The 144,179-nt window shown below is 34.6% G+C and overlaps 2 protein-coding genes and 1 long non-coding RNA gene across 8 annotated transcripts in view; 1 reads left to right on the top strand and 2 right to left on the bottom strand.

The window, feature by feature from the left end:
- LOC149779136 (uncharacterized) overlaps positions 1 to 3,243 on the top strand; it is a 7,144-nt gene extending 3,901 nt beyond the window's left edge. Inside the window, exon 3 of the long non-coding RNA XR_016415577.1 lies at positions 2,920 to 3,243. This is a non-coding gene — a long non-coding RNA (uncharacterized LOC149779136). The remainder of the gene's footprint in view (positions 1 to 2,919) is intronic.
- Positions 3,244 to 15,938: 12,695 nt separating this feature from the next.
- LOC149779135 (uncharacterized) lies at positions 15,939 to 34,729 on the bottom strand. The gene is made up of 13 exons (XM_089938403.1): positions 34,503 to 34,729; positions 32,985 to 33,035; positions 32,588 to 32,677; positions 28,867 to 28,951; positions 28,466 to 28,543; positions 28,108 to 28,216; positions 27,793 to 27,827; positions 27,154 to 27,247; positions 26,356 to 26,510; positions 25,353 to 25,523; positions 24,454 to 24,528; positions 23,103 to 23,781; positions 15,939 to 22,265 (listed from the first exon to the last, which is right to left on the bottom strand). The coding sequence occupies exons 1-13, from the start codon at positions 34,727 to 34,729 to the stop codon at positions 19,711 to 19,713; spliced, it is 4,404 nt and encodes a 1,467-aa protein (XP_089794529.1). The 3' UTR covers positions 15,939 to 19,710.
- Positions 34,730 to 42,740: 8,011 nt separating this feature from the next.
- On the bottom strand, positions 42,741 to 136,696 carry LOC149779134 (TNF receptor-associated factor 2-like). 6 transcript variants are annotated; one of them, XM_089939690.1, is made up of 9 exons: positions 136,609 to 136,688; positions 112,702 to 112,787; positions 92,850 to 93,102; positions 84,284 to 84,365; positions 76,844 to 76,942; positions 65,426 to 65,584; positions 57,686 to 57,760; positions 54,175 to 54,240; positions 42,741 to 52,203 (listed from the first exon to the last, which is right to left on the bottom strand). In XM_089939690.1, exons 3-9 carry the CDS (start codon positions 93,014 to 93,016, stop codon positions 51,166 to 51,168), a joined length of 1,686 nt encoding a protein of 561 aa, XP_089795816.1. In that variant the 5' UTR covers positions 93,017 to 93,102; positions 112,702 to 112,787; positions 136,609 to 136,688; the 3' UTR covers positions 42,741 to 51,165. The 6 variants fall into 6 exon arrangements, with proteins under 6 accessions (XP_089795816.1, XP_089795820.1, XP_089795818.1 ...); XM_089939694.1 differs by having other exon boundaries at positions 84,284 to 84,362; XM_089939692.1 differs by lacking the exon at positions 112,702 to 112,787 and having other exon boundaries at positions 136,609 to 136,696.
- Between the last annotated feature and the right edge of the window lie 7,483 nt (positions 136,697 to 144,179).

Genomic DNA, 144,179 nt, shown 5'->3' with positions numbered 1-144,179 from the left:
TAAATGGACAGCCCCTTTCCAAATCTCCAATTTTTTTAACTACCAAAACTTACTTTCACATTTCAGTCATGAATTTTGCCAATATTTTTTAGCTTCATTATAAAGGCACATTGCCTGAGTCACTCAGTACAGTGAGTGACAGTGAATCCTCCTGTTACATTTGACATATACTGCTTCTATGTCATATTTCAGTGTCACATGCCAATTGAGTTAGAAATGTTCCGATAATATTGCATCCATTGATAACCCATTTACTGGTAATAGCAAATGCTTTGAGGACATTAATGTCTATGAGTATGTTATTTTGCCATGTCACTGGAAATGTAGTCGGTAACATTAGCAGACTCCTGTTACCCCTTATTTGAGCATAAGCCATTAAAACCCCAACATTCTCTGTCCGGGGCACTCTGTTGAAGCACTTTCCAAGGTTCTCCTAAGGTGATTTCAACTACATGTATCAGCTATCATGGTTTCATTATGCTATTGGCACCAGAATTTAAAAAAATTTAAGTTGATCAGCACTTTACCATAATGAAGATGTCTTATGTTTTCAGAAACTTGTATGGGATGATCTTGGTTATACTGGAAATGAAAGTGTTCAATCTACTAACACATTTTTCTTGTCTCATACAAGTGAAATAAATTTTCATCGGTTATTTTAATTAGTGATACACTTCTAAGATATCATCCATAAAGAAGTTATACAGGGATTTTATGGGTGAGGGGTCATGCAAAATTGTGCATAATAATAAATTTCATGACAATTTAGAAAATGTGACCTATGAAGGTCGGATTTAATACGTACCTACAGTGTAAAGAACATTAAAGTAAAGTGACAGTGAGACAGATAATCTTTAAATTTCAGTGATGTGTTTGAAATGTATCATTATGCTTTATTATTACAATAATCGATGACATTTTTGTAGGACATTGATAATGAACATTTTGTGGCTACATAATTTTGAGTCATGTTAAAACTATAAATTTATTTATACTACATACACATACATGCCAATCATTACGCTTTTTTTCACTAAATTACGCCTTACACCTAAACGTATATGGATTCCGCTTTTTCGGTATATCCACCTTCCAAAAACAATCAATTGTTTGTTTTCTCGCTTTTATTAACATCCCATTAATCCCACATACCATATTTTAGAAAAGATGGCTTCTACATAACTACAATATAAGAGTAAACTTGTCCTTGCTTTTTCCTAACAGTATTATGTTCTATTTATAGCAACTATCCTATTACCCAGAAACATGCTCTACTTTCAAACTTTTGACCTCGTATTCTATACATAGCAGCTTCATGGCTTAATTTACGAGACAACAGACTGGTTTTCTAATTTTTAATCTTTACTCACAGATTCTTTTTTCTAATTTATATATAGTACAAAAGCAGTCTATAGGTATTTGGTGCTAAAGTGTAATTTATTTTAGTCGATGCGTGTATGAGAGCAAAAATATCTCCTTTCAAATAATTTCACAGATGGATTAGAAAAAGGCCAAAAGTAAACAAAGCAAAAAATAACAGAATCCTACAAAGATGAGGACACAAGGGCAGCATCACGTGACATCTATTGCAGGCCATGTGGAAATAATTTTACTATTTGGCTCTAAAAGTCTTCAGATGTATTCTAGTCGATGTTTGTGCTAGAGCACATATATTTTTTCAAAAAAATTCACAGGTGGATCAGAAAAAGACAAAAAAAAAAACCCGAATCCTTCAAAGATGAATATATGAATGGTTCGTCTTACGAACTCCAATACTAAGGGAACTTCTTATCTGCAGCAGAACTAAAGTGCGGACATGAATGTTATAAACACAGAGGTGTTATTTACCAAGTTCTTAATAGAAAGATAATGAAGATCTTGCTATTGGTGCAGAAGCAAGAGAATTCATAGAACACAGTTCTACTCTAGCTGTGAACGTGTTTTATGATAATTTTTTGAGATTATTATGCTACAGCCTGTGATTACATGCTCCAGAAATTCCCCTATGGAGATGAAGTGCTTTTAAAGCTTCAGTTGCTGATGTAAATGAGAGACAGTCAAAAAGCTTCCAAAGTGTTAGATTCTTTTTCAAGAGATATCACTTTCTGATACCCTCGTCTGCCTTGGATCATCTGGAAGGAGAATTCCTGAAATATAAAGTTTAGATTCTACCTGACAATATTCTTAATGCAGATAGAGTGATGTGCAGTGGCACCTTATTTCCCAGCGAAAAGACACAATCACTTGAAGATATAAATTTCCTCTTCTTTGTCAGGCTATGAAAGGAATATTGGTTCTTTACCATTCTAATGCTGACAGTGAGAGATTGTTCAGTATTGTTAACAAACATAAAAGTGAATACAGATCCAGGCTCAGTAACCCAGTACTTTGTGCTCTACTGGTGTGCAAAACATTCATGGTCTCAGCTGGTACAGTGTTTTAAAATGCAACATGAAAATCTGTTGCTTTCTAAAACTAAAAGTGCTACATATGAAAACTTGAAGCAGTAAAGGATGTTAAAAGACTAGGGGGAAAATAAATCATTGTTTATTGAAACTGTAGCATGTTATATGTGGATTCCTCTTTTTCTGCTTCTATTTCTCTTTTTGTCCACTTGGATTACACTTTTTCCTTGTCAGAGGTTGGTATGTATTCATACATCCTAAAACATGGATTTAAAAGTATTATTATAAAACAATTTGATATACCAGCAAGTCTTGTTTCCTTTTAATGAAAAATTTATACATCTTGAGGTATATCATTGATACAGCGTACATACTATACATATTTTCTATATATATATAGTTTTTATTTTTCTGCATTAGTTACAGGAACCTATAAGGCACACAGTAAAATATATAAGTATCATAAATATGAAACCCCTTAATTCCTTACTTACTGGAAGTTTTTATCTTTCAGATCCAGTGAAGAATGTCATTCTTATGATGGAGAAGAACTGTGTTATTCTCCACGGAAAGCCATGTACAGTAGCTACTACATACAGCAGATTTACACAGAGAATGTGACCTCTACTAAGTCTTGGAGCACAAGCATAATTCCTCAGTCCTGAACAGCATTAACTTTTTACGGCTCACTAATTATTAGTACTAGACATATCTGTATTAGCTAATTCATTGTACATTAATATTCAAAATATTGCATTTCTGATCACACTTGCTGATGCTTCCATGCTTTTCCTATTAATAAAGCAATACAGTGTGATCCTGCTGTAACAATGTAGTTTGGCTCCATAGAACCCAGTTGTGTTATAAATCAAACCCTGTTTTAACCAACCAATTAAGTTACCTAAAATATGGTGGGCTGGAGGGGTTATAAAAGCGTTTGCAAAGAGGGGCACTTTTGATTATATGTAGACTATATGGCTTCAAAAGTCTGGACATTTAGTTTGCGTTTTGTGCCAATGTTTTTAGCAATTGTAAGCATAAGTTTTCATGAAGAAAAAAAGGAAATAGCATTTGTTTGGTCAGTTGTAGCAGTTTCTTATGTTTCATACGTTCAAAAGTTTGTTGACTGTAGCAAATCTCGTTATCATAGATAGACCAACAATTGGATCTCTGTTTTGTTGGGTTGTTTCCCGTTACATTTCTGTTGGCGAAGTAATGCTGCCTTCCATCATACATTTTTTTTTAGAAGGCCATCATAAAATGAATACACAGGTGTTCCGTTCTGTTGGTAGTGATTACTACAGAAAATACGAGTGTTCTTTAATTTTACAATCCACTTACAGAGTTCAGTGAAAATAAAAATATTAATTACTAGCGAGCGGCCAATAAACCAACACTATTTCTTCCAAAACATCCATTATGAGCTAGTTCCTTGTGAGGATGATATCCACTACCAAAAATGATTTAAGAAAAAAAAGTAATGAGATCTCACGGAACATACAGTACTCAGGCCAGATGTCAGGATAAGCAGATTGTGACATAACATGCATAGTGGCCAATATTATTGGTGGAGGAAGAACCAGGGCTAACCCCATGAAGAACCACTGACCCACGAGAAGTTACTGGCAAGCTTTCTCACATACCCACATTGGCTGAATCCTAGACTTGAACCAACGCAGACAGAGGTGAGATGGCAGTGATCCGTAACGGAGAGCACTTTAGACCACTTGACCACTCAGGGCCCCTATGAGAAGAGTACATGTATATTTAATTTCAGAAGCCATGCCATAGCCATGTCATATCCAAATTCGTGTTACATCAAAGCAAGCTATAGCGGGGTCACATTGTTTATTTGATATGGCAACATCTGTACAAGACATTGTGGAAATGTTCAACAATTTCTTCATAAATATCTCCAATAAAAGTATTCAGAACCAGACTAGCATAAAAAAACTGAACTTGATGCTCTTCTGTTATTTATAATAGCTAAAATTCCTGGTGATAATTAATTTTCAGTAGCCAATGTTAGTGAAGCTGATGTTTTTGATATTGTAATTAAGCTGAATATTAATAAATCCTCTGGATTGGATGGTATCGGTCCACGAATTCTTAAAATGGCTGCACAAGTAATAACAAAGCCACTAATGCATATCATAAACTTAATTATAATGATTGGTAATTTTCCAGAAACACTGAAATGTGCAAAGGTTACACATATCTTTAAGAAAGGAGAAAAGAAGGATCCAGGAAATTACCGACCAATATCAATTCTATCATTATTGTAAAAACTATTTGAAAAACATTTAGCCATTCAGGTCTATACATTTTTTGAAACATACTCTCTATTTCATAAAATGCAATCAGGATTTAGAAAATACCAATCGTGCCAAACAGAACTTACCAAATTAATTGATCTTTGGCTGAAGGAAATGGATAAAAATGGATAATGGACATATGGCTGGGATTGTTTTCCTTGACTTTAAGAAAGCCTTTGATCTTATTGATCATGAAATTCTGATTCAAAAAATTGAACTGTTACAGGTTCAACAATCCTTCTTTAAACTGGCTTAGATCATACCTAAACCAAAGGTCTCAACAAGTAAGCATTGGCAATATTAGCTCTCAAACTCACACTAGGCATTCAGGAGTCCCTCAAGGCTCAGTTTTGGGCACTCTCCTCTTCCTTATATATATCAATGATCTACCATTAAATAATAAATCCACAATTACATATTTGTTTGCAGATGATGCAACCTTGTATATGTCTAGTTATGATAATGAAGTTAACCAAACAAGATTAAACTCAGGCCTTATTTGACTCCATAACTAGCCACAACAAAATAGGATGGTAGTTAATGAAGATAAAACAAAATGTATGATTTTGGGGACATCACTTAAGCTACACAGGTAAGGGAACTCAAAACTGTCTCTTGCAATAAATAATCATCCATTAGAAAATGTCAAACATGAAAGGTTTGTAGTGTGTCCGTAGATAATAATTTATAATAGAATGACCATATTGATAAGTTTTGTAAAACACTGTCATCCAAAATTGCCCTTCTCAGCAGAATCAAGAAATATTTACCTACGGAAACTCGCAGTTTATACTACAAGTCATATATTCTTCCAAAAATGGATTATTGTTATAATGTATGGGAAAATTGTGCTAAATCTGAGCTTGACATGATTTATAAACTTCAGAAATGAGCAGCACATGTAATTTTAGATGCATCTGTTGATCATCCTTCAAAAGCATTATTTACATAACTAAAATGTTTCACAATATATGACAGGATAGATTTTCACAAGGCAGTTCTTTTATGTAAATGTCTACATGGAACTGCACCAGAGTATCTTCAGGCCATTTTCAACACAATACCAATATTCTGGTTCAGTTATGTGGAATAAGCTTCCACTACATGTAAAATCTGCTGAAAATATTAGACTATTTAAGAAAAGATATCATGAGCATGTATGTGCTTCTAATAGCTAATCAAATTTAGTATTTTAATACTAAACATGTTAAAATAAACAGCAATTATTGCTATCTTCATATAATGTGCATTGTGATGCTCTCCATAAGAGGGCCTCAATCAACATTAGTCCTTGACTAATGTGTCACCCTCTAAAAATAAAGCATTATTATTATTATTATTATTATTATTATTATTATAGATGTTATTGTCGGTGATAGATAATTTTATAAAGACAAGGAGCTAAGTTATCTGGGCAACTAAAAAGGAGTTAATTTAATAATAAGTAAAAAATAAAATAAAATCGGTGATTTGCAAAACAAAAATCGCATTTTCTCCTATCTGCATAAAAGTAAAATAATCATTTTCACATAATTAACTAAGTGATTATTTTCAACAGATTAATATCCCTAAAAACATACAAATTATGGACAATTCAGCAGTTCATAATTAATAATAATTATTCAGACAGTTACTGGGTTTATTAGCCGAGTAAAAATGTTGGACTTATTAGAAACGATTTTAGTTGTATAGTTTAGAAATATAAAAGGACTCGTTGAAATATTTTTGCATTAAATATAGATCTGAAATATTATTATGGTAATATCATATCTCTATTTTATGCAACTGTAAATTTTCTTCTTCTCTTTGGTTGCTTAGCTGCGTTAATAAGTTTTTCAAAGATGTGGTCCTAGACCAGGAATTTTATAAGTCACATAATTAAAAAATGTTTTCTATGTTACTGGTGCTGTCCCATATTTTTCAGTTAAAAGAGACAAAGTATTATTATCTTTGTTGTGCCGAATATACTTCTCATTTAAATTGGGTTTAATTTGATATTAATCCCTTTATTGTTAAGAGAGAGAGAGAGAGAGAGAGAGAGCAAGATAAAGAGGATGTAGAGGTATGTTTTTTGGGTGTGCAGTGATATATGTCATAATTGCTATAAGTGAAATGATCTATTTTCATTTTATTCAGACATCCTATACATTAAATATTACTTCAAAGGAAAATAAGGAGAGAATTATCATGGTCTAAATAAAGTTGTATTCTTGTACAAAGGGTACCTGTTGACACATTAATGTAATAGTACATTATAAGTGTTACTTTCTGCAACTTAACTTGGCAAATAACAGTTCAGTATATTCCTTGATAAAAAATTATGTGCATGCAGATTAAAACTAATGGGCTATGTTCCTTGTGAGTATATATGTTTTTCACATGTCAACAGTATTTATCATAAAATCATTTTATCGACTTTTGCTCTCTTTACAATAATGCAGTGAAAGTTATATTAATAGGGTGCTTGCAAATGAATGTTTGATGAGTCAAACTTGACCAAACATTTTGACTCAATCAGGCAGAAACTGGAATTTAATTTTTACCGATGAAATTCCCTTCTACAACTTTTTTCAAAGCCACCTATGACAGGCTGTATATCCTTCAGGCTGACAACAGTGATTTATATGACATTAGGCTAAAAGAGCACCAGTTGTGAATCACACCCAGCTTGCTCCATTGACACGTATATGCTCATGTTAGTACCCTGTCCGCTTGGTAAGAGTAAGGTTACTAATATTATTACTACATTTATATTGTGATTTATAAACACCATTAATTTCAATAAAACCATAACACAATTTATGTACTAAGAGATTGCATTTTTGCTGCTAGCGCTTTGCATTATGATTAAGGCTTTTTTTTCACATGTTAACAGGTCTTGTAATAATTATTAAAAGGAGAGAAATGAAACATATGTAATATTTATGTCCATCTTAGTTATAATTTAACTCTTTTTCATTGTTAAATTCCATAATCTGTTTGTATTTAGATATTGTTATTGTTATTGTTACTGTTTTTCTGTATAAAAAAAATATTGAATAAAACATTTATCTTCGTCAAATATTTCTTTAGTACTTGAATATACAGAGGCCAATGTCAATATAATGCGACTGGGTGGGATATCATGTTACATGTCTGCATCACAATTTCCCAGACACAAATAAAAACAGCCTCTGGTGGTTGAATGGTTTAAGACATTGTCATATGCACCCTGGGTTTCATAAATCTCATTAATAATGCTACTACATAAAGCCCATGAGGGTGTTTGATAAATGGTATTAACAATATAAAGCTTAGGTGGACTTAAATAAGTCATATATCAGCAGAGGATGCTATGTATCATTATATTAAGGCACACACATTTATATAAAAATGCAAGTCCTTGGTTAATCTAGTTGCAAAAAATGAGCAAACATTTTGTTTCCTCCCTCCTGCTATTTAATACAGAATTTACTGTATGCATGTTTAAAGTTCTCTTTGACATGTCAGAAATTACATCATCATTAGTAAGCAAACAAAAGTTTTCATGCATTATTCAATTCACTAGATGTTCTGCTGGATCACAAAGTTCATACTTCACTCCATAATTCATTACCCTCGGCAGAAACCCAAGTAACTCTGTCATTATATTCAAATGCTATTCAATTCCTATATTTGCATCATACAAATGATAGCAAATTGATGGTCCTCAATTATTGGTGTGAGACTCCTCAGCCGATTTCTATACCACCATGTATATCATTCTACTATTGTACTATTCTATTCTCTACTTCCGCCACCCCCCCCCCCCCCACTGCTTCATGGAAAGATTATTAAAAAAACATTGCATTATTTTGGCTTGGTGATCGTCAGTCAGGACAATGGAAATTTTTGCACATCATGAATTCACATACAATAGCGGCATTTATTTTCATTTTTCGAATTCAGTACAGTTAACATTTATATAAATGGTTAAAAGAACAGCACTGTCACTTTTTCCCGTTAGTTTAACATTCAAAAATTAACTGTGGAATTGTAGTAGTCATACCGAATACTTCTAACAAAAAATGTTATTAGGAGCTGCCTCTGTTGCTGCTCAACATTAAGAGGTTAGGAATGGTCGACCTGAGGAGTGACCTCCTGAAGAGCCAAACTTGCCCTAAGTTCGACACCTTCTCTAACTATGATGACTTTTTGCGAGAGATGAGGATGGTCAAAAAGCAGCTGAACTTGCAGAATGACGCTGGGCCAATTCAAATTTTAAAAAAATATACATTATGTCTCAAGCCCATTGTAGACCAGACAGAGTTAAACTGAGTAGTAATATGAATAGCAGCCTGTACAACTATCAACGGTACCGAGGAAACGGCAATCGAGGTAACAACAACCGATGGTTTGGCTATGGTAGAGGAAAGCATCGTTTAAAAAGAGTAACCGCATCTTTATATGGCCATAGGGTGGCAGGTAACCACCCTAAAGTCCGTAATAGGGGCCATCTATGTAGTAAGTGCGCATGGAGGGGGAGGGTGTTTAACCAAAATGCATAAGCTTTCGTGTCGGGGGGGCTAGGGAGTCTACAGATAACGTACGTACGCCTAGGAAACGGTGTGTGTGTGTGCGTGTCGTGAAACCTCAATAATAATTTGTTTAATATGTAACCTGTCTTTGGTATGCCTGGGAGCGAACCCACGACCTCCCGCATCCGAGGCGAACGCTCTAACCACTAGGCCACCGGAGCGGTTTCAATTTATGAAGACATGATGTATAATACTGATTGTTTTTTTTTTGTTGTTCCTGTAAAAAAAATTTTTATCTATGACCTACAACGCTCACTGTAATGTGAAATGAGCTTTTTGCACTGTATCGAGCGGACAGATTATAGTAATTTTACGATACTTGTGTCCCAAGATGAGCGTTGTCAAGAGTAATCCAACGATACATCGTTGATTAAAATCAGTTGAGTCATTTTGGAGAAAATTTCATTCTTGTTAATTAGGGTTATGGTTTAGTGTTGTGGTTTTCTGGTAATAACGTACGGACGGACATAATGATTCGGACAGTTTTCACCGCAATCCGTGTCTCATGGAGCCCTATCGATATTTACTTTCTCATCAAAATCAATACAGATGTTTCGATTTGAAAATGGATATTTGTCATTTAGGGTTGCTTTTATGATTTTTTTATGAAATATCTCTGTAATTACTTGGAAATTGATCATGCGGTTTCCTTTCCTAGATCGACCTTGGCGAGATATTTTGTATATAGTGGTATATAGTGGTTCGTCTGTCTGCAGCACTTAGCGCCCCCACATATGTAGGGGTTAGGTTTATGGTTAGGGTTGTAGCTATCGGACAGATCATCCGAATTTTATAACAGTTCTGTCAAAAGATGCGCCTTGACGAGATACATCTTTTAAGAGTTTGGTAATTTTGTCATTTTCCTTGTATTTTTGCTTTATGAAAATCTTCCATTTCTGCAACATAATCTATGTGTAACCTAATAATATGAGATTTCCGAATGCAAATAAAAGTGAGTTTAGAATGGAAGGAAGGTATGTGCAAGAGTTAGCACGTGTAGGTTGGCTTTAACGTGTCAGATATTTGTAGGAACCAATTACAGTTAAATTAAAAGTTATACTTTTTAAAACCCAGCTTTAACAATTTTTTAACTTCTAAAACGGGGCTTTCTGGTCGTGGTTATTCTTGAAATAGTTCCCTAACACTTAGTTTCTGATACGCCATATGTTTAGCCGTCAAAGGGACCGCCCCAGTGGCCTGGTTGTTATAGCTTCCTTCTAGGATGAGGTTGGTCGCCGGTTCGAACCCACGCCGAGCCATACCAACGATTAATAAAAATGGTATACACAGTTGCCTCGCTAGTTGCTCAGCGTTAAGAGGTTAGTGGTAGGACTGGTCGGCCTGGTGTCAGGATAATGTGACTGGGTGGGACATCATGCTACATGTCTCCGGTATGATACCCCAATGCTTAAACATTGTTAAAGCTACGTTAAAAATCCAGTTCACACACGCCAAAAAGGAGTATATTTATTGCGCAATGTTATACAATTCGCTCACTATAAATGAACGATGGGCCTTCATGTGGGAATTTTAGAAGTGACTGACCAAGATTGAAATTTCTGAATTTTTAACAAGGTGTAAATGTGCCTATGTCTAACATTATCGGTGGGCTTAAGTAGCCGGAAATTTTATTTGCAATAAATATATAATTTATTAATCTTTGCACAATCACATTTATCTCTTTGCGATTTTTCGGGTATATACTGTGATGCCTGCATACAAGTTCGTTCTGTTATTTCCATCACAATGAATCGCAGGAGGCTCAATGTTGCGGGTACCAAGAACTTTATCATTACAAATTATGTTTTCGTTATGTTTTGTTTACCATTTAAAAACTTCATTACCGTGAATTTTCTAGTAAATTCTTTACCTGTTACTGAAATTTTCTATGTAGAAGTTTAGTTGTTGGCTTGAACTTCAAACCCATGTTTAGGAATGCATGTTCTGGTTATGTCTATCTCGGAGAGCTTATGTTCATATTCGCTTTCCCTACCTGTCCTATTAGGGTTTTGTTGGCATTTTCCCGGCCAACAAAAATCCCCATATTTATCACTATAGTTTTCCACCCAACGGCAATGTTGGTCTGAAAGGACATGCGATTTGGCTGCTGTTTTCACTACAGTATTTGTATCTTAAAGCCCTATAGCTTTGTTAATGACAATAAATCAAACGGTTTAGGAGTAAAATGCAGTTGTTTACTTTATGGTTAGGGTTACTGTTATCTGTGAATTAACACACACACACACACACACACACACACACACACACATATATATGTATATATATATATATATATAGAGAGAGAGAGAGAGAGAGAGAGAGAGGGTTCGCCCGTAAGTGATGGAAGAAAATTGTAACTTAAGTTTTATATAATAATTTTTTAAAAGTTTATTTCCAAATGCCATGCTCACGATGGTGGTCACCGCACATAAGTCTAAGGGACCTGGCCAAAAGGATCCAAATCAGGCCCCTCGTTTGCTCTTGCAGTTACTGCTGATATGCATTGAATCGATATTTATTATCTTAGAACGTTTATTTAATTGAACCAATGTCAATAACTACTTAGGGGCCGTCCATTTAGCACGTACGCATGTAGGGAATTGGGGGTTAACCACCGACCCACGAGAACCTACCGGCAAGCTTTCTCGCATATCAACGTTGGCTTAGAATGAACAGGACACAGCACGCAGTCTCTCAGAATATAGTTAGGAAGGAGAGAGAGAGAGAGAGAGAGAGAGAGAGAGAGTTGTTGTTGTTTTCATTGTTATAGGATTTAACGCCATTTTTCAGCATAATATAGGCTATACATGGCGGCCAGTATTAATGGTGGAGGATATTGTTGTTGTTGTGGGGTTTAACGCCATTTTTCAGCACACGATAGGCTATACATGGCGGCCAGTATTAATGGTGGAGGAAGAACCCGGAAAGCCCCGGAAAGAACCACCGACCCACGAGAAGCTACTGGCAAGCTTTCTCACATGCCCAAAATTGGCTGAATCTTAGACTCGAACCGCCGCAGACAGAGGTGAGATGGCAGTGATCCGTAACGAAGAGCGCTTTAGACCACTCGGCCACTCGGGGCCCCCTTAATGGTGGAGGAAAAAGCCGGGATATCACCGTAAAGAACCACCGACCCACGAGAACCTACCGGCAAGCTTTCTCGCATATCCAAGTTGGCTTAGAATGAACAGGACACAGCACACAGTCTCTCAGAATATACCGGTAGTTAGGAGAGAGAGAGAGAGAGAGAGAGAGAGAGAGAGCAAATGACAGCGATCGAGAGAGCGAGTAAGAGAGATAAAAAAATTGAAATGTTATTTTGGAAACTTTATTTTATTTATTGACAGCCACAATAATAATACAAAAGTATTTTGAAGAAGAAAACAAAATTTAATAACAACAGATACAGCAATATAAGATTTTATATGAAAATCTTGAAATAACATTATTTAAAAAGTTAAAATAAATGAAGATGTCTGATGCATTTCACTAAAACCCAATAAAATATATGACAACTGATGATATAAAACATAAACATCAGTTGGTCATTATCCTAAGGGGTAATAGCGCCAGTCAATTTCAGCAGTAGATATCACTGGTCAACAGTGAAATCATTACTGACTTGAAAAGGCCCTAATCTGTAGTATTTTGGTGTGCCGAACACGAATATAACCGTGAAAAATTTGTATTGGCTCTCGTTTTGAAGATATTCATATACCTCATTTTCTATGTTTCACTGTGTAAATTTCTCCAGTAGGACTGCAGCAACATCCGGAATAATGATGTAACATTGCACAATACCATCATGCTCACATCATCCACAGTTGATTGCATCATTTTCTGATGCAATGCAATACTAATGCCATGCGGCTGCTGAAGTAAGTTGACGTCAGCAGTGTACTATACATGTGTAGGCCTATTATACTAATGCCAGGCGGCTGCTGAAGCTGACGTAAGCAGTGTACTATATAAAGCCCAATCAGATAGGTTCAGCATTTAAAATATTTTAGACGTTGTGCGAGACAGTTCAAGCTACTGTTACATAAAACTTATTATTTTATCCATTTACGTACAATAAAGAACAGTAATGCCTCGAAAGTGTGTTAATACCGCGGACAATTTTTGCTATATTTGTGGGGAAGTGACATTTGCCAACCAGAAGAAAAGTATCAATTCTCAAGTGAAGAAGGCATATCATCTTTACTTCGGATGCAAGGTTGGTGACCAAGACAAGCCTTGGGCTCCGCATATATGCTGTGCTACATGTACAACACAGCTTTCACAGTGGTTGAATTGCAAAAGGTCATCAATGCCGTTTGCAGTCCCAATGGTGTGGAGAGAGCCGAGCAACCACCTAAATGACTGTTACTTCTGCTTGGTTCCTCCTCTTTCCGGCGGAATAACGAAGCGAAAGAAGTCGGGAATAGTCTACCCAAACATTCCGTCTGCATTGAGACCAGTTCCACATGGTGAGGGACTTCCTATTCCAGAACCTCCAGCAGAATATTCTCTTGATTCATCTGACGAAGACAAAGGTGAGTCGACCTGTTCTTCTCCTGGTCCATCAGCATGCAGTGATCCAGATTTTCACTGTGGTGCATCATCAACCCCACACAGAATAACACAGGAAGAACTAAATGACCTGATTCGTGATTTGGACTTATCAAAGAACAAGGCAGAATTGCTAGGATCAAGACTCCAACAATGGAATCTTCTAGAAGAAGATGTCACAATTACTGCATATCGAAAGCGCCACCAGCAATTGGAGCCTTTCTTCAGAAAGGAAAGTAATCTGATATTCTGTTCCGATATTGAGGGCCTCATGAATGCTTTAAAAATCACTCATGACCCACAAGAATGGAGACTATTTGTGGACTCTTCGAAACTGAGTCTCAAGGCTGTGCTTTTGCACAATGGAAACATTCTTCCATCTATTCTAGTAGCGTATGCTGTCCACATGAAAGAGACATACGATAACTTAAGGCAGCTACTGAATTCCATTGAGTATAACAAGTACAGCTGGCACCTCTGTGGTGATTTGAAGGTAGTTGCCCTTTTAATGGGACTGCAGCAAGGATATACAAAATACATGTGTTTCTTATGCGAGTGGGATAGCCGAGCAAGGGAAATGCACTACATGAGGAAGGAATGGACTCACAGGCAGAATGTAGCCATTGGAGAGAAGAATATCCAACACCCAGCTCTGGTTGAGGCTCAGAAAATCTTGCTACCACCCCTTCACATCAAACTAGGTTTGATGAAGAACTTCGTGAAAGCCATTGACCGGACTTTGCCAGCATTCCGATACCTGCATGAAAAATTCCCTCGACTCAGCGAAGCAAAGATTAAAGAGGGAGTTTTTGTGGGTCCTCAGATTCGAGAGCTTTTCAAAGATGACCGGTTCAACAACTTGCTGGAAGGTGACGCGAAACAAGCATGGAATGCTTTTCGCCTAGTTTCTACAAACTTCCTCGGAAATGTTAGGGCAGAAAACTATAAGGAACTAGTAGAAGACATGTTGATGAAGTATAAGAAACTTGGCTGCAATATGTCTCTAAAGATTCACTTCCTTCATTCCCATTTGGATTTCTTTCCTAGCAACTGTGGTATTGTTAGTGATGAACACGGCGAACGTTTTCATCAAGATATCGCAACAATGGAACAAAGATACCAGGGAAAATGGTCCACTACAATGCTGGCTGACTACTGCTGGACACTCCTCAGAGATGCTCCCGAACAGCTGTACAAGAGACAGGCGAAGAAATCTAAGATGTAGTCAATGACTTGATTTTTTATAGGTAGGCTATTACAGTTGACCTTTTACTATTGGAATGCATTTCGTTATGTAAACATTAATTTCTTGCAGATTACAAAAAAACTAGAGCCAATTTTGCAATTTGACTGTCATATTCGTGTTCAGCACATAACAATTGATAAGAATTGACTAATTTTATTTCAGTAACATGACTTTTGTAAAAATTTGTTGTCCAGTGTATCACATCATAATGAAGAAAAATTAAGACCCATGTATTGAATGGAATGAAATATATAAAAGTATTAGGTTAACGAAAGAATTACTTACAATATACCATTAGGAAAAGATGGGAAGTAAAGCTAATACTGTGCCGTCTACCCGCAGTTTAAGGAGCTGAGCAGTGAAAACCACTAACATGTTATTAACATGTCGTTCTGTCCGGCAGGAGTTAACTTGCAGGCACTCTAGCATTAGCACTAGAGTGAAACAAAAAAAAAGAAATAAAAAAAAAAAATAAATTTAAAAAAGTAGTACATTAAAGATCGGACAAGATTTATGACTCTGGTGACTGTTATGTGGATAAATATACATTTCTTTGTGACCGTTAACCTTCAAGACAATACTTGGAGACAATAAACTGCTTGCAATTTTTAAGTAGATATTTCTTCAAAATAAATATTATTAATCTTGTTCATAAAACTGTATTTGAAAAAATAATGTGTTGTAACTATTACATACATCCAAACCATATTAATAATAATATTCAAAAGTCAAAACTTAGACCATTATTCTACTCTTTAATATTAACATAAAAACTTGTTTAATATTGAAGGAATGAAGAATATTCGCAGTATAGATCATGACTATCAAAATATGTGAAGATTTATTTAAGCAAGACAAAGATCTGACATTAATCTTAATATTAGTGTATAAAAAGAAAGTAAAATAAATTAAAACAGCAGGAGGAAAATATTTAAAACATTATTTACATATAAGTTCGTATCAAATTCATAGAAAAGGTCATTTTATCATTATTGGTTTCATATTTAAAGAATGAGGAAATCCTATACTTACTCATCATGATGTCAGTCAAATTTAAACTGCTCTTGTCAATTTCACAAGTTGACATAATATCATAATGAAGCAAAATTAAGACCTATGTATTACATGTAACGTAATTTATTAAAAAAAGTATTGGGTTAATGGAAGAATTGCTAACTATATACCGTTATGAAAAATATGAGAAGTAAATCTAATACTGTGCCGTCTACCCGCAGTTTAAGGAGCTGAGCAGTGAAAACCACTAACATGTTATTAACATGTTGTTCTGTCCGGCAGGAGTTAACTTGCAGGCACTCTAGCATTAGCATCGGAGTGCAAAAAAAAAAATAATTATTAAAAAAAATATTACAATAAATTATTTATCTATCTCTGTCTATCTCCCCAAACAATAATCAATTGTGCAATCAACTTACAATTACAATCTAATACTATGTACTAGTGTTAACCATTATTACACTTGCAGTAATGTGCAATTATAAAGAACAATGAGGCAGTCGGTGTAATGGATTCCTGACCCATTACTACCTGCATAAGGTGAATAATACTAAGAAAATAAATTTAAACAAAATTAAATTATCAAATGGGCAAACAAATGTGAAGCTATTATCAGTAAGAAGTGGAAATAATGTTCTACTCTTAAATAGGGATAATGTATTATAAACGCGATTGAAAACATTGGCTACTATAAACATAAGGAAGATATTAGCACTATTACAGATAATACATTTTGTTAAAATAATGAATATTTGAATTGTGCATCTGTTGCACCGAAAAAGTCAAAACTTAGACCATTATTCTACTCTTGAATATTAACATAACATACAAATTTGTTTAACATTGAAGGAACGAAGAATATTCGCAGTTTAGACCATGACTCTCAAAATAAGTGAAGATTTATTGTAAATAAAACAAAAATCTTGGTGTTGTTGGTGTTGTTGGAGGGTTTAACGCCATTTTTCAGCACAAGATAGGCTATACATGGCGGCCAGTATTAATGGTGGAGGAAGAACCCGGGGAAACCCCGGAAAGAACCACCGACCCACGAGAAGCTACTAGCAAGCTTTCTCACATGCCAACATAGGCCGAACCAGCAACTCGAGCCCACGCAGACAGAGGTGAGATGACAGTGATCCGTAACACTGATGGCGCTTCAGACCACTTGGGGCCCCCAAACAAAGATCTGACAGTAATCCTAATATTAGTGTACGAAAAGAAAGTAAAATAAAATAAAAGAGCAGGAGGAAAATATTTAAAACCTTATTTACATATAAGTTTGTATCAAAATCATAGAAAAGGTCATTTTATCATTATTGGTTTCATATTTAAAGAATGAGGAAATCCTATACTTACTCATCATGATGTCAGTCAAATTTAAACTGCTCTTGTCAATTTCACAAGTTGACATAATATCATAATGAAGCAAAATTAAGACCAATGCATTAAATGTAACGTAATTTATTAAAAAAATTATTGGGTTAATGGAAGAATTGCTAACTATATACCATTATGAAAACATGAGAAGTAAAGCTAATACTGTGCCGTCTATACGCAGTTTAAGGAGCTGAGCAGCGAAAACCACTAACATGTTATTAACATGTTGTTCTGTCCGGCAGGAGTTAACTTGCAGGCACTCTAGCATTAGCATTAGAGTACACAAAAAAAAAAAAAAAAAAAAAAGTACATTAAAGATTGGACGATAGTTATGGCTCTCTGGTAAGTGTTATGTTGATAAATATACATTTCTTTTTGACCGTTGACCTTCAGGACAATACCTGGAGACAAAAAACTGCTTGTAATTAGACCACTCGGGGCCCCTGTATTAAATGTAATGTAATTTATAAAAAAGGTATGGGGTTAATGGAAGAATTGCTAACTATATAACATTATGAAAACATTAGAAATAAAGCTAATAATGTGTCGTGTCTTCTACCTTCAGTTTAAGGAGCTGAGCAGTGCAAACCACTAACATGTTATTAACATGTCATTCTATCCAGCAGGAGTTAACTTGCAAATGTAATACATGTATATAAAAGTATGAGGGCAATGAAAAAATTAATGAATTTACATCATTATGAAAGGACGGAAAAAAGGCAAATACTGTGCCATTTACCTGCAGTTTAAGAGCTGAGCAGTGAAAAAAACTAAAATGTTAGTAGCATCTGAATAAGAAAAGCTAGCAAAATTTATGAAATAAAGAACTAAAACGATCTCCAGCTCTCTATTAATTTTTCTGTTGACTGATACACACAACATTTGTGCCAGTTAACATTTTTGAAATTAACCACAAAATATAAGTGTATAATTTTTAATACAGTAGTAAAATGAACAATAATTCTTTAAAGTATGACTGGAGAAACATAAGGATTGTAAAATAATTTTATCAGAGTTTGTCAGTTACAATCCAAATGTTTAAAGTGTAACAGACCAAAAGAAATTAGTGATAGTGGTCGGGTAATGATGAAGTGAATCGCTAATGTTGATTGATAAATGTAGAATTTTTTGTTTAATGGAGCAAATAAAAATGTCTAAGTGGGTGTTAAAATATGGATACATTTGTCAAGTACATTTGATTAAAGATATAGCTGCAATAGTGAATAGTACTAAAGCTTGTATTTATAGTATTATGGATGAGTATAATAAAAAATGATTATAAACAAAATAAAAATAGATGAAAAAAAGCAGGCATGAAGGACAAATCTTCAAAAGAACAAATGTGAAAACCCTAAGAAGCTGAAACAGTGGGCAAAGACTGGAGATATTAAAAAGATCTAGGCTTTGGAAATTGTGATCAGGTAAAGGATGTTGAAAAGTTGGAATGGCGGCATAGGAAAAAAATGAAGCCATATTTTGTGAGGCTAGAACATGTATATGAGATTTGTTTAATGCAAATTAACTTCAGGCTCACATGGGAAGCATATCTTTGGATACTGATTGAAAAATGGGAAACTTTACATATCTCAGGATATAGAGAAGAAAGCACAAGACAAACTACATATGAGCCAATGGAAACTTAAACATTTCTTATGGCAGAGTACCAATGATGGTTAGTATGTCAGTGAACTATTGAAAGAATAAAGGTATGCTGCTACTGGAAAAGATGGCAACGATTTTTAATAAAGCAAAAAGTTGTGATTCTTGTTTTCATGTACAATAAACCCTTATATTTAATAATCTGAAAAAAATTGAGCTTGGAAAATCTGGAATGTGTTTACTTTAATACTGCTTAATAACGTACAGTAGAAACTGTAATAAGTTTATTTCAATGTAGTTACGAAAATAAGTCTTTTAAAAGCTTAGAAATATAAACAAAAGTACCTATTTGGAATCTTCGGATGCTTTTTCAACCTTCAACTTAATCTGACATCTTATCATGTGTAACAATAATATCAAATGTCATTTTTTTAATAGAAAAAAATATCTTTACATTCCTTTATGAAATTTGTCTCTGTTTATGATCATTTTATATATTGTAAATATGTTTCACATCTAAATTTTCGAGTAAAAATTACTCCCTCAACTGCAATAATATACCCAGAAATTGTATCAAACAAAACAATGTAAAATGCAACAAAGAAATTTAAGAATATGAAAGTGTTCCAATGATCTATAACATACATCTAAACTCCAGCTAAAGCAACTGTCATTTGTTTTTGATACCTTTCACTTTTTCTTACATTCCATTCATGTATGAAAAATTGTAAGTAGAAGCAAAAATGTTCTTGGGTCATTTGACGAGCTGATGATTTAATACACTGAATGAAACTGTTAAATTGTTCACATATTGAAGAATTTATAGAGTCAAATCCAATCAGTCTTGATGATCGATATGCACAGGAACATTTGTGAGCAAACCCATGGAAAATGTCATGGAAGAATCTAACATCTCTAAAAAAGCCACTTTCTCGGTTTAAACAATACTCATGGAGATTACATGCAAAGTCATAAAATATATTCTTTGGTGGAGTTTCCAAGTGGGAATAAATTGATGCTGATGGGTCTTTACGTCCTTCGGCATTTGTCATATGAAATCCATAACAATGTCCATGATTAGGACAGAACCAAAGAAATAAAGATGAAGTACCAGGTGCGGAAATATGAGTTTTAGAGAAATATTTTTCACAGCGATCATGATCTAAAGGTGGATCATCATAAGCCAATGTTCTTTTCCTTTCACAGTCAATAGAAAATTTTCTGACTGAACGCAATTTCTTTCCCGACTCAGAAAAATAGTATGCCCTCCCGAACTTTGGAGGATTATAAGTACCAAACTGTGGCAATGTAGGTTCAGCTGGAGTTACATTTATTTCACTAACTTGTGTTATTAAATAGCGAATGAAGTCAACTACATCTTGGCGTATACAATCTTCACCATTCTCATTAATGTTGCCAAGCATTGATGTTGCAATCAAATCTCTTATTTCAGGTGAATATTCACGCATTTCCTGCATTTTTCTATTGAAGAAAAGATCTCCACCATTATTAACCTTTTCTCCTGTCATATGATCCAAAAGTTCTACAATACAATCTAAATACGCATGAGGGATCAAACTAATGATAGGAGCTGTTGTAGACAACATTTTAACAACATTAGCAAATGCAATATTTTCATCTGGTAAAATATTTTCATCCTCTGACATGTGTGCAAGAAATCGTCTGAAAACCGGCTTAACTGAATCACATAACAAAGACAAAAGTAAATTATTTCTGTTAAATTGTTCTTCATATGGCAGAATCTCCTGCTGTGGTATTTCTTTTAAAATTACACTGCTTATGTAATGCAAATGTTCTCTGGCTTGTTTTAAGCTATCTTTATCAATGCCTGTCCTGTCAGGAAGGAAACATCTTGTCATTCTTCTGTGCAGTGTTGGTAAGATGGTATCAGGGTCATCTGGCTTGCTTATTTCCTCAAAGTTAGCATTGCGAAACCCAACTCCAACTTTCGTTCCATCACATGCAAGCTGATTTGGGGCAAACCCACAAACTGGACAGGGTTTTCTGAAATCTATCTTCATATTTGAAGCCCAGCTGAACCACCATTTCCTGAATACTACATGATCCATGAATGTGCGGAAATCTGGATTTGATTCACGGTAATCTTTAGTTCTAAGGTCACAAAATGATGAAAACGTCAATTTAGAACACAAAACCTGGTTTACAAGTGCCCAACCAATCTCATCACCTGCAGCAGTGTCCCTTGTAGCAACATGAATGCACAGAGATTGCCCTTCATCCCATTTTATTTTACATGGTGCTTCAGTTTTAACACATATTCGTGTTAAAACTCTACAATGCACTGGTGCAATTTTTGTGTAAATGGTCAATGTACGATCAAAAACAGTTTTACCATTTAAATGATCTAAATCAGTCCACCCAGCACCGCACTGACATGGAAACTCTGGTATCTCATTCACAAGGTCAGGTCCTTTTACACAACCATTTTCGATATTGCTAAAGTCTGAAGTGATCCAAATGTATCTTTCCCTTATGTTCTTGGCCAATTTTGAATCTTGCTGTTTTCGTGCTGAATGTGTACTTACACAAGGAAAGGACCAAAGTCCATCATTGACATTAAAGTTTGAGTCATTTCCTGTTGAAAACTGGTCTTCAATATTCATTTCAACATCCATACTTTCAGTAAAGGCTTCAGTTTGCAAATCATCTGCAGTATCATTAAATAAACAATTGGAAAACTCCATCCAGTAACGAGGCGCATTTTTTAGTTCCAGCAAATGGCAACATAGGTTTCCTCCTTTAGTGAGCAAATCTACATTTCTTTTGAATCCCTTTCTACTTCTGCAGAAACCATTTGTACATGAAAGTATAAAACGCTGAACACGGTCACTGAACGTTAAATGTACAAATGAAATTTCATCATCATGCAAGACTGAAAATTTCTTTGTATTTGGTCGGCAAGATGACAACTCAACTACCTTCATATCTTTGAATGATAGACTTCTCTGTATCACTGCTTGTATGTTTGTAATTGCTGCATTTTCATCGCTTTCAATATTTGGAAAAATATCTTCTGTTAATACTCGACAATGCATGCACTTTATACCATTTATATCCAAGGCATCATACTGTTCTTCTTCTATATCACTGAAACATTCTAAAAGTGTGCGATAAATTTTTACATGTACAAGTGTAGAACATTCCATTTTCAAACTGCTTCCTTGTCGTCACGACATACTCAGACTTTTTGAATTCTCCCGTTTCATCATCATAGTCATTCATGACAGCAATTAATTTGTGCTCATCAAAAACCTGTATAACTAAATCTCCATATTCAAGTAGCTGTTTCTTGACATTATCATAGGTACTTATATCTTTCATTACATTTTCATTCTTTAGGTCAACAGTTTTCAATACCATTTCTGCTGTCACAATCTTTCCACGTGGTGTGAACATTTTCCTACATACTGGCGCAGGTTCAGCATGATACACAATATTTTCACTGGCACTATTATTGTGATCATTTTCCTGGCAAAGGTCTCTGTAGACTTTGAATAATTCACCAAATTGTTTGTTCTTGTAAAGATAAAGCACCTTGTTCCTTAATGATTTAGCACTATAACAGATAGAAAAGCGATACAGAAATTTTATTATGTCAATTCCATGGTCATTTGATAATAAATTTAGCATAATACTTTGTTCATATAGAGACTCAACAGAAGCAAAACTTTTTAGAAAGTCTACTGAAGATTTCTCATAACGATCCAAAATTCTGATCTCTGGATAATGACATATGATATCACGAATAGCAGGAGTCTTCAGCATTTTATTGTCACAGGACATGTAATAGGCATCCGATACATCTTTGCCGATTTTAACAGTGAATCCTTTGCGAGTGGTAAGAACAAAACAGGCACATAATTCCAAGTTGGTGAAATTTTCAGCATGCTCTGCAAGTTGTAGTTTTCTTTCCTTCAAATTACTTAAATTATATTTACATACTTTATCTGGTCTGCTATGACTTTTATGTGAACCTTTCATTTTCCTCTGTGTTATCTTTTTTTATCTTCATCAGTGGCAATGTTGCACAAGAAAAGTGATTCTTTTGAGATAGTCAATTTCTCACATATTAGATGTGAAAAATTCTCCACCATCAAATTTTGATAATATCCTGATTCAATATATCGCATATAATAAAATGGTGCTTCACTGCTGTCATTTATAATTTTAAGTAAAGTAAATACGAATACTCCCTGAGTACAATTAGGAAAAGTGGCTATATTTATAGCAGCATCCTCAAATTGTTGAAGCTGCTTATTCTTCGAATCCATGAAATGGCACTCTATCAACTGACTGATGATGTCATGCTCTATGTAAATGACTTTATGGCACTTTTCCAAATTGGTTGTAAACACATTTTTAGCAATGCTAACTTCTGATAAATCTGACTTTCTTTTCCTGGATAAAGTTTTATTGTTAATATCTGTAGGATGTAATGCGGCTTCCTGCTGTAAAGAATTTGACACAGGAGTTTTAACTTCTATACTGTCATCTGTTGTCCACTTTTCTCCTAGAAGCTGCCTCTTGCAAATATATTCTGCAGTTTGCTTTTCAAATTCACGAGCATTGGAACTGTTTAGCATATATAAGTACTGGCTGTGATCTTCAATAGTGTATGGGTATTTTGGTGGCATTCTGAAATCTTCATCCAGTAAAAGGAGATGCAGTTTGCTTTGCTGTTGACAGAAAAATAAAGTTAACTGTAAATAAAACATCTTGAATATCACTATAAATACTATTTTATAAAGATCTTTGTTATCATCAAGATGTTATCAAATGAGCTTAATTATTAGGAAACTATGCAGATTGTTATGTATGAGAGACATTACACACAGACTGAAAGTTAAATGAGAAAAGAGGGTGAGCTGATTACCTAAAAAAATAAAAAATAATCAAGGTACGCATTAGTAGTAATGTATTACATTATAATTAAACTATTCCTCGAGTGGAATATTGTCTTAATCAGTTCCAATATAACTGCTCATGCTGCATATAGCAATATTTTATATATGTAAGAGGAAAAAAAAATATAGGAACTGAACAAATTAGTTTAGGTAAAAAATTCCTTTCAAATCAACAAATGAAATAAAACTTATCATGAAATATCCACTGAAAAATAATTAAAGTTGGAATATTAAGAAACTGTCACAAAATTTCATGTTACAAAATAATAAAGGTAAAACTAGATCACAGAAAATTAAGAAATCGTAAGTTTAACTATACCATACAATATGGATAACTGATATGATAATGAAAGCTATGTGATAAATAGAACTATCAGTGAACCAAAAACATGCATTTTTTAATTTCAAGGCGCATTTCTAATGACAATCATTGTAATATCTCACCAATGGCACTGGACATAAATGCAGATCACTAGTTATTTTTTGATAACTGTCCAAGAGGTAAAGCTTGTTGCCATTCTTCAATGGAATGAAAAGAAAACTGTTCCTGCAAATGTGATAAAATATTTTTTTTAAATGTTTAAAATAAGTAATTTTTTTCATCACAACAAAACCTTAAATATCATGTATATTCCAGAGAACAGTACATAAAGAAGCTGAAAACAAAATATATTCTGAACATTCAAATGTTGTCCAAGAATTAACTCATATGATAATCAAGATGGCCTTAAAAACATGACAGTGAATAAAGAACCGGGCTCTCATTCACCAACAGTCAGATTTTCACAACTTAAAGATGAAGAAATTCATAGCAAGTAACCAAAAACATGGTTAGGTCATCAGAAATAATTGTCTTTTATATATGACTAATGCTGTAGCTGGTTTTGAAAGAAAGTTCCTCTTCCAGTTTCACCTGCCACTGCTGAAATACATTTCTTCATTAATGTTACTATGAAGAAGATTATTTTAATATGTTACACAGTATATGGAATATTTAAGCTAAATAAGTACAATTGTAATAATGAAGCAGTTAACATTGTCATTACAAAGTTACTATAATTATGATTAAGGTCTTCATAAGGACCAAACTAGTGTTACTGGCCACAGCAGATTTTTCTAGGCCAAATAATTTTCATAGCCCAACTTATTTAATTTTTTCTGTGATGTAACCAATTTGTGATGACTGTAGCATGTGATTGACATTTTCAAAAGTTTCAGTGCACTATTATTATGTTTTAAGGACTACATTATTCATGAATGAATGAAAAAAGAAATATATGACAATAACTGAGTCACACCCTACAATGTAGACAAAAAAATGCAAAAACTGTAAGATTACATACCAAATAAATGTGTTTTAATACATGTGTTTCCAACTCATTTCCATCATAACTGGTAAAAGCACAGTCTTTCCATCGACATAACATGCCAGGATGAATATGACCTATTACATGCTGTCCTAAAAGCTGCTCTGTTTGGAATGTTTCTGTGCAAGATTCCCAGGAACATTCGATCTAGAGAGAGATTAGTAGAATAGGGCATGATATGGGGAACTAAAATACTGTAACTATGAGAACTAATTCACGTGTTAAACAAAACTGAACCTGTTTGAAAGTATTTTCCTACCTTTTAAAAGTATAAAAAAGAGAAAAAGATGACCAGGAAAACAAATAAGTTTAAAATGCTAATCTTGTATATTAAGGAAACACTGGCAGTTAACCAATTCAGCCCCGATCCTGTCTGTAGGCGTGATGAGGCTGTACCCTACTTCAAAGCCCTGAAGCAGAAATTGATGTTTCTAATACAACTAGTCATTATTCTCATGGATAATTTGTTTAAAACAGCTGTATTACGATGTATTCAAAAATAGTACCCCAAATGTCCTTCCTACGCACATTTCAGGCAAAAAAGACAAAAACCTCTGGGGCCGAATGAGTTAAATTTGGTTTATTATGATTACTCACACTGCATAGAAACTTTCACAATTCTGACTGTACACACTACTGCTAGTTATATTTGCTGATCAGGAATTTCCTAGAACTTATTTCTCATTGATACATATTCTGTTTTAGTGATATACATATCAATTCCTCGTATGATAATTTTTAAATTATATATTGTGAACAGAAGGGAGAAAAAAATAAAATGTGTGTACCCAAAAGGTATGTTGTTGTTGTTGTTGTGGGGTTTAACACCATTTTTTAGCACACGATAGGCTATACATGGCAGCCCGTATTAATTGGTTGAGGAAGAACCAGGGAAAACCCCAGGAAAAACAACCAACCCATAAGAAGCTCCTGGCAAGCTTTCTCACAAAGGTATAGATGACAATATAGAAATAATTACCACTGGAGGTCCAGGATTTTCTTCAACATCACCAGAAAGGATCAGTTTCATTTTTGCAAAGTTCTTCCAACAAAATGCAGCAATTTTCTTTACAAATGACAAACAGTTTGACAGCACTGTTTGATCTCTTTTGTCTCTTTGTTCACATTTCATGCCTATATATTGATAAAGATGATAAATTTAATAATAAATGAACGAAACATCCATCAACAATATGTAACAACTGTATTCAAGGTGATGTTAAATGTGGCATGGCATCACTTTGTTGACAGGAATTTTGCATGAGTATGCAAGGTATGTGCTTATACAATGGCGAGAAACAGCATAAGAAAGATCTGATAATTTGCTTAATGATATTACTAAAGGCATCAGCGTCTTGAGCCAGAGTAAATATTATATTGTAATATCCTGGTTTTCTTTCTGATAAAAAATGACTATCACGGATGATATATGGCATTAAATCCACAAAGCTCAGTATCGTGTCTGAAAGGAAATTATTCATGCCTTATTGACAAATAAATGTTGACTCATTTATTGTGAAAGACACAAAATAATGTTCAAATTAAATAAAGGGAAAACGATTAAGTCACATTAAAGTTCCACTTTACACATTCTATACCTCAGTCTTAATAAAACGGCACATTAGGATGGCACTATATATATATATATATATATATATATATATATATATATATATATATATATATATATATATATATAGACACACACAGAAAGTGAGAGAGATGAAAATAGTAAACAGACCAGATACATAACTGTAATACTGAAATGTATATTTACCAAATAACTGCATTTCAGGAACATCCAATGCAATAAAATCACTATCAGTTATGGAACTTATGTGACTGGATGCTTTACAAGTATATATCTCATGCTGTAAAAGGGTAAATTCATTATAAAGCCAATGATTGAGGGTTGTTGAGCATTTTATAAATAGGACACTAGAAGTATTAAATAGCTATACATACACAGATATCAACAAAGATGAAAATTGTACCCTGATTCTGTTGGAAGATAAATTTTAATTTATGCATGAATTATTATCATCAAAAAGAAAATTGATATCTTTTCAAGATATTATTATAGGAACATTAAAATATAACATGGACTGTATTAAGGTTTCAGAAATAATTTTATTTAAGTCAACTTTATGTGTCATGTTGAAGTAACTATGTGTGTGTGTGTGTGCGCGCAAATACCCAATCATGAATCATATGCATTAATTAAAAAATGTACACCATGAATTAGTTATGTAAGTATTTCTGGAACAAACTAAACAAATGAAGTAGTATAAGTTGTCCTCATTCAAAACAAGTGATGGCTGCCTTAACACAAGAAGCCAAAATATAATTTTGGTAAACATAATTAAAATTATTAAGTTCTGAATTGTATTTAAGCAGAAACTAATATATATCATACCTTCATATGGTTTGGTTTGAATGAAGCATCCTTATCTGGAAAGGAATAAATGTTTTAGATTCGATTAAAGAAAAGGCTTACAAAGAGGAAACAAAAAGCTAAATAATAATTAAGGAATAAAACAATATTTGTGTATCTATGCTGGAAAATGAAAAACAATCAACTTCATATCACAGAATTTACAGGTCAAAAGCACCAAATATATAACACAATATAATTGTAATGCATCTATTTCATCAAGAATAAGCAAATTAACTGGGTTAATTTTTTGAAAATTTAATAATAATTTGGCAATAACTACTTCAAGAAACATACACATGATCTCCTCCATTTTCTTTCTATGAGGAACATGTCTGCTCAAGTAATGGTTCAAAAGAAAGTCTTCCTTAGTGCATTTCACACGGCACTCAGGACAGCAGAATACCTCAAAAAATAAAAATATTTCAACAGTAATAGTGTTTTAGGAAAATAGAAAAGCACTTAAATGTTAACAATGCTGCACTTTTTAATAGCTTAGTATTCATTATTATTAAAGAACAGTGATTCAAAAATATATATAAAAAATCTCAAGATCAGATTTCTTCTTTACTGGTCAAATGTGAAAACAGTAGCCACAAAACAGTATTTAGAATGATAAAATAAGAAAAAAAATTGTATAGTATTTTCTACTTACCTTTGCAGGGATGATTTTCTGGATGAATCTTTTCACTTTTGGTTTCTGGTGTGTACAGGCAGCATGAATATGTCGATCCTTAAAAAGTTAAACTTTATATGATGGCACAAAATCAAGCAAATTTGATAACAACAAATGTTGTCATGAACACAGTCATATGCAAAGTTGCCTATATCATCATTTGCTCTGAAATTTATAAATAAATACCTTGTTAATTATATTATCATATATTTTTGAAAAAAGGAAATTTCCAAAGTCATTACTTTCACTGTAGTTTCTATAACGAACTATAATACCGCAAACAGCACCGGTCTTTTATTCATTAACATTTTTTTTAACTTTCAGACTGAAACATTTATACTTTGATAATTAACATTTATACCTTAATACTAAACAATTACCTTGTATATGTTATGAATAGCTGTTGGTGGCAATATTACAGCAACATCCTCACTGACATGCACTATTATCTCATGCTGCTCTAATCTGCATAAAAAGTATATATCATCAAAAACATTTCAATGGTTATTTTCCTGAGAAAAAAATTAATCGAAACAAATTTATCAAAGTATCAGCAATAACTCTTGACACATAAAAAAGGACACCTGATACAGTTAAATAAAAGACCTGGCAAATGCGTCACTCGAATTATCAATGTGAAAATACGTACGTGTCTTTCAAGAGAATTTTTTAAAAGAAAAATAAGAATATGCGAACAACATTATAATGATGGCTACACACATTGGCTGTAAGGGGTGGAATCTGATGAAGAATATTCACTCTAATATAAAATATTATTGTGAAATAAAGATGCATAAAAAATGTAATTTCAATTATTATTACCATTTAGCAAATATGCAGTTTATATAAAAAGTTAAGATAGATTCATATTGCTGGCAATGTCAGTTTTCCACAAAAAGAAATGAATAGGCCATTCTTAATCTATGATGGTGTATATATGTTCAGTACACAAGCACTACCAGTTAACAATTCTCAGATGATTTATTAATCATAATGTAGCAACGCAGCTGTACAGATATCAGTAAATTACTATCATCAAACAATAGCATAACTGATGATTATTTTCCTGCTCAAGTAAAAAACATATCACTTGGAAAAAGGGAAAAGAAAGACAAGAAAAATAACAATATTAAATACTAACAACTATAACAAAGTATGTAAACTGAAGCTGCTTTTACACAGGTTCCAATCGACACACCCATAATGTATGTATTAATGAACACATGCACATTGAATAAACTTGAATCAAATATATAATCAGTGTGAAAATTTTGCTCTTGTATAAGTGAACAGATTCAGTATTATCATCTATAAATAGACATGCAGAATAGGTTAACATATTTTTTAACTAAGCTGCAGGATTGATTATAATCTCTATAATTGGAAAATATAGCAGGCATGGCCTTACATAATTGATTAAATGTACAGTACCAATCCTCTATTTCTTAGAATGCCAAATATTGTAATTTTTATGTTTCATATAAATGTATGGCAAAATATAAAACAATTATTAAAGCAGTAAACAACATTGTTTGAATATTTAATGTACAAATGAAGTAAAAACAAATGCATTTAGGTTATAAATTATAACAATAATTGAAAAGTTAACTAATCACAAATTTTGAAACACACTGGCTGTCATAAATACCCACAGGAACCCCAATACGATTTTAATACCTTTTAAAGAAATTGAAAATTCTCATTGCATGAGTGTTGTATATATTCTTTTTAGTGGTTTTATACTTCTCCAGGCCAGGGGAATTTTTTTTTAAAAATTAAAACAAATATTGTTAGTAGTAAGAATATAACAAATTTCATTTCTGAAGTATGTGCATTATTAAAATGAATTGAAAGAAAAAAGAAACCAGTCTGGTCCATAATGAACACATTTTGTTATGACTGAATAATAACTAGTAATTTTATAAAAAATAACAATATAGAAGGTAGTGAACATACTGAGCTTTTGTACTGTAAATAAAGATATGCCACACTGCATGATTTCATTATGTGCTGATGAAAGGATAATTTAATGGTAAATTAACATGCACATTGTGACAAGGATAATTGTACTGTAAATTAACATCCACATTCAGAGATCGCATTAACTTTATAAGGTGGCATGATTTATGTCATCATTTGTATAGTAACTGATAAAGAGCAACTCGAGTCATCTGAGAAAGATTTTAATTAGTTTTATTTGATTTTTAATGAAGCTTTAACAATTTATCAGTTACATAACTATAAGGTTTCCTTGTCACTGTCTATAGCCAGGGTGTAAAACCGGTTTTGGCCAAAGACCAAATTGCATTTTCTAAGACCAATCGAGGGCTGAAAACAAATTTCTTTAATATTATTACTGTTCACACGCCAGATTAGGCCCACTGGCAAGGGCTTGTGCATCTATGGTATATAGTGATGTCAAAACCATGCCAAAGACATATTGTGTCACACATTATCATGACAGTGGGCTAATATGCATTTACTGAAATGTGATTGCAATACAAATGAGATGCAACATCAGAGGTAAATTTCTGGTCTTATAACTCAACTAGAATAATGATGGTACTTATTGAATCATAGGATTTTAAGAATAAAACTTGTTATGTAAATAAGAAATCTGTATTTAAATGTGAAATATTTCTGCTTTTCCAACATGATTAATGATATAATATAACCTGACAATTGGCTTACAATTTATCCACCTTTAATCATTTTAGTTGTAAATGTAAAAAATGAACAGAAATGAAATATCAAAAGGGGAATCAACATAATAAAAACATGAGAAAAACAAACCTTTTCTGAGAACAAACTCTAGTTCTATGAGACTGAAAAGAGTTTCATTTTTATTGAAATTAAAATAAATATAAAGCAGAGATAAAAGTGATGCATGTCAGGAGGAGAAAATTCATATCTTTTTTCTTGTGAATGATATATCTGCCTGAGCTGTGAAACCTAACTTATGAAACAAGCGAGCTATGTACATTTTGGAAAATAGACTAACAATAATCATGAAATTTATTTATAAAATCTTTCAGATTTAATAAGAAATAAAAATGTCTCTTCCCACACCCACTTTTTAAATGTTCAAAAAGGCAATGGTGTGATGGTGATGGAAGTGATGTTTAATGCCATTTTAACACACTGTGAGATGGTTAAGGCTGAAAGTCACATAACTGGAACCAACTATGAGAAACTGACATTCATTTTTTGGAGTGTGAGTGGACTTGACAGCATCGGATTCATATGAACAATTCCTCAAACTATTTTTAAAATTTAACAAGACTTTCAAACTCTGAGACAAGACAAAAGCTACATTATGTCTATTTCAACCCTTGAACCATACCTGGACATTCCAAGCTTTCTGTGTGTGAGTTTATATAACCAACATCACTGTATATGTGAAAAATCAGAATTCTTATAACAATTCCAGCCTGTACATGTGGTATAACTGATTCAACCTTTCACCCCCAACACAAAGCAGGTCGACTGAAACAATTCCGCTAAAATATTAGTGCAAAACTATTAGGCATTAGATAGTTATGGCAAAGAAAGTTACTGCACAGATAAAGCTAGAGTATAAGAGTTTTGATCTATGAACAATAGATGTGTCAATGACTTTCACAATTTATGGGTGGGTGTAGATATGACACATGATTATATAATTCACGTTTCATATGAATAATTCTATGAAATCTTTGTGAAAACCCAGATATCGTTAAAAGTTGCAGCCTGGTTAAGCCTGACGTAGGCCTAACCTAACCTTTGACTCAAAACCATGAAGTGGAACATGTAGTTGAAACTGGTATATGACACCACTAGGACAATATAAATAAATTATACAATATATAATTCAAGACAGGAGTTATTCAAAAGACGTTGTGGCCAGGTCAAGATGATTAATTGACCCAGATTTTATTGAAAAAATATCAAGCTTTACAGATTTATGGCCATAATGTGAAAATGTGACGAACTGACTCATGAAAATAGGGATAACAATGCGGGGGGGGGGGGGGGGCAGGGGAGACTTTAGTATAATTTCTTACTTCAGATGATACATTTTTCAATTTATCTTTATCTCTATCTAATACAATATGCTCATACCTTTTTAACTCGTGTTGAAACAGGTACTCTGTATCGTTTATACCTCCTGAATTTGGGAATAAATGGCTTTTTGCTAAAAATGCAGCTCTCCTTAAATGAAATAATTATAAAACATTAACAATATATGTAAACAAAAAAATTCTGTACTTTGGTCAGTCCAATTACTCTTAAGTATATAATAAGCACATTAATAATTTTACCTGTCATTTTAAAAAGGACAAACATGAAGTTGACATTTTCTAAAAACAAATAGGGGCAGAACATTATGATTTAACATGGACATATTGCTGTAATACCAAAATCATTTACCAAATATAGACTGATGTGAATATGTGACCTTATTCATGTTAAAAGCAAGTTTAGATTTTATGTAAAAACTATAATTTATGTTAGTCACCTTATCCTTGTAATCCATCGACTTAAGTTTATCTCTGGGTGGAAACTGCTTCACTACATCCGCATAAGACATATGGGTATCGACAAGGTCCAAGGATAACACTTTTTCAGCGCTGTTTATCTGCCCCATGTCCAAACTAACAACAAATGACTCCAATACTGTTTTCAATACATATGCACCATTTATATTTACATGGAGTCCATCACGTGCCAAATGCATACTTCGATCAAACAATGGGTTATAGTCAATAAAATGGCACTTATCACATTCTCGGCTTAAGCTCATAATGACATCATTTAGTGCAGCACATCCTCTTTGTAGGTCTGGTAAAACAGTAGAGTTCCAATGAAAAGATTTAAAGTTACTGGTGGTTCGAGGCAGAATTCCACAAACAGTGACCAGCATCGTGGGATTCATTTCCAGCAGCTGACGAATAAAGTCTCTGTAACAACTGAAAGCAAGAAGTGCACAAAAAGAATTAACTAAAATGCAAACAAAACATGACTAATAAAACTGTGAAAATTTCAGAAATTCACCACCATAGTAACTGCTGCCATTTGGGAAATATAAAGAAAATGATACAAAAATTTAAAAACATCTGCTACCAGGGTTATTTTGTTCAACTCTCAAGCTCTAAGCAAAAATAAATATCCCATTTTGACATCATATGGCAAGATTTCGGAACAATCAACACACTTCATTTTTGTTGTAGCAATGTAAAAATTGTATTGTCATAAAGTGCAATATGTATTACCTAATTAATGTTACCCTCCTTCTGATGTTAAGCCTGTTTATTTGTGGCATTTGGCGGATTATTAGTTAATAAATGTAGATTGTTTGAAGCTGAGAATACCAAAATCAGTTAAAATTGTGACAAGAATCTTGAATTAAATGAAGCTACTGAAACACTTTCTTCAATACTTTTATGTTTTTATTCATTTTGTTAAAGAAACATACTTCAACTTAATCTGATTATGGCATTCCCGGCATAAATCACATTTCAGGCAAATGAAATGTAGGCCAACATAACTTGAAATCAGGTCCACATGATTGTGTGAGAATTTTAATTTATTAGAAAAAAGGCATCAGAGTAAGAACAATCTCGCTAAATCATTGTGACTTTAATTTGTAGAAAAGCATCAATACGGGCTGCATAAAGTTTGAGATATTTCTGAAATCTGACCTCTCAATATGATGCTAGGTGACATCAAAACATGCTACACAAGCACAATTAATTAGGCAATAAAACCTTGACCCCAAAACATAAATATCAGGGTCAATGTCTTAGACTGTATCACGAGTAGTCAATATGGATGCTAATCATGTAAATTTGTTATTGAAAATTATGCTGGTCATATTATAATTAGAGAGAATATTTGGAATTCATCACTAGCCAGTTGTACTCTGTAAGATCAATATAATAAATTAAATATACAATAGAAATTTATAATAGTTATGCTGCAAATATTGGGCACAAATAATAAATGTTTTCAAAGTCAAATTTACAAGTAAAAATACCTTGTAAATATGCTAACATCTTTTCCAACATCATTCGAACCTATGTGAAGAATCAGCAGGTCAGGTTTTTGGGCTCGGACAACATCTAACACTTTGGATTTAAAATTGGTGACATCTCCAACCAATTTCGCACCAGGAATAGTCAACAGGAATAAGTTGGGAAGATTCAGAAGACAACTGAGTTGCTTCAAATTGGAATCACCTGCAACGAAAATGCTCCTCGACATTCTGACAAGTATGCGGCAGCTATGCAAAATATACAATGAATATGAAATGAATATCCACTATTTAAAAGAAGTAACTGTCTTTCTAAAAAGAAAATATAAATTACATAAACACTAAATTATACTTTTCACACCAGATCAAGTGTAATAAAATGGAAGTTAATCATAAACACTTCAGAAAACAAACTACTATCTTGAGGTAAAAACGTATCAAATGAATATAACTAATAAAATATTTTCTAGTATATTCTTCACGCTATCAGTTCCAATACCTTAACTAGTATGTGAATATGCAAACTTCTTACTTAGGTAGTAATCAAATTTAAACACTAATACATATAAATGAACAAAAAAACTTAGCAATGCAAGTACAGTATCAAATAAATTCAGCCAATATTCACAACAAATAGAAAAATAAAGTCAAATTGATAAAACTTAAAAGGACTGAAACGAAAATTCAAATTGGTCTGGCAGTTGGTAACGTGACTATGGTCTATACAAACTAGTTTGTTAAATTTGCGCACTATGATAAACTGTAAAATAAATCAAAGCGTGATTAATTATAATTACATATATGTCTAACAATTTTTAAATATATATGAATCGAGAATATGGTAACTAAGATGCAGCAATTATTAATCGTTATCGCTCAAATTTGAAAGGAGTTCCCACGAATTTTGGTTCAAGCGGAAGCAGGAAGTAGAATTGGTGGTTTATGGGATTGTTTCTGAGGAATGTATTGTACAACCAATCAAAACCATCGTTTTTAGAGGATACATTTGCATATCTGAATGTACGTATATTTAATGAAGGTAGGATTTCTCCATTATCCCCCCTCATATACATCGTGTAACTGATGCTCTGAGCGATTTTGACTTTCTAGTAATGTTGTAAACATTCAATATCTATATTTTCTTCGATGTCATTATTAACGCTCATAAAAACTGCGACCTCCCGCATCCAAGGCGGATGCTCTAACCACTAGGCCACCGGAGCAGTCACATTCATTTGTATCCTTACTCCCAATTCTGCAATTACCTCTACATCTCTTTGTTTGCACTCATTTTCTTCGATGTCAAATCTGCATCTTCGTTTAATTTTTGACGTTTATGTAGTGAAATATATCGTATTTTAATTCAACCTTGTAATACCCAACAGAAAAATCATTTCTTTCCAACGGGATTGACAGATCATAATTTCAGTTATTAACTGGATTAGTAAACTATATTGATATCCAAAATGAGTCCATCAGAGTTAGTCTTATTTGTTCTATCTATGGTAACATATATACATATATATGCAGATGCTACAATATTAATTTAGTAATAAAGGTTGGGTTCGCTCGTGTATTTGAATATTTGTATCAGAGAAATTGAAACAGCCAAGAAATGGCGAAGGTAATAAGCTCGCTCTATTAATTTAAAAAAGATTCCTACCCTTTGTATAACGTTTATAAATTTTAAGTTTACTTTAAGTGCCTGTAATATATTCTATTATAAATGTTCCTTCCTTTGAAAAGATTTTTTTTTCAATTCCTCCTTTTGGCGTGACTTTAACATTTTGGTTTTATTTATTTTTTTAAGACTCCATTTGTAAAACAAACTTTTAATACCTAATTCATTTGTTGATGATTAAAATAAACTCCTCACGACTGATTTTACTGTCACAAATTTGTTTGTGTATCATGTCGTTGGTACTGTTCTACTTATGACTTACTGAAGTTACTATCTAATCATGATTTAAAACTATTAATATCAATTTCTCCTTTAAAGCTTTTGCAAAATATCCCATCGATTTTATACTAAACAAACTAAAAGCCAAAGTAACAGCTACACCGGTAGCTTTCCTCACAACACCTAACCTAGATGAACTAATTCTCATTCAACCAGTAACTGGTGCCATACATGCCTCCCAACAATTCAAAAGTGAATACGTTAATTTATAATTCTAGCACATTTATAGAGTTATATCTCTTTAACCAGATAACTTTGAATTAAGAATGTTTATCTGCAGCCCGAAATTCATACCATTGGTGTTACCCTGGGGTTATGAGGAAGCAGCTGTGACAAAGGTACAGGAAAAGCCATTGGCAGTGTGTGGTATGACTGTGAAGCGAGTTTTGTTTCTTCGTTCATTTATACGAAATAATTGGTTAACTTCGACTTTGGAGCGGTAGCTGGTTTTATTGACTCTGTAGCTGGTATGCCATGTAATGCTCTATTTCCTCTGAGGAATATGCCTTCCTCTAAAAGTTCACAGCGTAATCGATAACCAAAGACCTTTGCAGAACGTATTCTCTCCCTCCCTCCTTTAGATACACATTGGGATGGCTTGGCAGTGTTCCCTAAAGGCAATATAAAATCATCTCAAAGAAATCATTGATACGGTGTACGAAGAAACAAAACAGGAGCAGCTCCAATACGATAGGGATGAGAGAGAAAAATAATCCAGGAGAGTCAGAAGAATTTCTCCTCCGTTTCTCTCAGTCAAACAGCCCTTTCCCATAGTGTATCAACCTTGTTAACAGTTTCCTTTACTCCGAGGCAAGAACAAATAAAATCGTGAGTCAAAAAGATGGCGACACCATCTTCAGCAAAAGAATAAAATGAAGGAAGATCGAAATGGGAAAACAAGTCAAGAATAAAGACTGAAACAACAAACAACGGATGAGATCTGTAGAATTTTCCTAACTTACTACTATTACTCGTTAAACATTACAATCAAAATTATTACACAGACCTAATATCATCGAACGTGAAGTGATGTATTGTAAAGCACGAACATACACACTTTAAGGCAGCATTTACAATACTGACGATGCAGTTGGCTATGGACAAATTGGAAAATTGCCTAAACCAAACCCCATTGTTTACGCTGTAAGATGCAAGATAATATTTACAGGCACATCCCACGTACACGGTAAACAAACTCATTCGACGAAAATATTTTGCAAGAAGTCAAACAAAAGTAACAGGAATAGATTATCAATGGCAAGCTGATGTAACAAAATTCTACAATATGGTTTCGTGCAATTGAGTCAGAAGAATTTATTTTGTGTCACTGATGTGTTTTCAAAATCGACATCTAAAATCGGTCCAATAGTCGTGCGAGAGTTGAAAATCGTCTTGGAGAACAAATGAAAATCTTGAAATCAAAGTTAGTGTGGTGCAACATTTTCAAAGAATATTGAATGAAAGAACTACGTGGAAATATATTTGTATTCATTATACTCTCCGATGTATCAGCGTGTTACCACGTTTGGTGAAAGTTTACAGTTAATCGAAAGCATTATCGATAAAATAAACCCAACAACAATAATAAACAAGGTAAAAGAAAAAAAAAAACGCAGAGCGGGGAAACGTCACATCCAGGAAGTCCGTTAGAAGTAATACCCCCCTCCCGTTTAAATTTGTAGATTGTAGCTGTAACGCTAATTTCTTTTAGCGCTCTTAAGCACTCAACATATAATATTGCCAACAATCACAGGCAATGTTGCAGATGCTTTTTTGGCCAGCTCAAACAAACAATTATCCATGTTTATTAAGTCAATATTAAAATTGTGTCCAAAAACGAATCACTGACTTTTAACACTTCTACCTATTTTTTGTAATACCGTGCTTTTTTTAAAAATGGATCTCTTTACTTGATTAAGTATTTTAATTCTCCAGTTTGCCATACATACTTTTCAAGATCCAGTCTCATAGTTCTTTCCCATAGATAACATCTACAGCTTTGATAAGATTCTTCAATTATATTTGATCATGTGTTGTGAACCTTTACATTGAGTGGACGTAGTTCACATAGAATTAAACAGATCATTCTTGTATGTTATTTGGAGTTCAATTTCCTTTAATTGAATTGTATTAGCGGTCTTTAAACAACTGTAGGTCAAAACAGATGTTTAGATAGCATCAACATGTTTCACATAGCCTCTGCCGTGTCATTAGTATCTTCAACTTCTTGCTAAGGGAGAATGAGGTTGTAGAAATCAATATGAAAATTTTCATTCATTTATTCACTGAACAACATACTAGCAGTTTAGTGAACTGGGTATTTAAAAGTTTTGTACCACTAATTTGTGCAATCTCCATATGGACCAAATGACTGTTTATCTTTGGATATGATGCAATTGCATGGTGCATGCATCACAATTAGTATTCCTACATATACGTCTTGCATAGTTGCCTATAACGTATGACTGCGTTTTGAAGCCATACTTTCAGAATAAGTTATCAAATTTATTTTTGTTTTCATCTATATCTTGATGCCCAGTATGAAAATCTCGGAGGTCAAATCATCACTTCAGTATTCAGTATTTACAATAACCACTATCGTGATCGTTATGTAAAGGAATTTAAAATTAGTTTTACAACCATCGCACCTTCTCCATTACTTTATCTAAGAATGGATAAAAGTCAAAATATGTCATCTTGCGATCAAATCGATTCAAATTTATATTGATCCACAATCTCTTGCAAATACATGGAAGGTGAACAATGTTACTTAGCATGTATCAATGAATAACAGATTGACCGAAGGTGTAACATTTGCAGTGAACTGTTCAGGCACAGTAAAGGAGTACTTATCCAAAAAGACAGTTACATTTGAGCTTTAAAACTCGAATATTATAATCAAATATAACAGAATAACTTATACGTTGGAATCTGTGCAAAGTATATGTGGAAATCCCAAGCTACAGTACGCTATAGTGTAGGGTAGTATGGATGTAAATGTAGCTAGGTTCCATATTGCAGTAATAGTTACTTGTTCCTTGGACTGCCAACATTCTTTGGTACAGCACTGATTGGATTAAAAATGTTACAAACGTGGTGTTGTAACATCTTCTAGTAATAAGGGAAACACTGTTGACATGATAAGCAAGACAAATGATGATAATGAAATCAGTTCTAAGTGACTTATTTCAGTATTCAGTGAGTTAAACATGTTCCAAAAGGTAACTTATGCAATCAGAGAGAAAGTAAACAATACAGAACGCCATGAGGACAGCACTTAAATGAAGGGTGCATCATTTGAAGAACATAACAATGACTTTTACAGGATGAGCATACTGAAAGATGATTCTCCCAATTCAATTATGTCATCATCTTAGATGCATATCTATGTCTACATTGTAGTCTCTTTGTTTCTTGGAACTGTTCGCCCTTCTCTATAAATATTCTTACTCTCAAACAATCACGAAATATCTAGAAATGCTCGCCTTCAACCTTGGTCTTATGTCCACAGTGAACTTATTCAAGCATATATATACACATAACCTTCTTATTCATGTCCTAATATTTAAAAAAAAAAATATTTACATACTTGTGTGATCTGTTAGCTAGAAAATTCAGTTTTATTTCTTGTTAGGATGAAAATTTACATTTAATCTGTGTGCAGATGTTCTCAATACTGTTAGCTCGTTAGTCTATACTGTGAAATTTTCTTCATATTACTGCCATAGTGGCAGAGTGGTCTATAGCGCTCTCTGTAATGGATCACTGCCATTTCACCTCTGTCTGCTTGGGTTCGAGTCTCGGATTCAGCCAATATGGGTATGTGAGAAAGCCTGCCAGTAGCTTCTCGTGGGTCGGTGGTTCTTTCTGGAGTTTTCCCGGGTTCTTCCTCCACCATTAATACTGGCCACCATGTATAGCGTATCGTGTGCTGAAAATGGCGTTAAACCCTACTACTACTACTACTTCTACTATTACTGCCATTGATCACAGCCAAAAATTATCACTGATCCAGTCTTTCGGTTTTTTCCTTTATTCTCAAGTATGATAATAAAGCGACCCAGCGATAAAATCTGCTACATAACAGATAAGAGGCAACGAAATCTAATATGTTAGACATAGATTAACATCATTTAGGTTTGAAATCTATTCAGTGCAATACCGAATAAAATAGGATCACATGTGTTAACAAATCAACGAATAGAATCCAGAGTATCTTGATTGTCTTTAGTATTCCATATTATAGACATATATATTATAGACATATGACATCTACTCTTCTTATAACTGCTCCTGTATATTTGATGATGTTGTCTATATTGTATCTTAACTTTTTGTCCATGACTGTAGTATGCAAGGAGTTCTAAACTGATGATGTACTGGTATTTGATTTCGTGTTCTCAATACCTCATGACAAATCTGAGGTACTGCTAATTTCCCATCGGATGATTAAGTCAGGTGGATTGTGTACTGACACAAGTCGTTCAGGAAGAATTGAAACTTGGAGTCGTAGTCGAGGTGGTAGGAGAGAATGTGATTCATTCCTATTTCCTTCAATCTTGTTTTAAAGTCAGTCTGCACATGTATTTAATGTTGTTTTTAAATTTAATTAGAGTGGAATCATTTATTTGGATTATTCACTGGGATTACAAAGTGCTCGTTGACTTTGGACTAAAATATTATACTCGGATTATTGTGAATTGGTTCACAGGAGTTCTGAACATTGCCATTGTGATACATCAAGAATGTTGGCACTTCATCATATTAAAGATATAAAAGAAAGGAGCATCATAGCTTTATACTGTATATACCATTAGATATCCACTTGACTATAAAGAGACCCTCGCCACTTTAGGTTTTCAAACAACCAATTTCTCTTTCACACTCCTATAAGTCGGAGTGTATTTTGCAAGTCACATCCGTTTGAAGAGGTGTCCTGTCAACAGTGAGTCTGAGCTGCACTTCAAAAAATAAGCAAGTATCATTATATGAATGGATGGATAGATAGATAATTAAAAAACCAGTGTAAAATGCCGTTATAATATTCAGTGGAATATAATATAAATCAATTGACAACTTCAGTTTGTTCTAATTACATCCATATTTTAGATTGATCTAATTCACAATAACCCATATATTAATTCCACACATCTTACAAAAAAAACCCCCAAAAATATGAAAGTCAAGCCCACATTTTTAAGATCCACAGTATCCTATAAATGTCACTACATGTCATCTGGTACGAAGCCCAAAATTCATCCAAATTGTCAAGTTGAGTTCTGAAATCCTCCATCTTCATCTGGTCGTAAATCATCATCTAGTCATCGTAATTATCATACAACTTTTTCCTCTGTTTCACTATGCTTGTGAAATTGGGCTCTAAGTAATAAGCAACACTTTGATCATACTGTGCAAGGCTACAACTGAATATGTCAATTGTGTTGCAAGATCACGGGGAGTTCAAATAACCAACCTCTGTTGCTTGGCACCGAACAAGTATCAGACTCATCGCTAGATCAAAAAGTTGACACATGGAAAACAAAGTTAAGGCCAAAAGAAAAATGTCTTTCCTATTGCATTGCTGTTAAAATTAGGGTAGGTAGATACATTATGTTATATATATATATATATATATATATATATATATATATATATATATATATATATATATATATATATATATGTGTATATATATATATATATATATATATATATATATATATATATATATATATATATATATATATATATATATACACACACACACACACTATAATGATTAGTATATATAATGTACTAAACACATGATGTAATTTGCTAAACCAGCTCAATTACATGCACCATTCGACTTTGGGAATTGTTTATTATTAGTTTTTATTTGATTTTTTTAAACATTATATACAATATAAAGATTAGTCTATATCATGGACTAAGCACTTCAAGTACTGGGCTAAACCAAGTCAATTAGATACACAATATCAATTTCTGGAATTTTTTTTAAATTACTTATTTCTTAACCTTGGGTAAAAAAAAAACTGCGCGGGTTGGCAACAAAGGAAACACATATTTTTTTTGCCTAATGAATGAAGGTCAAACATTCAATGGAATATAATTTGTACTGAGCAAGTATATGTACTAAATCTGTGGCTTGATGAAAAGGATTGTCAGTTTGAAACCAAAATGAGTGCTGGCTTTATAAACCAAGGGCTTATCGAGCCATATGCTCTGGCTGAAAACTTGGGAATTAAATCTAATCTAACTGATGGAAAGTAAAATACAACTTAAATCAAACTTTTATTGTGCTAAACATACTAGTTATACAGCAAAACACAAATATATATATATATATATATATATATATATATATATATATATATATATATATATATATATATACACACAAATACATACATTGTCAAAACTTCAATGAAAATGATTGCAATGTACTTGCTAGTCATGAAATGGGTAAACACAATGTGCAACGTAACACATTTCTGAATCAGAATAGTGCCATAAAAATGTTAACATATTTGAAATGACATACAGTGCAATCCCGCTATAACGCGCCCCGATTTAACGCGAACTCGGAATTAACGTGCCGTGGCTCAGGAAATTTCGTATATTCGCACATGAAGAAAGAAGAAAAAAATCTTCAAAGTACATGAAATAGTGTATAAATAAATTAGTATCATTATGGAGAGGAGATCGCGTATGGATTCCAATTTAAAATTATCGTGGCGCGGTTCCTGAAATATGGTGTAAAACGTTTATTATCATTTTGAGGGAAGAGTTTGCGTATAAATTTTAATATAATACGATCGTGGCGTAGCTTCTGAAATTTATCAATATCACCATGTTCTTAAAGTGTTATGTCAAAAATAAACATTATCGGAAATGTTACTTATTACTGATCCAGTAAAAAAAAACAAAAAAATCCGCCAGCATGTTTTTGGGCTTGGTGGTGTTATTAGACGCAATCAGTTGACCAGAAAATAATGTCCGCTTTATTAGCTGGAAACTGAAAGGGTATGAAATTGTACATGCGTTCAGCTTGAAAAAAAAAACATATATAAAAGTAACTCGTGACGTTTGCAGGCCTACTGCACTTAGTTCTCGGGTTTTACATGTGCATGGGGTTGGCTTATGAACTCGTTATTAATTTCCTATTTTAAAAAAATAAATATTTTACCGTTATGGAAAAGCAAGTTCACAAACGCAACTCGTTCTCTGCACTTTGCGCAAAAAAAATTGATTATCATTTTGGGGAAGAGATCGTGTATGAAATTGAATACAATACGATATATACTACGATTGTGGCGTGGTTCCTGAAATTTTAAATACATGTACGTGTATTTTTCTCGTAACCAGAAAAAATACTTTTTTTTAAAGTAAGAGAAATAATGTGTAAAACGTTTATTATCATTTTGTGGAAGAATTCGCTTATGAATTCGAATATAATACAATCGTGGCTTGGCTTCTGAAATGTAATAATTTCACCAGGTTCTTGAAGTCTTATGCCAAAATAAACATTGTCTGAAATGTTACTTATTACTGATCCATGAGTAAAGCCAGTAAGTCGTCTATGTGATTGTCTTCAATTAATTCTGTATACAATCATTGCTCAAACAATAGCCAACATGTGTTTCTTCTTTAACTGCATACACAACCAATCAGCAGACGCATTGATAGTGGTTGATAAAAGATTTTACAATTTAATAAACATCAAAAAACGAAAGCCGCCAACACATTTTCTGGGCTTGGCGGATTTATTAGACGCAATTAGTTGACCAGTAAATAATTTCCGCTTTATTGGCCGGAGATTGAAAGGGTATGAAATTGTACATGCGTTCAGCTTTATATTATTTTTTTTAAAAAGTGACTCGTGACCAATGCAGGCCTACTGCGCTTAGTTCTCGGGTTTTACATGGGTTTGTTTATGAACTCGTTATTAATTTCCTATTTTTTATTTTAAAAAAATATTTTATCGCTATGCAAAAGCAAGTTCACAAACGCAAATCGTTCTCTGCACTTTGCGCCATGATTAGTATAGTAGTTTTCACACGTTTCTTTCGATATTCACAAAATCTGAAGTAAAAGTTACATGTACGCTAAAAGCATGTGTTGATTTGTAATTAAGCTGTTGTAGTCGTTAAAACGAATAGGCATACAAGCGTTAATTATTGGAAATTTGCAATGGATAAATGTACACGGAAACGCATGAGAAAATTTTAGCAGTATGAAATTTGTATAGACACCGTTCATATATCCTGTAACATGATGAACCGTACACGTGCTTCGTCTTTCTTAACCTAATTATACTGTTAATTTTTTCCACTGAATTCAGACACATAATGATGTGTGACAAAATTACTGAATAGTTTAAATATGTATGCAGTTTTTGCAATGGAATTACATATTTTATGGATTAATTTCAAGCTCCCTCGTTACGATATCAGACGTCAAGTAAACGGTGTTGATACTATGTTTATGCTATATATTAGACGTTGAATTCAGATACAATGATTAGAGGAAGAAATATTGAATATTGTAAATCAGTGTGCAAATTTTCAGTGGAATTACATGCATTATAGATGAACTGAATGCCACGACGGCACTATAGTAAACGATGTTGATACCTTATTCATCATATACCGTAGACATGAATACATGTGTATGTGCCAATGAGTTGTTCTCTCAAAAAAGTAAAATACTGCAAAACCCCGCATTAACGCGACCCCGATATTAACGTGATCCAATTTTGTGGACCCCAATTATCGCGTTATAGCGGGATTCCAATGTGTATTTTTGTGTATTACTAACAGTATCTCCAATTTCCAACATTACCCTCGGATTTACACAAAAAAATTATGTTGCACTTATAAGATGACCCCTACTCTTCATGAATTGAACTTTCAGTAAAAAGGTTAACTTCTAAGTGAGTTTTCATGCAGTACTAAATTTTACAAGATAAAATCGACCATGAGATACATCTTCTTGATATAAAGTTTAATAACAAATCTGATTTTAGTCTATTAAGTTTTTCAAAAGTATGATGTAAAAATGAAACAGAAGTGCAAAGTTTTAAGTTAAACAGGGGCCCAAACACCATAAAACTTTGCCCTTATTAGCTTAAACGTGGACTCACTGTTGGTACTTTTATTGAAAATATACCAAATCTGATTCAATTCATTAAGTCCTTCAAAAGTTATCGAATAGAAACTAAAATTGTGACCATCACATTTTGACTTATAGGATATGACAAGACTGACACAGGGTAACACAACATGCTCCTCCATGGTTATGACAGGGATATAAAAATGTCCATTTCAAGGTTAAATTACTCAAGCATAATTGGGTCCATACCAATTTTAAATGATCTTGCCACAATTCTTAATTTAGCAAAATGTCTTCCAATAGGTTACACCACTCCACTTCAGAAACCTCTCCTTTTCTCTGATTTGTCTAGGTTAGTGTCAACAAGTTCCACTAAAGCAATTACACGACACAGCAACAATGTAAAGTTTACTTATTAATGTTATCAATCATGAAATGTATAAAGTACAAAGAGTTATAAATTCTTAAAAGAAACAAAAATAATACATCAAGCACAGACAATTCCAATTCCCACAGACCATAATTCTAATGGTTTGCAAAATTATTCTTGTAAGTCCAGTCAGACACGCTACTTGCACTCTATGAATGCTCTATAAACTTTTAAGATGGTGAAAAAGATAGACTTTGCACCTAGTAATTGAGAAGAATCACCTTTTCTGCACACACCATCAAAATTCAACCCAATGAGATCTCCACATTTACATCTAGTAGGTGATGTGCAGTGACAGCATCGAAATGAAAATGTTTATAGGTTCAAGCTTCCACCTGTCAACAACCGACTCATACATAGGCTTCTTCCGAAAAATTTAGAAACTTTGTTCATCAATTCTTTTTACATGACCTTCGTTCTTTAAAATATAACACCTAATATTCCATTCCACAGTTTGGCTAATATGCTTGTAAAAGAATTAGCTCTGTATGACTATATACATTTGGATCAAAAAATAAAAAATTTGCATATAAACTCGAGTGCAAATTTTAAACATCACATATTATTACCAATATTTGCTGTCTCTTCAAATGCATGCATTAAATATCCCATCCTTATTTTAATATTTCTTTTCTCTTTCAAGTGCAAACTTGAAAATTTCTCTCTCAATAAATCTACACTTCACATCCTAACTACCTGAATGTTGCTACCTAAAAAAGACCCATTTTCTCAAATATATTTCTGTATTTTGAATGATATGCTCTCAGTTGCAAATATTTGAAATTGATAAGTATAGTCTGATCTGGATAATAATATTTAATACAGGATACACACAATGTAAAAAGGACTTTTATATTACTTTAGGGGGCGCTCACCAGTTATTATGTACTTTTGAGAGAATGATGTATGTACGATGATGTTTTTTGCATTTAAAACATGCACAGTGGAGAGAATGTTGGCATACCTCTATGCTACATTAATGTAATGTGGATATTTCTTTGGATTTTGTACTTTTGGAAATTGTACATGATTTAAACATGCTGCTAACTAAAATGACTGCTCCCTTGTGCTAAAAAATCAGCCTGAATTAGGTTAAAGTACACTATCCAAAGCAGCTATTAAAATAGGGAAACTGAATTTTGCCAGACTAGACAATACCAACTTCTGAAAGTGCAATGAATGAATTACCAAATATATAAAATCTACAAAAAGTTATCTGATCTTTTTAACACAATTTACCTCTAATGTTCAGGAAGTGAAAATGGCCAAGTGGAGCTAGCACTTTTTTGAAAGGTGCACATCTGGAGTAAGGCCAAGCTGTATACTCCATAACCCTATTACACCCATCAATCATACACCAAAATAAAGGGAATTAAAGGTTCTTTGAATTATACCCTAGATATACAAGGTCTTTTTTTAAAATGCCAGTAAAACCAGTGAGGAAAGCTGGGGAAATTCTTTTTCTTTAAAATCCTAATCCTATGCAAAATACGAAACTGTAGAGCGCCACCTTAATGACAGATTCCTTATACCCATGGCAACTAAATAGGTAAACATTTTATGGTTCTGTTTATTGATCCTGATAAACGGAACCATGCAAAAAACAATTTTTTAATGAAACAAAGTCTGAAGAAAGCACACAAAGATATACAAACTGAAAATCTAAACTAGTAATAAAGGCCACACAGCTGATGGGTCTTTTTAACTAGGCCATGAATTTCTGGATTGTTGAAAGGAAATAATTTTGTAGCTAACTGGAGTGAAATACCAAAAAGGTTTTCTTCCAAGAGTGCTCCATGTAATAATAATTCTTGTATAGATTTGGTACATGATGATAAAAGAGGTCAAAAGACTTGAAAACGCAAAAATAAACCGTAATATATTTCCTACAGGTTTTGAGTTTCAAGACATAAAATGCATGTGATATATAGCTGTGTGAACAAAACTGTTACAAAAACAATTATGTTGCCATTTATAAAATGCACATTTGTCTTGTTCCACCATAAAGAATGAAAGGATCCACATACATAAACAGTGAAAGAAATTACCTTAAAAATGTGGATTTGGTGATGAAAGGTTAAGACAAGGTATTAACCAGTAAAGACTATTCTTTAAAAGGTATATAACAATGTGCCAGATGTGTATCGCTATGAGCTATTTGGAAGATACAAACATATTTGTTATGAAGATAGATAACAGTGTAACAATGGAAAAGAAAACGAACATAACCTGTCTTAACTGAACTAAGACAAAGTGCTACTTTCATCTGTGTATTCAACTCAATATATGTAAACTTTTACTCCGATGTCCACATTAATTCAATGTTAGTGATGTTAAATTCATCAATCAGAAATGCTCTGAAGGTTTAAGAAAATCTAATTAAAAATATGTATGATCATCCAGATAAGTATATCTACAATTCTATATACACAGGTGATATCCCTGTTCCTCTAATAGGTATGCTTAGTAATACAGAAATGCACACCTCCACTGTTATGTAGTGCATATTAATCTTGTACCTATAATGACCTGTATTTAAAAAAAAAAAACATTATTATTAATATACTTTTAATAGTAATTAAAGGTCAATTATGAAACAAAGGCATTGTTTGTTTACTGAAAACCAGTTTATGAAATAAATTAATTGTTTTAAAAAACTGGGTATTTAAGTTCATATAATGACAACTTGTATGCATTGTTTTCACTTTACATTATTAATATAGTACAACATAATTTCTCACTTTTGGGGACACTTGTCCATGATATTAATTAAGAAAATATTACAATATTATTTCTAACTTCTGAAGCCACTACTCCATGTTATTAGCAATTCTTCATCAAGTGCTACTGTATCAATGTACTATACATAACCATCATTAGCAATTTTATCATCAATTGTTTACATAGTAATTATATTAGTCCAGTTCTTGATTGGTGTATGACAAATTATTACATATTATAGGATAAAATGATCATGATTGCGTATTTATCAATGTGTAAATTTTACCTATCACTCACAAAGTAAAAAAAGTCCAAAGTCAATGCAAAGACTCTAAATAAAACATTATTTTTTGTTGTTCACAGTGATATCATGGTAATGCATGCTCTAAATGGTCTTACCTTTAACACGCCAACGATTCATTTAATATCTGATGAAGATATACCCTGCCAATTGGGCTGAAATAGATCCGTCTAAAGCATAAAAACTGCGTTTCTTCTTTCTACAGCCCCTGCACCGACATGCAAGTACCATGGTTTATTGTTTCCAGAGGACACATTATCATAATGGTGCTCTTTGCTTTATCAAGCCTCTGCAGCTTGCTGCAGTGGTTCACATTATTTAGTAAAACACCTTACAGTTGCTGGCTCGGGGTAACATTTCTGCTGGAACTCCATTTATTTTGCACACAGAAATAATATAGATTCACTGTTCCTTGCATTGATACAGATATATCTAGCTTCTGGCACATGCATTTGTGTGTGATTTGGATTTTTAACTTAGCTTTAAACGAATTTCAGTCATATCGCTATGATGTCTGCAGTGTGGCAGTTTAAAGTCTTGCGCTGGGGCATCATGCTGCAGACACCTAGCATGATGTCCCACCCAGACACATTATCCTGACACCAGACCGACCAGTCCTAATACTAGCCTCTTAATGCTAAGTGCCTAGCAAGGCAGCTAGTACCATTTTTATAAGTCTTTGGTATGACTTGGCTGGGTTTCGAGCCCACGATCTCCCGCATCCAAGGCGAATGCTCTAACCACTAGGACACCATAGCAGTCACGTTCATTTGTATCCTTACTCCCAATTCTACATTTACCTCTGCAGCTCCTTGGTTGCAGTAACTTTGCCATCTTCAATACAGCCCTCAGTTACTTGCAGCTTTTTGGGTAATGTCCCTGTTGTACCATCATCCCGATTACTATATGCAGATTCAAACTTACTTCCCAAGTGCAGTTCCTTAGCAGTTTGCTCAATACTCCATCCAATCAAATGTTTTGGGTTGTGCACTTTGCATTACCTGAAGTGCTTGCCCTTCAAAACTTCGCTACCACTACAGAGCCTTACATATTAGCAGTAGTTCACTCCACTTTCATAAGTGCAGCTCTTTATGCCAGTTTCATGTTTAGAGTTGCAACTCCAGAATTAGCTGTAACTTGATCGGCATGTGCAGCTCCACAGCTAAGTTGTACCATGCGTTACTGTGTATTTTCATTAGTTTTTTTACATTACATTTTATGTTTACAAGCTTTTTAGATGTATCAAATTTGGTGACTGCATGCCACCATGTTGTTCCCAGTACATGCCAAAATTGTAAATAAGATGTATATATCTTTAATACATGAGAAACCAACATTTTAGCAATCATTTATTTTAGCTGTGTATTGTGTAAAGTGATAAAATAAATGTGGTAAGATGTAAACAGGGGATGTACTATAAAGGTCAGTTATGTCCAAGGAAAATGTAATTGTTTCAGCATGAATACAAATGAGTAATATAATATCAATTTAAACTTGAATTCAAATATTTCTTGAATCCAAATGTCTATTTATAAGGCAAAAAATAGCGTAAGTAAATCTAGGTCATCAAAAAATTACTCCTATGGTCAAATTTAGAACATGGACACCTTTTGTTAATGGGTACTCCAATGTGATGTGAATAAAGCCTGTATCTTCAACATATTAAAAGAACTGTATGGTTCTCAATTGAAGATTTGAAAAAAAAGAAGAAAATAGTAACTTTGTGCTAAAAAATTAAACATTTTTGTGTTTTTGAATAGGCAAAAGTTTTTTTCTTTCTTTCTACTTGAAAAGTCACAGACTACCATATTATCAAGACTGACTAAATCATATAATTATTTACTATTAAATTGTTCGATTACAACTTATTGAAATCACACAGAAAATTGTGATGATGCAAACATAAGGTAAGATCCAAGGCAACCAAATGCATTTAAGCATCATTTCAACACACTATACAGCAGTTTTATGCATTTCAAGAAATATAATATGCTCATTTCAAGTTAAATTTATTAAAATCAAGGCATTTTTTAAACTATATTTTTTTTGCCAAGGCTTGAAGCTGCAAGAATAGAATAAAACAGTTGCATTAAAGGACAGATTCGCATCAGATTTAGACCTTTATAGTACATCCCCAATTTCAGCCAGAGTGCTTCTTTGTGCTTGATACATCTGCAGGTTTTTTGTTGTCATTCAGAAGGGGTAGATTGGCTGTATCAACCACAGTTTTGATGTACATTGTGTCTTCCTTAATGTAGCCATAACCTGGGTCATCCAAACGCTTGTGTGGAATGAATAATGGGCATCCACTTGCTATGTTCATATCTGATGTAGGTCGTTTAAATGATGAGCTTGCAGGGTCCGGCCGGAATGAGTCGATAACATGCTCTCGATTGTTCTGGTCAATCAGCATGAAAGTTACACGCTGCATGAATGGCCAGCTCAAAAGGGCATCATAAGGGCCTCTCATGATGACGAAGAAAAGGGACATATGGGATCCCTTTCCCATCCCATCCCCATTGGGATACATTCGTATACACATCTTGTAACCAGTTCGGCTGGTGTAGAAAGCTGGAGAGTAAATGCTCAAAGTTTTCCCTCGCTGGGCCTCCAGTCTGTGCTTGCTAAATTCATGGATTCTCCACAGAAGTATTCCATCATAGCTAGCATACTCAAGAGATTGTATCCTTGCATCTAGATCCATGATTGTCATATCCTTCAGAGCCAATGTTCTCTCTAACGATCGAATCTTGCGCTCATTTGATTCAATCAATTCCTTGTCAACTTTTCTCTGTCGATCAATTGTCTCCATTGTAGTGATGCACTGCTCAATGTCACGATGAAGGGTTGTAACAATTCCCTCAAATGTGTCAGTTTTTACTTCAAGTTGTCGAACTCTCATTTGCATTTCACCACTAGCTACATATTGCCCCTGAATGCCATTATCGGTCAAGGGGCGAGAAGCCAGACTTCCTACTATCTGTTCTATCTGGTTTATCTTGTCAGAAGTACTTTGGAGTTGGCGTGCCAGAAGTAAGGTATCTGAGCCTGACACAGTATTAATCCTTTCCTCCAACTGGGTGACACGCTGGGTAATATTGTCTCCTTGCCTCATGACAAAAACCAAATGGTTGCCAGCTGACTCTTCCACATGTTTTGGAAATCTATTTCCCTCCACCTGTGAAAGTTGCAATAGTTCAATTAAAAGCCCTTGTCAAATACGTAAACATTTTAAGCAAATAACACAATACTACTTTTAATATTTGAGTCATTCTACTTCTCTTGATGATTCATTTACTGAAACACTCAAATTGAAGCCTGAAAACAAATTTTGTGCTAGAGATATGTGTAACGTCAGTGGCATCCAGATGAACAAATTAACTGTTCTATACCTTTATTACTTTGTTTATATCAGATGATTTTCTTCTGTAGAAAGAATCATAACTGTATACTCTTGCCATTAATGAAACAAATCAAGAAATATTAAAGCCCCTTCACAAATTTTACATGAAAAGAAAATAAGATCACATGCATCCATGAAACATCTCAAGAGAGAACAAGTGTCCCTTAAAGTGACTGACACTCATCTGTCTGAAAGAAATTTCCAGGAATTTAAGACAAGACCATTTGTTTATAAATGGTGAGTATGAAAGCATTGATCATATTCATTATGAATAGATTTTCAAATAAACCATTGTGGCAACATTACAAAATTGGCATTATTGTTTTAAGGGAAATCTGGCACCATCAGAAGCCTTCCGAAAACCCTACATTGACAAGACCATCCATTCTGGAGAATTACTGACAAGATTTGTAGTATGTGGCATTCATATTGGAGGTCAGATTGACACCATTTTCTTTCATGACCAACTAGATATCACAATTTGTCTCCTGGTGAAAACCTCATGCTGACAAGACTTTCCATTTAGGAGGAGTTGCAACAAGATTTTCAAGATGGCTTCCATAATTAATTATAGACTGGCACCATTTTTATTTGCAATAACTCGATGTCATAAGAAGCCTTCTTGTGAAAATCCAATGAAAACTCCATGCTGATAGGACTTTCCATTCAGTAAGATTATTGTGATGGCTCATGTGGTGGCCATCCTGGATGTCAGATTGGCACAATTTTTCTTTAGGATTAACTAATGTTAATATGACTTCTGAAAACCCCATGTTAATATGACTTCCGTTCTGCTGGAATAGAAACATCAAGATTTTCATTTTCACCTTTGACCAACACTGGTATAAATGTTTTTTTTTAATTAAATTTCTCAGCTATCCTCTATGTAGTTTATTAGGAGTAGCAATAAAAAACTTGTACTAATAGAAAGGTGTACATGGGACAATGGACAATAGGCCATCCCATAATCTCTTCTGGTCTATGATCAACTAAAAATGCACCAGACCAAATAAAAATTCCATTTATGATGAATTTCCAATATTTCCAATACACCAAGTTTTTCTTTATACTCCAAAGAATAAGATGCAAAAGGTTATCAATTAATATACATAATTACATGCTTACTGATGCCTGCTTTCATTTTTTATCCAAATGATTGAGATTTATACAATTTCAAATTTTATTTCAAAACATGCAAATAACAACCAATCTGTTGACCAGATGAAAGAGCTCCATGTAAATAGATGGCTTTTTTAATCAGGTAAACAGGCACTGATTTTTGTATCAATGGAACATTTGTACAGTTCAGCTCATTCAGTTCTTTGTTCCTCCATGTATCATTGTTGGGGGTGGAGACAGCATGCTGAGATTAAGAAAAAGTTGATCAATGTTGCCACCATGCTGTCTTAATGTGGAGAGTCTTTGTAGGCAATGTACCCTACAGAACCATGCCACAGGGTCACTATGGAGGAGATGTAGATTAGCTTTCTTTATATTTGTGGAGATTGTTCTCTTCCGGAAAGTTTGAATAATGTTGTCATGACTAAAGCTTTCAAATTAATTTGGTTTATGGGAAGAAAAAATCTGACAAACGCATGGACAGACAGACAGTTGAATATGCAATTTACATCTGTGCAATATATACTTATGCGAGAGACATAAATAGTTAAATTGGTAGGTATTTGGATATTTAAGAAGACACATATGTAGACAGACCAACAGAGAGATAAATAAATAGGTAGATACCATCTGGCCATCCACAGGGCATGTCCACTTCTTGTTTGGACACTCATTATCCTGATGATCTTTCAGCTATAGAAAATAAATGTTATACATTTGTTAAAATAAAAAATGTGAGATTATCAAAAGAACAGTTTCTCTATTTTTATTTAATACAGGCCATGACACAGCTACAAATGAGATTTGCTGGTTTCACCAAAGATTTCTTGACTGTGTGAAATTATAATCTTTAACAGGGACAACTAAAATTCCAAAACAAAGTCAATTTAAATATTAAAGATAATTTTAAATATCTCTGAAATGTTTTAGAGAAATTCAAAACCTGCAAATAGCCCCCAATTGGTTATGATGCTGGGTCTTGAACAATATAAGAGAAAGAAGCAAACCCAACATGTTTAGCAAAGTTCAACAAACAATTTATTTTCCTAGAATACAAAGTGAAAATTCAAAGTCACCCACTGTATTGTGAATTAAATCCCAAATAATCCTCACTGTTCAAAAGTATAGAATGTTCTGAATGAATCTGAATAATCCTGAATGTTCTTATGTAACAAGTCTTATGGAATGTGATGCAATCTGGATTTTTAAAGTAGCTTTAACAATTTTCTGTCATATCACTATGATGTCTGCAATGTGGCAGTTTATAGTGATGTCTAGTACTGGGGCATCATACCGCAGACATGATGTCCCACCCAGTCACATTAGCCTGACACCAGGCCAACCAGTCCTAACAGTAACCTCTTAATGTTGAACACCAAGTGAGGCAGCTGTAAGTACCATTTTTATAAGTCTTTGGTATGACTCGTCTGGGGATCATACCCACGACCTCCTCCATCCGAGGTAGACGCTCTAACCACTAGGCCGCAAAAGTCTTAAATGTCTTGCAGAAATGCTCCCAGGATTTTATCATACAGGGGATTTTTCACCTTGTTATAAAAATACAGGGAGAGTAGAACAAAAACGAATGGGAGGACGAAATAGCTATAGATAAATATTTACATAACACTTCAATATCTCAAATCTCTTTCTTAGTGCTCCACTCTGTAAGACCCCTACTCAAATCACAATCTTTAAAAGATGTTGTTTCTAGGCATATAATAAGCATCAGTCTGTTCACTGTTTTCAAGCTTAATCTGTCCCTTATCTATATATGAATATTGTTCTGTAATGAGAACCCCATTTCACAGAATGCTGTTGGGGCCCCGAGTGGCCGAGTGGTCTAAAGCACTCACTGTTCCAAGGCTTGGCTAGCATGGGTACATAGGAAAGCCTGCCAGTAGCTTCTCGTGGGTTGGTGGTTCTTCTTTGGGTTTTCCAGGGTTCTTCCTCCACCAGGTATACTGGCTGCCATGTATAGCCTATCTTGTGCTGAAAAATGGCATTTAACCCTAGAACAACAACAGAATGCTGTCTGAAGGGGCATATACCATACATAAACTAGCTTAGCCAGCTGGAGCATGTTTGGAAAATGTTCTTTATGCTGGTTATACACGATTTTCCACAGCTCAGAGGTATTGTCTTTTGGATACTTCTCCTCCAAAATATGATTTTTCACTAACATAAGCTCTGTTAGTTTAACTTTCTTGAATTAGCACTCTACTAACTACACTGCCAGATTTACTATTCGATGATGCTATATCTGATTTTAATTCAATTAATGCCATAGTCTATTTGTTCAAACAGAGGTATTTTGATCAAATAAATATTTTTACTTCTTAATTAGTTTTTAAGATTCTTATTTATTAAATTTATCGTAACCTTTATGATAGGGCTATAAAGTTTTGTAGCACGTGATCGTGCAGGGCTAAATTGTCACAAGAAAAGAAACAATAAGTGCACTCTACTTTCAAATGGTATTTTAATCTGGCTTGATTGTCTGCCGTTTCTGCATTTAATTGTGAAATACCACTGAAATGAGAGGATGACAGACATCCTGTCTGTTTTTGTCCACCCAGCATGTACATCGGACTCATATTTAACACTATTTTGGGTTCAAAATCCTTCACTGATATCTCCAGCAACACTTTCACAGATCCAATAATCCTTACTTTAAAATTAAATTGCCTTTATTGCTATGACCAGCCAGTTTTGCCAACCGAAATCATCATCTAAAGATGAACTATGTTGGGAATCAGCCATTTTGGGTCTTCTAGATAGTCTGTGTTATAAACATGCATTTGTTGTTGTTGCTGTTGTTGTTGTGGGGTTTAATGCCATTTTTCAGTATTAATGGTGGAGGAAGAACCCGGGAAAACCCCGGGAAGAACCACCGACCCACGAGAAGCTACTGGCAAGCTTTCTCACATACCCACATTGGCCAAATCCTAGACTCGAACCCACGCAGAAAGAGGTAAGATGGCAGTGATCCGTAACAGAGAGCACTTTAGACCACTGGCCACTCTGGGCCCTTAACATACATTTGTAAAACTTCCTTGATGCAAACCATAACAAAATGCGTCATGGGGCCAAATGTGCCCATCAGATTGAGCATAACAACTATTCATGTCAAGCTGAAGAAACCAGATGTGTAAATAGTTATGAATACATACTCGTTGTGACAAGCTCTATAATATTTCTACCAGCTTGACTTTTGTTGTGACAAACACTTTAAGGGTGATTGGCTGGGAAACTTTTCATATAGTGCAACTAATTTGCAGAAGTTCGCGCACATCACCATTTTCCAACTGAACAAATTTGTACAAATTATGCAGGCCCTGGGAGCATCTCTTGTCCTGATGTACTACAATAATATAATCCAGAATGTCTTTGAATTAGTTCTCAATAATCCCAAAGTATTGTTTTAGTCCAAAATGTTAAGCACTCTGTAATTCCAATGAAATGAAATCAATAATTCCTCTAAAATTATATCTGAACACAATTATAAGTGACTCCACAGACTGATCATAAAACAGGAATGAATAATTGTTTACCAAATACTTAATATACAAGATTCACTTGACCTGCGATGCAATAGATTTTGGGGAAAACCCCACTCAAGAACTAGGTCAGGTCTTGAACTTGAACCCAAGTAAACAACTTGTTTACTTCTTAGAATCATGACAAAATTCTGATTGGTATAACACTCAATCATGGACAAAAATTAAGCTGGAAAAGCTAGTTCAGAAAAAAGGAACATCATGTAAGATTTTTGAAACTGATATCTTATATTAGAATTGGGGCAAATCTCTTTTAGAAACTGAAAATAATAAACAAGATAAATAAAAGCATAAAGCATTTTGATCATAAAGAATAAGCAGGACATAATACAAGAGATATTAACATGGCTTTTATTTGTACAGAGTTATCGCTTGTTTGGTGTCACCATTTTTATCATGCAAAGGCTAGAACAGTTATGTCAGTATATCAATCATTATTATATCTTATTTCACCCTACATTTCAAACTGCTGCAAAATAATGAGGCTACTACTGCCAAAGGCTATATTAATGACATGGTTTCTAATTCATTATGATGTGTCAATTACCAGGTCTAAATGCAACCTAATAAATTATACTTACTTTATCCCTTGGAATCTTCTTGGTTTTACACAACTCGCATCTCAGAGGATGCTTTGGACAGACTTTGGAGTGTTCCTTGAAAATAAACAATAAGTATGTGCTTAATTTTGATACCTTTAAACTTTATTACCTGTGTAATTTTCACTTTTGATTCCCGTTCTGAAACAATTATAAGGGGGCATGTAATGAACTGACTTTTTTTAATCGTATATACTTATTTATTACATAACCATTTAAACTTAAATGGCTGATTTGGCATTTGATACAGACTGAAAACAAGCAATAAGCCAGTGCTTTATTCTGATGCTCTTATACTTTGTTATCTGTGTAATTTTCACTTTGTTTGGCCCTGTCAAAAAAACTATAATGGGGAATGTTGTTTTTTAATGGTGTATGAATTTTTATTTATTACATAGTTACCCATTTAATCTTACATGGCTGATCTGGCATTCCATACTGTGTGTGATTCTGTATCACACACCTAAGATTTCCATATCACACACCCATCCTGGCACTACTTTTACAACTCGAAGTATTCAATAACACTACACTTGTAAAATATCAGGAATGATTTATTGCTATATATTTTGAATTAATCAAAAAATATCTACACTTTTGTAATTCTAAGAGATGCAGTCATCCTGGATGAAAACACACTTTTGCCACAATGGAAAACAGGAAAGCACCATAAGTAGCTACAAGCAGTTTATGGGCATTTCACAATATGTAATGCCAATAAATCAGAGTTAGATGAGTTTGACAACACTATTTTGGACAGTGTTTGACAACTTTCACAAATCTAACACCAAGTAATCAGAGTTGGATGAGACTGTCAACACTATTTTGCACAGATTGTTTGACAATTTCACAATATCTAACACAAAGTAATCAGAGTTGGCTGAGATGGACAGCACTACTTTGGACAGAGTGTTTGACAATGATTTCTCCGATGAACTGAAATCTTGTAATGAAAGTTTTAAAAATCCACACAAAGTAAGTAAGACTCAATGAGCCATGTAAAGATAATGGGGCAGTAACTAAGACTATATAATTTGAACTTAAAACAAGTTTGCAAATTGCTACCAAGTGCTGAATTCTGTGTGCAATGACCTTAACAAAAAGGTCTAAGAAACTGAAGAACAAAACCTTCTGAACTCTGCACCCATTAATCTTATTTCCAGCTGCAGTAAAGATGATACTGAGAAAAGAATCATCTGTAATAATAATAATAATAATGACATTATTTAAAGAGGGTAACACAATTAGCTTAAAACTAATCTACCTTGAGGCATTCATACAAAGGAATTTATTTATTTAAGCTGCATCTCTGAAGCCACTGGATATATTGGGCTTGGAAGAAGGAAATAGATGTGATGTGATTTTGATTTTTTACGTAGCTTTAACAATTTTTCAGTCATATCGCTACAATGTCTGCAATGTGGCAGTTTATAGTGATGTCTAGCACTGGGGCATCATGCCGCAGACATGTAGCATGATGTCCCACCCAGTCACATTATCCTGACACCAGGCCGACCAGTCCTAACACTAACCTCTTAATGCTGAACGCCAAGCGATGCAGCTGTTAGTACCATTTTTGTAAGTCTCTGGTATGACTCGGTCGGGGATCGAACCCACGACCTCCCGCATCCGAGGCGGACGCTCTAACCACTAGGCCACGGAAGTGGTCAGAAGGAAATAGAGTGGGCATTTCTAATCTCAACTGGAATACTATTCCAGAGCAGAGTTCCAGAGTATTGGAAACTTTTTTAAATAACTCTTTATTTGGTTTGGGAATTTAATACTGTTTGGTAGACATGGATTGCAGGTGGGGAGTATTACCAGATAGCCTATACTAGAATAGTGATTGTAAATACTCAGGAGCACTATTATGAGATATCCTGTACATTAATTTGGCTTTTCTCAAACAGATTCAGTCTTTAATAGGTAATATTTTTAACCTACCAGCTAAACTTTCCTTGCTTTCTTTCTGGATTGATATTAGCCCAAATGCTCTTTTTTGAAGGTGTGCCAGCTTTGCTATGTTTTTATCATTATGATTCATCTAAAATTCCAGAATTACACAAAATCCATTTCAGTTTCAAAAATATGGTCTGCAGGACTATTTGTTTAGAAGGAAGTTGACGTCGAGGAGGTCTATTAATATTACTGAGGAATCTAATTCGTTTAATAAATCTGAGGGTAAAACTGACAAACATTTGCAACATAAAGGTAGAGGTATCACTGAGCAGCAAATTGTTTGACAGTAATGCAAATTTAAAAGAATTACATCTTATTATAATGTGGTGAAGACTTTTTCATCACTGGGGCACGTGCAGGGAAAAGTGTATCATTGTTTACATTTTTAAATTCTGGTGACTGTTAAGCCGAAAATAAAAAGGACACAGCATAATATTGCTTAGAATTTTCTCCTTAAAAAATATCCAAATGAATATTAAAAATGTATTCCGCAGCAAGAAAGAGACTGAATCTTCATTTTGTTACAAACATATGCTTAAATTATCACCTTCAATTTATCAACAATTTCTTGTATTAAATAAAAACATAAAAACAGAGTCTGAAAGTACTGTAAATTAATGAGCTTTCTGTATAAAACTGAATGTATTTAATTACTGTTATTCTGTGAAATTTGCCTGGAAATTTGCTTGGAAGTAGAGTGTGTGCATTCAGTAAGTAGGGTGTCAGAAAAATCATTACTTGCTGATCCAAAACCTATGTTCCATTTGAGAGGGAAGGAAAATATCCACTTGCCTAAGACCAGTTTAAATCCATTTGTATATCCCACACAACACTTTAGAAAATCAAAATAAAAGAGGAAATCACCCTATCTGCAATTAACATAGCCCAATGAAGCAAGTGTACAGTATATATTTAGGCTTAGCCCCGGTTATGCATATGGGTATGTTTCAGAAGGCTGTACAATATCTTTCATTCAGACACCAAATGCCATGTTCATGTTTTTTACAAGTACAAATTAATAAAATTTTAAAGAATGTGTGGATAAAATGGGTACATGTAATAAACAGAAAATTACATACGTGTTCTGTTCCAAGTCAGACAAAAGAACTTGTTTGATAGGACGTAGGAACATATGTTTTGGCCTGACAGCCATAATATATTCCTACACCATATTGAAGTCGTTCATTCTGCCCACTCAAAGTGAAACACATATTAAGTTTTTACTATGCATTTTATGGTTACCAGAAACCACAAATTCAAAGTTTGACAAAGATTTCTCCACTGGTGATGTCCTCTCAAAATCAAGACTTTAAAAGTCAATTATGGAGAACAATTTAACATGTCAACTGACCATGCTCTTTGTAAAATGTTAAGTGCAGATTAAAACTTCACTTCTCTGGTAAAATTTACTCCTGCTGAATTATCAAAACCTTAAAAGTATCAACAAGTCAGATCGTCCAAAATTCAAAACATGTATCTCCTAAACCTTTACCCAATAGATAAATGATGGAGAAATAAGAGTGACAAATATCCAGTTAAATTATATCATAGATAAGGGATTAGATTCACAGTGATGGTGTCCATCCTTTACCATTTTAAAGAACTTATGTGTATTTTCAGCTTCATGTTGATCGTACTGAAAGAAAATAGCAACCTGATGCAATTATTTTCTCAATATGGTTAAAATATAAACGTCAGATAATACACATACATTACACTTCAGCATTTTGAATGCTGAGTAGTTTCACAATTCTTACAAATTATTCATATCTGTAGTTTTCCAATTACTTCCAGTGATTAATAGATTACCAAACTGACTAGGTGAAGCAGCAGTAATTTCAATTTCTTATATTTCCACAAGACCTTTATTTCATAACCAATGCAAACTCCCTGCACTATAATCGCTACATAAACAAATCAGCAATTATTCAAAAACAATGCATTGTAAATTTATAATAACAACTATGGTGCTTCCAGGTTAGGCAGATTCAAACATCAGTTCAAACACAAATCTCCAAAATTAATCTTTAGGTACAAATGGAACTATTTTCTCTTTTTATAAGATGTGGGTTTTTGTTTCTTTTTTTGGGAAGGGGATGGGGTAAAACTAATTTTAATGATGTAATACTTACCTGTTGCCATTGCATAGCTAATCATTTTTAAGCGGAAAATACCTGACTGAACAACAGAAATTCCATGGACTCTTCCAGAAATCAGGACAAACATAGTACATCACATGTACACAGACATTATCTTTTTCAGGATGTAGCAAATGGACGGTGTTGCGCTGTATGTCAGCAAAAATTATGTTTAAATTGAATTCCATAGTTTTAGCAACATTTCAAGATGCTGACATAAAAATTCAAAGAGAACCAGATGCAGATATCATTCACAATGTTGTGCAGAATGAACTACAGTATTTTGTCCGCATCAGATATTTACGACTTTAGTGATCTAATTCTTATGTAAATAGTGCAAAATGATTCACATTTGGTAGTGACTATTATGGTATCTGTTTATACACATTACGAATATCATTTCTACTCATGTTTTTAGATACCAAATATAATTATCTTTTTTGATTTCCTGAAACTTTCTGACCAAAAAATATATTCTCAACTGTTAAAAAAAATGTAGGAATGGGGTTGGGCATGATAGACTGCTGTCTTTGTTCTGGAGAAAGATGATTAATGATCAAGTATGCAATATAGATATGATGAAACACAAAATGTTGTGGTCTACATATCTATTATGCTTTTGACATTTTTGTGTAAAATGATAGTTTCCAAACAAGAAATTGCCTACATCAAAATAGTGGTCTGTCAATGTCTGAAATTCAATATGTCAGAACTGCAATACATTATCATTTACTATGTATTAGATTTATAGGTTACTGCATTTGTATGGGAAAATATGAACAAGTTTTTCAGATAGATATACTGCACGACCTTGGGAGTGCAGTATATCCATCCAACAAAACTCGTTCATATTTTCCCATACAAATGCAGTAACCTTTTTATTATATGCTCATTTTTTTATTCTACCTAAGGCTTAATTATATCAACAAAAATACACTACAAGAATCAAAGTAACCGAATTTATGCCGTATTCCAAACTAAATACAGAAGCACAAGATGCATCATTACACAAATAAAAATGTTATTAATGCACACATAACTCCACCCAGATAAATTTGAATTTAGTAGCGTGCTAGATATAACTTTTGAAAAAAATGGCGTTTTGGTCTACTTAAAACTGAAACTTAGATTCATAATGTGAATCAATGTGCATTCCAGCAACTTTTCCATTTAGTCCGGAACGAATTGATTTTGGTATTTTTGTCGATTCTGCTAAATTTTGTGATAATGACTGGATTTATATGTATCAATTCTACATGAAGTAGATTTGATTTCAGCAGCAAGGGAGCAGCATGTTGATATCTACAAGTGTGTTTCTGTTCTGTCATTGAATATTTGAAATCATAATGTGGGGAAAACATGAAGTCTTTCAACTGCAATTATCAAAAGGCTGCTATGGAATATAATCTTTCTTTCATTTTGAGTGCAGTAAGGAGGATGTAATTGCACTTGGAATATAGTTGAAAAGTAGAGTACAATTTCAAAATGTGTAATCAAGCTTGAGAATCCATGACATGACTCATGTAATTCGGATTTGCAAAACTAATTAAATTTTAAAGTACATTTTGAGGAAATTCAGGATGCAAAGCTGTAAGTCTATTTTCTGCCATTCTTATTACCAGCTAAATAAGACAGTTTATGTCTTGTCACTTGCATGTTATTTGTAGGGACCCCGACCTGTCTGGTGGCTATCTCTAGCCTAAATCCAAAACACTGTATGAAAAAAGTTAACATGGAATGTGGCAAAGCAGCTGGTATGTGGCAGTTCACAAAACATCTGCTTTAGTTCATTCAAAAACAAATTTAATCAACCAAAACAGAAAGCATCTACTATCTGAGTGTACATTATTTGTTTACAAAGTAATTCCTTATACACTAATGGGCACACGTGAGTGCAATATGAAGTGCATGTGAGTGCAATATCATAAAATACTGAATGATTCTGACAATGTAAAGTTAACAGAGAAAAAAATGAACATATAATAATAGACTATTTCAGCAACTGAGTCAACTGCAATCTCCTCCCACACTCTCTCTCTCTCCATGCTCACATCTAAATGGGTTGGGTAGTATTCAGCAGGGTGAATAATATACTCTCTCCATGCTGACATCTGAATGGGTTGAGGGTGTCTCTCTCTCTCTCTCCATGCTGACATCTAAATGGGTTGAGGGTCTCTCTCTCTCTCTCTCTCTCTCTCCATGCTGACATCTAAATGGGTTGAGGGTATTCAGCAGGGTGAATAATACTATCTCTCTCTCCATGCAGATATCTGAATGGATTGAGGGGTATTCAGTAGGAAGAATAATGCTCTCTCTCTCCATGCAGATATATGAATGGGTTGAGGGGTATACAGCAGGATGAACAAGTAGTCTCTCTTCATGCTGCCATCTGAATTAGTTGGGTGGTGAACCACACTCTCTCTCTCTCTCTCTCTTCATGCTGACATCTGAATCAGTTGCATGGTAAACAATAATATCTCCCTCTCTCCATGCTGAATCAGCTTGGTGGTATTCAAGAGAGTGAACAGGAATATCTCTCTCTTTTCAAAGACAAATATAGATTACAAGATTAATATCATTCTGCAAAATGGATAATTATGAATCTATTAGAATAGGATTACAATATTAGTAAAATCTCAGGTGTATGCAAGGAAACATGTGAAACAAATTTAGCAATCTACTAAACTGACTTATTTGTGTGATTCAATTTAGATCGTATATCAACAATGTGACCTTCATGAAGGTGTCACAACATATGATAGTTACAAAAGATTTTTATCTCAGCAAAAAAACCTATATGAACTTCTCTTTTATCATACATATTGATATATATTATCTTACAATAATTATATATACTATAAAAAATCTTGATTTCCAGATATTCAACAAAATATTCATGTAAACAAGTGGTTGGTAATCTCGAAACAGCAACTAATTACAGTTTTTAGAGGCACATCATTGTTTTAAAATACCTGGTGCTGCCATAAATTTAATTACCTTTCTATTTCTTAAAAAAAACCAACAAAATAACCTGTTATTGTGTCAGAAGATTAGGGTACTACTACAATGGGACGAATCATAAAAGATTAATAATCACTCAGGAATTACTTGGAATCCTCTGACAAAAACTCCTTCCACATGATCTGGCAAATGCTCGCACACAGCTAACATGTATAATCCCTATAATAATGAACATCCACTTCAATCAGAAACAAAATTACAAGTTTGGATCGTTTTATACATGGCACATAAACATGTAGAAAATATGGATTTGTATTCATTCATTCATATTACATTAGAAATCATTTATAACAAAGTTCTCAGATTTGAGTAATTTTACTGTGTTCTATGCATTATGATGTCTAGCCTTATTACATGTACAGTGCAATTTCCTTTACTACTAGCCATAACATCACTGTATCTAGGTTTCCACTGTGTTGTACTGTATCAAGTTTATCAATGTTCCTTAAACAAGAAATAAGAAGACCCCCTAAAGGTGCTGGTGAAAGTGACATTACTCTTACCATTTGTTCAATAGGCAATCATATCACCACCACCCCAACCCTGCAAAGAAAAACACACACATATGCACATACACACTAAAAAATTTAAGGAGGTTATTTACCGACACCTCTGCATTGGTAATCATCTCGCCACAATGTTTACAGCTAACAGGCTTTTTAGGACATGTTTTTGTCATGTGTTCTGCCAGCTCCAACTGGGTCAATGAATTACCACACTGTATACACTGAGTCACCCGGTACTGGCACTGGGAGGCATGATCCTATAGATATATAAATTTTAACATGTTTAAAAATATGCCTTCTTACTTTTTTTTCTTTTCCCACTATAAAATGTTCATCTGAACTGAATGCATGATCAACAAGAAAACAGATAAGTAATAATATTTTGAAAAAGTCTGGTGTAACCAGTACCTCGTTACACTTATCTACAGAAATGTCTTCTTGTCATTTTATTCTTCTTTCTTTCCCCACAACTACCAGAACATGTTCATTTCAATTTAATATAGTATCAAATGTTAGATGGATAAATAATAATATTTGAAGAAAAGAAAACTACTGCAAGCAGTGCTTAACTAGACTTATCTACAAAAGCATACAGCTACTAGGCATAGACAGCAAGGCTGCAAGTGAACATGTGCAATGGTAATGCAATAAAATATGATTCTGGACCACTGAAGTTACATGCATAGTTGTGCATATGAAACTAATAATTTGAAATTATTGTTACAATGTGACCCCGCCATAACTGGCCCCCCCCACCCCAAAAAAAATTGTATATATTCATTCCCACTTGAAAAAGTATTTTTTGTTCAAAGTATGTTAAATAGTGTAAAAAAAATTATTATCATTTTGGGGAAGAGATCGCATATGAATTTGAATATAATATGATCATGGTGTGGTTCCTGAAATGTTAAATACATGTACGTGTATTTTTCTTGTACTGGGAAAAAATATATTTTTTTAAATATGAGAGATAGCGTGTAAAAGGTTTATTATCATTTTGTGGAAAAGTCACATATGAATTTTAATATAATATGATCATGGTGTAGCTTCTGAAATTTACATATTCACCAGGTTCTTGAAGTGTTATGCCAAAATAAAGATTATCAGAAATGTTACTTATTACTGATCCATGAGTACAGCCAATAAATCATCTTTGTGACTGTCTTCAATTAATTCTGTATACAATCGTTGCTCAAACAATAGCCAACATGTGTTTCTTTTTTAGCTGCATACACAACCAAGCAGCAGACAAAGCGGTGGTTGATAAAAGATTCACACAATTTAATAAACATAAAAAGAATGAAAGCAGTCAGCATGTTTGCTGGGCTTGGCGGTGTTAGCAGATGCAAACAGTTGACCAGTAAATAATGTCCACTTTATTAGCTGGAAATTGAAAGGGTATGAAATTGTAAAAAACTTATAAAGTGAACTGTGACCATTGCAGGCCTACTGCACTTAGTTCTCGGGTTTTACATGTGTATGGTGTTTGCTTATGAACTTGTAATTAATTTCCTATTTTTTATAAACATATTTTACCGTTATGGAAAAGCAAGTTCACAAACACAAGTCATTCTCTGCACTTTGCGCAATGATTAGTATAGTAGTTTTCACACGTTTCTTTCAATATTCACAAAATCTGAAGTAAAAGTTATATGCATGCTGAAAGCATGTATTGATTGTCAATTATTCTTGCTGTAGTCATTCAATTGAATAGGCATACAGGCATTAATTGTTGGAAATTTACAATGGATAAATGTACACGGAAGCGCATATGAGAAAATGTTAGCAGTATGAAATTTGTACAGACACTGTTCATAGATTCTGGAACGTAATGAATTGTACATGTGCTTCGTCTTTCTTAACCTAATTTTGCTGTTAATTTTTCCCAGTGAATTCAGACACATAATGCTGTGACAAAATTATTGAATGGTTTAAATATGTATGCAATTTTTTGCAATGGAAATACATGTATTATGGATTAACTATAAGCCTCAACGGTATGATATCAGATGGCAAGTAAACAGTATTAATAATCTGTTAATGCTATATATTAGACATTGAATTTAGACACAATGATCTAGAACAAAATTATTGAATATTGTAAATCTGTGTGCAATTTTTCAATGGAATTGCATGCATTATGGATGAAATGAATGCCATGATGGCACGATAGTAAATGGTGTTGATACCCTATTAATCATATACATTAGACATGAATACATGTATATGTGCCAATGAGTTGTTCTCTGAAAAAAGTAAAATAATGTAAAATAAAACCAAGCATTAATGCAACCATGCTATTATTGTGATCTAATTTTCTGGACCCCAATTATTGCGTTCTAGTGGGGTTCTACTGTATTAACCACAACCAAAAAAGCACTTTAAAGAACAGTGTTATCGACAAAATAAGATCATTTTACTGATATTTCTCTCACCTCTGTCTGCGCCGGTTCGAGTCTCAGATTCAGCCAATGTGGGTATGTGAGAAAGCTTGTCAGTAGCTTCTCGTGGGTAGGTGGTTTATTCCAGGGGTTCCCCCTGGTTCTTCCTCCACCATTAATACTGGCCGCCATGTATAGCCTATGGTGCGCTGAAAAATGGTGTTAAACCCAACAACAACAACTGATATTTCTGTGTATCATTTTACTGATATTCCTATGTGTCAATTTACTGACACACATATGTATCATTTTACTGATATTCCTATGTATCATTTTACTGATATTCCTATGTATCATTTTACTGATATTCCTATATATCAATTTATTGATATCCATATGTATCTTTCTACTGATAAACATATGTGTCATTTTACTGATATTACAATACATTAATTTACTCATATTCCTATGTATCATTTTATTGATATACATATGTATCATTTTATTGATATACATATGTATCATTTTACTGATATTCATATGTATCATTTTACTGATATTCCTATGTATCATTTTTACTGATATTCGTAGGTATCATTTTACTGATATTCATATGTATCATTTTACTGATATTCCTATGTATCATCTTATTGATATACATATGTATCATTTTATTGATATACATATGTATCATTTTACTGATATTCATATGTATCCTTTTACTGTTATTCATATGTATCATTTTACTGATATACCTATGTATCATTTTACTGATATTCCTATGTATCATTTTTACTAATATTCGTAGGTATCATTTTACTGATATTCATTTGTATCATTTTACTGATATACCTATGTATCATTTTACTGATATACATATGTATCATTTTACTGATATACATATGTATCATTTTACTGATATACATATGTATCATTTTACTGATATTCCTCTATATCATTTTACTGATATACCTATGTATCATATATTGATATTCATATGCATCATTTTACTGATATAACTAAGTATCATTTTACTGACATCCTATGTATCATTTTACTGATATTCCTACGCATCATTTAACTGATATTCCTATGTATAATTTTACTTATATTTCTATGTATCATTTTACTGATATTCTTGTGTACCATGTTACTGTTATTTCTATGTATCATTTTACTGATATACATATGTATCATCTTACTGATATTCCTATGTATAATTTTCCCTATATTCCTATGTATCATTTTACAGATATAGCTATGTACAATTTTAACATAAGGGCAGTACATTAACATCATCTCAACATTGACAAATGCATGACAGATTTGGTTATTATAATAGATCATGGGCCTGGGACATTGCTATTTGTCAACACAGGAAGTTTGTCAACATATGTGATTTTGAGCTGTAGCTTCACTGATATTGATAAAAATAAAAATACAGAGTTGCTGTTACGACAGTATTTATAATATGATACTGATACATTTTGCTAATCAGAACTTAAAATTTGCTTTGTCTTTCCATAATGATGTTATTACACAGTTTGCACTTATTGTCTATAATATACAGTACATGCATAGTGGTTTTGGATTGTCCAGCTATGGCCATAGACACAGGGAGCAAATGTTTCAGCAGATTTGGATGTCTTCTATGTCTATTGGGCACTCACTCTATATTGTGTATATACAGATGATGGATTTAATTGTACATATAATAGGAGCCAGCAAACTGAGCAGGCAGATGTGAGACACTGACACACCCTAAACTCAACCAGACTTAATAATAATAATAATAATAATAATGAGAACTTTGATTACAGCACTTAATCTTTAAAAAAATGGAAGTACTTTACAGTATTAATTGCCACATAATGATGTATGTATATATATTGACAAAAACAAACTGTGAAATTACAAACAAAAGCATGCTGAAGATAGTTAAAGATAAGGAAACATTATTTCATCTGAAGTCTGTTCTTGCAGTCTAAATACGTGAATTTTTAGAGTACTCTTGAATGAGAGCATGATGTCATTGTATCTAAGTTCAGTGGGCAATTCATTCCAGGTAGCTGGTATGCAAGGGAACATCGTTCTTAGGACTTGGTTTGAATAGTTGGAATGTTGAAAATATGAGTGACAGAAGAGGTGCATGAGTTTGTAAAAGAGATGTACACATGGAAGAAGTCATATAGGTATTTTGGAGTGAAGGCAGTGAACGAAATGTAATGGAGAGAGCGGATTTTGTGTTTGATTATGAAGCCAACAGCTAGCTTATGGATGATATAAAAGGGGTGGGAGTGAAGGGAATTTTCAGTTATTGTATTCTAAAGATAATCCAGACAGCTGTGTTTTAAACTTTTTGAAGTTCCTATAGTAGAGGTGAGATGAACCATATAGAAGCAAATGATGATAGTTTTTTGGGTTTAACACCATTTTTCAGCTTATGGTGATCAATATAACTAGTGAACTAAGAACCATGGGAAGCTATTTGCAATCATTCTCACATACCCACACTGACCAAGCCCGAGACTCAACCCACAGATAGGTCAGATTATAGTGATCGGTAAAGGTGATCATTTAGAATGCTCAGCTGCTCTGGGCCCCAAATTATAGTACAGTAGTCCCCCTCTTATAAGGCTACCCCTAATGCAGCAGGGAAGTGGCCTTATAATGCGGGTGGCCTTTCTAGAGGGGGATGACAAATGCGAATAGTAAATACATATGAAAAAAGTCACAAGTACAATTAATTTTAAATATTTAATATTTTAATTAAAAAATCACATGCATGATGTGAAATAAATGTAAAACAAACTTTGTCATCATTTGCAAAAGAATGCTATGAATAACCATTGATAGAGTTTTAAAACTGTCTTTTTAATTATGTTACAGTTCACATCACGTCACTTTGTTGGAAACAGTCTAAAAAACAAACCAGTCTCATCACATTAAAAATATCCTTGCTGTCATATCCCCTGCATATATAGTTTAGTCTATTGTTCCAATCTTCGACAACTTCATTATTAACATCAGCCGATTCGCCGCTAATGACAGAACACTTCATATTGTGTCGCACTTGAAATCTGTGCAACCATCCGTTACTTGCGGTAAAGTCGTCATATCCCAGTTCAACTGACAAATTTTTTGCTTTTTCTTGTCTTTCAAATCAGGATACAAACGTCTCCTGGCTCAAACAATCTTCCTTTCTCCGTCCCTTTCACCTTTCCACTTCTGCAGAATTGTTTCATTATCTTTCACGATATTGTTTATCTGAGTCTTCCCGACGTTAGTTTTCTGCAAGGATCCTCGACGACCCCCCCCACTCCCGTCAGTTGAAATACTTTCACGTTCTCCTCTAAACTGAGAGTTCTTTATTTTCCTCGATGACATGTTGATCTTTTTGCATTATGTTATTCATGTTGCCAACTATAATACTGATAAAACAATTTTGTATTCATGTAAACAAATTGCCATGTGTTTTTAAAGGAAGTGATCTTGTCACGTGATTTGTTAGTCGCAGTCTGGTACCCTATTGTTTTTATACATTTCTTGAAACTAGGTGAGAGAAGCCAAAACGGCTTCGATATGTACCAATAACATTACGCAGATTTGACCTCGCGGCCGCTAGGATTCGTAATTTTGACAATTATTGTCAGTAGTAATAGCCACTGATTTCCAAAGTGAACAAGCTCAACATCTTACTAAGGGAAGCCATAAAGGTTATTAAACCATTTTCCTGCTGACTTGGGTATTGTACATCGATACTGCCACTTCTCAGCTGTTACTACTGTTCGATAATTATTGTATTCTTAACAATTATCAGAGTGACTAAACTGGACATCTTATAACACAGCAGTCAGGCTAATTGGATTACATGTACGTACCCTTTTGTATGGATTAAAATTTGAGTCTTTCTCGGTTTTTATGGAATAAATTTGGCTTCTCGTGAGGCGCAAATGATATAATATTAACCTTAGTGGTAAATGTACTTTACTCAACACTTCTTTCAGTAACGAAAACCTGACATTGGGAAACAGAAATCGGATTACTTAACACACGTTATGAATACAATACTGGTTCTGGATATGTATTCAAATAAAATGCGGCCGCTTGTGAGGGGTAAATTTTACGATGTTGCACTAATATGCTGGCCGCTGGTCGCGTTAGCCGGGTGGCCTTTCGCGAGGGGTACTTTTGAACACAAACTAGTCGGTGCCAACGGATTCTGGCCGTAAGGAGCGGGTGGCCGCTGGTCAGGGGGGCCGTTCAAGAGGGGGACTACTGTAGTCAAGTCTAGAAAGTACAGTAGACCCTCTCTTAAAAGACTGCTCTTTCCGCCAAAACTTAATGGTGTCTCAAAATAGGTGATCTCTTATGACAGGTCATAACACTATATAATTAATAAATTTGTGTATGAAGAATGTGGTCTCTCTAGACTGGCGGTGTTTTATTGCAGTGGTCTCTCACTACATGCTTTACTATACTAATGAATACACAAGTGTTTAGTGGCATCAGCAGAAAGGAAACTGCAAATGGAGATGATGCATCTCAGCTCCTGATATGCAGCCATGCATATCTTCATGACATTTTACTGCAGTGAAAGAGTATTGTCGAGAGTGACATCTAACTTTCATACTGATTTCATGAATTTAATGTTGGTGTTCCTGAAACTTGTTGCATCAGAATTACACTTTCTACACCTTGGATGGGTGCATGAACCTCAGTTGAGTGACAAGCTTTGTATATCTGAGTGTCATCAATGTGCAGTTGGTGAGACTGGAGATGATGATTTATGACAATTGAGAGGGATTGAGTGTTAAAATGAAGAGAATGGATCCAAGAACAGAACCCTGTGGAACTCCAAAACACAGATCAGGTGCGATGGAATGTTTGCCATTTGTGAACACTTAACTAAGTATGCTTGAGTCATACTAAGGCTGTATTATGAATACCAAATAAATGCTGGAGATGGGGAAGTAATATATCATATCTGTCACAGCTAGTGTACTTATAGAGCAAATTCTCTATAAACAAATCACATTACGCCAAGTCTTGTCAGGATGCTTACCCCTTTACAGAAGCAAATCTCCAGCTGTAGAGCTGCCTAAATGCCATGCCTTGTATATGGTTTGATGTGGAGTCACCAGCTGTAGAGCTGCTTTATACATGCCTGCCATGCCTTGTACATCGTTTGATGTGGAGTCGCAGAACTCTGTGGGGTTTCCTGTGATGTATACACTGTGTTTTGGTGACATTGGGTCGGAATAGTGGACTAGTTTTCTCGGTGCGAGGGACCAGGGTTTTGCGACCAACAGGTCTGCAATGTGAGGGATCCTTCAGCAGACTGAGAGGAGTGGACCATGCGTGGGTGCTTCTCTGGCCATTTACTAGAGCATGTAGAACCGGAGTTGACATCTTGGTCGTCAAATGGGCGCCACGACAGTTGTAGTGTTCCATGTTATTTCCACAATTACATTTATGTCATTCATTCCTATCGCTATATCATTATGTGAACAATCGATAGGTTCATGTCATTCATTCCTACTGTTATGTCGTTACATGATCGATTGATAGGTTCATAATGTCATTCATTCCTATTATGCTGTTATATGAACGATCGATAGTTTCATCATTTCATTCATTCATATTCCTATTTCAATATCGGTTTACGATCGATAGTTTCATAATTACACGTACTGCTATATCGTTATGTGAACGATCGATAGGCTAATAATTTCATTCATTAATATCGTTATATGAACAATCGATAGGTTGATGCTGTTCATTCCTATTGCAATGCCATTGTGTGAATGATCAATAGGTTTATAATGTTATTAATTCCTACTGCAATACCGTTGTGTGAACGATCGATAGGTTTATAATGTTATTAATTCCTATTGCAATGCCATTGTGTGAACGATCGATAGGTTTATAATGTTATTAATTCCTATTGCATGGCATTGTGTGAATGATCGATAGGTTTATAATGTTGTTCATTCCTATTGCAATGCCGTTGTGTGAACGATCGAAAGGTTTATAATGTTATTCATTCCTACTGCAATGCCGTTGTGTGAATGATTGATAGGTTCATCATTTCATTCATTCCTATTTCAATATATGGTTACGATTGATAGGTTCGTAATTTGCACTGCTTTTCAATATCGTTATTTGAACGAAACATAATTACATTTTTTTCTAAATCGTTATTTGAAAGATACATAATTACATTTTTTTCTAAATCGTTATTTGAACGATACATTCAAGACTCTTTATATTGGGGCGTAGGTCACTTTTATTTTGTTGGTCAGTGATAGGATTTCACGTTTGTTTTGAAATTACACTCGTTAAATTAATGTTTAGTTTTTCTCTCATTGAGTTATTTGTTGATGATAGTTCCATGTTAGGAACTTTATAATTTTCCTTATCGTTTTGTTTATAATGGTGTCAGATTTGTTTATATTTAAACTGCATTTATAAATAAACATCTTGTAAACGCAGTTGCTTTTGGTGTCTTCCCTAATCCAGTCCCAACCCGGCTTCATCCTGTGACAAATGTTGAGATAAAAAAAATTAATGTATATGCTGACAGAAGCCCCAAGACCCAACTTGGACAAATATTTTGTTTTCTAATCATTTATGTCAACAGGCTGCAAGTTAAAACCTATACATTCTTCTACAATTATTTGATTTTCCACCAGTCCTTAATGTTGCCATTGCATATAACAATGTGTCTGATCATCCAAAATGACTTCAATAATGAAGACACCATTCACCAAATCAATAAAAGCAATGGAATCTGATCAACTGTTGCATTTCCAAAAATGATCAGTGATTGGAGCATGTTTATTTTGCTGTGAAAGTATCCTTTTCTGTAGGCAGTAAGAAAAGTAATGCTTATGATGGCTACCAATGGCAGCGTAAAACCCAAATTCAATTTAGTTTCCTGAAACTAAATCTCTGACAATCTGGGAAGTTGAAAGTAGGGGCATCACACAAGGACGTTTGTGAAACATTTTCAGTTAAAAACTTAACACTATCAGGTTGCATAAAAGCTGCTGAGTCTAAACAGAAAGAGTAGACAGACTGTAACTGTAGTTTCCAACGTAAGAAGCAAAAAACTTGTAAATTTGAAGAAATGGAAGAAGCCACAGCAAAATGGTTCAATGAAGTCACCTTATCCATATCTCACAATATGATTATCGAAAAAGCAAAGGAATTTGTTAAAAAACATGATGTAGAGAACTTCACTGCCACAAGTGGTTGGTTGAGTGGCTTTAAAGTTTGTCATAATATCAGCTACAAAAGAAATTGTGAAGCCGCCAAGTCCATAAATTGATGGCTGAAGTCCTAATTTAAAGATACTGTGTAAGAATTATAAGTCTGAGGATATATACATTGTGGACTTTGTTCTTTAAGCGCACTCCAGAAAAGACACTCTACATCAAAAAGGCCAACCACGTACTGGCTGGTCAAAGCCTAAAGACCACACCTATATTCTTGTCACATCAAACATAACTGGCAATGACAAAATGGTGCTTCTTCTTATTCCTAATTCTAAGTGGCCTCGCTGTTTTAAGAATGTAGACCCTCTAACAGGGGAAATACTACATGAACCCGAAAGCATGTATGATGTTTCATATATTTATGTAGTAAAATATGAAATTCGACAGAATGATGAAGGTACAAAGAAGAAAAAAACCGCATTGATTGTGGGCAATTGTTTAGTGAGTATCTCCAACATGTCTGGATAAATATGTCTTGCCCAATTCATTTAAATCATATAACCAACGTATCAAGGAATCATCCAGAACCCCAAAATGCACTCTTGAAAACTTATTACCCACAGAAAGTAGAATTTAAGGAAGATCTGCTAGGGGCTCGGTACAACCTGAGGAAAGCTTGGGGGTTAGCAAAACAAGAGACCACAGTATGCCCTCTCTCCTGAAAACAAGGAATTTCATGGATCCTGCCCATCACATACCACATGTAGTCTTGATGAAAAAGACTTATTTGAACCCCTTGGAATTCAGAAGGATGAGTTCATTCAAATGGTATTTGAAAGAGATGCCACAGAACAGTACTGAGCAGCTCTAACTGATGACTGATTATCGCTTCTGTCCAAACTGACTTCATTTCAGAATGCATTTAAGACATCTGATTATGATACTGCTGATGAATCTGAAACACCACCTTTGCCATGTGTTTCATACAGAGAGATCTTTTCTATGTGTGACGGTTCAACCAGATATTTTTCTAGAAGAATGCTCCTGGACGTCATCAGAAGAAGCTAATAGTCACCTTGAAAAGTTTAAACATGCTATCGAGAGAAAACAAATGACAATGCTAAAGCAGAAGCAGCTTATATAAAATTCATAGACTACTGTCATTATCCATCATCCCGACCCATTCTGCTAAAGCAATAAATTTGAGTTTAATTTTATTATTTATTAAGCTATACTTAATTCTTTGTATAATGGAATTTGCAACTGATTTACGAGTTGTACTTCTGCTTAATTAAAATTTGTTAACAGATGTCATTAAATGCTGTGCGATCATTTCTCCTAAACATTTTACTGCTATTTAGAGAGAATTCATAATATGTTGACAGGTTTTCATTTCATTTAAATAAATAACCTCACCCCCTTGTTAGACTCAATAAGATAATTTGTTGCTCAAGTCAGACTAAAATCTAGGTCAATTTAATTAGCACATAAATAACTATACAAACAGGAACTACCAGTAACAATGAATACAGGAGTTAACTATTTGGTAACAGATGCTGCTTGACTATGGGATATGGATAAAACAAGGACAGCAATTTTTAACATGAGGATTTTGTTATACAAAGGTAAAAAAAATAAAAAGTTGGTAATCTACAAGTTTATTTCATACTGATTTTATCTTCATTTAATCCAAATTTCCATTGTTTATTTTCTTAAAGTGTAAATCCTAATCATTCAAAATAGGCCACCCTTTTCAGACCAATTTTACTTGAATGTAGGTCAAAGAAGGCCGCTTTTTCCACCATCTCTCTCAATATTTGCTAATGTTAACAATATTACCTCAAGACCGAGGATGTCAAGATAAAATGGGTAGGACTGTATCAAGATTAAGTCATACTTCTGTACAATTTTTTACCTCGTAATCCTTGAAGTATCCCTGCCAGGAACATCCAGCATTCACACATCGTACTTTGATACGGCTCATTTCACGCTTCACTGCATTATCTGGGTACATCTGCAAACAGGATAGAGAGTATTCATTTTCTGTCATTACAGTCTGATTTCACAAATTAACTTTCATTTTTCTAACCAATGTCTTCATACAACACACTAGCCCCTAATAATTTTAATGAAACTAATTCCGAATTTTTTTAAAAAAATATACCAACTGTTTACTGTAAATCATAAAAAACAAGTGCCAATAAAACTGTCACAAATTTCGTCCCTGTTGCAGTTGTTATGTGATTACTTAAGCATAGTTTATACTTTGCAGAAGGTGACACACTTCTGCTGATCTTGGGAACAGATTCTTGCTCAGCAACAAATATTGTTGACCAGGGTGAAAATCAAACTAAAGTGAAAGGAGATTATTTTAGTGGGACCTTACTTCCAAGATCATTAAAGTCTAATCCACACAGATTAAACTCTTTCCAGTGGATTACTGTACTTGCCCCTGCATACCTATAAACAATTATCTTGGAAAGTGCAGCTGGTGTTCTGTTTTCAGCATATAGATCCTTGATTTACATTACACAGTATTAAACTATTTTTGAGATAAGCATTTTTAGAGGTTATATCTACTCCTACCTGTGTCACCCTATCCAGGTCACAAATTCAAAGGCCAATCATTCCAGATAGGAGCTGCCACTCTGGCAGCTACTGAAGGGACCAAGGACCACCTTATCAAAATGCAGCTGTACGTACAGGTGCATGTTCACTATTTATTTATGTCACAAGCATATTTCACAGACTTGACTAACTTTCCATGTCATACAAACACTTCTGGATCCATACTACATCAAAAATAGAGATTTCAACAAATAATCGAAACACATGGTGTGTAATGCACATTTAAATGCATGAGTAATAATGTTTCATCTTCACAAAGACAGTAATCGCTATGGCTTTAACAAGTGCCTAGAATTCATCTTCAAATATCAGGATGCTGTTTCCTGGCATTGTCAACATCCTCATAATTGTATCTTTCATAAAAATGAGTACTGTTAACATCACTGTTGTTTAGTATATCAATGAAAACTATGGGTTTCCCCACTTTATTCAAATTTTGGGACACAACAGCTGCTGTGCATATTCTGTCTTTGAGCAGTCACTTCATTTCATTTTGTGTGCATTCCACTAAGTGAAGCTGCACAGGTGCCGCTGGCATCTCCAACTTGGATAGCAGAGTCTTCTCTTGGCTCCTTCTGTTGCCACTTAAGAAACATTACTCTAGGGTAATCCATAAGATTCTATCAGGAAGTTCACAGCCCAGCTGTGACCTTTGTACAACACTGTTGTGCCTATTCAGTAACCACTGTATCAATCACTGAAAGAATTAACCAAAATCCATCAGCGGCAACAGACAGTCCCTCTAGGCAAAACATATATTAGTGTAAATAAAAAGCTAACTGGATCTGGTTTTTACGTGTATAATATTTGCATTAGGCAAATCAGTAATGTATCAAATGTGCATTTACTATCTTCCATCAAAGTCTTTACTATGACAAACTTTTCTGCAAATTCATTTTCCTTGCCTAATCACTAAATTTTCTGCTCATTAAAATTCTTCTTTTTCAATACATGTTACTTGTTCGTGATATAATCAGCATAATATTGTATATACAACCAATATCCTTTTGATGTATAGCAATGTGAATATTTGTCCATCCATGACGGGTAATGTTAAATTTTATCAATACTGTTTGTCTTTACATTCAAGCCCTGTCCTAAGAAAGAATGCTTACTAACTGTAACATATATCTTTATTTTAAAACTAATTTTACCTATAACATACACAAATAGATATATCTATGTACGTCTTGACAAGAAGAATGCATTTCAAACAAGAAACTGAATAGTAAGTTCCTAATGCAAACTTGATTCTTTTTAAAATTTAAATTTCTTGACAATAATTAAAAATAAATAAAAATTTGCATTTACTGACAATAATTATTTTTAAAAATTAAACATCCATATCTCAAATAGCACTTGCTATATCTTTTTCAAAATGTGTGATATTACTGACCTAAACAGGAATCAGAAAAATAAATCAACACAAAATTTTGCTAAGATTTAAAATTACTGGGATTTTGAAAACAAAATGTTCCATCAAAATTCCCTGACATGGTACCTTTGAATGTCAACCCAGGTATTTGATTCAAATTTTTTTTTGTTCAAAATTGTTTTTTTTTTTAATTTAAAAAAAAATGTTTTAAGTTCAGATGATAATGGTTAAGTTTCACTTTCCTTTTCCAAAATTAGAACTCATTTATATTCTGTCACATACTTCTTATACAAAAGAGTCTAAAATCTTCATCAGTCATCAAAGGCAGGTTGTTGTTGTTGTTATGGGGTTTAACGCCATTTTTCAGCACAAGATAGGCTATACATGGCGGCCAGTATTAATGATGGAGGAAGAACCCGGGAAAACCCCGGAAAGAACCACCGACCCACGAGAAGCTACCGGCAAGCTTTCTCACATATCCACATTGACCGAGCCCGAGACTCGAACCCATGTAGACAGAGGTGAGATGGCAGTGATCTGTGACGGAGAGCGCTTTAGACCACTCGGCCACTCGGGGCCCCTCAAAGGCAGGTAGAAGCTGAAAATGTTTACTCCTACAACAATTATAAGCAAGGTGACCTTTAAACCCATGTTGACTGTAATGTAAACATACCAATGTACATCTCTCCCTCAAAAACTTGCGCACATCAGGGTTCAAAAACATCAACCACACTAAGTGCAGCACAAGTTATCGAGGGACCTATAAAAAAAAAACCAAAACCAATAAAGGGATCAACGTAATGGCGGGGGGGGGGGGGGGGGCTGGCAGGTTATAGTGTTAAATACTCAGTTTATAATCAAGCTGAGATTAACAGTGTACTTTATTTTTTCCTCGTAGAGAAACATCAATTCCAGGATAAATTACAGTATACTGAGATCATCAAAAACATTATTCCACATGGTTATCATTCGTTTAACATGTGTACTACTTCACACATTGTGTACTATGTCACTAATTTGTGTGCTGAATTGGATACATTCTAGTTTTATTGTTTGATCCAACTTAGACGTTTTTTTTAAATACAAAAGATCGACATTCTTTCTGAGAAACATTGTCGATCGAACAAACTATCAACAGATAGATTTGGTTGTGATAGAAAATGAAAAACAAATCACAAGGGTTAATCATAACCAATATGAGTTTAATGGGTTTACAAATTTAAAATGACATAAATTTGAAAACGATAATACCTGCCGTTTGTGACACACCTGACAAATATAACTTTACATTTGAAAAAAAATCACTGATTTTTTTGTTATTCCTTGATTTCTCTGCTGCCGAGCAAAACTCCACAGATTTCTCAACAATATGATGTTTAAATAGTCAACAGTTTGAGTCTCCAGCCACGTATGGCAATATTAACAGAACTGGTCCTCTGTGTATTGTTCACATTTGATTATCTCTCTGAGCTGGCTTGGATAATTATATGCAGCCTGCTGATTCAGTGAGTATATCTCTCCAGCCTGCTGATTCAGTGAGTATATCTCTCCTGACAATGATTTTGTTTAATTCCATGTTGGCGTTGGAATCTCCAAAGCCATCCTTGGCTTGCCCTAAATTAAGATTCATTGTCCATAATTTTTGCCATTTTCTCTGCTTGGGCCTTGAGAATTGTTCCAGAGATGGGAACACCTTGTTCGCGTTGCTGTGTGAACCAAGTGTACACAGGATCATCTAATTTGGTATCTTGTGCAGTCTGTGCTCATTTTCGTTTGATCCCATCATCTGAATCAACATCATATAAGTAATCCCAAAGTTTCTGCTCATCATTAAGCCAACCTCGAAGTGTCAACTAAGCAATTTTTTGTTCATTGTAAACTTTGATTCTCGCTTCACCATTATGAACAGCTTTTCAGTCACTGAGTACGCATTTTGCTTGATTCCTTGGTCACATTTACAAATGAATACGACACATTACTGTTGGTAATATATACTTTAATGATGCTAAGTACATAAAAATGTGAAACCATTTTCGATTGGTCAAATAAAATGAATTTTGTTACTGTTAGTGACCACAAAAACTTAGGCTCAGATTTGCATGCCTTTTAATCATTTCTTTGTTGTTGTTTTAGGGTTTAGCGCCATTTTTCAGCACAAGATAGGCTATATATGGCCGCCAGTATAACTGGTGGAGGAAGAACACTGGAAAACCGAAGGAAGAACCACCGACCCACAAGAAGCTACTGGCAGGTTTTCCCACATACCCACACTAGCCGAGCTTCGGACGCAGACAGAAGTGAGATGGCAGTGATTTGGAACGGTGAGCACTTTAGACCACTCGGCCACTTGGGGCCCCAATTTTTTCTTTGTACCTCCCTTGCTTGAGTTGATAAAAAAAACCACATTCAAAGTGATAAAACAACAAAGGTTTCTTTTAATTGAGTTTTTAATGCAACAAACACTTCCCCAAGTTGTTGATCAAAACAAAGCCAGCATGTAATTAGGTTCTCACATAAGAACTCATGGGTTTCTATGTGATGGTCAATTGACTCTTTTTATGTTTTTTGAATACACATATGCTGCGATTATAATGTTTACAGTGAAATGGAATTAAAGGACATTTAATTGGCGTTTATTTCATTCTCTGTTGGCACTTGTTAGCATTCACCAAAAGTTTTCATTGATCGATATTTCACCAGACTGTTTTTATACAGTGTATTGACAACTATTTATCATAAAAAAACTTACATAATATATATCTTAGAACTTGCAAATTTCACAATATGGATTCTATCTTTATGGGCATTAATCACCATTTTCGATGATAAAACGAGTGATGTATCAAGGTTAAATAATAATAATAATAATAATAATAATAATAACAATAATGAGGACTTTGTATAGCGCCTAATCTTTAGAAGCTCTAAGCGCTTTACAACATTAGACAACACCTATAAGATAAAAAACATATAATGATATGATTACAAAAACAAACACCATGAAATTAGAAAACATTAAAAAACATGCTGAAAATATTTAAGGTAGGAAACATTATTAGGTCTTTAAGTTTGTTCTTGCTGTCGAAATAAGTGAGTTTTGAGAGCCCTCTTGAATGTGATCACTGTGTCTTTATATCTAAGTTCAGTGGGCAATTCATTCCATGTTGCTGGACCCTGGTATGCAGAACAACGCTGTCCATACGACTTTGTTTTCATAGTGGTAAAAATGAGTATACGACTGTCAGAAGAGGAGCTTAAGTATCCTACTGGTGTGTACACATGGGTGAGGTCGGATAGGTATGTTGGACTAGAGTCAGACAGTGAAACGTAGCACAGAGAACAAATTTTGTGTTTGATTCTGGATCAAATGGATAGCCAGTGTAGGGTACAAAGCAGCGGAAAGGTGTGCTCTGATCGTGGTACTCTAAGTATGATCCGAGCTACTGTGTTTTGAACTTTTTGAACTTTCTGGAGCAGATACTGAGATGAACCAGACAGAATTGAGTTACAATAGTCCAGTCTTGAAAGTACTAATGAACACACAAGTGTTTTAGTGGCATCAACTGAAAGATATTTGTGAATTGAGCTGATGCATCTCAGCTCAAGATATGCAGCCTTGCATATGTTCATGACATGTTGGTGCAATGTGAGAGTACTGTCCAGGGTAACACCTAGGTTTCTTACAGATTGTGTGAATTTAATGTTGGTGCTGCTGACATTTAGTGTTTGAGGTAAAGGATGTGAATGAGAACGTCTTTGTGTTGTGATCAGAATGGCCTCAGTTTTATCATCATTCATCTGCAGCTTGTTACATGTCATCCATGATTTTACATCAGAAATGCACCTCTCTACACCTTGGATGGTAGCACAAACTTCAGCTGGGTGGCTAGATTTGTATAATTGGGTGTCATCAGCATACAATTGGTGAGACACTGGATGATGATCTATGACAGAGTGTACAGAATGAAGAGAACAGATGCAAGAACAGACCCCTGTGGAACACCACAACATAGATCAACTGGGCTGGAGTGTGTTCCATTTGCAGACACAATTTGTGTCCTGTTGACCAAGTAGGACTTGAACCACAGTAAGGCTGTATCATGAAATCTACCAATTCTTATCATAATTTTTTCACATTCAGCATATTTTAAAGATATTTAAAATATATTTTCTTACGAAAAAAATTGGAAGCCACACCAGACACCACGTTATAAACTGGATCACAAATTATCTGGGCGGGAGTTATCGAGGGAGTGGTGCATTGTGAATCTACCACCAAAACTTCACTTATTAATGATCCTAAATAAGTCACTCATTGTTGATAGTTATCAAATTAACCCAAGTGTAATAAATTTGAAGCTTTTAGCAGTCTCCAACAGCTGTTATAAAAATTAATTTTTATACTGAGAACAAGTTCAGACTACAGTAATTCTGACAACAAACTATCAGTGCCTATTAAAATGTTAAAAATATTTGGTAATTATTTGCATTTTTAATTTCTCTTTTTAATTAGCACTATATAGACATTATTGTGCTGGCAGAGCATGAAACCACCTACTTAGCTCTTCCTACCTACATCCTGTGACCAGGCATAACAGATATTATAGGATTAAATATTCATGGCTCAGTATTAACACTAGCGATGACTTTACGGGGCAAGAGGTAGTAGCCTACTGCTGAGCTCTGTAGCATCATGGTCATGCATGATACACTAAAGTGGGTAGTATAATAAAAAGGTAGACAGATGTAGCTCTACAATGAAACCAAATAATCTGGAATATCTAGTTGCACTACAAAATACAGATAGAAAAACCTCATTGTTTGGACCAGACCATTTTTTAACCCAAAATTCGCCCGTGGTCGGAATCCGATTTTGTGTTTGGATTTTTAGACTTTTTGGTCTCAGATCTAAGGCAAACCAGTATGAACTGCAAACAGATGGATGAGCCTTTGCAAAAAGTAAGATAAGATGGGCATTTGGAATAAAGAGTGGTCCCCATAAAACAATAATGGTTCCAGTTAGCAAATTAAAAAAAAAAATTAAAAATAAAAAGAAGTCTAACTTTTACCCTTCTGCTCATGCACGAGTCAAATAGCCAACGAAAAACGATGTTTCTAACACAACTAGGCAGTATGTTATTGAAAGATGACCGGGGATTTTGTGTTTTCGAGTCTATTCATAAATAGCTTTCAAAATGTGTCTCCTACTAGATTTTCAGGCAAAAATGACAAAAAGGCTCCAGGGGTTAATGTGTTAATGGAACTATAAATTTTACCTAATTACTCAAAAAGTAAATAAAGTCTAAAGTTCCCTGGAAAGTACATCAAGCCGTTACATGTATCTGTGCATACCTGATCTGCTTTCAGAATACTGTATTCCTCTTCCCCTATCCCCTCCTGCTCACACTGGGGACACCTTATCTGCTGTCCACTGCTGCAAGAAAAAATAAATAAATACCACCTAAAACCCAAACTGATCTAGGGCTGGTAACCCTAAATTCATTGTAAATATTATCTCCTCCTGTTACACATGCATGTACAAAGCTTGGTCAACAAATATTCCAAATATCACTATAAATGCAATTTCTGTGAACTGGACACTGGACCTCTTCCCAGGGAAACCTGGTCAGGGACCAAAACATCACACCACTTGAACAGAGAGTAGTCATCAGATGGCCAAGTTTAGTGAATTTCCATCCAGCAATTTCTGATGAGACGTGATTATGAACAAACAGATCATGGATCGAAAGAAAGTCTAATGAACAGATAAAGGTTATCACAACAGCCAAATGCTAAAATGAACAAAAGATGAAACGCGTGCCCACCCTCTGGGGTAGCTCAAAATCCATGAGCCTCAGTTCTGATACCCACCCAGGCCAGCCTCAGTGCATGCTCATGGTAAAGGTAATTTGCTCCCATTCTTTCTTTGTCATGTAGCCAATCATGTGCCAAAATGTCCCTTAACAAACAACAAATCAACTAACTCAACCCACGCTGCAGATTAACAGACAGTGGTGTTATGCACTGGTTGTTGTTGTGTATAAATTTTATTATAAAATTTAAAAAGTTGTCATTCATACAGGTATATATATACACACAAACACACACATATATACAGTATATATATATTATTTGCACTTTTAATGTCTTCATTCAATAAATGGCAAAAGTTTGGTTCATGTATAAAATACATGAACCATTTGTAGATCTGTTACCTCCTCATTATGAGCTGGGTTGATAGTAAACATTCCAACTACCATTATTCATTACCAGTTCAATTCCTAAAATCTATGCAATATCTAATCCCATAGTTTAAAATAAATATTCTAACCAAAACATTTTGCTTGAGCACAATGAAATGAATACCACTTATTCTGCTGAAATTTGTCTTCTTTTTCAGCAGGCACAAATGATGGTCCACAGATTTTACACTGTTAGTAAGACTCCCTCCAGACACAGCAGTGCAGTCATCATGCCTGTCATCACAATAAGCACTTTCTAATGCTTTAAATGCATTATCATACTTTGGATCCCAATTGTTGGTGTCTTTCAAATGTTGTATTGCTTGCCCAACAAATTCAAGTGATGCCTGTAATCCATATAAATGAGAAAAATTCTTCATAGTTTGTGAAATTTCTTGTTCAAGAAGCAGATCATACACATGTGCCTGTGCATTATACGCTTTTCTAATGCTTTAAATGCATAACACTTTTGATCCCAATTATCAGTATCTTTCAAATGTATTGCTTTCCTAACAAACTCAAACGATGCTGAAATTTGACATAAATGAAGATTCTTCTTTGTTAGTGAGACTCCCAGTTCAAGAAGCAAATCACACACATCATATGTCTGTGTAGCAAAAGCATTTTCTAATGCTTTATGTGCATCAGCACACTCTGCATCCCAATTGTCAGAGACCTCAAATACTGTATTGCTTTCCTAACAAACTGAAATGAAGCCTGAGACTGACATAAATCAGAATGAGTTTTCACTTTTAGTGAGACTTTTAATTCACGAAGCCTGTCACACACATCATATGCTTATACATTACAAGCATTTTCAAATGCTTTTGATGCAGATAACGAGTGGGATTCCATTTCTCATTGTCTTGCAAAAGCTGTATTGCTTTCAGGGCAAAATGAAACAATACTGGAAATCTACATGGGCCTGGAAGATGTTTCAATGTTACTGAGACTCCCTCCTGAATCAGTAGATCACACACATAATACCTCGGTCCATCATTTGCACATTGAAATGCTTTAGATGCATTGTCACACATTGGATTCCAATTATCAGTGTCTATCAAATGCTGTATTATTTTCTTAACCTATTCCACTGTTTTAATTGTTCTTATAACATCAGGAAAATATATCATTGTTAGTGAGCCTCCCTCCTGAATCAGCAGAACAAAAGCATTATACACTGGACCCAAGATGCTTAATGCTTCAGATGCAACATCACACTTTGGATACATTTATCAGTGTCCTTCAATGTTGTATTATTTTCTTACAAGAATAAAATGTTCTGGTTTTCCATAAAACATCTTTAAAATTAGCATAAGTTTTCATTGTTATCGAGACTTCCTCCTGAATCAGCATTTCACAAAAATCATCTGTTTACCATAAGCCATGCTGTAAGGCAAAACATCTTATAATCCAAACTGTACATGGATAACGGCTGAAAGAGACCATAAAGTCTGCACAGAATAAGGTAGGATCATCTGAACAGATTTTTGTTGACAACAGAATACTGGTTGAATGATCTGAAAATTAAATCCAAACCCTTTTTGAAAGATAAATATAGTTATTACATTGATTGATAAACTCTGTGTACATTACAACTATAAGTAAAAATATATGCAGGAAAAGAGGCCCATAAGGGACTTATATTTCTACCTGGCACACATGTAACTTTACAGCTGAATTCATCAGTATGAGAACTTTGACAATACGGACAAATTAGGATTGAAATAGTATGATGCCACTAAAGTGGGTGGTATAGAAAGGTAAACAGATGTCTTATTTTTCGTTTTGGTCATTATGAATCCCATACTTTCTCTGGGAAATATACAGTGTGATTATTCTACTTTCTTCTGCATTTGTTTTCCTGCCCAAAATAAAATTCTCAGTAGTGGCATCTGATGCTGAGGGAGATTTCTACTTCCATTGTCACAATTTAATAGCTCTAACTACAGTATCTGAGCATTCAAAGTCCAGTGCACTGTTTGTTCTGTGGCATCTTTTTTCCAGTCGTAAGTTGTGTGACACCTTTTAAAGTATAAGTGAACTAAAGAAACATTTGTGTTGAGTTTAATGGTTAGGGTCAATGCATCAGTCCCCAATCAAACTTCTGGACTTTCTAAATGCATGTTTTCCAACTTGACAACAGTAGTACAAGATACTTTGTTAAACCTTAATGAGAACTGATCTAACTTATGAAAAAATATGGACTGCCTTAATGAGGTCTTGTTCAGGTTGGCAGGTCTGTACAAGAATGATAAAGAAACATTACGTAAACTTAAATCTTTAAGTTGATGATGATTAATTAGCAGTCCTAAAAATCCTCTAATGTCTTTCATATTTTTGTGTGAAAATAGAGCCATGTTTCATCTCTAATTCATGATTACAGTTGTGTTATATTGATCTTGCCATGCTTAGGCCCAAAAATGTCTTTCATATTGCACTAATCTGTCTGTCTGCCCATCCATCCATACATACTGATTATTATATATAAGGTACTAAGCACTTCAAGTACACAGCTAAACCAGCCCAATTAGATGCATAAATCAATTTCTGGAATTTTATTTTTTGTTTTGCTTTGAGAATTTCATGCATGGTTAACAAAGAAGCTCAGGTTCATGAGAAACCTGAAAATTAAGTAATAACATTTAATTCTGAACTTTCAAGTTGTTGCTAATAAGTTTGTTAGGTATTTATATTAGGCTTGTCAGAATCGTGCTAAAATATGAAAAGCACCTGAAAATTTGTAAAGTATAAGACCAAAGAAATTCAACAAAGTGATGAAATAAAACTACTTTAATTAGTGTATTCAGAACGATGTGGGATTTTGGCATTGGGATTTATGTACAAGATCTGGTAAAAAAACATACATGAGCACAAGGACACGAGCAGAATGCTAAGATTACTAATTATGGTTATCATCCTTGATTGCTTTTTTAAATAAAGATTTTATCACTATTCATAATTTTATTATTTCTTTAATTTATATTTATTCTGAACATGTTTACAACTTTAGAACATATAAAATAAATCCTATTTTTTTTTTAAACTTTGCATAAATTGTCAGGATTTCACATGGTCACCACCTGACCAAGTTTAGGGGCATTACCTTAAAATTATTTTACACTTTATATGTTCCCTTACTTTCTTACTTAGACACAACACACACACACATGCACACCCAGACACATACACTAACAAATATTTCACAAAGAGAACCACTCATTTACAAACCCAAAGTTGTATTACAGTACCCATGTTTTATTATATAAAAGTAAAGAAAAACTAAGAAATATATAATAAATCTCAAGAGAAATACTACTTGGGTTGTCTCATTATGTACAAGTGCACTATACATATCAACTTTTCTCTGAATCTTTGTTATTTTAATAGTTTTCTTTTCAATTTGCAAAATATTATAATGAATAGATTGTGACCCTGCTATAACACGGTAGTTGGGAGCCATAGAACCCGACCAACGAAAAAAGTTATAAGCAACCAGATCAGTTAGCTGAAGACAATGATGTATGTACCCCAATTTTTTTCAGCAGGGGTAGGTAATAAATAAGGGTGGTAAAACACGTGTTTCATCGGCACAGTTACCATCTTAAATCTATGCATATTAAATGAGAAATACACCTGTAATGAAAACAGAGAAGGCATAATAGTTTACTTTACTTAGAGGACCACGAATTGATATATATACATGAATGCAGTTTACATATACATGTCTAATTTAAAGCATGAATAGAGCATCAACACCATGTACTCACCCACAAATCTCATCATATACAAAATGAACCCACAATACAAGCAATACCAATGAAAAAATATGCACACACACAGACTTAAAATATTCAATAATTTTGTCACAGGTCATATTGGTCTGAATTCAGTGGAAAACAACACAATCATGAAACGAATGACAAAGAATTTACTTTCAGCAAGTCCCAAGTCATTAAAAGTTAGTTTGCATTTTAAGCCACGATTGGAAACATTCATAAGCATAAACTTTTTTCCCTGCAAAAAGGAAACTTTCACGGCACAGTTAACGTATTCAAGTCATGTTGGAAAATGCAAAAATCCATCAGATTCCATTGCTTTTATTTAAGTTTGGTACTGACTTCCTCTGAAGGAATGTTCTTTGTTTTTATTGAAAACTGTAGTCGGAATTCTTTGATGAAGGGTGCATGCATTATAAGAGTCACCGCTAAAGGTCAGCTTTGGAGAACCAAACAAATGCCCATTTCTTATTGTGGTGGCAACATCAAATAACTGTTTTGCATGACTGAGACTCATTTTTTTTCTTCTCCATTCGCTGAGCATGTTTTCATAACAATTGATGCTTCAAAGGTAATATGTTTCCTTTGAAATTTCTGCAAACTATTTTATCTTGCTACATTTTTAAAAAAGGAATTAGCTGTCATTCGGACTAGTCTAGTTACTGTTCCTCCCTGCCTAATGAATAAACCAATAAGTAAAATGTGGGTTTTTTGGTGTGTATTTTACATTTGTGGTACCAGCATGATGCTGCCTTCCATGCATATGTCAGAAATTTAATAAAGGGTCAACGAACGATAGAGACACAGGTGTTCTGGTCTGATGACAGAGATCATTACAGAAAATGTGAGTGTTCTGAAGGAATTAATTCTGAGTGAAAAGAAGATAAATTTTACTTACCTTCAACATACAAATGTCAGTCTATGTAAATATATTAATTACTAGCGAGCGGCAAAAAATACAAAGAAAGATAGATTATGAGATAATGCCTCAGCCAATTGATCTCCATTATCAGAAATGTCAACAACATAAAAGTAGATACCACACAACATACAGTACTCATGCTAGATGTCAAGATAAGTGGATTATGATTTAAAAATAATGTACTGTTTAGATGGTTTGTCAATATGGTCAAATTTTTTTTTATATGTAACAAAAGATACATTTCAGCACATTTTAGATCCAGTTTGCGGCTTTTTTTCATGGGGCCTCTGAATTTCTCCACTCCAAACCAATGGCTGCATATGCAAATTTAAACAGGCAATAACGTCGCCAATAAAAAAATTGCCAACATTGGCAAAGCCCTACACGATCCCAGAATAAACTTTTTATACATATTTTTCGTACTTTTAAGAAGAAAATAATACATTTTTGTGTACGAGAAAAATACCTATAAAATTTCAGGAGCCACGCGAAGATCATCTTGTAATATTCATATGCAATCACACTGGATAAACAAAATAAAATAAAATAATAAACAATGAAATAATCAACCTGACACATTGCACAAATATTTTTTTTAAAATTTATCCAGCCAATAATAGCAACAAATTTGTACACATGCACACACACACACACATACATTTACATATAAATAGTCATAATTTAAATTCAAACTGGATGCAAGTCTTCCTGTAAATTTAAACTTCTACCTTAAAAAGTTTTGTATTATCCCTTGGTGAAAGAGAGTGTGTGTGTGTGTGTGATTTGGATTTTTAACACAGCTTTAACAATTTTCCCAGTCATATCGCTACAGAGTCTGCAGTTTATAGTGATGTCTAGCACTGGGGCATCATGCCGCAGACATGTAGTATGATGTCCCACCCAGTCACATTATCCTTAAACCAGGCTGACCAGTCCTAACACTAACCTCTTAATGCTGAGCGCCAAGTGTGGCAGCTGTTAAATACCATTTTTATAAGTCTTTGGTATGACATGGCCAGGGATCGAATCCACGACCTCCTGCATCTGAGGCAGACACTCTAACCATTAGGACACTGGATTGGTCCCCCTTGGAGGAAGAAGTGACTTCCTTAAATTTCTGACCCAGCATAAGCCCTGGAACCTATCTGTTCAAATCTACATAAGTTTTACTCGATGTGCATTATTTCAAATCTGTTGCTAATCCCTAATATATAACCTTTTTCAAAAAAAGGTTGGTAAGAGTAAACTATTGGCCATGTAGCTATAAGCCAGTAAACTTGAGTACCATGACTAAAACATTTAAAGTACTTTATGAGTTTAAAAGTCCTATACTAGTTGGAAATGACTGACGACAGAGACTACTGACCAACAAATCTCATTGACCTTTATCTTTGGCCAAGGTGTGCAGTCTCAAAACAAAACTTACTTTGCAAAAATGATTATTCTCTTATTAATCTCAGCCATGACCATAACTGCATGATCCTGTGACATCAGAATAACTAGGTTTCTTTATTGTCATAAGCACAAGGCAACCACAAAGTCTGATCAAGGAACTAGGTCTAGAATATAATTGATTCTGCAAAATGATCTTGACCTTTTACCATAATATCAATATACCTCTTCCATATTTTCAATGGAACCCTTCCACAAACTGGTCAAGGTAACTGGATCTAGAACACAAGTTATTATGCAAAAACCAGTTTTACTCATTCAGTAGCAGTGACCTTGATCAATGACCCCAGAATTCATCCACAAACTCTGCTGAAGGTAAAGAGTCAAGAATTAAAAATTAACAGTTTTCTTTTTTTAACTGCTATATTAACCTTTGACCTGTGACACCATAGTCAATATGCTACTTCCTTATTCCTGGTGAAAACCATTTTCATAGTTTGGTCAGTGTCTGTGATATAGAACTAATGTTATTATGCAAAAATCTTTCTTCATTTAATCAGTGACCATGATCTTTGACTGTGTGACCCCTAAATCAATATGACAAGTACAAATGTTAGTCCACATTTGTAATATTGATCTATATGTTATTGTGCAGAGACTATATCTCTTCTTTGAGTCACTGGCCTTGAACTCTGACCCCCAAATCAATTGGATTCTTTCTTTTATTGTTAGGTAGCCATATCAGCTTAGTAGAGTGTCTGCCTGATAATCCAATATTCACAGGTTCCATTCCTGCCTAGAGTATGTGTCCTTGGGGAAGACACTTATCTCTCACTTCCACAGCATGATGTAACCAAATTGTGGTGAAAGTGCCAATAAAACCAACAACAGCAAATAAGTTTCTTTTGTCAATTAGAGCTCAGCTGTGAAGTTTGGCAAAGGTATTTTTTCCAGAAATAATGTTATCATGCATAAAAGGAAAGGTTAATACACAAACTGTAAGAAAGATTGGGTCATAAAATAAAAAAAACTCTTCCAAAATACAGGCACTGATAACAAGAACAAGAAGGGGCCCCAAGTGGCCAAGTGCTTCAAAGTGGTGGACTTTACCTATTACTGCTATCTCACCTCTGTCTGCATGGGTTCTAGTTTCAAGCTCGACAAATGTGGGTATGTGAGAAAGCTTGCCAGTAGCTTCCAGAGGGTTGGTGGTTCTTACTGGGATTTTCCCAGGTTCTTCCTCATCCATTATCACTGGCCACATTGTACAGTCTATTATATGCTGAAAAATGACATTGAACTGACAACAACAAAAATGGATAAAACTTGATGATTAATAAAATCTTAATGTACTAAAAGCTTTAAAGTTAAACAATAACAGAACATTTATTATCATTCAGATGTGTAATATGTTGGGGGGGGGCAAAGCTGAAAATTAAATGAATAAGTTCTGCATATTACTGAACTTGTGAATAACACTGCAGAACACAGAAACTTCATTGTCATCATCAACATCATAATAGTTATTGTCCCCATGATCATTATTCAAGAAAGCAAACTACAAGCATATAGGTGAAACTTACTTGAGAGCTTTATCAATGCATCCTTTACAGAATCTATGTCCGCAGAAACTCTGTATTGGCTCTCGCAAAATTAAATGACAGAGGCTACAGAGGAACTTCTTATCAAAATCAGCCTGCACAAAAATGATGACCGGGTAACCTCCATAAAACTCCGCTGGTACAGCCATATTGTTCAGAACCAGCAGTTTGTCACTTCAATTTGATATTCAGTTCAACAGTTCACTGAATGTCAGTTGGAAAACTGGATATCACTCTGAAATTTAAAATCACTGAGGTCAATTTATGGAATCTTTAAGTAAAAACTAACAGCATGTGGATAGTATAATCATTAACAGCATGAGGCATGTATTTATTATTTAATATTTTTCTACTCAAATTGTTTTTACCATAGTAATAAACAAGAGACTAATGTGGATCTTACATCTTTGACCTGACTTGCATTTCACCAAGCAGGCCTACAGAAAAATGTAACTACATATAAACTATTTCCAAGCTTCTACATTAGGTCTTTCCTGAAAAGATCTTTCCAAAAACAGAGACATAATTAATAATAAGTTCTTGCTCACAATCAAACCCATGACATAAACATATTTACAAAGTTTTAGTCAAATCAGATGGGAAACATGGTCTCAGGAGACAAGATGCAGCATGATTATGGTACCTCATTACATGGTCCAGTCACACTTGGTAAAGAATCTGAATACAGAGCATGATTTGGTAAAACGTTCTCCAAGCAGATGCAAGATCATTTCAATAATACGTGTGGAACTAGCTTATTGTCAAATCTGTCTTGAGATCTATACAACTGTATGCCCTTATTGCAATTCTGATCCAAAATTTGATCACAAATATGTAGCCTTGCATTTGGTAACTGTTATGGGGTACAAAAGTTGCAAACAATAACATCCAACACAATGTATATTCCCAGCCAATTTTTAACATGATTTTCAAGATCAAATACATGCCAACCCCCTCACCCTCCCCATGAGGTATAAGCATAATTATTGCTATTAGAAGTGGCAAAAAAGCATAATATGGGCATAAAAAATGTAACCTATTTATTAAATGCCTGAATTACAGCACATATGAATAAGATATATTCTTACTACTGTACTAACCTGGTTCTGCAACTGTTCAAAATTCTTGCCATTAATAGAAAAATCCAGATGTATCAGAACCAGAATATAAGCAAAAATATACTGACAATTTATATACAGTACTTATTAACTAGTCTACATGTGTAACTTTTCCTACATGATCGCAAATGGGAAATATGCAATAAGATCAGGTGCTCAGACTGCTGTTTTACATCACCCGGTACTCTCATATACATCTTTTAAAGTTCATAAAGCAGTGTTGATTTGTCCTATTTTCTGATCTGACATTTTTTGAAGTTTGACAAGATCCATCTGCTCTAATATTTTCAGTCATATGACATCCACAACTCACACCGTAAAGTTTATGTTTCAATTAACATCTGGTGCCATTTTCAATAAAAGTACAGACCGGATTCAACTTAATCAATAAAATAGATCTGTTGTGAGTCAAAGTCTGTTTCTTTGGCACATGTCATATACAGTTGCTATAAATAGCAAATATGGAAAGTACTTTTTTCTATTCTTACACAAGTTACAGTTTTAATAATGTTCTCAAATATATGAGTGGAATTAACGAGATGAATAATAAAAATAACAAAAACAACTTTTTTATAGCTTTGTTTAATTGATTTTTTAATGTATGAAAAAGGAATAATCCATTTACAGTTTAGCATAATGAATATTTAAGTGAAAAAGGCCTAAAGATAACATCAAAAGCATAATGGTTGGCACGTATGGGATCATCACTGTGAGATTGGCATCATTTGCATTAAAGATCTACTACAGGGGTCTCAAATATGCAGCCCATGGAGTTATTTGCTGTGGCCTATGACAACACCCAGAAGTTGTAAAATAATTAGTAGTGCAAATTTCTTCTTCACATCCAGCCATTTTTATAAAAATTTGATTGCTATATTGTTTACTTCTTCTTTTCAACATTTCAACTGGATAACTTTTATATAAGCCACTTTCACTGAATGAAAAGGTTAAAGTGATAAGGCCCTTGGGCCAGTGAACTAGTCCCCATTCCCCATTTTGCCCTCATGGTGATTTGAGTCTGAGACCCCTGATCTACTAGATAGGATAAAAACAGCTTTTTGGTGACCATAAATTCTGGGGAAGTAGTGACAAGACGTTCAAGATGACCGCTACATACTGGATGTGATGTCAGTACCATTTTCATTTAGAACCAACAATATATCATAAGATTTCTTTAAGTGAAAACAGTATGTTGATATAACCAGCTCTTCATCAGAAGTAGCAATGAGATTTTCAAGATAGTCATGATAGGCGATATTGGACGTCCATATGGCACTATTTTCAATTAGAACCAACCAAGTAATATGACTTTCCGTTCATACGAAATAGCAATAACAAGAGTTTAAGATGGCTGTTGTGATGGTTATATTATAATTTTCTTTAAGGATCAACTAGACATGATAAAAAGTTTTGTGTGGCTATATTGTATGCCCAAGTGTCATCATTTTCGTCCTCCACTGACAGTGCAGCACGTTCTTGTTGAGTGTGTCAATTTCCAGTCTGTGAGGTAAAAGTATCTAGATGCTAACTGTTTGAACATGTAACTACCAGAGACAATCTTGGACTTTTTAGAGAAATGTTCTTTAAACAACAAATTTGATTAATGTTTGACTGATTTTTATATTTTAAAATGTATCATCCTGTACTTCATATTTGCATTTTTATTGAGGAGTTTGTCTTCCTGGGTTGTTGTGCAACTCAGTTTTACTTTTTTAGAATATCTAACATTAGGCGGCACCATATAGCCACTACTATACTGCAATGCCTTTAAGTGATACTATAAACATACCATTTTCATTTGGGACCAACTAGAACATGGGATAAATGTGTACAAAAAGATTCATGGCAATCCTCAAAGTAGTTTAGGAGGAGTAGTAATGGACATCAATAAGGTCTATAACCAGTAGAGCTAATATACAAAGAGTTTAGTAGGAACTAACACTAACACAATTTACCTGTTTTTCTCTATCATTTTTCAGAAGAGAAATGCCAGAAATAAAACCCAGCAACTTTCAATAAAATTTGTGTTCTATGAAACAACAAAACACTCCCTGCTCTAAACAATAAAACCCTCTTAGAGTCTTCCAACAATCATTTTGTCAGTTGATATCAGCATTTTTCTTTTAATATGAGTCCAACTCATTAAATTTCTAAACCATAACATTTAAGTGTATCACATAAATATTCCAATCAACATTATTTAAAGATTACATACATCTTTTGTACTGCACCAAAGACAGTTAAAGCTTTCAGACTAACAATGGAAAATTATTAATACTAGGTAAACATTACAAAAATGTATCCATTTTCATACTTAAATACATGATCTTATTACATTTATTAATTTTTTAAAAAATTAAGAGTGAAGCATAGAATGATGCAAAAATATTTACTTAAGATCCATAGGATTTTTGCAGATAACTTTTGTAATTCCACAAACTGTCCATTCTTAAAAAAAAAGAAATGTTCTAATTTGGGGTTTAATTAATTTTGCATCACTATAATGAGAAATAGGCCCTGAAAAATTCACCTGATTGTTTATTTTCAATGGCAAATTTGATAAAATTTAACACAAATACCCAACACCTGTAAAGATGAAACAACTGCCTTTCACTAAAATATCTAAACTTAAAAATCAATATCTTTTTCAAAATTTCAAATTCATGAACAAGCCAAATTTAATATTTTTGTTCATGATATAAAATTCCTACCCATTTACTAAAAGTCTGTTTAATGTACACAATTTCTCTAGCTATGAACTTTTCCAAAAGTGTTGACAATCCCTTACCTAATCAATAAATGGCAAATACATTAAGCTACTATATAATAAAAAAACATCCTGAAGTATTCCATATGAGTGCATTGTGCAATGTTGAGATTTATGTATGCAGCACATACACTGTTGAAAGACAAATAAATAAACATGACATCGTTGATGGTCTAAGGTCATCTATTGACAAGTCAAAAATGTGAAGCTCCTAATTTTATTCAAACCATATTGATTCTAAATATTCTTACAAAAATACAAAAATTATGTATTGGGGATTCAGCAGAAACCTTCCATTATTTATTACTTACAAGAACACTGATGGTACAGAGGGTTTTGGACACTATGTTCACTTTAAACAGGACCAAAGTTACATAAATTACAAGATACTAATTGTCATGTTCCCTTTTTTAAGATCACAATACCTCTAAATACATGTAATCTGATCAGCAACGTTTTATCTTATTTCTTCTCTTTATTTCTAAAATGAGAACTGATTCAAACAAATTTCCAATATTTTATGAAAAAATATGTAAGCAATTACCTTTGGTGATCACTTTCTAATGAAATAATTCTGTATCAATTAATACACAAAAGTCACAATATATCAAGGGAGGTAAGTACTCTAATGATTTTCTAATGCTTTAGTTTTGAGATTAGAATTCTGAGGTTACCTAAGTTTGACTTCATGGCCAACAGATCTAAATATAGATGAAATTAGATAAGATACGGTTAGGTAAGATAAGAGAACGGAATAATTCTTTATTTTCATACCATGACATACATCTAGATTCAAATACAAAGTATTTAAAACAAAAAAAAGAATGTCTTGTTTAAAAACACACATATACAACTGCTCAACTGTTTACTCTTGTTAAGAAGAAAACAATATAAGACAGTAAAACTAATTTGTCCTATCTATGAATAATTCATGAAATGAAATATCATCTTAAATATTATTTTTCTATAGATACCAAGATATGATTCTTAATAGAGGATATTCTTATCATTAAAAACACATACTTTCTAATTATTTCTTTTAAACTACCAACTAAATACATTATAATCTGAAAACAAGGCAGAACCACTGTTCCATCTCTGAAGTCACAAAAATGAATGAAGACTACTGTTATATCAAATAACAAATTTATTTTGATATGTTTGAGTTAATCCACATGTTCCTGATCTGATGGATTAAATTTCAAAATATGACCCAAATAAGTATAAGTATTGCGATGTATAAGAAAAAGAACATTAATAATCGAAGCTGATAGTCTTTTAAAAAATATCCACTTGAAATGATCCTGCTGCATAGTGATGTTTTTGTATTATACATCATTTGCAAATGCATAATTTATACATCTTTGATAATTTCCTTAAACCCATGACAGAAGGACTTATAAATGATACGTCATACAAAACAAAATGTGTAAAGTAATAAACCATTTGGGAGAGAAATGCAGTCCCACCTGGTAATATTTCAATTTATCTGGTGGTTATATATGCATTAACAAAATAAAAATGACAATAAACACATGCTGGCATATAAAACTGGATACTTCACTTCCCCAATGCACATATTGCAACTTACAATTAAAAAAAGGGCTGAAAAACAATATTATTAGTAACAGATTGTGTTACAAATGCATGGAATTTGCTGTCCAGTTATGCTATTCTGATAAAATATAATCTAGAAATTCAAAATGAAACTCAAAGCAGACCTGAAAGACTAACATGTATACCAAGAAATAAGATATTCAGTAGCAAATCACCTGACAATGATTCATCTATGCATGACTAAATAAACATGACAAAAGAACACAAGGTGACATAAAGAAAATGGAAAAGACAGCTATCCAGGTCATACAGTACAAACACTGAATGTTAGAAACACAAACTTTTCCTAGTGAATGAGTTATGAAGACATAGAAATTTTCTGGTAAAAGATACTGTGGCATTTAAAATGAAACTGAAAGCACATCTGAACGTATACCAAGTAATAAACCATTCAGCAGTAAATGGAGTCCTACCTAACAAATACAGTTTATGACTCAAGTCCTCTATGTACAACCAAATAACAATGACAAAAGAACACATGCCAGCATAATTCTACTGCTGATATTTAAGAAACTGGATATTAAAATTACCTGATGCACATAGCTCAATGACGAAAATTAAAACACATCAACATAATAACTTTTGTTCAGTGATACTATTCAGGCAAGATACAGTGCAATTAAAAATTAAAATGAAAGCAGACCTGAAAGAGTCAGTTATTATCTAGTATAGTAAGAAATTTAAACCAATTAGAAGCAAATGTAGTCCCACCTGACTCGCATATACTTATGACTAAGTCACTGGTGTATTACTAAAACGTAAGAAAAGAAAACATGCAAGCCTCACACAATTGGTGACATCAAGAAACTGAATACTAAACTTGCCTAATGCAGACACATAGCTACCGCAAGTTTGAAACACAAACTATCCTAAGTAACATAATGAATTACATTTACAATTACATGAAATTAATCATTCACTGACACTGTTGATTCAAATGATACTGAGGAATTTAAAATAAAACTGAAGTCCACCTGAAGGAGTTGGTTTAATATCAACATGATACATATTTGTGTAACCATTCTGTTACCTTGCGTGCGTTTAGGATGTCAGTGATATCAAAAATGTAATTTAATGTCGGTAGATGGGTCGATATAAAATTTAAAAAAAAAGGTCTTTATTGTTGCCGACCGAGTGCTTTGGAATTTGTGAACTAAGATAAAATTAAACCGATTAATATTTAAAATTGAGTTGAAACGGAAACTTAACATCTGACGGGCGAATTATTCTTACCATATTCTTTTTATCACAAAGGAATGGACAGCACACCTCTTAATTATATTAATGGCTATGTCGCCACCCATCATGCATGGCACATGCACTTGATTCTGTGGAAACTAATATGTACACTCATAATATGTTATATGGTGAGTGTCCACAGAATCAACTGCCAGTGTATTCCTACCTGTAAGACCCGACGCTGATATTTATGTTGTTGGCGTCAACAAAATCAAAATGTGCTATGTCTTACATGCAGAACTAGTGCCAGTGATGCATGGCGTTGGCAATTGTCCTTTTTTATATAGGCCTAGCATTAACGATAGTATAACCGTATAATTCGTGAATTATAAGAAACTCGTGAAAAGTATTGTTTGAATATCAGTTCAAGTAGACCTTTCTTTACAGCCAAGCCCGTGAACAGAAACAACCTGAAAACTGTATAATGTGCAAATGTAAGAGCCATGAATGAGGAAACATACCAGTTACATCCCTTGAATGGCGTCAGGAAAAAAAAACGGCGCTTCATGGTCGTAAGCGAAAGTTTCGTAAATATACCCCCTGGCAAATTTCTATGGTGTGACGTTTTGAGCTATTATTGTGTAATAAATAAATATATGGATATAATTGTGAATTTCGTCTTTCTGAATTGTGGTGTTCTTGAAAATGATGTATCACGTGTGCGCATTTGCTCATTGTAAATTAAATTGTTCTTTTAAAAATGATTACTGTACTGTACAGTACTAATTTTCTTTAAAGGTCACTGGCCATACTTCAATATTTTTCTCTTTACATCAGATTTGCAATACATTATTAAAGTAGTTGTACTCGCACACAAAGTATAATAAAAATTATCTTAATTTAATTACTCGAAATAGATCTATACAACGCTGTTACTTCCCCTTAGGTACGATTTCCCAACAATAGAGGACGCAAACGGAAATGACGTACATACATCCCACGAGACGTAGTACATACGGACATAGGACACAATTAATTTTACTATATGTTATCTACATTGGTTTCTCAGTACTGACCTTTCCACTGTGTGACAATCAATACAAATCATATGCTAATCTAAAATACCTTCAAAGATGACTTCACGGTGAAGTTCTCGTCAAAGGTTGACCTTCTCTTTTATTAGATGCTGAACTGTCAACACATCACCATGTAAACAGAACACAGATTTCACTTCCGGAGCATCACCAAGGCCTTATTACTCACTGTGCACTGCCGCCGAAATACACACATACAACAACACCCTGAGCTCATATTATCAAGAATAAACAGTTACCTTTAAATCCCTACCAAAAATGCATAAATAAAACTCTTCTATCACCACCAAAATGAGAGAGGAAAAAATGTTCTAAAAATACACTAGAACTACATTCGGGTACTGAACTGGAAGTATTAATTGTGAACCGATTCCATACACTGCTGTCGGGCATTTCTGCGCACCTAAGATTTTCGTTTCCAACATTGAAGCAAAACGCATACCGAATTCGAGCGATTGACAAAAATAAAATACAACAATGCTTACCATTTGAAAAGATGCAATTGTCACCAGAATATTCTGTTCAAAATAATATTAATTTTGGACACAGGGGATACCACGCCCCTGTTTTCCTGACTCGCGACATGTCGGCCTATTCTGCACGTAGCTTTGAAAAGATGTAATATTTATCCATCTTGCTATAGAAATGAAATATAATACTTTGGGCTATTTCTGTCAGCAGTTCATTCGAGTAATTAGGTCAGGTTTATAGCTAATTTTACAAAACTCAACGTAAAAATGCCAATAAATGGCAAGAGATATTAAGCAAACTAAACTGATCTTGTAAAAAAGTAAAGTTCAACATTTTATGAAAAATAATCTATTACATGGAAGAGAAATAACAATTAATAGGATGTAATGTGTTTACAACGTCTTGTTGATGAGGAAAAAATACTATAGAATTTAGAAACAGACTAACTGCCTGCGTTCATTGCTTGACAAACATGCACCAGCTACCAAGTGAAGAGTATCAATTAAAAAGTGTTCTCCATGGTATAGCAATGTTAGGGATCAGCTTCGCACTGCTAAAAGAGACCGCCGTAAAGCTGATTGGCTTTGGCTTTCCACCACACTCACTATTCATAAGCAAATCTATGAAGCCGCTAAGAAGAATGTCACAAATATAGTCCATGTAGCGAAATCATCCCACTACACTACTAAGATCATGGAAAGTTTAAGCTGCCAAGCGCTGTTCGAGATTACTAACAAGCTAATGTCAAGGAACAAATCTATACCACTTCCAACTACCTTCTCTCCAGTCGACCTTCCGGACATGTTTGCAAATTTCTTCCGTGTCAAAGTAGGCCCTACAAACCATTATTGATAAGCTTGACACCACAATTTCAATGTACTCGTCGTCACCATACAGTTGGGATACAGAATTTGAGCGGCAACCATTAGCAGCATTTGAACCTGTCTGTATGGATTTCGTACGTACAATCGTGATGAAGAGTGCACCAAAGTCACGTGAACTTGATCCGATTCCAACATCACTGCTGCTTGAGTGCTTAGATCCAGTATTGCCTTCACTAACTGATGTTATTAATACCTCTCTCTCTCATCCGTGGAATTCCCATCATTTTTCAAAACTGCCATAGTAAAGCCTCTGCTGAAGAAACCAACACTAGACCATAACGATTTATAGAACTACCGCCCAGTTTCTAATCTCCCATTCATATCAAAAATCTTGGAAAAGGTTGTTCTATCCCAGCTTTTATCTCATCTGAATTCAAACAGTTATTTTAGCAATGTACAGTCTGCATATCGCCCTTGCCACAGTACTGAAAATACTCTTCTAAAAGTAGTTAATGACATTCTCTCTGCGTTGGATAGCGGAAAGATTACAGTCCTCACCCTCCTTGATTTGTCTGCAGCATTTGACACAACAGACCATGATATATTACTTCACCGTCTCCAGCATGTATTTGGCATTCATGATACAGTCTTACTGTGGTTCAAGTCCTACTGGGTCAATAGGACACAAACTGTATCTGCAAATGGAATACACTCCAGCCCAGTTGATGTTCCACAGGGATCTGTTCTTGGACCTGTTCTCTTCATTCTGTACACTTAGTCGCTCTCAAGTGTCATAGATCATCATCCAGTATCTCACCAATTGTACGCTGATGACACCCAAATATACAAATCTAGCCACCCAACTGAAGTTGATACTACCATCCAAGGTGTAGAGAGGTGCATTTCTGATGTGAAATCATGGATGACATGTAACAAGCTGCAGATGAATGATGATAAAACTGAGGCCATTCTGATCACAACACAAAGACTTTCTCATTCACATCCTTTACCTCAAACAATAAATATCAGCAACACCAACATTAAATTCACACAATCAGTACGAAACCTAGGTGTTACTCTGGGCAGTACTCTCACATTGCGCCAACATGTCATGAACATATGCAAGGCTGCATATCTTTAGCTGAGACGCATCAGCTCAATTCGCAAATATCTTTCAGTTAATGCCACTAAAACACTTGTGTGTTCACTTGTGTGTTCATTAGTACTTTCAAGACTGGACTATTGTAACTCAGTTATGTCTGGTTCATCTCAATATCTGCTCCAGAAACTTCAAAAAGTTCCAAAGACAGCTGCTCGGATCCTACCTAGAGTACCACAATCAGAGCACACCTCCCCGCTGCTCTGTACCCTACATTGGCTATCCATTCGATCCAGAATCAAACACAAATTTTTTCTCTGTGCTACGTTTCACTGTCAAAATGAGCAAGACCTGTCAGTTTGTGCTTTCTCTCATATATATGTATATATATACGTTGCGAAGTATGGTTATTTTCTTTTAAAGAATATCAAGATAATTTAGTTTGTTTAAATTTGTTCAATTTTTTTCTTCTTCTGAAACCTATTTTATTTTACAGCCAATAAAAATTGTCAAAAGCCATTTGTCCTACTTGAAAAAGAACTTGTTAAAACTATTGCTGAGTTGGACCGAATTGTCTTTCAAGTTGGGACGAATTGTCTTAATCTCTTGGGCCGAATCGACGATAATGCAGCATAACTAGTAAAACTTTCCCATCCCTCACCGTATTTGATCCCACGGATTCAATCCACGTTCTTTTTCTGGTAAACAGGGTCTATCGGAAAAAGAATGAATCCTTTTGTCCCATCATCACTCTTTGGGTTACATACAGATGCAACACATTGCAACGAATTTGCTGTACAAAAGCACGATGGTAAGATATATCATATAGACATTTATGTGGGGAAATTAAGCACTTGAATGGCTAGGTTGAATAGAAGGGATAAATGTACATCATATCGGTTTTTGTCACACGGAAACTACCCATTGTTTACAGAGCTTAACAAATAATATTTTCATTTAAGAAAGCTGATTTTTAAGTCTAATTAAACATTTTCATGGTGTGTTTATATACATAACAAATGCGCTTTTTAATGACTATACTAATATCACACGTTTGTACAATATATGTGGCCAGTGACCTTTAATTAAAGTCTATTCATTCCTGATTATTGAATGTTCTGCACCCTAACTGTCATCAATAAAATTCCAGACGAAAATTATCTCTCTCTATGGACTTTTAAAGTGCTGGACATATACTGAAGTTGGGTCAAAATAACAGCGCGTCGAATGGAATCGCCACAGTTAAGGGTAGTACGAATTTGTTTACCAACATGCGTAGCTTTCATCGTGACATCACAGCGTTCGACATTCAATCAGGATTGTACTGGATAACACTGTTAGGTTCATTTCGTCCAAATTGTCTACTTACTTTAACATTGATTTTGCCGTATACACCTTTTGGCGCGTCTAAATAATGACCTTCCAAAGGAAAATGGACGCATACGAATCCAAATGAAGTGAATACTTGCCACTTAAAGGTACGCAGAATCAAATTCTAAAAAATGACACCCATTACGGAAATAGTCGGTGTTGAATACTTGTACCATAGCCGCTGACAGTCCAGTGAAATACCAGTAGCCAGTTAGGAAGAAGTTAACCACTTATAGCAGTAGACACGCTGGCTCAAGGCATGTAGATTATTTCCAAAACTGCCTAGATGACAACTATTTTAATTTGCACGAAGCTAAGTACACACTGTTTTTCCCAAAGTATCACGCAGTGAAATGGAATGAGCATCAAGTGTTCTAAAAAAAAAATAGTCTTCGGACATAACAAATGCATGTATAAATTTGGGGTAGGGTGCATCAATTTTTTATTCATTGACTTTCCACTGACTTGTCAGGTTAAGTGCATGTTTTGCTTTATTATACCTCTCCAAAAATATGGACCTTTTTTGACATCACTCATTTATTATATTTTGTTATGATTTTTTGTCTTAGGCAGGTGTATGCAAAATCAAATTTGTATATAAAATATGTCCGTTGTACCCCAAGGTTACTGATATTCTTCAGGAGGTCGGTGTGCATGTTAGCGGAGCAGCGACGATTGCTCGGTTAATTTTTTGTTTTGTGCTCAGTAAATTATAATTAGTTACACGGGTAATTATAAGTATAAGATGGGTCGCTGTGGTACTTCGTGCGGTGCGTAACACTTGATTTTGGTGTGTCTCAATACCGCCCCATCAACGACAGCAGCTAAATGTTGACGCCAAAGAGCCTGGTGGAGAAAAAGGTGAAAGTCAACGTACAGAACGCGGAAAACCGCTGCCTTGAGTCAGCGGTCTCATCCGTTTCGTACCACGCCGCCAACAATTCTTAATGGCGCATAGGTGAGCTGTACTTTGAAGACATTATCTTCCCGATGTGGGTGAGGGTCTTCGCGTGACAGCAAACATTCTAACATACTAACCCGCTTTAGTGAAAAGAGGCACCCGTACCAGTTCTGTTTGATGATACTGATCGACTTGGAGAAGATCAAGACACATTACTGGTGGACGAGGAACTTCAGTAGGCTGGTTGCTGGCCAAAACATAGATAATGGCCAAAAGGACATATGTTTCCACTATCTTCACTCGTTCACCAGGGTCGACATAAATGAATCCCGCAGTAAAAACTTCTGCGGTATAAGCGGAAAGCCACATCGCGTTGTACTACAAGAACCAGACAAGAACATCCTTGTTTTAAAATATAATCACCCCAAGATGACAGTGTCTCTATACCATTTAGGAACTTGTGGTTAGTCGCACACAGAAAGGTAAAGATTATATATATATATATATATATATATATATATATATATATATATATATATATATATATATATATATATATATATGCAGAAGGATCATATGTTTTATAATTTTATATTCATGTTTTAATTAGGCAGAAGTAGGTATTTTATTATTTTATGTAGATAATGTTTATTATTGAGTGAAATACAGTCATCAGTTGCAATTATTGTGTTATTCTCATTTTACACATATTTAGCCATTTAGGTAACCTTGAACCAGGATTACCTGTTAAGAGTTTTGTTCACTGAGCAATGCAACTACCCTGATTGCTGGTCATGATGGGTTGTTCTATTGTATGACAAGTGGTAAACAACTTTCTGACTGGTTGGTTTGCTACTTGTCTGTATAAACAACATAGTATGAACAGCTAATTAATGGTCAGCCCATTAGAGTTTTTGAAGGGTGCTGGTCATGGCATTGCATTATAGTGTCTTGTGCTTGCAAGATGTAAATTGGCCTTTGTCCCATATGATAAAGTAAATAGATTTATAATATGATTAATGTAATAGTTTATTTCATATGTACTCTGCATATTTCTCGGGAATGCATGTTGATGTATTTTAGTACATTTTAATAGGTTATCAATCTGCATTTTATTATTAGCATATCGTTCTGTCCATACCTTTGTCTGTCTGTCTGTCTGTCTGTTTCCTACTTTTGCTCTAAACACTGTTGTTTAGGTTTAGTTGATTCACTATCTCTCTAGACGGATAATTAATAAATATATGGAGTTGTAAGTTATTCGTATTGAATTTACTGTAAAGAGAATCAATGTAAACATGCAGAACAATAATGCACTGATATGATATTATTTATTATTGTAATAAATGTATTTTTTAATTGTATTTGTAGGGTGTATGTACAAAGCAATGAGAAATGTCTCAGTCTCCACCCCTATCAACCCAATAATGCAATAATGAGTAGTAGTAGAAGGCAAGTGCGGTAACATTTGGCGCCACCGTGGGACTTATTGTGCTGAGGGTCGTGGGACTCATTGTGCTGAAGTCGAGGTTGTGTACATGTGTACGATGGAAGGAGGGCAGGACCAAGTGAATGAAACAAGAATAGACGGATATGCAATCCCTTCAAGTTCGGTAACATATATATATATATATATATATATATATATATATATATATATATATATATATATATATATATATATATGTTGTTGTTGTGGGGTTTAACGCCATTTTTCAGCACACGATTGGCTATGCATGGCGGACAGTATTAATGGTGGAGGAAGAACTCGGGAAAACCCCCGAGAAGAACCACCGACCCACGGGAAGCTACTGGCAAGCTTTCTCACATACCCACATTGGCCGAATCCTGGACTCGAACCCACGCAGACAGTGGTGAAATGGCAGTGATCCGTAACGGAGAGTGCTTTAGACCACTCGGCCATATATATATATATATATATATATATATATATATATATATATATATATATATATATATATATATATATATATATCTTTTCTTGTAAGTACGAGAACTATTGTAGTTATGGTATGGTATGCGTTTTCGCTAGTGTGTGAGAAGGCACTACAATCTGATTAGATGAGATATATGAGCATATGCATACTTGACTAGATCGTACTCAATTCAGTTCTGGTGGATGTCACAGTTGTCACTAATCGTGAATGTTAAACTAAGTATAGTTTTAGAAGCTTATGTTATGTATATTTTATTTAACTTATATTTGATTTAATTTAATTGTCTGTAAGTTTTAGAATCTTTTTATGTTTAATTTCATTTCATGTTAAAATAATGTAGTTTTATTTACTATGAACTATACATTTTTCAGAAAATAGTTTTACCATGACTCTTTAGTTGTAAACACATAGTTCCCGATCTTTATTTAGAAATCAGTAAGAGAAGTAAACAACTTTCTATTTTTATCCTATTCTTATAGTAAAATGATTGGGTATTTTTGCCAAGGTCATACTGGGACTACGTGCTTTTATATGTAAATACTTCTCGAAAGTTCTGGAAAGTTGACTCTCATCCGGGAATTTGTTTTCCGTTTCGAGTTAATGTGTAATCATTGTTTATAGAAGTTTTTCTCGTCGGGCTAAATAACACTAAGACGTAAAGGTGTTCTTTTGGTGCGTGAATTTGGAGTTATTTTAATGTTCATTCAAATTGCTTGGATTCTAAAAGATCATTTCTTTTTCCTGGAAATACACGAGTGCTCAAACAGGATTCTTGGACAAAGACATTTCATTAATTCAAACACCGGATTTATTGTTTGTGAATGACACAGAACTGTAAACCTTCCAACGTCACAAAGGATACAGTATAGGGCATCGCCTTCCATCTTGGCTTCTTCGTCGGGTCTCGAACTTGAATTCATCATTAGGACTTCTAAAATTTAATTAATGGATTATTCTTGAATTGATTTAGGATTTGATTCTTAATACTGTAAGTTCTTATTTCTTTGGGGTTTTTTTACAGTATTTTTCCAGTGAAATAAATTGTTTGTTAAATTTTTTCAAAGTTTGTTGTTTTCACTCTTTCTTTTGTTACTGCTTATTTGAACCTAAATACGTAACATAAGACTTAATGAAGGTGAATGTGACATTCTACAGTGAATTCTACGGTGTGTTGTATAGGACACGCCTAGGAAAAGAGTTGACACATTTACACAGTTAGTTACATAGAAACTAGTGGTTAATTAGGGACATTTTTTTAAGAATTTATCGTAACAAGGTATTTATGTTGTTTTGTGCATGACATTTAAACACTGAATAAATTATTCTTTAACGTTGTATAGTGTAGTCATTTACAAAAACGTAGGGTGCTTTAGAAACCAAGATGCAAGGATGCAGCTTAATGTTGCTCGTGGTCTACATAAAGGCTCAAGAGCGTACTTTATGAAAATGGCGCCCGGGGCAACTATGATGGCCGAAAGGAGTTTTGGCACACACACACACACACACACCCTCGTTAAGTACACTACTGTAAAGGGGAAATACTAGTTCAAAGTCTTACATTTCGTACATTTTGCTTTGAAGCTATTTCAATCATACCAGGAAAGTGGTTTGAGATTTGAACTCTAGATTCATTAATTATAAAAATAATGGAGAACTGAATTACCAAAATTGTGGTACAGTAGATAGATGAATGTACAGTATGTACAGAAATGCATGTGAGCAGAGAATATTAAAAGATTCCAGACTGTTTATTTTGGGGATCATCATACTGTTTGGGAATAAAAATACATGGAGACTTGTGTTATTGTCTTCATCATAAAATGTTGTTTATGGCCAATACAGACCTTCCTACCATTTTTAGGTCAAGATTATTCAGGACTGACTAGAATTCATTTTTTACAACTATGTGAAGAAAAACATTCTTTGTTCATTACCTCCAAGTTTAAATAAAAAAATCTACATCTCCTTGCCACTAAACAGAGTATTCATAAGTGTCAGTGACATATCAGTTTCACTACAAACAGACTCCATTTTGCCGTGCAATGCATCATAAAAAGGTATGGACTATTTTAATCATAAGTTATTCTTTCACAAACGCTACATGCTACAGGATACTGAACTAAAATAAATGGGACATCACTGTTACCATAATTTGTAACTATTTCTTTACTATCAGAGGACCATCCCCACCCACTTTTACCTAATTATGCTTTACCAATAGTTCCTAATATTCAGAATCTGAAATGTAAAATTGACTTGATTCGTGTAAATACTTATTAGTCTGACACAATGTGTTATACTAAAACCTAAAATTCACTTGATTCTTGTATATAGTTCTCAGTTTGATATAATATGTTATACTTAGATCGACACTCGACTTGATGTATTCAAATAGTTAGCAGTTTGAAATACCATGTTTTACTGAAACGTGGCTAACGAATACACTTCGAACAGTGAAGTGATGTGTGATGTGATTTTGATTTTTAACGTAGCTTTAACAATTTTTCAGTCATATCGCTACGATGTCTGCAATGTGGCAGTTTATAGTGATGTCTAGCACTGGGGCATCATGCCGCAGACATGTAGCATGATGTCCCACCCAGTCACATTATCCTGATACCAGGCCGACCAGTCCTAACACTAACCTCTTAATGCTGAACGCCAAGCGAGGCAGCTGTTAGTACCATTTTTTAAGTCTCTGGTATGACTCGGCCGGGGATCGAACCCACGACCTCCCGCATCCGAGGCGGACGTTCTAACCACTAGGCCACCGGAGCGGTCGAACAGTGAAATCACTATATGAAATTATTCAGATCAGTAGTAAACCACTGTGGGTGAGGTAACTATATAAGTAAAAAATAAAATCATGTAAAATTATACGATCTGATCTTGATTTACAACATGAAAAACTATTTATGTGGAAATAAATTTAAATGGAAATCAAATACTGATTGAAGGACTATATAGACCACAAATGAGAGAATCGTTTGCTTGGAATGTAGATGGATTAAGCACAGATACCCCAGAACATCAAGTGAGCTTACTTAGTTTTTATGGGAGTTTTTAATATAATGTTTTTTTAAAATTATAATAAAGTGCTTCAAATATGCTATTATTGTAACATACAGCAAATTATACAAGAAACAACAAATGTTACAGGAGTATTCTGATATTTTGATGTAATTATGGTGTCAAATCCCGAATTTGTGACTAGTGTCGGTGTTCTTGATCCATCGCACTCTAGCGGAGTCAGTTACGATTGCCCAGTATATGCTACCTTAATATTTACAAACCAAAAATGTGATTGTTACGTCTGCTCAATGTTTTATGGGATCAGTACGTTGACAAAAATGATACGAATGATTGCCTTGCTACATTCACCAATCTAATTTGGAATATATGTAAAACTGTGCCACAAAAACGGTTATTATTCGCGCAAAAGACCCACCTTGGATGCACAATAAAATTAGAAAACGCGTTAGACAAAGAAAGCGGCATTACGATCGAGCAAAACGCACTCATACATGAATTAAAATATTTCCACAATCGGTAATTGGCAGATATAATTAATTTCTACACATAATTTTAAGGACTGGTGGAAACTTGTTTAAGACCACCATGGAAAGTCTTAGAAGCAATCTTGCGATTCATTGATTAAAAACGGGGCCACGGTTGCACATGATGGAGCGAAAGCTAAAATATTTAACGTTTTCTTCTGTGAACAGTCTACAAATACAGACTGATAAATTAAATATGACATAATGTCAACTTGCTGAACTGTACGTACATCAATTGCCGTAACTCATTCTCTCTTGCACAAACGTTAGTGAAGACGACGTATGTTACAGCGTTATTATTGGTTTAAATCAATCACAGGCACGTGGTCCAGATTTCGGCGTTATTATTGGTTTAAATCAATCACAGGCACGTGGTCCAGATTTCGGCGTTATTATTGGTTTAAATCAATCACAGGCACGTGGTCCAGATTTCGACGTTATTATTGGTTTAAATCAATCACAGGCACGTGGTCCAGATTTCGACGTTATTATTGGTTTAAATCAATCACAGGCACGTAGTCCAGATTTCGACGTTATTATTGTTTTAAATCAATCACAGGCACATGGTCCAGATTTCGACGTTATTATTGGTTTAAAGCAATCACAGGCACGTGGTCAAGATTTCGACGTTATTATTGGTTTAAATCAATCACATGCATGTGGTCCAGATTTCGGCGTTATTATTGGCTTAAATCAATCACAGGCACATGGTCCAGATTTCGGTGTTATTATTGGCTTAAATCAATCAGAGGCACATGGTCCAGATTTCGGCGTTATTATTGGTTTAAATCAATCACAGGTACGTGGTCCAGATTTCGACGTTATTATTGATTTAAATCAATCACAGGCACTGGTCCAGATTTCTACGTTATTATTGGTTTAAATCAATCACAGGCACGTGGTCCAGATTTATTTTACCCAGAACTACTTAGAAGCTCACTTAAGTATCTGCTGTATCGCATTTTTAACATTTATCTTAATATCTCAAGATTTCCATATTCTTAGAAATTAACAAATATGGACCAAGTATATCAAAAAGGAGGTTGAACAAATGTCCCAAAATATCGTCTTATATAACGCCTTTGTATTTTGTCCAAGGTGTATGAAAATGGTTCTATATATATATATATATATATATATATATATATATATATATATATATATATATATATATATATATATATATATATTTAACATAACTTAATTTCACCAAACCACACAGGCTTTACGCCCAGCGACTCTACAATAAGTTACTAGACATTTGTAATACGATTTTGCTTAGTTCAAGACAATAGAAGGAAGTTGGAACTGTTTTCTTCGATGTAAGTAAAGCATTTGATCGTGCAGTGCAGCAAAGATATGCAAGAAGTATCTCACCGTAGGCGTTGAAATGTTATACTGGTTAACGATGTCGTTTGAATATGTTGGATTGGTTGTGCTTAAAAACAAAAAGGTACAAATCGTATGTACTTCTCTTGTTTGACTATGCTGATTGTATCTGGGATAATTGTACTATGCAAGAAAATGAATCGTTGACGGAGGCTATAAAAATAGTAACGGGTGCTGCCAAGAGCGCGACTCGGTCATTATTATATGAGGAAACCTGATGGGATGACCTGAATTTTCGACATAACAAGCATACATTAATTCAGTCTTTAAAATGTACCATGATGTTGGTGAAAAGTATTTTACAAGATGCAATTCAACCTCTTTCTGTTAACAATGAGACCTACACTAATCAGTCATTGAATATTATAGATCTCCTTTGTGCAGTAAGACACTGTATCAAAATTCATTCTGCCTTCCGCAATTCAACAAAGTAACAGGTTACCGATAAAAATAATTAGCAACCTATCCATTTAGAATTTTAAAGCTTACCTTAATCAGGAAAAAAAACAAAAGTCCTGCGTAATATTATGTCGGTGCTCGGGTTTCGGCTTTTTAAGTAAAGTATTTTCTTATATCTGCAATAATAAAATGTATATTTTTATTATCTATTTATGAAACAAGTCACGATAGGCAAATACAACAGTCATTCTCATCTGAAGCCGAACAAAGAGTGGAAACTCATCATAACTATGGGCCATGTTTGTTTCAAAGACATGATATTTCAAGTTTCACTTCTGATAATATACATTCAGGCATCTATAAGATTATCACGAAAATTAAACAGGTACTCTGACACATTATTGACATGTATGAACGATCATATAATAATTGAAAACAAAACTTTAAATAATTTATTTCTAATGCACAAATATATATAATGATAAACGTAAAGCCCTAAACCTGGTAGCGAATGTTAACTACAAATCTACAACAAATAACAGTTTTATCTCTAAACGAAAGGCACTGAGCCATCTGATTGATTTCATTTAGTTATTGTTAAACACTGATAAATCACATTTGCCACTTCTTGAACTTATTCATCTATTTGATGAGTTGAGTTAATTTTGTATGTTCTTTTATGGGGTTTTTTTTCTGCATGGTGCTGGCTCATCTAGTAGTAACAAAACAGGAGAAAGGAGGATCCAGATTTCATTTTTCTCTTGTGGCCGTTTATTCCATCTAATTTCACTGCCTTTGTTATCAACCTTATTTATTATTCATAATCTTCAGCTCATGTTTCAATTTCTTTGGCAATAAACCACTCATGTTCGTATACATCCGCTACAAAATCCCCAGATGAGACTTTGATCATATCCCGGGAAAACCCAGGAAAGAACCACAGACCCACGAGAAGCTAATGGCAAGCTTTCTCACATACCCACATTGAGCGAACCCGAGACTCGAACCCACGCGGACAGAGGTGAGATGGCATTGATCCTTAACGGCGAGCACTTTAGACTACTCGGTCACTCGGGGTCCCCGTGCTGGGATGTCGCTGATTCCGTTAAATAGTGGATCGCCTCGAATTAAAATATCCTTCTTTCACGTTAGGTAACAGTTTCCGAGGCATTGCAAGAACTTATGTTGCAATGTGAGATCATACATAACAGACGCCTGCTAGACTGAGGTAAGAATTAACCTTCAGCCTACCAATTCGCGTGACATGACGCCCTGCTAACCTCAGACAAACATGCAGTATTTGGCAAATAAATATATTTGAGCTTAAGTAATACGTTAATTGAAAATGATTTGTAATATTCTTTAAAAAAAATGTAAAATTTCAAAGTCGCATAAATTATACTGCAGTTGACAATATTTATATTCGTAGTTCAAGTTCGTATAGTAATAACCTAAGTCTTTTATTTCCATAAATAATATAAAAAAAATTTTTTTTAAAGCTGCTCGATAACTTATTCGTGTACATGGAAATTCGCTGCAAAAGATGTTAATGTATTTAGTATATAAACTTATCCTTATTAATTTTATCTGGCTTATGTTCACGCTGCCTTGGAAATAAATAACTTAAAAATTAGTGTCAAAATCGTAAATAATTACTGTTCAGAAGTATACATTGTACATAATAATTTAAAGTTCTACTATGTTCTTCAGATGGAATTTTGATCAATGACGTCTGTTATGGTAAACATGTAAATGCATGTTTAATATGTCAAACAATAATTCTATGAAACCATTGTTTTTGTATTTGTTTATTATTGCATTTGTGTATCCCCCACCCACGTTTAGCCCAATGAAAAAGTAGTCACTCTCGTGTCTGAAAGATCAGTACGATAAATCATTGTTTTTGGGACAAGCCAACATTAAAGTGTAAATTTTCAAACTTTAAAATAATGCTGTCTGGGATTCAGTGCTTTCTATACAAGAGAAAATATATACATCAAAGCGAACGTTGAAAGGTTCTCCACACATATTCTAGAAACGATTGTTTTTTACGCACATTTTCAGTTTCACTCCCCCCCCCCCACCTTCAAACCATCGATGGGATATGCTTTTCTACAAACTCTTATGCAAACTGATCGTACACACGACCACAAAAAAAGTCTTTATCCATTGAAGCTTTGTCTATGTTTCGGAAAAGGAATAAATCTAATTCCTCCATTTAGAAAATCTGGATATCGACAGCGAGAATTACAAGGCTCCCAATGCCTTCTTTTCACCCTTATCTATCGAGAAATCAACAAATCATTGCAAAAATGGTACTTACTTATCATAACCCATTCTTTATTGCCTGCTTGTGGCAACAAGCAGCTTGTCGGAAGAAAATTGCGGACGTAAGCAATACCTGCAGGTGTGTCTAATTTACACTGGTTGATGGGTTACTTGATCAGCATGATTGACAAGTGGCAATAGGTCAATTGTCATAGTTATTTGGAAAATTCACAACCCGAATATATAGTGTAACCATGGCGGTATTCCACTAAGCTGACTGCGCTTCCTCCACAGCAGAGTATGTGAAATCTTCTGCAGAGCCCATACAGATTATTAATTCTCCCTCCATCAGACTTTCTCGTATTGGTTCTTAACTGTTTGCATATGGCCTTCGAATTCTTAAAGAAAAGGTATGTAAACTGTCAATTTGGCATGACTGTTTGCACCTACTTTCATCTACCTTTTCCTTTCTCCTGTACTTGATTCCATTCTATAAAGATAATATCTTCTTTTGGAACATTTTCATTAAGATTTTTTCAATTTTCAGCGTCAACGTTATAAAGAGCGATAAAACGGTCAGTTTTTTTGTTGACAGTGACACCTTCATTATGTAGGGCACGTAATAGTAAGGCCATATTTTTTATGCCGATTACATAAAACTTTGGCCTGTTGCAGAAACTCACTAATATCACATGTATTGGCCTAAAACAACGGAAAACGGCTCTACCTATCTTGCTTTCATGGTGCTGTATACGAAATACTTCCAACAGATTGTGTAAGAGTCAGTTTACACCACTTTCTTTTGAGTTTATTTGACATTACATTCTCTCTAGAAATCGATCACAATATTCGAGTACTTAGTTTTGATAATCTCTCTTTTCTTAATACTCATTTCTTGCTACATTTTCGAATGGTCTTCCTAGTGATTACCACTTGTCTTTCAAACTCACGTGCAGATTTGTACTTTTTTTCTTCCCTGAAAGCAAGCATTTAGATACAAGTTTGTTCCTTTTCCGATAGGTAATACATTTTTTGTATTGTATTTCCTCAGTTTCGCAAACAGCAGACGCTTGTGAACTAATGCATGTTTCTTATCAAGATCATTTATGCCTAACTTTTCCAATAATATCATAATAGCCAATCTTGGGGTACTTTGTGTTGGTTTTTGTTGATATGATCTAAGAAAGACAACTGTTACTCTCTATTCTGTAGTGGTCTTGAAGGAGTTACCTTCGTGTGTGTTGATTAAACACGTGACTTGTGTTTTCGTCTACGAGCTATTCTTTTGAAGATATCACCACTTATGATGATACAAGCATGCTATCAACATGGTGGCAGCGGTGAACGCATATCCTGATAACGTCTGCAACGTTGATTTTCGCTGGATAAACGCACAGAGTTGAAGAAACTCCGAAAATTTGACCAAGCCAGGTCGCGAAAATAGATCACATTTAATTGAACATTCGTCCCGATTTGATTCGTTCGACATGGCGGACTCGTTAAAGCCACCTGGGACTTTAGATATTACTGAAGGAAACATAAGTGAAAACTTCAAGAGATGGAAGCGACAGATAGAAATATATTTGACCGCTAGTGGTTCCCAAAACAAAGACAAGACAGTTCGAACCAGCATCATTTTACACTGTGCAGGACCGAAGGTAATTATTGACATTTATGACCAGTTTGTATGGGCAAATCAAGATGACAAAAACGATCCAGACAAAGTTCTGCAACAGATTGAAGCCTACTGTAATCCACGGAGGAATGAAGTTCTTGAAACCCACAGGTTCTGGTGTGTGAAATATGATGACTTTACATCGTTCGAACATTTCCTTACCGAAGTTAGGAGAAGAGCAGAGTCGTGCAATTTCAAAGAAAAAGACAGAATGATAAGAGATAAAATTGTACTCAGCACAAGTGGTAAGCTCCAAGAATTGTTGTTGAGAGAAGAAAAACTTGAACTTGACAAGTGTCTTCAAACTTGCCGAGCATTTGAACAGTCAAATAGACATGTGCAAGAAATCAGACAAGACAAAGTACATGATTCGGTGAACAAAGTTGATAACGCGAAACCACGATCACAAGCAGGTGTATCTGGTACTGGATTGGTAAGACCGAAACTTAAGTGCGGTTTCTGTGGACTGTTTCATGAACGAAGCAAAGAAAAATGTCCAGCCTGGGGAAAGAGATGTAACAACTGTGGTGTAAAGAACCATTTCAAATCATGCTGCAAGAAAGTGCAAACAGTTGACCAAAATGACAAGCCCGAAGAAGCTACAGAAGAAGAATTCTGGCTTAACTACATTGACAGTTCGATCAATTCAAAGGCAAAAGCCAAAATGATTGTAAATGACTGTGATGTAACATTTCACATTGACACTGGGGCCCAGGTAAATACAATCCAACAGAGATTTGTCCGAAAATCTCGGAGAATACAGAAAGTGTCACATCTCAGAATGTGGAACAAGTCAACAGCGAAATCCTTAGGGGAGGCAACTCTGACAGTGACAAACCCAGTGAACAATGAAACTTATAACGTAACTTTTGTAATTGTGCCAAATGAGCTAGATTGCTTGCTAGGTTTGAAAGCGGTTCAAGAACTGAAACTGGTCACAATTAACACCGATAATTTTATCGGAAGCGTCAAACGCCACCTCGGAGATCTTGGTGAAGTGAACCTCAGACTCACAGATGATGCAAAACCCAGGGCATTGCCAGCTCGCAACATACCGCTGGCAGTGAGAACTGAGGTGAAAGAACAAATTGACCTACTGACAGAACGCGGCATTTTAATACCAGTTACAGAACCAACTGAATGGGTTAGCCAGATGGCAATTACAAAGAAGAGCAATGGATCGTGGAGGATATGTTTAGATCCTCAACCGCTGAACAAAGTGTTAGTGAGAGAACGATATAGACTTCCAACTTTTGATGACGTAGTTCCAGGATTACATAATGCCAAAGTATTCACGAAACTCGATGTGCAAGAAGCATATTGGCATATTAGACTTGATGAAAAATCCAGTCTACTTACTACTATGATAACACCGTTTGGAAGATACAGATGGGCTCGACTACCGTTCGGACTGAATGTATCCAGTGAAATATTTCAGCGGAAACTGAATGAAGCTCTTAGCGACCTTGAAGGCATATTTACAATTGCGGATGATATTATCATCGTTGGTTGTGGTGATAATGAAATAGCAGCTCAGAAAGACAATGATGAAAAGCTGGCAAAGCTTTACAAACGCTGTGAAGAGAGGCACATTGTTTTGAATGAAGGAAAGAAGGATATGGGCCCTGAAATCACTTTCCATGGACACAGAATCACGCCACAAGGTATCAAGCCAGATAACGATAAAATCAAAGCTGTTCTTGAAATGAATGCTCCGACGGACGTTACTGAAATCAAACGATTTTGTGGATTGGTACAGTATATGGCTAAATTTGTGCCAAATATGTCTGAGACTCTTGAACCATTGAGAAACCTGACTAGAAAGAACACACCGTGGAAATGGACAAAACAATGCACGGAAGCTTTTGAAAGAGTGAAACAACTGTTAAAGCAAACAGATGTGTTAGCAATCTACGATCCAAATAAGGACTTGGTACTACAAGTTGATAGTAGTAAAGATGGCCTAGGAGCTGCTCTGCTGCAAGATGGACACCCACTTGAGTTTGCATCAAGATCTTTGAAACCAGCTGAAAGGAACTGGGCACAAATAGAAAAAGAAGCGCTTGCAGTATTGTATGGGCTAGAGAGGTTCGATCAGTACACATATGGTCGCCCAGTGATTGTTGAAAACGACCATAAACCTCTGGAAACCATCCTGAAGAAACCACTCAGTCAAGCACCAAAGCGGCTACAAGACATTCTAATGAAGATGTTTAGATACAATGTTACGTTTCGGTACGTCAAAGGATCTGAATTAATCATTGCGGACACACTAAGTCGTGCTTATAGTTTGTCAGATGACACTGAACTGACTAGGCTGAAAGTATGTGAGGTCGAAATGTTTGATAAAATTCCGGATGCGCGAATTACAGAAATCAGGAGAGAAACTGCCAAAGACACAACTTGTCAGTTGTTGATTGACCGTATTATAGAAGGATGGCCCAAAAACAAAAATGACCTAAAGCCTGAAGTGAGACCTTATTTCTCTATCAGAGACACACTGAGCTTTTATGACGGTATAATACGGAAAGGGGAAGCTGTTTTAATTCCAAAAGCTTGGAGAGGACAAATTAAAGAACGTTTACATAGTGCCCACCTTGGCTTTGACAGTATGGTTAGGAGAGCACGAGGAACCGTTTTCTGGCTGGGAATGAATCAAGAAATAAGACAATTAGCAGACAATTGTGAACACTGCATGGAGAGAAAGCCAAAACTCCAGAAAGAGCCCCTGCGGCAACATGATGACGGCAACTACCCATGGGAGAAAATTGGGTTAGACTTGTTTGAAATACAGGGTAGAAACTATTTGCTGGCGATTGATTATTACTCAAATTTTATAGACGTTGATTTACTCACCACAACATCATCAAGTCAAGTCATTATCAAACTCAAGAAGCAGTTTGCGCAATTTGGAATACCTAGAATAATCATCAGCGATGGTGGACCACAATTTACGTCTGACGAATTCAGTCAGTTCACGAAACAGTGGGGCATTCAACATCACGTGACTTCTCATCACCCAAAGTCAAATGGCAAAGCCGAAGCCGGTGTGAAGATTATAAAAGGCATGATGGTTAAATGCCTGAACTCTAGGACTGATCAGTACGAAGCACTGCTAGAACTAAGGAATACTCCAAGACAGGACACTGGTCTAAGTCCGGCCCAAATGATGTTTGGGAGAGAAACAAGATCAATGCTACCTTTGGTTCAAAAGAAGTCGCCCAGAAACAAGAAGCGAGATGCTAGGAAGGACTGCATCAAGAAAAGTTATGACCGCAGTGCTAGAATTAAACTAAAACTTGAAAACAGTCAGCCTGTATATTTCCGACACAAACCAGATAAACCCTGGAGAAAAGGTGTTATTACAGAATCAAACGACCGAAACTGTATTGTAACTTCAACGGATGGTGTTCACTACAAGAGAAATAGTGAACACATCGACACAGACCGACATCAATCCCAGTACAAATCCGCGATAAATCACCGGAAAGAACAACTGTACAGGAGCAAACGGCTGACACGCATGTAAAGGAACCTGATCAGAGGCGTCCCGTACCAGAGTCGACATGCCTGGAATCAGCGACTACACCAGTTATAAGACCCAGGCGCGAAGTGAAGACGCCAACCTATCTCAAAGACTATGTGAGGTTTTGAGTCAGTTTTATGCAGTTGTGAGGGACATGATAATCCCCTGTAGTGATCTAGAAATGTTTTCAAGTGTTACAGTTATTGTTAGCTAAATTAGTTGAATTTATTTGCATTGCATTTTGATGACTGCATAGTATAAAATCCTGTCTTCTTTAAATCATTTTCAGTTAAAGTCTAGTCAATAATTTTTATCTAAGTCAAAAAATCCAAAGCCAGTATTTTTTGTAACTGTAAATTTTATAACCTGTTAACTTGTTCATAAATTGATGTTTTGTTTAGATCTCAATTAGTTTCGTTAGAGAAAAAGGGATGTTGATATGATCTAAGAAAGACAACTGTTACTCTCTATTCTGTAGTGGTCTTGAAGGAGTTACCTTCGTGTGTGTTGATTAAACACGTGACTTGTGTTTTCGTCTACGAGCTATTCTTTTGAAGATATCACCACTTATGATGATACAAGCATGCTATCAACAGTTTTGTTTCAGAGTTCATTTGACGTGTGACGCCAGCTTGTAAGCCGCAAGCTTGCTTATTGAACTTTTTCGTTGTTGTTGCACGTTATATCCTTTCTGGGTATGTTTACTTTGTTTCTTCTAAGTTTTCGCCTAAGGTTCCATTATATTTATATCTCTAAGTCCGAAAGCTGCAGTATCTGATTACGCTTCACGAAGCACAGATGAAGATGCTGATAGAAAGAGTACAATATCTGCCCAGCAAAGACAAAGAATGATAAGTCTAAAGAAAAACTGTCCAGATTGGAAAACCAGATAGGTGATATTGCCACACAGAGAGAAAATGAGATTAAAAAATTCAAGACAAGTTGAAGAAGCTAATGCTTAGATAGAACAACTAAAATTAAAAGAGCAAAAACTAATGAATGATAACAGAGGAATGTATATCCAGATGCAAGCAATGGCAACCCGGTTAAACAAGATAAAATGAATTGCTTCACATCTAGATGTGACCATGTAAAGGATAAACTGTACTGATGGAAAGTTAGACACAATTTGTACAAGACATAAATTATACAGTCAGTCTAACAAAGCAAGTGGAATAAACGTAGACTTGCAAGTGAAAGCAAATCATGAAAATCATGAACTGTCAGCATGCAAGGAGAGTAGATATGGTAGCACTCCATCTATTGATCAAGAAAATGTACTATATGGACAGAAAGAGATACACAAAATGGTCTCGCTATGTTTACATTGAAGGCTTTCACGCCACTTTCACGAAATAATCAGATTAATATAAAATAAAATGTGAGTCATAATCAGCAAAGAGAAGTAACATTTAAAAACGAAAAAGGTAGTAAATCAACTGAAAATCAGAAAAAGAGGTTAAACTATTAAGAAAGAATAAGCATAAAATTAAATGAAAACAACATAAATAAAACACAAAAAAGGCATAACAAATCACCAGAAGATCATACAATGCTTCCGAATGACGAGGGGAGAAAAAGTGATACATCATATGGAAGTATTGAGACTATAATTACCAGACCCAATCAAAGGGATATAGAATCAGATGTGTTTGAACAAGTCCTAAGAAAATAAGATGCATTCTGCAGTCCAATGTCAAAATAAGAAAGAATAAAGATAAAATAAGGACAGCTATTGCAACCCATTGCAATGAGTGACGGTAACATTCGTCCGCCTCATAAAGGAACAACACCAAGTGGATGGATGAAAAAAAAAAAATATATATATATATATATATATATATATATATATATATATATATATATATATATATATAACATGTATTACTAAATAGAGATAAAGTTTTATCAATATTTTTATTATGAATAATGCACACTTATTAGAGATATAGAAAATAAATAATTTTTTAAAAATTATAATTAATATATATATATATATATATAATTATATCTTGATATAATCTTGACAAATATTAAATGGGTTATCGGAACTCAATTTATATAATAAAAAATATGGTGTGCATAACGCTTACTATCAAGTATTTTATAAATAATTAATCATATTATAAACTTATTTTCATAATATTAGATTATAAACTTTTACCAATTAAGTTTTTCTGCAAAGTAAAATGATATGAAAATATTTTTATCTAATTGTAAACAGGGGACAAAATTCAGAAAAAAACCGAAAAATAAACAGAATTAATGAATGTCATATAGTGTTTTTAAATTTAGACCTTTTGGATATAGCGTATTAAGACGGTGAATCCAATAGGTTTCGTTTAGCAGACGTTCCATTTCAGAATCAGCTTTAACAATAGGTTGGAAGGAGAAATCAATCTTGCAATGTATGGGAAATTTTGTTAAAATGTGCGGCAACATGAGATGAAAATGATTGATCGATATAATTTTTTTATATCTGAACTATGTTGGTTCATACGTTTAGGATAACACACATTCTACATTCTACGTGTAGGTGTTGTTTATTTTATATATATATATATATATATATATATATATATATATATATATATATATATATATATATATATATATATATACACACACACACACACACATTTCGACTAAATGCATCTTTCAATTGATGATGAACAATGAATCACTTTGGAATTCTGGAATGAAATGTAGGGAATCGACATCAAACAGAAAATGGAGAGAAGACTATCCACCTGATGAAATGCATTAGAAATATAACATGTATTCCTAACGAAGATAGTCATACGACTGATAATCGCTTCCTAATTGTAATTATGCTCATTATTTCAACGTGGAATGTACGTGATATAACGTCTAGCACGCAGAAACTAACTGAACTGTTACCAGGTACAGATATGTTTTATCACTGAACATTGGCTTTCTACAAAGAATCTAAAGTATTTAGATAAATTACATGATCATTTCAAAGTAGTAGCGCTTCTGACTGAAGAGTTACAACAATGCTAAAGAGGTAGTGGCGGGGTTGCTGTATTTTATAGATCACCATGCACATTAAGCACCTTAAAAAAACTGATTTGCCAAATAGTATGGCGGTGAAAGTCTTAGTGAGAGAGTTGGAACCTATACTTTTGATTGCAACTTACTTTCCCTCCACAACTAGAACTGATGATGCAGATGACATATTGTGTGAAATTGTTTTTGATGTGAATGATAGTATTGCTTTTGAAAATATATGCATAATTAATTAGACATGAATGCAGATATTGTGTGTAAAAACCCATCCAGAAGAGACATTGCTCTCAGGAAAAGAATAGAACAGAGAAACATAGTTGCTACGTCGGTGATAAAACCTCATGAACATTTATACATCACGTATAGATCAAAAGACATGTCACGAAAGTCCACACTTGATTATATACTAATACCTGAAATAATCAGAGGTGGTGTAAGGAGACATATAATAAACGATAAAATTGCTTTCTGAATATCGGACCACCTACCTATTACATATGGAAATTTGCTTACACTGACTCGAGCAGAAAAATGGAATATAAGACATTAATTCGTATTAGAGGAATGCAAGCAAGACCTGGACTGTTCCCTTATGTGGCAAAATGAGCGATGACAGTATTTCGCAAAGTTCCATGAATTGTCCCTTAACCTTAGACGACAGAAACCACTTGATGGAAAGTCTGTTTACGTATATGCCTCCAGTGATTTACCGTGATTTCTGTGATCAGCTAGATGATGTTATGCTGATTGATTTACTTGGTGGTTTAAATAACGTCGCATAACGGTTTGATTTTGAGGCATGGATGAATGTGATCAGACTATCTACCATGTATTTCATTAAGATAATGGATATTTTGTATTTGATTCAATAGAGAACTTACAAAGAATATAAGGAAAGAAATACGTGTACTTAACTGCAAAGCTATTAGGGCACTATTTTTGTTGTGTAGTTCTATTTTCAAATGTTAAAACATTGTTTTTTTTTCTGTGGTTATATTTTCAAAAGCATTGTATATTGTGTCTAGTTTAGTACATGCATTTATTTATTAGTTAGATATTATAAGTAATTCAGAGGACTTCATAAGTAACGAATCCACTATTTTTGTGATTCTATATATTCCATTGCATTTTTAAAATTTTTCTTAAAATCTTCAGAAAATTGAGGAATAAAGGAATACCAATCAATCAGTCTCTCTCTCTCTCGATCGATCGATCGATCGATGTTTAGAGCGCTGTATTACCTTTCATTAATACAAGCCAGTCAGGTAATGACCATCCCCACAATTACGCAAATTGAGGTATGGATATGCTGAATGGGCTCAAGCTAACCACGATGAAGTTGTTGTTTTCTTCTTCAGGATCAGCAAGGACCTTTAAAGCCAAGTAATATTAAATGGGACGATATTATTCTGCGAGTTTTAGGATTGGTTGGGCAAGGAATAATTGAAATAACATGTTTGCTATCAAAACAATTTGTGAACGATTTTGAGAAAATTAATATTACTGTTTTTGCCGAGACAATTTTCTAATAAACAGATGTTCGAGCCACACTAGGTCACACACACACCAGTCGTTTTAAACAGGTTAATGGTTTATAATGGTAGATATTTGCAGTAGATCTGTTACGCACAGGGGTCTCTGCGACATTGAATTATCAGCAAATGCAACACGAGATGATTTTGCTGATCGTATGACCCTCCCTGGGAATGATAAGGATGAGGTTGTTTTCCAGGATCAACGGGGGGGGGGGGGGGGCTAAAGACGAGGATTAACAAATAGATCCATATTATTACGCGAGTCTCAGGTACAACCAACGATGACATCGTCGTATTTGCTGATGGTGGAAGACGCCAAAAGCTCGAGCCTATCAATCGGACAAACCATAGGAGAGATCTTTAAACGTGTTGCTAAAACCGGCGATACAAATAATCGCTAACTTGAGAGAACCAGAATCAGACGAAAACGCTGCAACGATGAAATACGTGGACAATAACGTCATCGCGATAAGGACCTCGTTAACAACGAATAATGATGGATTGGCCATATTCAGAACTGAATATAACAATCACAAAACCGCGTTTAAATTGTTTTTCACAGAAACATAAGCCGAGTCGCTGCTGATTTGTTGGGAAATCCAATGGTCGCCGGCGTCGTTAAGCCCACATAAATCGAAGACAAAATTAAAGCGCTTCAAGATCATGTAGTTCATACGTCCTCTCATCGACGCGGTATACACATCTGCGTCTGGATCAGCAGCATGGTCACAACAAAACAACGCACTCGATCATACCGCTGATATGACATGGGTGTACAGGCTCTCCGTGTTTAGAACTGCCATATTTAATATATCAACCACATTGCCACAGCGTTATTCCACCAATAGATTTTTTTTGAACAGTGTTGGTCGTGTCAAATCAAAATACCGAGGAAATATTCATACTGGAACCAGCAGATAAAGACTTAATATCAACAACGTATTGGTTATGTCTGGAATTCGTCGCGAAAGCACATGAATTGGTAACTGAGTATACAGATAATGAATCGCGCAGTCATTTCGGTACAGCCAAGCCTTTGCGTGGAAGGCATCGCTAAAAGAAATCATCCACTAGCACATGACAAAGCAAAAGAAAATATCGCAGACAAGTTATCGTCATTTGATAATGTTGTTTAAGCGGTGTCCTCGCTGGTTGCTGAAACAACGACGTCAATCGGCACGCTATCAGCGACGCGTGTGATATTGCCCGTGGTTGGAATTGGTGTCGCTGTTGTTGTAAACGTTGCTGTTATCCTCAATATAATCGTGAAAAAATATCCTCATGTGCTAGCAAAAGATTACAGGAACACACATAAATAACGTACGTGGCGATGTATGAGTACAAATATATCTTCGATATTGTCAAGGGGTTAAACGACTGTGCTATATCAGACAATGAATTCGCTGAGATCAGAGATATTTATTATCTGTTTCACAAGAACACAAACATATCTTCGTCACCGTTGCTAGCACCACATTCTGAATCCACCGTATAGACAATAATGACCCCAGAAATAACCACACTATTGGAACAGATGGTCGCTAACACAACACCGCTGACTACCACAATGACATCAGCGACATTAACGCAACCAGACTTTGATATTGGTTTTCCAACTCCAATATAAAAAAAATCCAAATGGTCGGTCACTTGAAATGCAATGGCACAACTTAGAGTTTCTTATATTTGGCCAAATATCAGAAAAAAATTATTTGGTGGATTAGACGCTATTAATTCACTAGTATTTTCATATAAACCCAGCGATGGAACGACCCCGTCTGGGAAGTCGTTCTTTTTTCAAAGAACACGAGCCAACGTTGAGTGCCGGCATTGAAATATCGACAGTGGATTACCCCGTTGACATTTATGGGTCTTCAGTCAGAAATTTGCTGGGATGGCCGATGGTAGGCCACTCTAAGATAACAACGATCCAATAGGTGGTTGTCGTCATGTATCGCCTGGCATTGTCAATATCACGTGGACGATTGCTGTAAATATAGTATGTGATGGAGTCGACGGTACTGATACAAGGCCTGGGCAAGCATCCCATGGGTAGGCCCAGCAGGGTTATGTCCTTTACAGCTTTTATCCGGATATCCAGCCGGGTCCTTTGATTGTGTCAGTGCCCGTTAATCCTGTTCATTTACGATGTCGTAATCCGTCGCTGTCACGAATACGTTTTCGTCTAACCGCATACCCAGTAATTTATTTGACACGCGTGCTGAAGAATTAACCATTATTTTGTATGTGCGTGACAGATTGTGACGGCCCACCAAAACAAAGAAAATAATGACAAAATATAACATATATTATTTGTCATTGATTGTTCTGGGTACTGGTGACGTTGCAATTCCTCGGATTCCTTGGTGGATTCGCGAATCATAGCTTGCACGCGTACTTACAGCCGCTCGAGTTTCATATTGTCGAGACACCTGTAATAGTACTTTTCAATGACGCTTGCCGGCGGAACAAACTGAGCTATCTTATGTTGTTCGTGTAAATCAATAAATGTCAACCACAATTTCTCGTGGGAGTAATTTGAAAAATCTATATATCTATATTCTACCGCTAGTGTATATCTTCCCTCTTCCCGTCGCTCCTGTATCATCTCGTTAATATTTTCCTGGTTCATTATACAACAAACGCATTTCTTTAATAAAATATTTTATAAAAACCAATTCGATAGCGTGTTGCTGGTTCGTATAAACTTATTATGAGGTTTTCTGAGCATTTGCAAAGAAGTTTTTGAACTTAGTTATGAACATTTCCCAGCGTATGTGTGTCAACACGGTTAAAATTAAACCAAAAACTACAGTTATCTCTGAGCACTGTGGAGATTTGAGTGTACTTCTGTGTAAGGTAAATTACATCTGTGTTATTATCTGCCCCACTCAAAATATTCTGGCTGGATTTGTTTGTTTGTCAGGCATGGCATCATCGTAAACCACTAGACAGATCCTCGATGGACGGCATTTCATCGATGTCAACGATAAACTCAGTAACATCGTTGTTTTCCAAACCCGCTGTCGATTCAATGAATTCATTAAGAACATCATAGCTTCGTTGGTCATCTGTGGATGGCTCTACTAAATAAAAAGTGTGTCCCATTTGAGCCACCTCATTATCAGCTTGAACAACACCTGAGTTTTATTAGACCCAGACGGACCAATTATAGTAGCTCAAATGGAATTTGGTAACACTGGATGATGCTTAAACGATGCTTGCTCGCGTGTCGCTGTAACGTCAACTACGTTCATATTGGATAAATATAATACAGTAATATAGTATTGTATAATCATGAGTTTATATTGTGTTCAATGCAAGACGGTCACGGATACAACTGGCTTATGTGCAACAACGACGAAAAATAACAGGCGAGCGCTCACATGTACGTGTGTGAAATGTGGCACAAACAATATAAGTTTGTGAAAGCCTATACAGTCACTGGTGGTGACATTGTTGCGACACTCAGGAACTTAACAGGAAGTCCATTGGTAAAGTACCAAGGAGAAAAACATCTTCCGGGATATATTTATTTCAGTCCTGGAACCCGACATGATATTAGACTTGACGAAAAAGAATCTGCCAAAACCAGGCGAGTTCCCATAAATGTGATTGATCAATTGTGCCATACTGATGATGTCGGCTACAAAAACAAAGATTTGCAACAACGACATATCGCACACGTCAAGTTGATTCACACGCTGAACTCGATAAAGATTTAAAACAGCAGAGAATCACTCATCAACTGGTTGATAAGATCGGCGATGACTGGTAAAATAACCGTAGGGGCATAGACACCCCGTGGCAGCAATTAATTTTCCGATAATTACATGCTGGAGTCGATTTATTATAGTCCAGCCGGATACTAGAGAGGCACAGCAGCGATTAGCAAACTCGCTGATGAAGCTGGTGTCACAAGTGCCACAGATCGGTTGTCACGACAGGCATTATGTCAAATTTATCTAGCACGTCCCAAAACGATTCAGCATACCCGATTTGATGTCGGAACACTCAACGCAGATATCTTGTTTTTAACACATGACTTCATTTACATAAAATGCAAACAGCACACATACAAATACGCGTTGACTGGCACAGACGTTGAAAGGAGATACAATCAAGAGGAGCCGTTGTCGACTAAAACAGCAACAGTCGCAGCCGAGTTTGAACGAATTTATCAACGTGGCGGCCTGCGCTGGCCACAGTTGCTACAGGTTGATCCTCACAAAGGATTTCTCTGTGCAGTAACGACGCTGATGACACAACATAACGTTAAAATCAGACGTGGACACACCTTGTTACATCGTGATCAGGTCATCGTTGAACGAAGTAATCAAACACTTGCACAGCGACTATCTGGACACCAATACACGCAGTAATTACTGAGTTAGGACAGATCTCATGAAAGGGTTGCGAGACTGCCTCACGTGGTGGCCGCGTTAAACAAGAATATCACTTGTAAAATTAACATGAAATTCATCGAGGCAATCGCGACAAAATAAATACCACAACAAAAATCACCAGAAAGTCAGCTACAACAGCCAGTGGCGGGCATTAAAGTAACTTTTAGGTATTTATACGAATCCGGTGAAAAAGAAGGTAGTTCAGCAAGAGTAACTGATTCCATTTGGAGTGTAATCTCACATACAAATTTTCAGCGTGGTTAGATCTACTGTGCAGTCACCAATCTACAGACTAGATTCAACAGCTCCTCAACGTGGATAAGTCCATGAACAATTACAGGTAGTTCCTGAAAACACCCAGTTATCACCTGTTTGTATCCGGTGTCGCAGAGACGCAGCCTCAGCCTCAGCCAGTAACAAGGGACTCAAGCGCGAAGGGGCTAGAGGAGCTCGCTCACTTACATCTGTTACATTCAAGATATGTCAGAGCGACATTTTCGCGTGTAGCCCAGACAACTCTCGATTCTGTCCATAGTAAATTGTCGTACGGCGTTGGGAAAATATTGTCACAGCATTACTTTGTTACAGCAGGTGTAGTGATTATTTTGTCGTTGTTTCAGTGTCATGATAAATTAAATATCAAGATCAAACTGACGCTTGTTTTTTTTATTTATTTTTTTTAAATTTTTTTTATATTTTTTTTTGTTGTTTTCTCGCGCATAACAATCTGATTGTTTCTTTAGAGTGCAAGGGACTATCGTTTCCCTGACCAACCTCTCCGACGACGTTTCTGGTTTATCATAGATAATTCTGCGTAGTTGAGACATATTTGTAACTCTCGACACTGCCAAATATACTAGATTTGACCATTCTATGCCATCGCCAACAATCCAGACATTGGTATCTGAGACTGGTAGCCATTGCGACGAATGAACTGTTATCGCAGCTCCTAGAGTCCATTGCGGGCCACGTATGTGGTAAACATCCCTGACGCCGCTGAAATCTCTCGATATCTCTATCTCCTTCGCTAACAGAGTCAAGTGTACAGCATCTACTGGAACCTCGAGTATATCATTAAGTACCAGTATATGGTATGTAACCGTTCCTGGAATGTTAACGTGAATATTTTGTATGTGTCCCCACTGCACGATAACACAATCGAACTGGCAGCGTGAAATCGCTCCTCGATGAAGCTCAAATAACCTACGCTGAAGTGATTCAAGTACGATTTTCATGGATACAAGTATCAGATCATTAGGTCACCAAGAGTTCCAAAAATGAGACATTAGTGTCTCTGGAATTAGGGTACGCATTATTTTACATTGAATCTTGTTCGGCTATAATCTGATTAGCTATATAAACTGCCGTAATGTTTCATCGCGCGATAAATGGTCATACAATATTTGTTCGTTGTGGCTACCATAATTGCGCAGCAAGTCATGCGGTGATTCTCCTAGAAACGACGGTGTCTTTCCTTGAACGCCGCACATCATAATCGCAATGTTTTTCGTCGTTAGGTAATCAAGAAACGTCGGTATATATTTTCTCCCATACGCTCGGGCGTCCACGCATCACCACACCATCGAAAAGAAACCGATACGTGCATGACTATATTTCCCGCTGTTTCATCTGTTTGGAAAGACGGTGAGCTGGAATTAACACAATCATGTCAGAGCAGCTAAACAAATTTATTGCACGTGTTCTTTTACCAAATCCACTAGGACCATTAAGATAGACTGTGCTATATCTCGTGATTGGATCATTCACTGACGGTTCTGATAATTTATCGTTTTGATAATAAGCGCTGATTAATTTAACATCGACCGATCATAAATAATTACGTCAAATGGCCACAGCGGGTCTCTCCGAGACCAGCGTCGTTGTCATGACGCGTAGCGTCTTAACACCGCGGGGTTGCGTCGATAAATGGTTTACACAAGATCCATTTTCAACCGACTTATATAAAATGAGTATGTGGCGACTCTAACAGACTCTGCTATAAACCAGTTGATCATCGAATATAGGCTTATTCGCGAATATGAGAACATCCAAAATCACAAATGGGTGAACTGCTGTGAATCTCCATCGTAGTAGCCAACAATCGTGCCAATATTTGTACCGTCGCGTATACACACACGCTAACGTGATACTCATACACATCGCGACACCATATCTGCGATCACAAAATCTAGTTCTGCCGTATCCATCATCGTGCGGTAACCAAACTGTCCTCGCCAGCCTCTACGAAATTATTGCAGATATTATAGTCAGCGTTGTAAGGATCATGGGGACCAACATATATCGTAATAGCAGTTTTGGAGGCCCAGACATGTTGATGTTTTGCGCAACAGTCGTTGAGATTAATTTTTCTGTCTGGTTTATTAAAATAAGGACTAAACCAGACTGGCAAAACCGGAGGACTACTCGCTGAGAACTCGAATGATTCGATCTCGGCAAATCCAGTAAAGATCGTCGTCCTTGGGAAGATTACCGTTTATCACTACTCGGTCATTTCGTGTGTTGGATGACCGAATGTTTCGAAATACGGTTGACATTCGCCATATACAAGAAAACTAGCCGGTAAAAAGCCACGCTGTCAACTGATATATTGGCGGAATGATATTTTGGGTGTTAGTGACCAATATGTCCAAACTAGACACAAGATCGTAATATATTGCTGAGAAATTCTTTTGGAGTTGAGCGCCATGATTTTTGTTTTTGGTGAACTATATGAGTAAAAAAAGACGAGGTTGTGAAACGGTTATTGAGTAATTAATCACTGTCGCCGTCATATTTTACCGCAATTTCTATGATCACACGTTGCAGAGATTCCTTAGATAAAGTATACCAGATGGTAGCACAGATGCAGGGTTACTTGTGCTAATATTATAAATCTCCTCAAAAATATCGCAGTCACCCTGATCCAGATTCAGTGCAGTTTGTCGCAAATGGCACTTATAAATCAGCTTTGTCAAAGCTGTTTAATGAAAAAATAAAATTTCAGTATATCCATTAACGTAACGTATTTTTCAGCCGCAGCAAATTGTCGTAATTCCAATTCGACACACATTTATACATTGCCCCAGCCGACATGACAAGACGGCTAATAATACATGTGATAAATTGCTAATAATAGAACCTAGAGTTTCCCAGCCTCAGGCAAAAATTAATGCCTGGTGCGATAATAGAATTAAACGTTCATATACTTAATACCTACTCTGTTAAATGCGTGTACACTATTTTTTAAAAATATTTGTCTGTTCATCAATGAGAATATACTGATATAACATCATCGTTGGTACAGTTCATGTACATTATTTTAGCCGTATGTTCTTAATGGAGCCAGTGGCCTGCTGTACGGACAATTTTTCAATCGACCTGTGTAAAGTTATCTCACGTGTTCGATCCCCGAGCGCGACTGACATATTGTCAGCGTTTAAAAAATATTAAAGGGTGGGGGTGCCTGCGATACAGAAAAACAAAAACAGAAAACAACATTACCACAATGGGGCCTTGAATAGGGGTGGGGTGCCATATTTGGGGAGTGGCCTTCATAGACAATAACCCGGTTTACATACAAGCCTCGGATTGACCCTTTGATAGTTAATGAATCAACATTGCTTGGCTAAAATAGCATTTTGTTTTGCCTCATATTCTAAAAACCAGCATTGGTTATGCCCCCACCTCTTTTACTTCCGTCACCAGTATTGAAGCAAAGCGTGTATACCGAATTCGACCGACTGACGAAAATAAAATACTGCAATGATTACTATTTGAAAGGAGGCAACTGTCACCAGAATATTCTGTTCAAAATAATATTGATTTTGGACACACGGGATACCACCCCTTATTTTTAAAAAAAAAAGCTATTATGATTAAGCGAAACAACAATGAATAGGAAGTGCTGTGTTTACAACGCCTCGTTTATGGGGAAAAAGTTACTAATTTAGAAACAGTCTATACTCCAGGGAATTTCTTGAGAATCCCGTTCTAGCAGCAAGTTGACGTTTTGGATAGCAGACGGTTTGTACGTGTGGGATAACTTGCAAAATTAGAAACTTGGATTAAAATGCAGTATTATTTCAAGGTATATATCTCAATCTTTAATATAATGTATATTTTTGTATAATTCTAAAAGATACACATAGTAAATAGGGTTTTCTGGGTTACAAGTTCACGAAGATCATGTTCATATTTATAAATCACATTTTCATATGCATTTAGGGTAGAAATGTGGATTATTTTTGTAGACTTCATGGATATCACTTCCTTAATTAAAGGATGATAGTTCTTTCTTGATACGAGTTAGATATTCGACCAAAACAAACAACACGTGATCCAATGTTTACAGGAATGTCGAATCATTGCGTAGAATTACCAGGTGCGCAGAATTGGCCGATATAGTGGTATATATACATTGTCCAAAATTAAATTAAATTTCTGCTTGGCCTGATTTGACTTTTTCTTTTGTAAACAGCTAATACATAGCTAAAATATTCTTTATATGTATGGGCTTAATATCAGGATCATTATTAATAGAAGAAATAAATATATTTATTTAGGCCTGGGTCTTGGTTCTGAAATCTCCTTATTGGAGTAAAAGTCCAATATAATAATAACCAACATTTTTTTATTTTGTAAACATCAGGATCATTCTAGAAGGTTATTTTCCATTAGTTGATAGTTCTTTTTAAGATATGCTAATTGTGACCCGAGTTCAAATAGAAAACTAAATAATCTTGTAACTGAGTTGTAGTTGTTGTAGGGTTTAACGACATTTTTCAGCACACGAGAGGATTTGTTGTTGTTGTTGTTGTTGTTGTGGGGTTTAACGCCATTTTTAGACTATACATGGTGGCCAGTATTAATGGTGGAGGAAGAATTCGGGAAAACCACGGAAAGAACCACCGGCCAACGAGAAGCTACTGGCAAGCTTTCTCACATACCCACATTGGCCGAATCCGAGACTCGAACCCACGCAGACAGAGGTGAGATGGCAGTGATCCGTAACGGAGAGAGCTTTAGACCACTCGGCTGGAGATTTATTTTCTTGAAATTATTGAATTCAAGTGATTATTTTTTTTCTGTTAATAAAAATGTGCTTTGATAAAATGCAGTAAGAGAGACATTCACTGGGATTTATAGTTATTTCAAACCTGGAAATATATTACTGTTATCCAACAAAATATTGTTGACACATCAACGCCCTACAAGCTAACACAGACACATCAACACTCTACAAGCTACCACAGACATATCATCTCCTTCAATTTTTGGATTTATTCTGGACTTCTACTAAATTGTATTCAGGACTTTAATTTATTAGGACTTACGTCTGTCATTCTTTATTTTGGGATTTAATTCGCAACACCTTAAGTTCTTTGTTCTCATTTTTACCATGTATTCTAGGTAAATACATTTTTTTGTTTATTGCTTTTCACTCTTTTCTGTCACTTATTTTAAGACTCTAGACTCTTAACAAGGTTTATATATATATATATATATATATATATATATATATATATATATATATATATATATATATATATATATATATATTGATTACGTACCATTTTTATATGATCAGTATTATTAAATTCTTCAATGCAGTATCTGGCTTGGAGGTTACATTACAAGAATGAATAAATAAGGCATTCGGAGTTATCCATAAATACACGCTCATATCAATAAACTCGTGCATAGGTAAATTATATATCCAACACTACTACGACATAATATTTGTTTATATGATAAAGATAGTTTTTCACCCCCTTACAATTGGAAGCTGTACAAAATCTCGTATTTCAGAATCCGTGTCTGTCTTCAAATGAATACTCGATACATATCTTAGAACTTATTAACGACAATTAGGTCATTGTTTTGTTAATTTCAGCAGCGCGTTGGGTACAATTATCCGCTCTGAAAAACACACACAAAACTCGCTAGACACAACTCAAAACTCTAATTGTTTGTGAGTGTGAAATTTCATTGCAAGAAAAACCTGGAGAAAATGAAGCATGTCAGGGTCAGCAAATGCCATTCAGCAATTGTAAAGACCCTTCAACAATTGTCCATACATTTTTGGAGCAAATAGATTAAAACATATTGCAATTCAGGTCAATTTAGTACTTTTCTTAAAGTAAAACGTATTTATCAATACTCCAATAACATATTAGAATAGTATCGCTAAATGGAGCATTTGTATGGACTCGTACTGATATTGATGAATTTTCCAAATTTACCGGGAAATTACAAATGAGACCATACATACATTCCTGCTGATTTATATTTAAAAAACAAACGTATAAAAAAGTTAGCAAACTGAATGATACTACCCCCCCCCCCACACACACACACATGGTCTGTTGAATACTGTACTCGTCACCAGTCAAAATTAATATAGTACGTGGAGTTTTGGTTTCTCTCTACTGTTATTTGTTTTAATAAGTAGATGTGTATGTATGACTGAGTGGTTTGAGAGTTGAAACTTTGTTACTTCCTTGTGTTTATATCGCCCGAAAAAGCCGTTATACGGTGAAATAAAACCGTGTTATGCTCTGCTGTGTAAAATGTGTGTTAGGAAACCAGGTTGGAATTAGAAGAAAAGCAAACTCTGACTTGGGAATTTGTAGAAACTTTAGGATAGATCTATAAGTTCTTAGGCAAGTCCAAACTAATAAAATGTTAATAACAGATGTGATATCAAAAAAGATGCCTGCTTGGGGGAATTCATAGAATGTCTGATTGTCTGGACATAGATTATCATGAAATTAAAAATATTATTTATATAAATATTGCAAGAATAAATGGTCATGATTATGGGACATCGTGTGGTAGGTTAAGAAACTCTGTATAGTCATTTCCTTCACTACCCTCAATCATTAAATTGATAATGTTTTAAAATTAGAAACACTATAAGGGAAGTCCAATTCTATATTTAGATACAAGGTAGCCATTTGTGACATTACACTATTAATGCACCGTTTGAGTTAAGCATCTATAATAAGACTTATGAAGCTACAAGTACAATTGTAGGTCATGTAATCAAAATAAACGCATCATGGCGGTCATTATGTTGATAGGGGAAATACATAATAATTGAAGCGCGTAGATAACAGAATTAGAAAACGGTTGGTACGAGACACGGATCTTAACATAATAAGAAACGAAATGACTAAAGTTCATGACGCGCAACATAATATAATTTCTAATAATGGCATTCAGAAATGAAACTATACATATATTCTGCTGAATTTCTCAATGTTAATTGGAAAAAATAAATATATGAAAAAGCCAGAGCAAAATAGTAACACACACTTACACTTGGTCTAGTCATATTTTGTTAGCTCGATGAATGCTGTAATCATTAAACTTAATTTATGGAAAGTTTATCTTCTTCATTTCTAAGTGAATATATGTGTATAACTAAATGACTGAAGTTTGTAAAATTTCAACCTTCTTTTGTGATTATACCCCCTAAGAGGTCCCTTATCTGGTGATGTAATAGCCTGTTCTGTTCTATATGTAGTAATGTTGAGAAAAACGCATTTTACTTACCCGGAATATACCAAGCTGGAGCTGATAGACAGCCTAAAATTGAAATTGAGGAAATCGAAGATACATATATAATATTGGGCTAGTCTGGAATCCCATTTGTATTAAAATGAAAGAACTAGTCACATGAGACCTAAAGAGGCGTGCTGGGGGGGGGGGGAATTCTGTGAATAATATAATTAAGGTCTGAATGTTACGTATAAAGATTATCAAGCAGGTTTAAGATTTTATTCCTAGAATTATTTCAAGAATAAATTGTTAGGAATATGGGTTGATTAAAAACGTTATGTATTATAATTTCTTATCCATGCTCGCACTAGAATGAGTAATAAGATTACAAAAAGTCTTAAAATAACTACGGGGATTTTCAGTGGTAATCTAAATATAGACATTTAAAAAAACCGACTTATCACTTGGGATAATGGAGAAATCCTACCAGTCATTAAATATTCATTTATGCAAATATGCAAATGACTTTGTTGAAACGATGGTTTTCATTGGACATTGTGGTTTATAGAAAATAACATTGACGTTGAGACTTGTGCTGCTGGAAATTTAGTATTATGTTATCAGACCGGTTGTGTATATACTTGAACCGTTACTAATAATGCATTGTACGTTTCATTTCAGCGCTGGTAATTACATTTTATTTTGTTTATTATTACAATTTTTTAAGTTCTATTTGAAATTACACCGCCATTGGTGGCGTTATCAATTTTCGTGGATTGGTTGAATTGCAAGGTTATTTCGCTAGTAGTTTTAGTTTTATTATTATTATTATTTATTTGTATTATTATTATTATTATTGTTATTATAACCGTATCTATGAATTCTTTGTACGTTTATATTTTTTAATAGACACGTTTTTAAATTAGAACTGAAATTAAACGAAACAGTACGCCTCATACCCATTTATGACCGTTATCAGTTTTTGTGTTTTAGTAATAAGATCGCATCATTTTGTCTACACGGCAGTACTCGTATTAGTATGTATACTGACAGCGTTACCAAGAAATAATTACATTTTATTTGGGTACTGGCAATTACATTTCTTTCCGATTAAAACACTTCTAAGTTTATTACCCTTATTAATTTTCGAGGACTGGTAAAAAAAATATCTTTGAAAAACCCACAGGGGCTCGTATCGTTGTTTACAATGGACCTGTCATGCATGTGCTATATTGTAGTTATTATATAGTACATTAGTCCGAGTTTCCTCTGACCCTTGCCTCCCCATTTTAGATATTTCGACAACATAAATATCGTATAATAGTACATGTATGACAGGTCAGTTGTAAGTAACGATAGTAGTGAATAGGGATAGTATAGGGTCTATGGGACTTATCATTAAAAACACCCCTGGGACAATATAGGGTCTATGTAAATTTAACATGGAGAAAAATCGTGGGACAATATAGGGTCTATGGGAATTAACATGGACAAAAACCCATGGGACTGTATAGGGTCTATGTAAAATTGAAACAGGGAGGGTCTCTATTTTTTAAAAAAAATAAAAAACAAAATAAAAAAGGTGTAGGCAATGGAAAGGCTATCTCTTTTCGAGAAATATGGGGGCCCTGAAAAGGGCCTTTGGGTTTTCTTCTTCTTCTTCTAATTTCTTCTTTTTCTCCACCAAGTTCTTATTTTATCTCCTACACTCTTTTTCTTCTTTTTTTTTCTCCTCCTCTTCTTTCTTCTCTTCCTCTTCTTTCTTCTCTTCTTCCTCCTCTTCTTTCTTCCTCTTCTCATTTTCTTCTTTTTCAATTTTTTCGTTCCATTTTGTGACGATCGTCGATAAATACCTATGTATCTATAATCAGCTGAAATTCCTATGAAATCTATAGCTCCAACTTGTGGGTTTTTCCTTTGGAAAATCCCACTATCTTTTTATAGCCTCAGCTTGAGTGACGTTCCTGTTTATGAATTCTAGTATATATGTATAGCTACAAAATGTGGAAATCCCCAAGTCGATATTTATAGTCTCGAAATTTCCAGCGTCAGTGACGTCACTGTACTGAACACTAGGGATAAAATATCAACAGTGTTGCAAGTGGCTGACCTGAATACGCGCTACTGTAGGTAGATAGGTAGGTAGAGTGTATCTGATAGGGATAAAGTGAGTTTTATACGGACAAACAGAGACCAATAGATATTTTTTACCTTTTCGGTATTTATTTTATCTATTGCACCACATATTGTGTACTTATATGTACCACATGACCATAGGTTACTAGTTCTAAATCACCAGTTTATTTTGGGAAAATGTCAGGATTGCTGACGCGTACACTATTTGATAAATAAACCCATGAATACTACTGTTTCAAAATAATATCCTTAACCTATGTTCTCAGATAGAATCAATATCTTCTTAAAATTTCTATCACTTTAACAAAATGTTTAGCCAGTTTGTTGTCTGATAATGTTATACAAGAGTTAGATCATATGATTACTGTGATGGTCAATGACTAGGAAATCGAATCTTTGTTAGCAAATAAGAATCAAAATGTGAAGCATGTTAATGTCGTTTTTTTGGTGGCTTTTGCATTTAACAGGTGTTGACTTGAAAGCTGCATTATACACAATTTATTACTTTTCATTGGAACACCGGTTGTTGTTCAAACAGTCTTAGGTTGATATGTACTTTCATCCTCATATTGATTGTTCATTCTCAGCAACAATCACAGAGCAACTCCAGTCATTGTGGGTGGTTATTTACAAATGCATTTCTTTAATTCTTTCTTATAAGTTTCTCTTGCTGTAGGGCACAGGTGGCATAATGAGTACCATAGAAGTAGCATCCATTTTTCAAGTTGATTACACTTTGTGCAACACAATGATACATTAAATTTCCAACATTAATACAAGTATATGCCATTATCAGATTATTTTTTTTTGTTGCTGGTCTTACTGCAATATCAGAGTAACTCCCCTTTCACAACTAGGACTTTACATAACGTCTGTTTATTGTTTGTTTCCCACAGCCATCTGATTTATAGTGGAAAATAAATTCATTTTAATACAAATGACAACAACAGACTTAAATTATATCTTGAGGGTCATTGTTTTTATTAACTTACTTGCTGATTGCAGACTTTATGACCTGAAATATCAAAGCACTCATGTATAGTAGACAACAGAAAATCAAAACAAAAGGAAACAAATAATTCGAATTTTAATCATTTTAAATCAAAAACTGAATTGACTGAGTCTCATAAATTTTGTGACATAGCTACACAAGTTTTAAGACCCTTTTTGGTCTACTTAAATGATAAATATACATTATACAGCTTCATCACTCAAATGTATGTTACCGTAGTAGTTGTAAAGACTTTGCTGGGTCTATATATTGGTCCATATCTTCCCATATCCTATACGTACCAAAATCCATCCAAAAATCTCCTAAAACAGACATTTTACAACCTTTATGGTAATCATATTGATATTTTACAGTCAGCTGATCATTAACATCAGAAGTCTGTTCAGCGGATGCATTAAGTTGAATGATAACTTTGTCAGTGCATATCCATATCTGGTGACAATAACAATCAGTACTGTTCGAGTTTTACGAATAACATGTCCATATAAACGTACATTTGCCTGTATATTACAGTATGTGTTTTAGATTTTTAACATAGCTTTAAAACAATTTAAGTCATATCACTATAATGTCTGCAGTGGCAACTTATAGTGATGTCTAGCACTGGTTTATCATTCCCCAGACATGCAGCATCATCTTCCACCCAGGCACATTATCCTGACACCAGGCCGACCAGTCCTAACACTAACCTCTTGATACTGAGCACCAAGCAAGGCAGCTGTTATTACCATTTTTTGAAGTCTTTGATATGACTCAGTTGTGGTTTGAATCCACGACCTTCCACATCCGAGGCGGATGCTCTAACCACTAGGCCACCAGAGCGGTCACCTGTATATTATATAATGCATGTACTGGTAAATCTTGTGATAATGATATGATTAGTTAATTCTGTCACTTTATTTTTTCTGTGACACTAATAGGTCGAGCATAAAGTATGTATTCATTGAGTGGAGGTGGGATGTGTTGAAAAAAATTCAAAAAGCAGTAGCATGTATATGTGGCAGGGTAACTGCTAAGTATGTTCTGCAGCGATAGGGGTCAATATTCCTTGATAACAGTGATGTTTATGAAGACTAGTCAAGTCAGAAACATAACTAGCAGATGAGTTAGATGCAAAGTGGCTGGTATGCCATGTCAGGCAGAGTCAATATCTGCTTAGAATTATGAAGTGTGATATGTTGTAGTTTTATTGCACATGGTGCACTTTGCAGAAGACATTTTTTCCTCTTCATTTTCTGACATGACCAGTTATTTTATCTCATGATTCCGACAGATTATGCATTCCAGACCATGGTGCCTCATGCGAATTTGTGAAGCCATACCTTGCCAGACTGGGACAGTATTGTATTTGGATAGACACATGGATTGCCTTTTAGACACGTATTGTCCTTTACTTTTATAAGCGTGAGATTCAGAAGCGTGTCTTAAATTAATTACTCATCCTAAGCCATCTTGAAATGTCACATGATCGCACACACCTTACAAAAATTGTCACCTGAGAAAAGAACTGTTATGGTTCATGATTTTGATGATATCACTTGGGATAACGGAGAAATCCTGCCAGTCATTAAATATTCATATATGCAAATATGCAAATGAATTTGGTACAAACGACGGTTTTCATTCGACATTGTGGTTTTAAAGAAAACAACCTAGTTCCTTTCGCCATTGAGACTTGTTCTGCTCGAAATATAGTATTGTGTTATCTGGCTGGTGGTATATATACTTTAACCATTACTAATAATTCATTTCACGTTTTATTTAAGCGCTGATAATTACATTTTATATTGTTTACTATTACAGTATTTAACTACTAATTCAATTGACAACACCATTGTTCGCGTTATCAATTTTCGTGGATTGTCTCAATTTCTCAAATATTATTATTATTATTATATTATTGTTTAAAACGTAACTTTGAATTCATTAAACGTTAAAAGTTTATATTTTAATAGATAAGTTTTGAAATTAAAATGGAATTTAAACCATACATTATATACGCCAGACTGTTACCGTTATCAGTTTTCGTGAATTGGTAATACGATCGCATTGTTTTATTACTATTTAGTACTATTATATATAATGAAACTGTTAGTAAGAATTCATTTACTTTTAGTTTGGTTCTTGCAGTTACATTTCTTCCTACGATATCGCGGGTTTAATATCTCGAAAATTTAAGTTTTTTTTGCATAGCACCACCTATCATGTACATATTTTATATGCACTACAGGACCGTAAGATACTAGTTCTTCTTTGCCAGTTGATTTCTGGAAAACGAGTATGTGCGTGTGTGTGTGTTTAACATAGCTGTAATAATTGTTCAGTCCTATCACTATGATGTCTGCAGTGTGGCAGTTTATAGTGATGTCTAGCACTGGGGCATCATGCTGCAGACATGTAACATCATCTTCCCCCCACCGCTCCGGTGGCCTAGTGTTTAGAGAGTCCATCTCGGATGCGGTAGGTCGTGGGTTCGATCCCCGGTCGAGTCATACCAAAGACTTACAAAAATGGTAATAACAGCTGCCTCGCTTGGCGGTCAGCATTAAGAGGTTAGTGTTAGGAATGGTCAGCCTGGTGTCATGTCAGGATAATGTGACTGCGTGGGACATCATGTTACATGTCTGCGGCATGATGCGCCAGTGCAAGACATCACTATAAACTGTCGCACTTTAGACATCATAGTGATAGGACTGAACAATTATTAAAGCTACGTTAAACACACACACACGCACATTTTATCAGTCCAAAGAATGTCTTATTCCAAGCACTTTCATACATTTAGATACTGTGTCATCCGAACTATCAGTTCTAGACTAGGAACTTGAGTACTCTTCTGAATCTCTTTACAGTCTTTGTCAGTTTGCTGTTTAACCCAAAAATACTTATCCAAATTTGCGAATGGTATTTTGTTTAAGTCTCAGCATGTATTGATTCCGAGGTCACATGCACTGCTTATTCTGCTTTGCTCAGAAATTAAGACAATAATAAAATATAAATTTATTTATTTGATGTACTCTTATAAATGACCACATTTACATCTCCGGTTCTTTCTGCCTCTGAATTCATTCACAGTAAATATCAATACATTGTCCCACCCAGCCACCAGTTAGAGTCTTTGAACCTGCCACCCAGCTATTGCATCGTGTTCTTTTTTAATGTACTCTTATAATGGCAACCTGTATATCAATGGGTCTTTCAGCCACTAAATTATGTCAATGTAAATATCAACACAGCTAATGAATCAACACATTTACCCACTAAGCAGGTGGCTGAAGCATGACAGGCAAGTCTTTGATTGTTGCCGCCCAACTATTACATCCAAGATAAAACATTGGCGTCCAAATACACGTGATTAAGCATTTCCAAGACCTCTGAAATAACATGTCCATATAAATTTACATTTACCATTATTATATAATGATTTATATAAAGCTTGTGATACTGACCTGTCTAATTCATTCTGTCATATATGTTTTTTCCCTTAAACTAATTGGTCATCCATAAAGTATGTATACATGGAGTGAGGGTGAAGTGTTTTGAAAAAGCATTAACAGCAGGGTGACTGTTAATAAGCATTTTCTGCAGCTGCAGTTGTCAAAATCCCTTGATAACTGATGTTTATTTAGAGATGTTGAGCCAGTCAAGTCAGAATCATAACCAGCAGATGAGTTAGATGCAAAGTGGCTCCTATGCCAAGTCAAGCAGAGCCAGTTACTACTTAAAGTTATGAAGTGTGATTACCTTGTAGTGTTCTTGCCCATGGTGCACATTGTGGAAGACATATTTATTCATCATTTTCTGACAGGACCGGTTGGGATATCTCATGATCTGACATATTATGCAATCCAAACCCTGATGTCTCATGAGAATTTGTGAAGCGGTACCTTGCCATTTTTTGACAACATATTGCATTTGGATGAACCAAGAGGCACATTGATTACCTGTTTGACACATATTGTCCAATTACTTTTATAATAGTGAGATTCAAAAGCATGTATGTGTTGTGTTTGGAATTTATCACCATTTACAGTTCAGCATGAAATGTCACATGATTATACACAGCGTACAATAGTTCTCACTCACGAAAAGAACTGTTGATGTTCATGATTTCGATGATGTCAGAGCTGGTGATAAAAATTGAAATCGGTCATTTTGTCATTCCAAGTGATGACAAGCCTGAAAATATTCCAGTAATCCAGTTCGATTGGTTGAAATCATAAATTTAGTCACTTTCTGATTTTTGACTATTACACTTTTTAACCTGATAAAATCTACTAAATATTAGTTGCTGTTTAACACTTTCTTATTTTCATTTGTAAAGTTTCATTACTTAGTATTAATTTAAACCTCTGCTTATATTTAATGAATATCCTAATAACTTCATCATTCAAAATTCAATTGTCCCAGCTATTCTTGGAAAAGGGATGGTGACTCACCAATATGTTTTACACAGTGGGGTGTACAAAAATATATT

This window comes from Sinohyriopsis cumingii, chromosome 17, assembly GCF_028554795.1.
Source record: "Sinohyriopsis cumingii isolate HCF-2022 chromosome 17, ASM2855479v2, whole genome shotgun sequence".
Taxonomy (NCBI): Eukaryota; Metazoa; Mollusca; class Bivalvia; order Unionida; family Unionidae; genus Sinohyriopsis; species Sinohyriopsis cumingii.
The sequence above is the reverse complement of the archived record's forward strand: the minus strand, read 5'-3'. Positions and strand labels throughout refer to the sequence as shown.

Bases quoted from the DNA above. Each gene is read 5' to 3' on its own strand.
- LOC149779135 (XM_089938403.1), bottom strand. From the start codon at position 34,729: ATGTCGAGGAGCATTTTCGTTGCAGGTGATTCCAATTTGAAGCAACTC. The intron at 26,511-27,153 runs GTAAATATACAT...ATCAATATATAG, and splicing joins TCCTGAAATGCAGTTATTTG to GCATGAAATGTGAACAAAGA. The intron at 23,782-24,453 runs GTGAGATATTAC...TTCTGTCAACAG, and splicing joins ATTTATGTCCAGTGCCATTG to CAAAGCAAACTGCATCTCCT.
- LOC149779134 (XM_089939692.1), bottom strand. From the start codon at position 93,016: ATGGCTGTACCAGCGGAGTTTTATGGAGGTTACCCGGTCATCATTTTT. The intron at 76,943-84,283 runs GTATGCACAGAT...TCCTGTTTGCAG, and splicing joins GTATTCTGAAAGCAGATCAG to ATGTACCCAGATAATGCAGT. The intron at 57,761-65,425 runs GTAAATAACCTC...TTTATTTTCAAG, and splicing joins TTACCAATGCAGAGGTGTCG to GAACACTCCAAAGTCTGTCC.